General features: G+C 40.7%; 1 protein-coding gene across 3 annotated transcripts; it reads left to right on the top strand.

The window, feature by feature from the left end:
- Positions 1-14,862: 14,862 nt before the first annotated feature.
- Positions 14,863-103,603, top strand: SLC23A2 (solute carrier family 23 member 2). 3 transcript variants are annotated; one of them, XM_067545839.1, is made up of 17 exons: positions 14,863-15,003; positions 18,541-18,606; positions 52,373-52,652; positions 62,848-62,946; positions 68,923-69,039; positions 70,571-70,728; positions 78,502-78,590; positions 81,653-81,723; positions 82,901-83,082; positions 87,804-87,924; positions 88,706-88,862; positions 91,054-91,201; positions 91,787-91,892; positions 95,504-95,633; positions 95,776-95,913; positions 97,407-97,502; positions 98,068-103,603. In XM_067545839.1, exons 3-17 carry the CDS (start codon positions 52,548-52,550, stop codon positions 98,298-98,300), a joined length of 1,950 nt encoding a protein of 649 aa, XP_067401940.1. In that variant the 5' UTR covers positions 14,863-15,003; positions 18,541-18,606; positions 52,373-52,547; the 3' UTR covers positions 98,301-103,603. The 3 variants fall into 3 exon arrangements, with proteins under 3 accessions (XP_067401940.1, XP_067401941.1, XP_067401942.1); XM_067545840.1 differs by lacking the exon at positions 14,863-15,003 and adding an exon at positions 15,715-15,864; XM_067545841.1 differs by lacking the exons at positions 14,863-15,003; positions 18,541-18,606 and adding an exon at positions 40,961-40,974.
- Positions 103,604-103,853: the final 250 nt, after the last annotated feature.

Below are 103,853 nucleotides of genomic sequence, written 5' to 3' on the forward strand. Positions count from 1 at the left end.
AAATTTTACATGCTGGGGGTCTCCCTCAGGGTGATTGCAGGGAAATTGCAGTCCTAGTCCAAGTTGCCAAGCACAAGGCTAGGGAAAATACACTGTTTTCTCCATGTTAAACAATTCTAGCAATTTTTTCTTTGAACAGTTCTAGCGCCTCCAGGCTTTGGTGATAGGGACGTGACACTTGGGAAGGGGGAGACTTTTGGGGGTAGGGGTGTGCCTTTGGGCATCCCTGTGACAATCCAGCCAAACTGGGTCAAGTTAAAAACCTTTGCAAAATCGCAGTTTGCACGTGCCAGGTAGCGACATCTAATTTTAGCAGCTAAATCCCCAAAGAGTCTGTCTGCACTGAGCCTGCTCTAGTCCAGAGCTGAGCAGGATTTAACGTGCAATTGCAGCGCTGAGCTGCTGTGGTCCGTGGCCAGTGCGGGTCTGGGCCCTGACTTGAGATCAGAGAGTTTATCTCTGCAGTGCCCTCGGACGCCCCTGCTGGGCCAGGCAGCATGGAGGCGGAAGCCACCTGATTCGAATGCAGAGGAGAGACAGGAGTTTGATAGTGGGGGGAATAGATTGGGACAAGGAACATTGGAGGGCAGGGACATGAAGACTGGAGGTTGGCAGGAATGGAGAGGTTGGCAGGGACGGATTGGCTGGGCGAGGAGCCCTGGCACGGTGAGCTGGGGGGCAAACAGGTGGGGATTGGGAATGACAACCAGTGGGATGGGGGAAGGAGGTGAGGAGAGAGGGAAGACAGATTTGATGGGAAAAAATAGTCCTGTGGAATAAAATAGTGGGTGATCTTGTAATTAATGATGGTTTCACAAAGGAGGGCAGCCAACCTTATTTCAGATGTTTCCTAACTTTTGAGCGCTTGACTTTGCAACCCCTATACTTTTCTTTTAACATGGAGGCTTATTTAATATAAAAAGTTAGTTTCTGACCTTCCTGGTTGCAGAGAAAAACCTGAACGTGTGACCCGAGTGCTCTCCAAAGGCTCAGAAACGAGGAGGCAAAGAAAAAATCACCCCAAACTTATAATTTTTTTAAAGTCAATCTCACCCTTTTTGAATGCCCGTGGACGGCAAGTCAATGTTGCTACCCTGCCATAGTAACACCGGTGCCAGTTTCCCTCATCCAGGGGAGCTCTAAGATGTAGCCAATGCACAGCAGGGGAATAATCCAACAGCAGGAACGGGGACCTGGTAACAGTTGGGGCAGGTGCTGGTGAAAGGGTGTTGACCACAGGCATTATCTACTGGGTCTGAATGCAGTCAGACTTCAGTCACTGGTAGACCCAAGTTCTGGGTATCGTATTTTGGTGCTAACAATGTATCCTCCTCACTAGGAAACTGCTCCCCAGGCTCCGCAAGGGCCTTTCCCCCCTGGCGGAGACACAGATAACACCAGCTGAGAGAGAGGTGCCACCAGATATGCCAAGTGTAATTAAAGTCCATCTTCTAACACTTCCCACAGCCCATTCCTAGGGAGGAGCGAGGTCCTTTCAGACAGCAGAGCTGAGCCAAGCTCTTTCACTGAAGCATAAAAATAATGTGCTTTGCCAGGGGGCTTCCAGGAAGGGCTTCTTATTCTCTGGGCTTGCAGAGGCTGCTTAGAGTAATACAGAGGCTGCTGACTCAAGCTTGTTGTGTGTCGTTGGGTGCGGTTGGGCAGAACAAAGAGGGAGACTGTAAAAGGGCCGGGTCTCGGAGGGAACTCATGATCCAACGCCCTGTTTCAACATTCTGGCTGATCAGCAGAGTCTGGTCACCAAGGGTTATGTGAAAGTTTGGAAGTAACGCTTCATAGAAGAGAGAGGGTGAAAAGCAGAATTTATCACAGAGGTTCTTGGCATCAGTCCAGGGCAAAGATCTGGGAGAAGTAGATGGCTTAATAGGGAGAGGCTGTAGGAAAGGTCAAGAATCAGGTCCTGGGTTTTAGGAAAGAATCATAGAGGGTCGAAAGAGTTGAGTTGGCACTGAACTGTTCTGTTGAATAAGCAAAGTCTTGAAGCTCTGCTGAATAAGGAAAGCTTTTGACACAGTCCCACATGACATTCTCATAAGCAAACCAGGGAAAGGCAGGCTAGATGAATTTATTATAAGTTGGGTGCATAACTGGTTGAAAGGCCATACTCAAAGAGTAGTAGTGAACAGTTCACTGTCAAACTGGGAGGGTGTATCACGTGGGGTCCTGCAGGGCTCAGTCCTGGTTCTGTACTATGCAATATTTTCATTAATGACTTGGATAATGGAGTGGAGGATATGCTTTTAAAATTTGCAGATGACACTGAACCGGGAGGGGTTGCAAGCATTTTGGAGGACAGGATGAGAATTCAAAACATCCTCGACAAACTGGAGAACTGATCTGAATTCAGCAAAATGCAATTCAGTAAAGACAAGTGCAAAGTACTTCACTTGGAAAATCAAATGCACAACTACAGAATGGGAAATAACTGGCTAGGTGGTAGCGCTGCAGAAAAGGATCTGAGGGGGAAATCACAAATCGAATATGAGTCAACAATGTGATGCAGTTGTGAAAAAGGTTAATATCATTCTGGGGTGTATTGCAGGTAAGAGATAGGAAGTAATTGTCACACTCATCTCAACAGTTGTGGGGTCTCAGCTGGAATACTGTCTCCAGTTCTGGGTGCCGCACATTAGGAAAGACATGGACAAATTGGAGAAAGTCCAGAGAAGAGCAATGTGAATGTGAATGGAAAGTCTTCATGCCAGACGCAGAAGTTCCTGCCAGCGGTTACAGGGATGCAAACCCTCCGTGGTATTTGAACCCACTCTAGTTTTGCAGGAAAGTTATTGGAGCCTCACAGTAATTACTCAGAAGGGATTTTGGCCCAGATATAGGGACTTAAGCCTGGTCCGATGGAAATCAGTGACAAAACTGCTGGCTGACTCCGTAAGAGCAAGATTTCCCTTTAGATAGATACATAACTTGGTGCCTTTCTCGCTCCTTTTATCCGAGGCTCTCCCAGTGCTTAAAGAACACGTTAAATAAGCCTCCCAAGATGGGGAAGCAGAAAGAAATGAAACGAGCTGGCCAGCAGCAAAACCAGGGCTAGAATTCAGCTGTCCTGACTTGTCCTGCCCAGGCTCTAAGCCATAGATAACACTCATGCTGTTACCCTCTGTAACAGGATGGCTGGCCCATAGGTAGGAGCACCCAGCCCTGGCTACAAGATGAGCCCCACCTGGGAGGAATCAGGTGTTCCCAATATAAAAGGCAGCAGGAAGGGGCTGGCTGAAAGAGTGGGTGTGAGATGGTTGGGGGGTTAGAAAGCTTGGCAGTAAACTAGGGCTGCTTAAACAACAGACATGTAGTAAGCTGTAGGTGGGTTGAAGAAGCAGTGGTGGGGAGTGAGACAGGCTTCTTCAGAGACCTTGACCTGTGCTCTGGCTCTGGGGAAAAGGGCTGGGACCACCCTCAGTTGAGGGCAGAGAGACACAGAGCAGTGTCTGGGGGGGCCAGTGTGTACCTGAAGACTGAATAAATTGGATGCCAGGTGAGCGATGCTTTCATTTTCCTTTGGGCTGTGTGGTGGTTATTGAAGGTGCCCCGTGAAGGAGAAAAGGGGGGGGGGGGACACTGCAGTGGTATCCCTGGCCAGGAGGGTGTACTCATAAAGCAGGTGTTGCTCTAGGCACTCAAAGGCCATGTTGAAAAAGAGATGCTGAGCAATTTTGAAAATCCAGCCCTTAATATATGGCTAGATGGGCTGAGGTGCCAGGGGTTTTGTGTTCTGACTGATGGCAGGCGTCTTGGCTATCCTACAGATTTGTTACTGATTTTAATTAATTTTTGTACTAAAGTTAGGTGGTGTAAAATGTCTATAGAATTGAAAGAGAAATAATATTCTGACTCACCTGGTGCACTTTAGATGTTCTATAAATTGTTATCTAGAAGGGCTTTAACAGTCCTAGTACAAGCTACAGCATCTTTCTGGCCTCTAGCATGAAAGAATGCTTCGATTACTCCCCGCTGTGGAGTTCTGCTTTTGTTCCTGTCAACTGCAATTAGCTAAATTCAGCTATATTTGCTACTGATCGGCTTACACTGTCCTTCTATTTTTATAGCCAGCATGTAGTTTGCTTAGCATAAATAAGGACAGAAAAACATGCAAGACAAGAGAGGATCATTTGATCCTGTCCCTTCCAATTACATTTCAATCCAAACTTCACTGCTCTGGCACCGCTGTCATCTTCCTAAATGGCCACTCTGAGGGCAGCAAACTAATTACATCTAGTGAGCTTTAAAAAAGATAATATAGTAATAAAAAGGAACATGTGCAGGATCTTGGTTTCTTTTAAATGTTCCCAGCTGATTTATTTGCTAGTTTCAATTTAGGGCAGCACCATCGGTCACTGGGGAAAGATCTAAAGATGCCGGTATGCAAATATTAGTGATGTTCAACCTCATTAAAACCTGAGCCATTTTCCTGAATGGAAACATTGATCCTTGGCTGGGATACCCCAGGTTCGAGAGAACCAGTACAGGGAACCCGAAGTTACCTGGCTGAATGTAGGAGTCGCTGGATGAAATTGTGGCCTGTGATAGAACCTGACCTGGCACCTATCATCATGATGGGCCCTTCTGGGTTTAGGCCCTGATTCTGCAAAGCTTTTAAGCACATGCTTAACATCCATCCTTGTTCTGCAAAGCACTTAACTTTCGGCACATGCTTACTTTCCAAAGCAACTCAAGGGCATGTTTAAGTGCTTCACTGAGCCAGGCCCTTTACAACCTGTTCTGTGATAGCTGTGGGAAAGGGAGCTGTATGTTCCTAAATATCTTGGGATTTTTTTTAAATTAATAAACAAACAGCCTCTTCAGCTCCCTGGACTGGGCTAGGTTCCACCCTGCCCAACCTTGCGAGACAATAGAACTTGTTCTGAGACTACAGATTCGGGTCAAGAAGAGAATCTGATTCTTCAAAAGTCTCCCTCAGCATTATGAAAGCTGACTGTTTATTTTAAAGCTACTGCTGCTGGTTTCCCGTCTCTGTGCTCAGACTGGCTCTAGGTTAATAGTTTGATTTTTCTGGTGGTTGAGCTCTGTCAAACACAAGGCACTCCTTGGCTAGAATTAATCCTATTGAGAGACCCGCACTGGGAAGAGAGAAGGCATTGTGGTTAAGGGCCTAGCCTGCGACTTGGGAGAGTGAGGCATGATTCTCCACTCCACCACAGACTTCCTTTGTGACCTTGGGCAAGTCATTTAGTCTGTCTACTTCCCTTCCCCTGTCGGTCTCACAGCATTCCCCCACCTCACGGGCGTTGCAAAGACGAATAATGTGTTTATTGGGAAGTGCTCAGATACTATAGTGACGGGGCATTAAGTACCATGCGTAGGTTGGGGACTGGGAGGTTTGGAGAGGCTGGAAGAGGGGCAGGCAAGATATCTTTCTCCCACACAACACTCTGTGGCAGAACTGCTGTACTAAACAGGGCGGCGGCTGCTGCTTGAGTTGTCTGGGTTCTAAGGCTGGTCCTACTCCCATTTGCTGTGTGATCTTGAGTGGGTTTCTTTCTGTTTTGTCTCTGGGTCTGTCTACATGGCAGCTGGGAGTGAGGGAGACAGACTCAAGCTGGGGGTGTGTGTGTGTGTGTGTGTGTGTGTGTGTGTGGTTCAAATCAAAGAAGCCCCATGGACACTGTGGCACAAACAGCAGGTTGGCTAGCCCCCAAATGGCTCACCCAGCGGATGAAGTGGGCTTGGACTTGGATGGTTATCCCCACACGCCGCAATGACTGCACTGCTGTCTAGCTCTACTCAAATTAGCCCGTCACTGTCTGTCTACCTGGGCTGGAAGGCACGCGCCAGCTGTGGTGTAGACATATCCTTTGGGGTCAGGCTGGCCCTCTCATTATCTGCCTGAAAGGCCCTCCCTAGCAAAATGGGGCCTGACATTAACGGGCTTCGAGGTGCTACTGCAATGCAAATAAAAAAAGATGCACTGCTCTGAGGGAATGTTTAAATCCAAACCAATGTTTCTCACTGAAGTTGAAATACGCAGGAGTATCTCCTCACATTAGCGTCTAACCTTCTTCTCTTCCCAAACCAGCCCTGGAAACCTACATGTGCAGAGGGCTACTTGAGAGTGTCACTTGAATCCGTGGCGCTGTCTCCTGCTGATGATTTGAACTGAAAGCAGTCTGGCTAAAATATTTCTGAGCGTGAAAGGAGGGACGTCGGCAATTATGTAGCAGTCTTGGGGCCAGATTTTGTTGTCATTACACCAGTGTAAATCTGGAGTGACTCCCATCAAGTTCTGAGCTTCACTGATTTTTTTAAAGCAGCTTCCTGCAAGACCTTTTTATCCTTGGTCCTCATTCTCTATCTCAGATAGGGAGGCTCAAAGCCTTTCTCATCCAGGAATGGTGCTACTAGGGCCCACCTACTCTCACTGCAGAGTAGCCGGTGGTGAGCTCTGCCTCTTTATCTGGAGCAAGGTTTGGAAAGAAGCTTATGCATTTCCACACATTACATGGGCACCATGGGAAGAACCCCCAGAACTGCAGAAGGGGTCCCCATTTTGGGTCTATTCCCTGTTCAACTAGGTAAATCCCAAATGCTAAATGTAGCACTGAGATGCAGGATATCTCCACCTCAAGAAAATCAGCTCCTCATTCAAAGAATGAGTTGTCTTATTTAGTTACTGTAAATGTCCTCTACTACTGTTACTTGCCCCGTTTCCTGACAACACTGGGCTCTGTGTTGCTCTGTCAGTGCATTCTGAGCAGCCTTACCACAAATAGAGCACACAGCTACTGAGGGAATTAGGGGGCTGATGGAGTTTTCAAAAATGATGTTGACTCTACCAAAGTGTGGTCCCCCCTTTACAGAACAGGTGGTATGTGCAAAGATGAGGCAACATCTCCTCAAGCCCCATAATCTACCATGGCAAGTGTCACCTTTGTGGCAAGAACAGGGGGACTAGTGGTCAGAAATCCCAATTTTTGTTTGGCTTTCCCCAAACTGGAGTATATCACATAAACAAATGTTAAAATACTTGAGGTCTACCGAGCTATTTTTGTTTGTAGTCTTACATGGTTATAAATAGTCAAGGGTGGGAAACATTGAGTTACACCTCACTGAAACTGGAAGTGTAGTGGTCCTCCTTTATATAAGATTGTGGTGTGTGTTTGGTTTGTTTTTTGTTTTTTTTTTGGGGGGGGGGGTGGAGGAGAGAAAGGCGCTATTGTTTCAGTGACTTACTACCATAGAGAAACTTTAAGGCTTCTCCAAACTAACAAACAAACACAGGCACATGTGAGGCTGCTCATGAATTCAAACTACCTAAGGGGGAGTTTTGTTGGGTCGTGTTTAGTGGAATATGTGTGTTTGAGGAACAGTGGCAGGAGAGAGTGTAGACCATGAAATTTCAGCTAGGTTGGGCCTCCTTATAAAATTAAGCTACCAAATATTAATAAGTTGCATATTGCGGAGTGTGTGAAATGGTGGCTGGAGTCCCTTTTGAAAAGGGGTGGTTGTTTCTCATTGCAACACACCCATGCTGTCTTTCCATTCTCAAAGTACGTCTGGTATTTCATTAAGATAACTGTTTATTAATTGCCTCTCTTGTCTGAACCATCTTCCCCGATGAACTACTCCTCTGGGAGTAACTCATCTATGCAGTAAACAGAAATGTGTTAAATGCAGGGCGTGCTAGACCTCCATGGATCCAGATCTCTCAAAATACCTTTTGATCAAAGCCCATGGCTGGATGCCACCCCAGGTATTGCTCAATTTAATCACAACAACCCCAATACCCCTTTGTTTGAAGGGTGGAACACTGAAACTAAACAAATAATCTAGGTGGATAGTGCCTTTCCTGTGTTTACTCATGTAAATTATCAAAATGCTTTGGAAAAACATTGATTTTTAAGAATATAAAAAGAGCAATGGAAATGAGCAAAGCAAGCTTCAAGAGTGAAGAGTCACTCTGGACAAGAAACTGAGACCTGCCATTTTTGCCCAGCTGTCTTCTGAGACCATGGATCCAGGCTCTCGGGGGAAGCTGCTAAGAAACCATTGCTGCCTCTTGCCTGCGTTGGTGAGGATAATTGCTTTTGCAGCTAAAATATAGTGGACTTTTGGTTTGGGGGCTCATTTTATATGTTTATAAATATAGGAATTAAAGCCTTTCTGTCATTATCAAACGAGAGTCATATTAATTCCTGAGCACACTAACAGCAGATCCCAGTCTGTCAGTTAACAGAGTCCAGAGTATCTCAGAAAGAAGGCAGCAAAGAAGCAACAACATGAACCCAGTCTAAACAAGCACTGGGGAAATGGCTGAGAAAAGCCTAGGGAGCTTTTTGGGCTGAGTACTAGCTACGATGTCAGAGGCGTGGAGCTGTGAGCAAAAACTACTTCCTCTTTGATTCTTTCTGTGTTCAGGGGAACAGCACACTGTACATTCCTTGTAAAGAAACAGGATTTCATCAGATACCTGACTCCATCATCAATTTCTCCTCATAATGGAAATAATCTTTAGGTCCCCCTTTCCCCCCCACATTCCCTGAATGTTGGCTAACCACTTGGGCCAAAGGGGTAAAATATTTACCGTCTCATCTGGTAGCGAGGGAATTTGAAACATGATTCTACCTGTTTTCCACTAGGCAGTGGAATATAGCATTCTTTAACTACATATCAATTCACCTATGGCTTCTTCTGTCTCTTTAGTTTGGCAATTCCTATGTTCCTGGATCACAACTCAGGGCCATTTAGTCTGCTATTGGGTCTCCACCAGCAGTCAGTACAAGAAGCTTCAGAGGAAGGGGCAAGAAGCACACTGATGGTAAGTTGAGTAACCCTCCCAGAGGGAAAGTTTGTTCCTAACTTCAGGTGGCTGGTGCTAAATTTCTCTCATGGTTTTTAAAAAAAAAACAAAACAAAAAAAAAACCCAAAAACCAAACACTGCTATAAATGTTCTCATTATCCATTCAAATATGTAATCCTCTGAATCCTGCTGAATTCTTGGCCTCAGTAATATCTTGTGGATGTGAGTTCCACAGATCACAGCTAGTGTAAGTTGGGTTTTTAGCCTTGTTTTGATGATGTCACTCGAGATGGTGAGTTCAGACAGAGCTACCAAGTCAGGATCCAGAACAAACTTCTCCGAAGGCTTTTGGAACTGAGGTTTTGGTTTGGCCCTCTGTAGAATCCAGATGCAGACTTCTCCACATTTTGTGTCCCCAGAGCTGGTATTTTGTTTTCAGCCTCTATCTAATTTTAAAGGAACAGAGAATTGTAGACACTTTGCCCAATTCATTGTTTACTTGGAGGATGTTCCCAAACGTCAACTTCCCCTTGGCTGTACGTATGACACACACATGCTGAACAGCTTGTATTCCTCTTGAGTGTTGGCTTGGAAGCCAATCTGGGCTCTGACTATAAACCCATTCTCGTCTCACTTACCCGGGACTGTGTGACTTCCAAGCAGGTTTCATGGCTGTCATGTAAATGACACATCATTGGTCAGTGGATTTTTAAAAATGGAGAGCAAACAACAAAATTGTAATGCCAGATCAAATCAGTGACCCATCCAGTCCAGTATCCTGTTTCACAGACAGGCTCAAGAAAACCCAACTTAAAGAATCACCTGCTTATTGGGGATCCTTCCTGACCTCTTTCATGCCCTGAAGTACTTGGGGGTTTTCTAATAGTGTCATTAAGGTTAGGGTTATTTTATTCTATTTCCTCATGTGGAGAAACAGGTTTGTCCCAGAATGAGTTGATGCTTGAGTTGAGACTGGAAATGCTGCATAAACAATAGAGATGCCTGCCAAAAAGATCTCAGCCTTTAAATTTATGCCACGAAGATACTCACTGCATCATGAGAAAACCCTGACCTTACATAACCATGTCCTTACCATTTTATTATTATAGTGGCATGGAGAAACAAACAAAGTCATAGACTGGCATGCCTGGGAATGTACTATGCAATGTTACCTTTAGACTATCATGGCAATATTGCACTCCCTGGTTCTAGAGAAGGATGAAACCAGACTGACTAAGGCCTTCTGTGTACTATCACCCATTTGGGCTGGGTGTAGATGCAGGGGTCTGACTACAAAGAGCTCACTGTAGAATCAAGGCCATTGCATTAATTTTGATAGACCCAAAGAGTCAAAGGTGTTAATATGACGCTGTAAGTGTCTATCATTAAACGGTTTTAAACACAGTTCAGGGTTTGGTAAACAGGAACCTCTGGGTGCCCTGACAAACACTAACTTTTTAACGTTTTATTAAAGATGGAGACAAAGTAGGAAAAGCAGTTGTAAAATATTAAATAAGGCTTTTCATTTTAATCATAACCCATTTTCCCTTTAGTTTCAGAATTTTGATAAGGAAAAGTGTGTGTGTGTGTGTGTGTGTGTGTGTGTGGCTAGAGCTGCTGCTCTTAATTCTATCAACTCAAGTCTAAAAATACTTTAAGTACTAAAAGTTAGTCTGATTCTGTTTAGAAGACAAAAAAGAGCAAAGATAGAAAGTGCAGCTTTTTTTCTCTGGTGTTTTTTCTCTTGAAAAAGAGGCCTCGCATATGGTCTTATCAGCCACTCTGAGACCTGGCAAATGTGGGCATTCAGGACATAGCTTTGAGCTGTCCCTTTTCTGGTCAAAGGCTCACAGCAGTGTTGCAAAATGGACCATTTTGGTCTGGTCAGCAAAGGAAGATTCTTATTTTGGTCCACTAAGTTCGGGTCCTATGCTTCTCTTATTTGTCAGCTATGATTTTAACACAGTCCTTGGCTTACATTAGTAGGCCTCCTTGTTGGGACTAATTCAGCTTTTTTGATTGCTTTTGCACCTTTTCCCATCAACATTCATTATTCTAGGTTAGTGAGACACTTTATAAACATATCCACTTTTCCAGTTAGGCTTACAAATGGCATAAATGTGTAGGCCCAATTATTACAACAGGTCCCTACATGTTTAATGTCCAGTGATTTTATTCTGACAAACATTGAATAAAAACACGAATTCTCTTATGCATTTTCTGATTATTACTAGCCGTCTGTATGGTATTTAGACTCCATATAAGAAGCATACTGAGCAGTTGAAATAAAGAGAGGGCAGAATCAGCACTCTAGGGTTCTTTTCCTAGCTGTGGAGGTCCGGCATCCTGCAAGTTGCTGGTGGGAAAATGATCAAGCTGGATGTCTCATACAGCCTGGTATTCTGTGTTGGTCAGGGGGGAACTCCACACCCAAGAGCCTTTCTCATGCGCCTGCAATATTTCTACATCCTTCTTGTCAAAGCCACAATGTTACAACACCTTTGTGTCCTACCCCTGGTTATAACTGTTAAAAGGAATCCTGGTACAATTTTGTCCTTTGATGCACCCAGGCAAAAACCACACCATTATAACATGATTAGGACCTGTGTTGGGACATGGTATTAATCAATCGCTGTGTGAATAAGGCCTAAGTCTCAGCCCCATCTCTTCATTCAGGTGTTGTGGGGAAGAACTGCAAGCCAAGGTTACATCCATGGGTGAGGTCTAAGGCCCAGATCCTCAAAGGTACTTGAGTTGCTAACTTCCACTGAAATAAAAGCTAAGAGCCACTGGGCCTATTTCAAACAAATAACCGGCTGTTGAATGTCTTAGACATGCACAAAAAGAGAGAGAGGTGGGATGTGCATGCCTAAATACAATTGCAAAGGGTGTTATGTCCCTCAGTAGCAAACGTTTGCAAACTAATTGCTATAATTGTACTGCTAGCACGTAGAGCTACTGCTATTAGTGGGACATGTACAGAGAGATCTGACTCTTCCTAGTTATCTGTGGTCTAGTGATTGTAGTCAATTTTTTGCCAAAAATCACTTGTAAGTTGCTCACTTTTCTCTGCTACAGTTTTATAACACAGACTTCTATTTCCCAATAATCATAACATTAGTTGGCATTTATATTACACAGCAGTGAGAGGGGGAAATCTTGGCCATACAAGCTCCAATTCTTGCACTAGTGCTAGAGCGTCTTTAATTATTCAGACAGGAAATGTTTTCAAGGTCTAGCTGAAAAAAACCAAACAAAACCCACAATACAATAAACCAACTGCAAGTCAGCTTATCTACTGGGGAAGAACAAAGACAAGTATGGTGGGACTTAAACATGTAGTTCCAGGGGGCCTAGCTGTGTCCTCTAATGCTGGGAGGACTAAACATCCACAGTAGTCTCTTCCTTTCTTGTTTTTTGGGGTTATCCTCCCCGTTCCTGGCTTTCTTTTATTTGCTAAATTTGCATGACCCATAAAGTCGTTAGGTTTCCCACAGCGTACCCTCCAGCCCCAATTCTACCACCTTGTCCACATGTGAAGAGGGCAAAACTAGACACTGACTCATAAATCCAAATTCTTTAGCCTTCCCACCCTGAATTCAAATAAAAAAGGAAGAGAGTGCTTTATCTTTGCCACTAATTTCCAAACACAAGATGGTAACAGGGGAAATTTGCATGTATTTACTGATGCAGATTTTCAGGCTTTCCCTTAAAAGCAACTGCAAAACTACCTCACTCTCTCAATCAATGGATCATGCATTGCTAAAATACATCTTCTGCCATGACTCCCTACTATTCTACTTTAACAAGTGAAGGCCTTGTGCATTTTAAAAGCTCTCCTTCTAAAGAAATACATAGGCTTGAGTTAAAGCTGGACATTTTATGACATGAAGGAATCACAGGCTATAGCAGGCTGTGTATGCATGCATCCACACGCACACATGTAGAAAGATGCATCATGACTTATTTTTGCTGTACGGTGTCTCCATTTGGTGCCATTGATGGGCTTAACAAAAAGAGTGACGTAGTGAATGTGGAACTAAACAATGCACCAACCCTGCAGAGGCCTTTTTAGGAGCAAAGATCTTAAAATTGGCTCACCACTTTAATGGGATCCAATGAAACACTCTTCACGTGGGACAGGGGGATTGAGGGAGTTAGCACTGGTAAACCGCTCACTGTCTGACCTCTGTACCACAGCAAGTGTTGAGGCAGAGGGCTGCAAGATTAACAAAGAATTGCAGGTCTGGGTTCAGTGATGTAAAGTTATTTCCGTGGGCCGAGGGAGCATAGAGGTTTTTCTTAGTGACTTAGGTCCCTGTAAGAGCAACAAGGAACTGGAATCAAATAAGCAAAGGTGAAGCTTTAGAATCAGTCAGGACAGGGTCAAATCCAAGATGAGCTAGAGGCAGTAGATCACCTACCATAAACTTATCAGGCTGCACTTTGTAGCAATTTCACTGTGGGAGGAAAAGCTAGAGCAAAGGAATCCAGACCTGACTTTCCAGTACAGCAAGGACAGTGGAATAGGCCACGGTTTCCTAACGTAGCAAGGGGAGAAGTACAGTAGGGTTGACGAAATGCAGCTCCCCCTATTGACAACCTCACCTGTTTGTTTGAATATCACAACTCAGGCCTCCCTTTCCCCCAAAATCATGAAATTAACTTGTGGATTTGATAAACACCACATACCACATGACTTGCAATAAATTAGAACTATTGACAACAGTGAGTTTGTCCTGATACCATGTGTGGTCCTGATCCAGCAAACACTTAGCAGGTGAGTAGTCCCAGCAAGGTAAGGCTTTACAAACATATATTCTCTAAATATCCCTTTGAGGTAGGTAATATTTTACAGGTGGGGAAACTGAGCCACAGAGAAATTAAGTGTCAGTGGAAGGGCTGGGACCAGATTCCAGGATTCTGTGTTCTTTTTCTGCTATAACTCCTGGTCTGTTGTATTGTAACTAAATCTATGTATAGAGTGCCAGTTACAAGAATATCTAGGTATGTTTTGCTTTTAAAATTGGTTCAAATAATAGAAATAAAAAAATCTATTGTGTATTACAGTAATACCTGCAGGCCCCAACAGACATCGGGGACCCACTGTGCTAGGCACTGGATCTAGGTATAGCAAGAGCCAATTCCTGCTCTGAAGATCTTATGCTCTAAATGAAATGGACAAGTCAGACAAAGGGTGGGAGGAGAAATAGCTCATAAAAGGTGGCATTTAAATTTTGTAAGTATAGTGCACAGGTTTTTTTTAAAATAAGTAATAGTTATGTACTTGTCAGGGCAGAAGGGTGGGGGGCAGGTATTCTTGAGCAGTGCGGGAAGCTATTACACACTGCCCAGAAGCTGGCATGCCCTGGTTGAAATAAGTGCAGTGTTGATGAAAGCAGGTCCAGCGGAGGGCAGGAAAGATGGGTCTAGACTCTGCTCAGGGCAGGGCGCTAAGCGGAGCTGCCAGGTGTGTGGGTGGGGAGATGGGCAGGAAAGCAGCGCAGTTCAGTGTCCAGTTGACAAACACCTGCAAACAAACAGAGCAACACAGGGTCATATTTCCCAGCCGGGCTGAAAACATCCCCACAGCCTCGGGCGAGGTGTGCGCTGTGAGGGGTGGGGGGCTCGCCCTACGGCGCGGGGTGTCAGCTTCCCCCGTGTCCCCAGCGGGGGGTGCACACGGGCCTGCCTGCACACCCCCCCCCCGCGTCCTTCAGGCGGGGTGTGTGTGTATGTGTGGACAGCCCAGCCACCAGCCCTGGGTGTGTTGCACGTAGGGAAATGTCCCACAAACGCCCCTGGCCGGGCGTGCAGCCGGGGCGGGGGGCCGGGGCAAAAGGGGGAGAAGGAGTGGGGCAGGGGAATGAGGGGGCGGGAGGGAGCTGTGAGGGGGGGGGCAGCCAGGCGGAAGGGGAACAGGGGCAGGGAACCCACAGGACGCTCCGCGCCCCCCCTCCCCGGGCGGTCCCGGCCCGGCCGAGTGGGCGGGGGCCGCGTCGGGCGCCATCTTGCGGAGGGCGGAGTCGCTGCCGCGGCGGGGGCGCCTCGGCCCCGCCCCTCCCCGCACGCGTGCCCGGCCCGGCCCGGCCCCGCTGTCTCTTGCTCTCTCCCCCCGCAGTCGCCGCCGCCGCCGCGAGCCCGGAGCCGGAGCCGTGGGTTCCTCCCCGCCGCCAGCGCCATTTCCAGCCGCCCGGGGCTGCCATGGCAGGTGAGCGGGAGCGAGCCGGGCCGGGGCTGCTGCGAGTCCCCCTCCTCCCCCCCGCGCCGTGCCTTATCCGCCGGTAACGGCCCCTCCTGCCTGGCATCGCCCGCCGGGGACCCGTCCCCGATCCGCCCCCCACCGAACCCCCTTCCCTGGCCAGCCCCGTCCCCGCTGCGGGCGGCCCGGTCACACACCCGCCCCCCCCAGATCCCTTCCCTGCCGCGGATGATTCAGCTCGTCTCTCCTGCTGCCTGTGAGGCATTGCCCCCCCCCCACCGCTAACGGCCCCCTCCATCTTGTCTGACACTGACCCACCTCCCGCCTGCCTGCTCCCCCGCTCGGGATTAATGCTGGGCCTGGAGATAATCCCCCCCCCCCCAGCCAGCGATTCCTAGCCCCCCCCCCCCCTGCTTTCAGGGCTAACCCCTGCCCCTTTCGGTGCGTGTCTGGGGCTGACCCGCTCCCCAGGTCGTGTATAACCCCCCGACCCCCCCCCCCCCACACAGGTACGCTGCTCAGTCCCTATCCTCGCTGCTCAGAGGTGATCACTCCTCCATGTTCTGTCTGCGAGCGGGGTGCAGATTCCCGTCCCTCGGGGGTCTGTGTCATAGGAGGGGACCGCAAGCTAATTGCACGGGGGGTAGCATGGCCTGCCCTGTCACACTTGCTGTGCCGAGTGTGGGTATCGCGCTAGGAAATGTGAAGAGGAGCCCTTTATCTTCCCAGGGCGGAGGACGTGTGCCTACAAATGATTTTTTGTGGTGTGTTTTCTTTCTTCCACTGAGATCCTCATCTTTATTTGAAACCAAGTGGGTGGCTTGTAAACCGAGTGAAGAATTCAGGTTAATCTTCCAGGACTCTGACGGGGTGGGCTGATTGCTTTTTTTTTTTCTCCCTCTGATCCCTCTCTCGTGATATGCTTGTGGGCTTATTTGGAACAGCTAAAAGGATACATTTGTTCTGTGGCTTTTACCTGTGTGAGCCCCATTTTCCTCCCATTCCCTCCCACGCATGTCTTGAGTACGCATTTTCTTTATCTTTAAATATTTTTATTGGAAATGAGCAACACAGATAAAATCAAAATGCCACCATCAAAGCTTTGTCCTAGCATGCAGTTAGACTTCACTTCCTAGAAGGTAAGCAGAACAATTAATGCCTAGCATCAAGTATGTAAGTAACATAGCTTTCTACACATATGATTATGTTTTCTATAAAAAATAAAATATAGAGAAGGGAGAATTCACTTCTATTTCCATCCTTTCATTTTCAGACAATCATTCTGGTAGCTCTTAACACAGCCGTGGATCTACTTTTGAGGGCGGTTCTTTAGGCGCAGGATAGGGTGTTTGTTTCTATAGCCCCAGCATGACTTCATCATGGGAAGTTAATAGCTTGAAGGGGAATCAAAAACCTTGCAAGCAGGTTCTGGCAGAAGAGGGTGGAGAGATGTCCCTAAATCCGTATAAAACAAAGTAATGAAATGATCAGATGTAATTCTTTCCTTTTCACTTTTGCCACACGTGGTCTTAACACAAGTTAGCAGGTTGTGAGGAACTCTAGGGTCTGCCCTATAATGTTTGCCTCAACTTGCTAATGTGTGGGAGGAAAAACTACAAACTGTCCTGTTGCATTAGGATTTTACCATGTGATACGAGAACACCTTTATCCCTAGTGAAGATGCACCCTGGAAGTTGCAAGAGTGTTGTCTAAAGCCTTGTCTGCATTACAAAGATAAGTCGACCTATGCTAGGTCAACTTATAGCCACTGCCTTAAGTACTGCGGTGGCTGAGTGAAGCCCACGCTACCCTCCTTGGGTTGGTGGTGCGCATCCTCACCAGGAGTGCTTCCACGGACCTAAGAGGGGCAATGTGAGAAGCTCCTGGCGGGTTGCCCTTCCTCCCCCCCAAGTGGGGTCCAGTGGCTAGCTCTCCAGGGAGCAGAGGGTACCTGGGTTCCAGCTGCCCAGCTTTCATGTCAATTTCATGGCTCTGGTGTAGCCATGAAATTGACAAGAATGACAGTCAATAGCTGATGTAAGGAAAGCAGTGTCTACACTGACATAAGCCCCATTGCTCTTGTTGAGGTGGTTTTATTATGTCGCCATGTCAGGGGAGTTATATCTCTAAGAGGAGCATTTCAGTGTGTATACATCCACTGTTTTGTCAACAAAAGCTGACTTTTGTCAACAAGACTCTGTAGTGTAGACCAAGCATAAGCCCTAGGGGAAAGGAGCAGGGTTGGTGACTACACTTCTTTCCAGCAGTGACTTGGGCAGCTGCTTTTTTTGCAGCAGTTAAAGAACCATGCACTCATCTTGCATTTACTGTTGATCCAAACAGGGTGATAGCAACCCTCACAGAGTTTTCGAGGAAGTAGTACGAAATTGGGAAGGAGCAGTAAGGAAAGAGTGCTTCCTGAGATGGGATGGAAGAATACAGTATTTTTAAAATATGTCTTGAGTGTGTTTCTGATTGTCTTAATAGCAGTAACATTGAAATACTCCTTACTCCTGCTTTGAAGTTCACACACAGTTGAATTCAAAGGGAGGACTAAAGGTCAGAGCTTGGCTATCAGTGTTGTTGGATTGAAGACATTTTTCTGCAATTGTAGCTTAAGAAGGGCAGCAGCAGTTGACGTTTTACCGCCAATGGGAATGCTAAAAATGTGGGAACTCCCCTGGATCAAAAAATTGGGTGGTAAAGAACAATAACTAGAGACGCTGTGATTGTAGAGTTTCCATTGGTTAATGTATTGTTTTCCATTTCAAAGAGTTATAATGAGAACAACTCAGCTTGTCACTTTCTCTTTTTTCTTGGCTTTGTCTTAATGGGAAATTCTCTCCCCCCCCACCCCCCTGCTTCTAATCAAAACTAAATGTAAACCAATAATTGACACAGTAGTAGAAACCTCCATGTGGATGCTTTTATTCTGGTATAAGAGTAGCTTCCTTTGGTTTAGTTTGTCAGTTGGGAAGGGATTTAAATTAAACTGGTAAAACTTTTCCTTTTTTTTTTTTTTTTTTTTTTTTTAAAGCATGGATTCCTTGCAAAATGGTGAATAACCTGCCATGATGTTCTATTATGGAATATTTTATTCTGCAGTAGCTATTCTGATCCACTTCCCTCATGTAGACAAGGTTCCAATTCCTCTTTTCTATAGCCAAGACCTTAGAGATATTATGACTGGGGAGCCATTTTTTAAGGATGATTTTTATTACAAACACATTTTTCTCATGCTTTTCATTTTCATGGTTGAGGTTATGGAGAAGAACATGCAAGACATTCTTAGGTATTCTAGGACCTGTCATGTAAATTAAATTGAGGTTATTGCACAAACCAGAATGTGATCTGGCAGAGAGATGTGTTGGAACTCATCAGGGAAATTTGGGTTGGTGGCAGGAAGAATTTCCCTGTTTGAAGTTAACAGTCCATACATACTTGAAACAGTTTGTAGCATCCACTGCTCACCTAACTATATTTACATAGAGCAAACACTTATGAAACACTATGCCAATAATTAAAACATGTTTTATTTTTACTTAGAATTTGCCGGAAGAGGAGATTGACAGTTGGTTATGTAAGGGGACGTGCATCATGCTGTAGTGGAAGGTAGGAATAAATTAAATAATTGAAAACAAAATCTGTTCGCTTTGTTTTGTTGCTATTCCCAAAGTAGAGATGCATTAAAAGCTTATAAGCTTTCACTTATTGTAGTAGTGCCCATAATACTGCTATCATTATTGTGGAGCATGTTTCCATTAGAAACCATATTTTCTACTGGTTAGAAATGTACAGATAACTTCAGTCTGGAAGTTGGAAAAAAGACAGATGGTCAGCTATTTTCAGATTATCGGAGGCAAAAAATGAAATTTAGACTTCTAGGTCTTCCTGTAAGTACCTACTGTTTCAAATACTGTAATTTGTTAGGCATCCATCTTCAGATCTCCAGCTGCTGCACAAAAGAAAATTCATCGCTTATTTTGAAAGAAGTGAATCCAAATTGTCAACTCACAGCTATGGTTGGTTGTTGGTTTGTTTGTGTTTGTTGGTTTGTTTTTTAAAAACCCACCTTGGAAAAGGGTCAGGATTTTGAAACCTCACTTCTGCATATGTGGCTGCATTCCCCTCTCCTCCCCCAGCTCTTAGGTTTTTATTATAATTGCACTGTAACATAGTGGGCTTATCACATGTAGCACCCAGTTGTGGCAGGATGCAATGATGTGAATGCTTCTTGTCTCTGGCACATCTTGCAGGCAGTCTGTCTCTCAATGGGTCTTCCCAAGTCACAAAGTTCAGTACCCTGGAAGTTCACAAAACTCCCCCATTCAAGAGAGCCTTTTGCTCCCTCCTTGGGTTATTCCTGAGCCTGTCCTTTGCGGGGGTCAGTCTTCAGACCCTCCTTTAGGCTCAATATTCTTTCGATTGGGCTTGCATGTCACTTCCTTAGGGGCTGGTAGGGGAACCCAGGTTCACACTCTACTCTGGGTTCCTGACCAGTGACCTTGTATCAAGTAGCCAGGTCTGCTCCTTCAGACAGGCTGATGTTTCCCTGTGCCACTTCCTGTCTCCAAACCCCCTTGTGCTGCTTCTCTGTAGCTTCCCTTTGGATCTCAGGCTTCTCCCTAGATCCTCCCAGCTTCTCCTTTTTCTGCTAAACTAACTACCCTTCCCTCCATCTTGGGCTCCACTCAAGAGCTTTTACTGCTCTACCTCAGGGCCTTCCTCTCCATGTTTCTGATGCTAAGCTGTGTTAATTGACTCAGGAGGGAGTGAAGTTCAGCCCTTTGCCCTTTAGTAAAGGGGAGATTCCAGAGGTTCTTAGCCTCTGCCCTTCAGGCAGTAAGGTATATGGATATTCATTCTCAAAATCATTTTAATATTAAGTTTGTGAGACAGTTTAAACGCAAAGCAATTCTGTTAGTACTAAGGACATGCACTGTATGCCCTTCAGTACATAGGTGATATCAGGTACAACCATAATGATCTGGATGTGATCTTGTGTGTGATAGAGGACACTATATCCTTTCCCTTCTGTACAAGTCGTGTTTTGATCCAGTGCCTGTGACATCAAAGTGCTGGAGAAAATGAGATCTCTGAATGATTCCAGGGTTTTTAAAAGGGCTTGGAGGAAGAGTACTCCAGTTAGAACTGCATTTGAATAGCTGTAAGCAGCAGTATGGTATTGAATTGTATTCTTGCATTAGGTTTTTAAGCTTTGTGTAGGTTAAAAATAATGACTGAAATAGGATTTCTTGAGTGCAATTACTAACCATATTTTAGATGTAAAGGAATGTTGGCTTGTTATTTGCCTTGTGATTAAGGGGGCTGAGGTCTGATTTCAGTAACCTCCTGCTAACAAACAATATATTTGTTTTTAGATTAAAACTTCTCAAAGTATACAGAGTCAAATTGGTATAAATACTAAAGGAAAGGTTGGTTAATTTTTTCCCCCTGGGTGACGTTTTAAATCTAACACTGCACATAGGGCTGGTTTGGAATGTTCTGGACATCCCTGAAGTATATTAGCTGCTTTTATTTGTAAGTCAGCTACCTTATTACTTGTAGGATTTTATGTGGACTGAATAAAACATTTGAGAATGTACTGTAGAGAGCAATTCTGCATTGACAGGTGAGTGGGCAAGTTGACTTAATAGGTCTCTTCCATATCTAATTTCTGATTCTCTATATTTGCACTCCTAAGTAATAGATTTTTATGCCTAGATGCATTTAGAAAGTGAGCCCAGTTAGTACTTTAAAATGCACTAACACATTTCCATTGTGGCTACTCCGGTTTGCTTGTCATCCCCTGATATCTCAGGGTTGTTGGCAAACTTTTTTTTTTCCCCTTCAAAAATGTCTTTAATGTGGTTTCCACTCTTGCTGTGATCAGCTGTAAAATTTAAAAGTAGGTTGGAGTGGGGAGAGAGAACTTGGGTCTTGTCTATATGCAGGAAGCCCTAGTGTAAACAGCCTGCTGTTGTTATTCGAAGTACCAGGCCCACTAGAGCAGAGTTAGATGATGTGGCGGTTAAATGCTGGTGACCTGTCTTCACCAGGGCTCTCAACAGTGCTAACGCCAATGGAGCTGAACTGGTATTATCCATAGTGGGAAATCTTTGAAAGGAGCTTTAGATCCAGTAACAAAAGTTACACTTACAGAGTACTATAGATGTACACCGAACCCACTTTGGAGACACGTTTGAGACCCTTGCTCTTATTTTGCTACAGTAGTGTCATTGTTTTTGATGTCACTACTTCAGCGGCATTATCAATTAAAATAGTGTACTGTCCGTTTAAGCATACATTTCCAAGTTTTTCTATTTTGTGGTGCTGATTGAATTTACACTTGAAAAAATCTTGAACTATTCATGAGCATATGAATGCTTTCCAAAAAAAGCCCCAAACCTGCAACCTTGATAGCTTGTCATGGCATTGTCACATGTCATTCTGAGAAGTTATTACTAGCTTGTAATTGAGAATAAAACGCTGCATTACAAAAGTAGCAACACTGTCTTGTTTCTCTGGCAAATGCTAAATAAAATTTAAGTGCCATGAAGTCAAATAGCAGTTGAGAGTTGACTGCATTGTGATATGATTTGAACATGCTGCAGCTTTCACCTTTCTTGTGGGAAGGGATGCCTACTTTGTATTATCTGAGTCTTCAAATCTCTATTGTGATAACAGTTACAAAGGATAAATGAGGCAGAAATTGAGAAACCGGTCTTGTGCATGTAGATTCTAGTATCTGATTCTGTCATACTTAACAAAGGCCGCTTGCTTGCCTGTGCAGACCACTTGATGACTAGTTTCTTGTAAAGTCTCTTGAATCAAGGTAATCATAGTTATTTGAGGAAAATAAGGTTATTGCAACAATGTAGCCAGAATGAGTTATTTTTGGGAGGGAAGTTGCATGTCCCTCATTCAAGGACCAGCTGATCAGTCAATTCTTTAAATGACCAGCACTTCAGATGAGAGGCTAAAAAGGCCGGCTTCTTTGTGAGAAGTGCATAAAGGGGAACCAAAAGAGGAATTCAGAAAGAAGCAGGCTGGGCAAATACTCCATTACTTCTGTTGTTTGGTGACATTTACGAGGAAACTGAGGCAGGAGGTCAGTTTTCATTCTCACTAAGGTTAGATGTGCTGGACAGTTAAAATACACGCAGAAGTAAATACAGGTCAACAGTTTGACCAGAGAGGCATTGTGGTCTAGTAGGGTAAATGCAAATCTGGGAGCTCATGAATCTTAATACCGTCTCTGAAGCCATGTGCATGTGAGGTAAAGGCATCGTATTTTAAAGGTTTTAACTGACATGATGTATTGTAGAGCACCACTTTGCCCTGAGTTTGGACTGGATCACTCTATTTAAAAATATGTTGGCATTAACCATGAGCCGCTAACAGCATGGGCTAGCGGCTTGGTCTAGCTCACTGAAGTTATTGAAAGACTCCCATTGACTTCAATGGCAGTTGGATCAAGCGCTAAGATGTGTGACTGAGTTAAGTCACAACCTCTGTGCTCTTTTCCGCATCTTTCAGTGGGGACAATGCTTATCTACTGCCCACTGTTAGTGTGATGATATTTGTTTATAAAGCACTATGTTGTTATGTTGGTAGTATTTATTATATATTTCAGGCTACCAGACAGTTTTACCAACCTGATATTTACCCTGGGTGTATTTGTTGTTATTCTTTACTTACTAAAATTTACTCTTGGAATGTTATAAATGAAAAAACTTAAAACAGATGCAGATGGAGGGACGTATTTTGTTTTTTCCAAGTGTTTTGGGATGTGTTTTATTATTGTAGAACTAGTCACAAATTTGACTATTTGATCTAGCTACCCCAATTTACTTTTTTTTTTAAAATTAAGAGCTGGAAATTTCTATAGTAACTAAGAACTTGGTATAGATATAGTACCTAGTACAATGGGGTCCTGGTTCATGATTAGGGCTCCTAGATGCTCAATAATCATATTCTCACAGCTATGTTGACTGGCTTTGTTTTTCAAACGCTTGGATAAAAGGCAATATAGAAACAACATACTAGTGTCTCTCTGCAAAACATGGGTCATGGTATTCCCAGCATACTGCACACAGACGGGCATATTTCCATTGTCTTGTTTGTAAAATCCATCCCAGTTTTGATTGCATAGATCAGTAGGGGACAAAGAGCGGAGGGGAGGGGGACAGGGAAGAGTCAGCATGATCTCTTGAGTTGGTAACTGATACTACTCGTGATGGAGGAAGTTTCTCTGTGAGGCCTCTTCTACTCTAGGAAATAGAACAGTCACTGGCAACAGATTTCAGCAGGATCTATACTGCAATTAAACAGCCCCGAAGCCTGAACCCCATGAACCTGAGCCCCCTCGTGTAGATGCAACATATGCAGACAGAAGGAGGAGTTCTGATGTTACAGTAATAGCACTTTTCTGAACAACAGTAGATATTTCTAAATTCCAAGGCTGGAACCGACCATTGTGATCATTTAGTCTGACCTAGTATAACACAGGTGAGAGAACTTCCCCAGAATAATTCCTAGAGCAGATCTTTTAGAAAAACATCCAGTCTTGATGTAAAAATTGTCAGTGATGGAGAATCCACCACGACCCTTGGTAAATAGTTACAGTGGTTAATTTCCCACTCTTTTCAAAATGTACACCTTATTTCCAGTCAGAATCTATCTAGCTTCAGCTTCCAGCCATTATATCATGTTATGCCTATTTCTCCTAGATTGAAGAACCCACTCTTACGTATTTGTTCCCCATGTAGACTGTGAGCAAGTCCTCCCTTAACTTTCTCCTAAGGACTCTTCTGTGAGCATAGTTGCAATTCCATTGAGATTTTACTGGGATACCTATGTCAGCCAGGAGTGTAATTTCCCCCCCATCTAGCTGATCTAGCAATGCCAGTGTACGTTTTAAGTGTTGACCAGGCCTGTGACTTGGCTAAACCAAGCGATGCTAGCAATTAAACAATTTAAAACCATGTCCGAGGAACTTATTGCTTGTCAGAAGTGGGTCTGTTTCCTAATGTTAGATGGGCTTAAGACCATGGAATTGTCTGAACCCTTGGGCCTTGGCTATTTCTAGCAAGATCTTTTGGACATCTGTTAGCTCAACTTTTGCACACCAGCTCATGAATGCTTTCATAGTCCATTCAGTACTTTCTGAATATGCTCAGTCTTTGTCCTTAGAACAATGCATCTGATGTATTAAGTATAATTGCCATTTTTGTTCTGAAAGCTGTTGTGACAACCAATGACTTGTTGAATGGCAGGTAATAGATTGGTTGTGGAGACATCACAGTGTGTGGGTATCTTTAAAAAGAGGATATCTACGCTGGGCTCTTCTTGCCTTAATTATTCAAATAGGAAATTGTGTCTGAGGGAAGAATGTATAAGAAAGGGGTATTACTCCAGATAGTAAAGAGCAGTGAAAGAGTTTATTGCATTTAACAAAGGGTTCAAGGCATATTGACCTTCAGCAATGCCAATTAAGTGAGGTTAACGGATTTTTATCAATACTCTGCATTGTTATGCATATAACTCTAGTTATAAAAATATGCCAAACCAAATTATAAACAGAAACATCATCAAAGCCTTTTAACTTTAATACATGGAAAAAGAATAAATTGCTAGCCTATCAAAAGGTTAAAGGCAGAAAATTGATTCCTATAACCAGTTTAAATACATAGCCTAAAACCAGGTTGTCTTAAAAGTCTTGTAAGAATAAACTTTGTTTCAAGGTTTTACTGAAGATGGTATAAATATCCTTGTAGCAGTTTGAATCACAGTCGAAATATTCTAATTTTCTTTTTTGACATTCATGGATGACCAGCATAATAGAAATGAAACATTTCCATTTCTATCTTTTCATTTAGGTAGGGTGGAGAAGAATTGGTATAAAGTTCTTTAAATATAAATTCTCAGGCCATGTTGGACTTACATGTGTTACTAATCTTGTGTTAATTAAAGACTTCCATGCCAAGGAAAAATTTCACACCCATTGTGGTAAATGACACCTTGCTGTACCCAGGTTCATCATTTTACTCGCCACATAGACTAAATATCAGTTGTGTTTAAGTAAGGTCTTGTTACTGCCCATCTCCTCTCCCTGTTTGTTCCTGCAGTGAAGTAGCAATACTAAATGTGACGTCACATGAATTTCCAAGGCAGCAAATTGGCTTCACAAACAAAATTGTGAAGAGGTGGAGCTGGATGATTGAATAATAGCTTTTATCTAAACGTGAAATAATAGCAAGAGCAGGACTGGTTGAACACGTGCCAGTCTGTATAAACAATCTTTTCAAACTTGTTCTGTTGCGAAAGTAATAAACTACTAATTAGTTGCCATAAGGTGGTGAAATAAAGTGCAAGATTACATAAGACTTTTAGTATATAGGCAAGAGAGTGAGTAATGCTAAAATAATTTAAAATGCATTAATGACAGGAGTTATCATTTTTCTCTGGGATCAGACACATCTGGAACTAGACCCATAAAGGGATTTAGATGCTTAACTGTCACTTCAGCTTCCTTAATCCGCCAGTCAGCTGCCACCTATCTCTGTAGGTGCCTACATCTGCAGCTGGGCATGCAGACAGCTGACTCTGTCTCGGTGCCTGGCACCTAGCTCTCAGCTAAAATCCAGTGGGATTCTCAAACTAGCTGTTGCCTTGCCTATCTCACCTGTGTGGCTTAGTCTCGTAGGTGGTGTCAGAAACTGGTTACCGGAATGGGCCCTGCACAAAACAATGCAAGAGGAAGAGATGGTGGTGTGTCCCGCCCTTCCCCAATAATCTTTAGCCCAGTGGTTAGCACAGTCACCTAGGATGGAAGAGACCCATGTTCCAGCCCTGTGCTCCAATGCATATTGAATTATTTCTACACAGTGGGACAGCTTCAGCAAGAGAGCTTGAGAGGTCTGTCCCAGAGCACACCTTTAGCCCAGTGGGTAGGGTTCTCTCTTCAGAGTGGGGAGACCCAAGTTCAAATCTCTGCTTCACGTTAGGCAGGGAATGGAATGTAGGTCTCTGACATCCTGGGTGAGTATCTTGAATGCACGGCTAAAGGCTATAAAGATACCAACAACTCTGTGTGTTTGTGAGTGAGAGAGAGAGAGAGGTTTAGACATCTAACTTAAGAGGGTTCATGGCTCTGACTTGTGAATGCAGGAATCTGAGTCTTTTTGAGACTTGGCCTTAGGACCCACCTTTCTCCTTAGTGTTTCCTACTGGCTAGGTTAGGCAACTTCCTGTTCAGCACAGTGGCTTTTGTGGCTCCCGTTCTGAGGTGCCTAACTTTCTCCAGGCATTGTATAGGGACCCTGGGCACTTAACTCGGGGTTGTGAATCCCACCAAGCAGCAGGGCACCTAAAAGCTGGGTGTTAAAATGCTGAATCTAAGTCTCCTGTGCAGATCTAGCCCCTAAAGAAAAGTTAAGATGCTCCACATACAATTAGGGACTATAAATCACTGGGTTTGTCCTAATTATTAGTCACCAATAGCAAAATTAACACATCTCAGGAAATTCATATTTCTTGTTCTACTCTTAATGTTTTTGTGGAGACTTTCCCTGAGGCCCTAACACAAGCTGCATTTCTGTGGTGAATGGGTGGAGAGAGATTTATCAATGCAAACATTTGCATTTAAAAAGTCTTTAACTATCTTCTGATGTAACCCTCCCTCCTTCTTCTGCAGTTGAGACTGTTTGAAATTAGCATGTTAATTTTAGCTTTTTAATGCTGTTTGCTTCCAGATGCTAATCTTGTTTCCGGGAACTCCATGTAAGAACTGGAGCTGGAGTAAAATACCCAAAGAGAATAACAGTTTGGTGGGTTCTTTACAAGCCCTAGGCAACTGCTGGACTGGCAAACTTTGTTTCCACTTGAACATCTTTTTAAAAAGAGGACTGTGTGTTCATTTGAAAAACATGCCTGAGCAATTCGTGATGGTTATCACCACTGCTTGGAAAAGGGGGGTTTAGATTTTCAAAACATGAATGAATCCCTAATATGCTAGAAGTAGCCTCGGCTCTGTCGCTGGCCCAATAGATCAGTTAGTTTTGCTAGGTTGTTAGCAGTTTGAGGCAGGTGCCCTCAGTAATGCATGCTTATCCTTGTTTCAGACAGCATAGTGAGTATTGAATGGATAGCATTAGTGAAATGGAAATGATGCCACTAATTTCAATGGATTTTCCATATTCTGTTAAAATCTAAGCCCTTTTGAAGTAGAAACTCTTATTATCTTCAGTACTGCTGATGGCTGTTAAATCTAAATTGTTTTCTTTGCATTTTTTCAGATCCTGGTCCTTTCCTGTAATTGCTTTTGGTAGGCATTACAGTACCTGTATACCCCTTCTGTGGTTCAGCAAGGGCACCCACTCTAGGTTCCCAGCTCCCCAGCTGTCACCTCTCTTGGGCGGAGACTCTCCTGACTTGGGTTTTTCCAGGCTGCACAGTTCCCTGTTTACCCTGTGAGTTCCCAGCAAGCCAGGCTGCCTTGGCACTTCGCTTTCTCTTCAGAGGCTATTGTAGTTGCCCTCAGTTACAAGCTGCTACTCAGCTCTTCCTAAGCAAGCACATTTATAATGAAAGGAAAGTAAATACTTCTCAAGTAGTGCAAGCATAAAAACCATAAGCAAATGCTGATGCATTAAGTCTATACTAAGCTGACATGTTTCCAGAAGAAAAATACGAGCCATTATAGAGACTAACATGTCAAATATTAGCGCTTTGTGTAAAGCCTGAGCTGTTATTAAAATGTTACACCGTTGCCACCCCCTGTCAGGGCTGGGATGTAGCTGACTATGTCTAGTGGTTAGTGTAGAGTGGGGAGCCAGGTCCAGGAACACCAGCTGGGGTTCAGAACCAGAAAGTTAGGAGCCGAGAGTCAGATACCAGGAATCAAGCAGAGTCAGGAGGTCAGGACTATGAGATGAGAACAGGTAGCGCTGGGTGAGCAGTCTGAAGCCCAGCTGTACAGGTGACTTTTTGTTCCTCATTCAGACCCATTCCCCCCTGCTTAAGCCAAACAAGAGCTCTGGTGTTTCACCAGTTGGGACCCATGGATGGAGCCTCCTATCTGAGCTGGGCTTCATAAAGTCCTGGTTTTAGCTGATGCTAGTAAGCTGTCTGGTGGAGGGTCGGAGCATGATGACCTGCCAGGAATCCTGTAGACCTGGGTTCTAGACCTGCAGGTCATGACGTCACCTCATTTAGGTTTCCTACCTGAACATCCTTTGTGCTCTGTTCAGTAATCTTTATTGGCATGCCATACAACATCTTTATTACCAGATCTAAATATCTTTCCTACTATGGAGTCCTACCAAACGTAAATATAACTGTATGCAATTTCCCCTTAGTAATATTCTACATCTGGCAACACTCTCTTTCAAAGACAATGATTTGCCATAGGCATCTCAATGATCTTAAACCTTTTCACTTGGGTAATACTGTGAACCTGAGCAGCAATCATCAGGGCTGCACTTCAGTGATTTCGTTATTATTGTAAGAAGAGATCCCAGTAGGCGGTTTGGGCAACTGCTCTTCAGCTTGGAGCATCCTCTCACATGGGGATCTGCAGTGTTCAGTCTTGTTCCTTCTCTAGTTTGTGCCAGAGCAAGTTTCCTTTATCCCTTTTCATGTCAAAGAAAGAACTAGGCTGGAAAACAGATTGTTTTTAGTTGTTTAAAGAGAGACCAACTCAGTTCCGGTTCATTTAAAAAAAACAAACAACTTGAGTTGAAGAATATGTCCAAAAGTTGCTGCCTCCTTGAGATGGCCATAGACAAACTCCTTTATCCTGGCACCTGTATGGGATCTGAGCTGCCCAGGTTCTCACTAGCTTGTTCATGCCCCAACACATCCTCCCACCACCTGCCATCAATCCTGTTCATCACTGTACCAGTCTGGCACTTTCATATAGGCAATAGTGCGTTCTGCTACCTTCAGGATGTTGTAACTCTCAGAATCATTAAAATGATATTGTGTGTTGGGTTATAGTGAAGGAAACAAATTTGTGTGTGTGTGTATAAAGGTCACAGCACTAGTTTTCCCCCACTAGTGATGAAACATAGGTATTAGATTTATAAAGGTTGTTTTTTATGCTTTTTTCTTTTTTGTAGGTCATTTGAGTCAGTCTTCCCTTACCGCCTTTGACTCTTCCTGATGCCAGAACAAAGGTTTCTAGACATGCTTAATATCTGACAAGGGAGTCTATCTTGATGGAATAATTTTTTTGTTGGTTTCTCCCTCCTCCCTCCCCACTTTTGGTCTCCTTGTCTCCAAGGTTTGTGGTGATTTCTCCACCATGGGAAATTTTAAACTCAAGATTGGATTTTTTTCCTCCCATAAAACAGAGGCTGTAGCTCAAACCGGAATTAATTTTGGGAAGTTCTATGGCCTGTATGAGGTCAGACTAGATGATCACAATGGTCCCTTCTGGCTTTATAATCTAAGAAAATGTCTGTCTCTCTTGGCTGCTGCTACTCTTTATTTCCCACTGACAACCATCACTCTCAGTACTAATGGTGGACATGGTAGCATTAACTTTTAGCGCTACAAGTTGCCCACGGGGAGATGTTGGGCCATGTAGTACAGGGGGCTGAACTCTGCATCATCCACTGTATTGGGTGTGCAGTTCCCTAGAAACTCTACAGTGGGGTAAGAGCTGGATTGAGGACTATGGGTAGTTGAAAGAACTGAGTACATAACACTTGAAACCTAACAACAATTCCTTTACATAAAAACGAATATATATTTGCTGACTATTCCTAGAAAAGCTTCCTTGAAATAATCCTAAAGGAATGTACAGTCATCAAATCGGAAGGGGCTAACTCTTCCAACTGAATTACTGGAAAGAAGGCGAGAAAGTGTGCTACGTTTGAGATGGACTCATGGCCGTGATGCTTTGAAGATTGATGGGAATATTTAATTTCAGATGAAAGGTAGGTAGGTATGTTAGGGACACTGCAGCCTGTAGGTAAGAGTTGAATAACATTTGTACATACTGTTTGCTTGCTTACTGAGTTCTGAAAGAGATAACAGGATTTGAAGTGAAGATTGAACAGAGGCAGGGCTACACACCTGCCTCATCCCACTAGTTCTAATGCTGCTTCGTTCAGCTCTGTGGCTAAATTGTTCTACTTGATCAGTTAGAATTTAATGCTGGAGTTCTTCTTAAGCACCTGTGCAAACAGTGTGTTGAGTTGAAGAATGTATCAACTTGTTTGTATAAAAATAGAGAGTAACTTCAACTAAAAATGAAATTATTTCCAGGTCTGTGCACAGCCTACAACCATCTCAGTGTGGCGGTCTAGTATAAATGTAGTTTATACTGGCAAAAGAGTGCTTTTGTTAATATAGTTTATACCAAGTCCCCGAATAAAATAAGTGATATCAGCAAAAGCAGTTGTTTGCCAGTATAACTGCCTCTAAACTATGGCTTTTGCTGTTATAAAAAGTGTCATTAAAAATCGCACCCTTAACAACATTACTATACTGGCAAATGTTTTAAATGTAGAGCTGGCGTAGGTTTCTTAAGTGTCTGTGGCGTTAGATGCTGCAGAGCGCACCCCTAGAATGAGTGTGCATTTTTGCCCATGGTCTCTGGCAAGCAAATCACCCTATGAGCTGCGTCACTGCCATTTGTGTGCTATATCTGGATTCGAAGCCTGACTGGGAAGGGTCCAAGATATTGGCAGACATCAGGTGTAGTTTGAGAATACTTAAGTTAACTTGCTCAATAGGAGATTAAGCATTTAGTAGGAAGTGTGTGTTCTGTTGCAAGGAGAGTTGTTTCCTGGAGTACTGGTTGTACCGTACTATTGCATCAGAATGGCTGACGGGATGCATCACTTGATGATAACCTGTTCTAGTCATTCCCTCTGAAGCCACTGGCATTGGCCATTGTCGGAAGGCAGGATACTGGTTAGATGGGCCGTTGATCTGACCCGATACGGCCATTCTTATGTTTTATTTAGTGTGTGGGGCACACTGCCTCCTGTAAAGGAAGTGCTGACAATCTTTGTAGCAGGAAATCCAGGTGCTCCCTGACACATGAATGTAATAGTTAAAGCTATAGTTAATATGTCAGCGTTAAAATGAACAACATAAAGTTAAGCCTCAGTGAATCTTATATTTACTGTGGTGCCAATCCAAGTTCAGTTGTAAAATAATCGATGGAGGTTGACCCTCCAGTAAGAATGATTTGTGAATGTAAATGGAGGTCCAGTAAAAAAGTTTGTGATCAATTTCAGAGTTTGCTGACCTAATAAAAAGAATAGCAGCTCACCAGCAGCCATCTTAATTCATTTTGTAAGGGAAAGTTGCATCCGTGCCCATGAAGCTCATGGCCCTATATACGGTAGGGAAACTCTTTTAAAATATTTGAATGTGATCTCTGACACTAGGTCCTGAAAACCATAATGTATTCATTAAGGTGCTTGCTTCTTGAGTAATTACATTTTTAAATATATGCTAACTCCCTCTTGACTATTTTTGTAACTTGGAATTTTATTCTTTGCATTTAATATGTAAAAACACACAGATGCAGGAAAAGTTCTAAGAAATATTCCATAGTAGTAATATGCCCTGTAATCAGATTTAGAATAAAAAGTCAAGCATTATCCATTCACATTCAAACCAGAAAATGAAATCTCAGTTACATCGCTGTGATAAGATCGCAGTGGACGTCCTTTCTGTTATAGTAGAAAGGCCTAGATTTGGACTAGTCAGGTTTTGTAAGGAGCAAATATGTAACAGTGCCAAATATTGAGGATGAGGCATTAAGGTCAAATGGCAGGATTTCAGATCAGTTTCACTAGTAACTGTAGCCTTCTCTGTGTAATTTACAGAGCATTAAGTGTGTTTTTATTAAAGGGTTGCATCTTAAGTGCTTTTTTAAGCAAGAAGATCATACTGGCATTCAATTGTAGTAATTTCTCTGAAATTTAGAGTAAATTTTACTGTTGGAGGCTGTGCTTTACTGTACTTGCAGTTAAAATCTGAAATCTTTAAACATTTATAAATATGTCTGCAAGATAAGACTTGTTTGTTTTTCAGCTCTTTAAATAGCAAGGAGATTTAGGTCTATTTATTCTGTTACTATGTAATGCGACTTTCCTGTGCAATGGCTTTGCTTGTTCTCTGGTTATTTTACCAGTGCTTCAAAGGAAGGGTGTTCACATATGGATATGCTGTATAAATTGAAACTATTTGATGGTTGAAAGAAACTTCAAACAATACATCATGACTCTTCTTTTGGGGAGAACACTGCTAAATTAGATGGTAACCCTGCAAGAATTGATACGTGCTAGAGAGACTCATCTTACCATGATGAATCAAACTTTTCCCTGTATGATTTCCTTGCCAAGGGATATGCTGCTTTGTTGAAAAATCCTGCTCTAATAAGGGCAGCTGCAACCATTTGAACATTAGCTAACAAATGTGACACTTCCGTTCTTTTAAAAAAGATTTTTAGAACTTCCAGTGGAGATTACACCACTTAGTGATTTTCTGTAATAGCATAGGAATCACTTTTTCTTGTTCCATCTTATTAGTGTTACAAAATAACAACAGATGTATGAAAGATCAGGAGGAATGATTTGATTGGGGAGAGTTGGCATGCATTGGGCCATGTCATCCGGCTTTCTTTGCATTTATGATCATGCAATGATTTGTCATATCACACCTAAATAAAAGGCACATGGAAGATTGTTGCATAATAAACTGTTCAGGAAGGACAGGCAGGGGCGAAAGGGTGGAGGAGTTGCACTGTATGTAACAGAGCTCTATGATTGCTCTGAGCTCCAGTATGAAACTGGAGATAAGCCAGTTGAGAGTCTCTGGGTTAAGCTTAGAAGCAAGAACAATAAGGGTGATATCGTAGTGGGTGTCTGTTACAGACCAGACCAGGAGGACAAGGTAGATGAGGCTTTTTTCAGTCAACTAGGGAAAGTTTCCAGTTCACAGGACTTGATTCTCATGGGAAACTTCAATCACCCTGACATCTGCTGGAAGAGCAATACAGCAGAGCACAAACAGTCCAGGAAGTTTTTGGATAGTGTTGCAGACAACTTTCTGGTGCAAGTGTTGGAGCAACCAACTAGGGGCCGTGCTTCTCTTGACCTGCTGCTCACAAACAGGGAAGATTTGGTAGGGGAAGTAGAAGTGGGTGGCAGCCTAGGCAGCAGTGACCATGAGATGGTCGAGTTCAGGATCCTGACAAAAGGAGGAAAGGAGAATAGCAGGATACGGACCAAGGACTTCAGAAAAGCAGACTTTGACTCCCTCAGGGAACTGATGGGCAGGATCTCCTTGGAGGCTAATATGAGGGGAAAGGAATCCAAGAGAGCTGGCTGTATTTTAAAGAAACCTTATTGAGGGCGCAGGAACAAACCATCCCGATGTGCAGAAAGAATAGCAAATATGGTAGGCGTCCAGCTTGGCTTAACAAAGAAGTCTTTGGTGCACTTAAACACAAAAAAGGAAGCTTACAAGAAGTGGAAGCTTGGTCAGATGACTAGGGAGGATTATAAAAATACTGCTCGAACATGCAGGAATGAAATCAGGAAGGCCGAAGCACAATTCAGTTGCAGCTAGCAAGGGAACAAGAAGGGTTTCTACAGGTATGTTACCAACAAGAGGAAGATTAGGGAAAGTGTGGGCCCCTTACAGAATGGGGGAGGCAACCTAGTGACAGAGCATATGGAGAAAGCTGAGGTACTCAATGCCTTTTTTGCCTCTGTCTTCACAGACAAGGTCAGCTCCCAGACAACTGAATTGGGCAGCACAGAATGGGAAGGAGGTGAACATCTCGCAGTGCTGAAGGAACAGGTCCAGGACTATTTAGAAAGACGGGACATATACAAGTCCGTGGGGCCAGCTGCAATGCATCCGAGGATGCTGAGGGAGTTGGCTGATGTGATTTCAGAGCCATTGGCTATTATCTTTGAAAGCTCTTGGCAACTGGGAGAGGTCCCTGATGATTGGAAAAAGGCAAATAGAGTGCCCATCTTCAAGAAAGGGAAGAAAGAGGATCCAGGGAACTACAGACCAGTCAGCCTCACCTCAATCCCTGGAAAAATCATGGAGCAGGTCCTCAAGGAATCCATATTAAGGCACTTGGAAGAGAGGAAGGTGATCAGGAACAGTCAACATGGATGTCTTTCCTCTTGAAAGGAGGAGTTTGCAGGAACTAGTGTTGAGCATTAGGGCAGCATTTCTCATTGAACATGTGAAACACAACGTATGTAAACAAGATTAAGTGAAATCCAAGTTAGCAAACCTCTGCTTTTGAGCATATAACATGGAGGCATGTCAGTTAAGTACATGTTACCATAGGGCAAGGTAAAATTTGGGAAATGGTACCCAGGATTTGGAGCTATTCTACTTTACTTGTAAATGAGGCAAGTGGTGGTGTTTTTTGTTTTTGTTTTTTTGTTTGTTTGTTTTTTATTTTAAGGAAGAGTTTGGTCAGAACTGTGAATACAGTGATCTGGTAAGAGGGTCTTGGTATATCTATATTAACTTAGGGTGGACGCTCAGGACATTTCCAGATATTTTGATCAGTATACGTCTAATAGCAGATATTGGTGTCAGAATAGAATATTTTTCAATATTTATCATTTGACTGAATGCCTCTGTTTTGTAAGTGGAAAGAGAAACTAATGTTGTGTGTGTATTTTTGAGCATGTAACAGAACATGGAGGTGTGTCACACAGAAACAAACACACACAAATAAAATATTTGGAGGGGGAAAATAACAATGTAGTTGTAACTGAAGTAAACCAACTCTTAGAAAACAAAAACAACAAGAGTTCTGTGGCATTTTAAAGACTAACAAATTTAATTTTTGTAGGCATAAGCTTTCGTGAGACTCAGCTCACTTCGTCAGATGCAGAGGTAAAAAACAACATCTCACTTCCTTGCAAATGTATTTCTACAGTAGGAATCTGTGGAGAGGGAGTGACTACCTCTCAGCTCACACCTGCAGCGGCAGGTCTCAGGCTACGTTTATACTGATGGCGGCAAAATCGCCGCCAGATAGATCTTTCAGGATCGATTGAGCGGTCAGTGAGACCACCCCCCCAAGTAGCGTAGTGCTGAGTTGATGGGAGCGCTGTTCCCGTCGGCTCAGCGCAGTGTGAACAGCACACAGAAGGGAAGCTGAGCAGTCGATGTCAGTTACACAAACTACTCTGCGTAGTTTGCATAACTCCCGTTGGCTGCCGCTGAATCGCGCGGTCAGTGCGAACCAGCCCTTAGAGCCCATGTAACTGGCTTGGGCTACGCTGTGGGGCTAAAAATAGCTGGGTAGACATTGGGCTCAGAAACCTGGCACGAGGTTGGGTCTCAGAGCCTGGGCTCCAGCCCGAGCTGGAATGTCTACACTGCTACTTTTAGCCGCACAACACGAGCTCTCATGAACCTGAATCAGTTGCCCTGGGCTCGGAGAATCACTGCTGTGGTGGTTTTGTTTCGCTGTGTAGCTGTGTCCCAAGGGGTCAGGCTTGAAACACTGAGGTTTCACTGTGAGAGAAACTTGTACTTTTCCTGACATAGACATAGAAAAACAGCTGCAGGGTTTTTGTTTTTGGAAGGGGACAGGGAGGACAGACGGCTATTAATCCAGCCCCTTTTTATGAACCCCACAAATAAAATTTAAGAGTGGGATTTTCAAAAGTACTTGAAGGTTAAAAAAGCTTTGTTTTGTCTTTTACATTTCCTACTTGCCAATAACCTTTAGCACATTGATACCATGATTAGTGCATTAAAATGTGTGTATATATAATTCTTTAATTTTGCTTACTAGATTGGCAGCTTGAACTTCAGGTTATAAGTGGGTCAGGTCTTGGGTCAGGTGTTAATTTCTTTTTCACCTCTTTCCTACAATGCGGGAGAATTACATAGCTGGCCAGATGTATAGCAGGGTGTTCTGATGTCTTACAATATTGGTTACTATTGTAGTTTCTCAGACTACATGGATTAACATCTACTTTTGTACAATAGTAGCTATACTGCTATTTGCTGTAAGTAATTTAATGCAGCTACAAGTAATCAGATATGTCCAAAATCTGAGAATAGGGAAGCAGGGTGGGTTTTTTTGTTGTTTGTTTGTTTTTTTTGGTGGCTGGGGAGTGAGGAGGAAGACAAACCGATAGAGGACATGGTTTATTTGAACTGAACTTTTTAGTACAAATGATCATTGCTTTTTTTAAAAAACAGTCTCCAAAATGATGAGATTTTAAAAAAATTGGTGAGCAGATCTATAAGGGTGTATTTTGTGTTAAATATGGTGTAAGACTTGTGTATTGCACACTTAGGTTATGCATGACATCCATGATGAATTCTGCTTGTGACTTTGGTATTCAGAGGCTCAAATGCTAATTGTCTCGGTACTTTTTATACAATTAAAATGACTTTTGGACATTACATTCAGTAACTATATATGATGTTTTACATATAATGCAGTGCTGTTTTTCCTGCTGTCAGTTGTTTGTGCTGTCATTTGTTCTTATTGAGCATGTCAGGTGTCTGCACTGATATTCTCCCTCTTTCAAAAGCAGTGTGCTTTAGCATTTTACAGCTAATCTGTTGACTGAAATTCTGGCTTCTTTTTATATTAAAGCTGCAAATGTTTAGGTGAAGCTCAGGTTTGAAAATTGTTTAGATTTAACTTCCTCCTTTCTGAAATGAGCACACAATGTGATCTCTGTCATACTCCTTATTTTGTGGACTGACTTCATTGATTAGGTCTGGGGCTCAAAACTCACTGTGAAGGAGACAATCATACAAATGCAAGAGAAAAAAGGTGGGGAAAATATCTTTTTCCACTCCTCACCCACAACAATGATGGCCAAGTATTGGCACACAGTATGACTTGCATTGTATGCTTACCTTTCTTAAAACTGTTGGTGGGGATGCACTGGCTTTCTCCTATTCCTTCTTAGTAAGTGACAAGTAAAAGCTTCTCTACTGAACAATTTTAGTATCAACAGGACACTGTATTTCAGTGGTGAAAGGTGAAATAGGAACCATTAGCCTTGTCCTGTGTGCCGGGCATCCACAGCTTTTGCTGTGGTCAGTTGGAGCAGCAGGTCCTCACCATCTGCAGAAAATAAGACCTTTAAGTTTTGTTGGCTTGCTATGTTAGAAACAGCTTTAAACTTGCCAAAGATTTACATTGCTCACAAACAGAAGGGAGCTAGGTGGCACTGTTGCTTTGTTTTTCTCCTCTTAAAAATCTGGGTTCAAAAACATCTTTATATCACAAACATAAATGAGTTTATTGCTCACACGTGAATAGCACATACAAGGCAGTCTCTCACCAGCACCGGCGTGGTGGTAACACTGCAAATCTGCCTTTAGATGTGTCTGCAGTGTTGTAGCTGTGTTGGTCCCAGGGAATTAGAGAGACAAGGTGGGTGAGGTAATAACTTGTACTGGTCAATTTCTGTTGGTAAAAGAGATCAGCTTTGAAGCTCTTCTTCAGGTGTGGAAAAGGTACTCAGAGTGTCAGCTAAATGGAACAGATTATTTAGCATAAGGAGTTAACATGTTACAAGAGACCAAGGTGAAGTTGGCAGTTATAACCTCTGCAGTTGTAGGACAAAGGAGGGTTAGTGAGTTTCAGGTTGTTGTAATGAGCCATAAATCCAGAGTCTTTATTCAGTCTATGATTTTGTCTAGCCAAGTTAGGAATTTAAGGTCTCAGGCTCATCTTTTGAAGTTGTTGTGCAGGTTTCCTTTGGGGATGAGGACTGAGAGATCAGATGTGTAGTGATCATTTTGTGAAAAGTGTTTGCCCATGAGTGATGGAGCTTTTTTGTTTCTGGGAGTTCATTCGAGAGCATAGTCGTTGTCTAGTTTCACCCACATACTTGTTATTGGGGCAATTAGTGCGCTGGGTGAGATGCATCATATGTTGTGATAGACATGTATAGGACTTATGGATCTTGAAAGATGTTGTGGGGCGTGTTGATCATTGTAGCAGTGGAGATATGCCTGTGGGATTTGCATCTGTTTCTATGGCAGGGTCTGGTGCCACTTTGAGCTGTTGAGTCCTGGTCTGAGGGAGCTTACTTCCGATAATGAGGTTGTGTTGTTCGAAGGTCAGAAGAGGGGGTTCAGAAAGGTTTCTTACTTGATGGGGATCACATCCTGAATGGATTGTAATTGTTCAATACCCCACAGGGAGTCCAGCATAGGGTGGTAGGTGACAACTAGGGGTGAATGTGTGTGTGGTGTCCCTCCCCCCACCCCCACTGAAACAGGTTCTCTTGGGGTATTTGGGTGGCCTGTTTCTCTGGTGGGATGGTCTGTTTGGTCAAGACGGTTTTGAGTGTGTTAAGGTGTGTATCTTGGACTTTTTCTTCTGGGCATACTCTGACGTTGGAGTGCCTGACTGTAGATAACAGCTTTCTTGGGAGGCTTGGGATGTAAATGCATCTGTGAAGACAAGGGTTTTTTTTGTACACCGTTATCTGTAGTGTTCCACTGTTGAAGCTGATGGTGGGATCTGTGAAGTCGATGTTGGTGTGGGGGGGTAGTCTAGAGAGTTTGTTGAAAGTGGTAGTTGTCGAAGTTGTAGTGGAAATCTGTGAGTGAGCTGAGGTCATCTGTCAGAGGATGAAAATACTGTCTGTGTGTTTCGGGTATATCATTGGTTTCCTGGCAGAGATCTGTGCTTGCGTGCATCTGCATATGACCTGTTGTAATCATTACTTACCGGTACCTCAGTTTCCCAAGATAAAGGGAAAGTCTCAGTGTATAGAACCACAGGAGTACATAATGAATATGTTTGGAGAATTGTGCCAAACAACTCATTCTCTGTCATGAAGAGCTTCAAGTCTTATGAGCACAAAATGATGCAGTACAGGACAATATGAAGATGTCACAGCAGATGATGATTTTAGTTGAAATTTGTCATGGAACAGGTGAATTGTAAAGAGTATTTGAAAGGCAAGGGGGCTTTGTGTGCATTTGGGAGACTGCTCTAGACATGAGAAGTAACATGGGAGAAAAGGTACGTACTTCACAGTGAGCAAAGGAGACATGGAGCAGACAAGGAATAAGGTTTGGGGTATGTCTCAGACTGTACCAGGAAATGAGGAGTGGTGTGTACATAGGAGCATGAACTTCATGTGGAAGAAGAGAGGAAAACCAGTAGAGCGGCTGAAGGAGGAGAGAGGAAGGGAAATAGTAGAGTGAAAGACGTTATCTGTAGATCTCTTGATCTAAGAAGGTAACGTGGAATTGTATAGGTGACACTTTCTAGCGGTTTATATGCTGACTGTCCAGATTTCAGTGTCGTGTCGTCACTGGACACTGCTCCTTTTTTTTTCCCCTCCCCCCCTTTGTATATTAGTGTCCTCTTGAGGTAGGTGGGGTTCAATTTAAAGAAGATTTTGCTGTAATATGGGTGCCTTGGAATTCTTGGGGGATGCTTGCCTAGTATTCAGTTACTTTTTGTATTGAACAAACTCTTCCCTGAATATAATTTTTTTTTTTTTTTGGATAATCCTTTGAGTTTGTTTGCAGAGAACTCTGAGGGTGGGGGTGATGTTGAGGAGGTAGTGTATTAAAGAAGAGTGCTTTGAATTCCAAGAATAATTAAATCTTTAAATTTTCATTAAAAGGCATCATGCAAACTCATCACAGAATAAACCACCTGCATATTTTATACAGACATTGAGGAAAATTCTCATTTCCTTTGAAATGCACATGTATCTCTGCATTGATGCAAATGCATAACCCACTTGCATTGAAACCTTGTAATATTTGTTCATGATATTTGTGATTTAAACTGGTTTATAAAACTAAGCTTCAGAACTTACATAATGAGGCTGCCTAGTTTGCAATGTCGGTTTAGATAGAGATTAGAAAGTAGTATTTCAGGGTTCTATACTTGACATACTTGGTGACTTTTGGCAAGCCACTTTCTCTGCTTCAGTTTCTCCATCTGTAAAAATGTATAATGCATACCTGTCTTTGCAAAGGCCTAACATCTTTGGATTAAATTTTCTGTACAAATGCAAAATGTTAATATGCATAGGAAATTTAGTAAATTACAAGAGAAACAATTTTAATAGGTCCTAATTTTAAAATAGTCTAAGTTTATTTTCTGTCACAATTCTGTTTTCAAATTTCCCCCATCATAGGCTGAGCGAAGTTTGATGTTTGGATTCCTATCTGTAAAATAAATGAACCACAATATATACTATGCCTTACGGGTTTTGGACAGATTTTCACCAACTAAATTGTATGCTATCAGACAGGGTTTGAGTTCATTAGGTTTTTTTATTGATTTAGGGTAATGGCTATAAAAATATTTTCATACCAGTCACGCAACACATGTTCATGTCTCTCCCTTCCTTTGTGTACTGTATAAGTATGTTCTCCAGTGTTTTGTCCTACAAACCATGTAACTAATAGTATAACAACATCAGTATTAACAATAGTAAATACTGGGGGTTAGAGGGAGCATATCAGCATGGTTATAGCTTTTACAAAATCAGGCACTGCTGTAGTTTTACTCTATTTGAGGATTTTTGCTGTGTTCCACTGAATTTTCTGTCTGTAATATTCCAAAATGCATACAACAGTTATTAATGTCTAAACCACTCAGCCCATTGGTTTAGTTTGATTTGTATACATCCTGCTATTTATTACTCATAAAGCTACTTACTATGCATTTACTTAAATTTTCTAGTTATGTCAGCGGCATGTAATAACAGCTTGCGACCATGTGGTGTCTTCCTGTTTTTTTAGCTGTTGTGTAATGTAAATAGTGATTCTGATTGGATAAAATAGTTATACAATATAACGAGCCTATCTAGATTATAAAAAGCCTTCAGTATGTCTGCATTTTAATAGAATGCTAGTCACAGCCCTCAGCTGCTCCGTGTAGAAAACAGAAGAAACTCCTGTATAAGTCAGTTGATTGAGAGGCTCTGTAGAGATTAGTACAGATTTCTTGAGGTAAGATAATTTCTTTGAATTAAAGTGGTAACACGATGAACTCAGCTTCTTAAATTCAGATATTAAATGTCCAGTTTATAATCAGTAGGTACAAAGAACATAAGATGCAAATGATTGTAAACCATATGACAAAACTCTTCGGATTTTTACAAACATTCAAAACGTCATTTGGGTTTGAGGATTTTAATCAGTTTTGTTTGCTTACTATAGAAAATAGACTTGACTGCTGTAAAGAGGATGAGGCAGAAATTCTTAAGGCATTCTTAATTTGTAAAGTCATTTTCTGTAGCAATATGTTTGCTTACAGACTTGCATTTAAAAAAAACAAACCACATTGAAATAAGAGAGGAACCTGTTTTGTGTGGAAATGATTCAGTTAAGAATGGAGGTTTTACAGTGTTTGAAAATGCTGAAGTGTTTATAGGAGGAAAGTTAAATTTTGGGAGGAAAAATTTTTCTTTTGAGTTTTCTTTAAAGAATGGTGGATGTTTAAGAACAATAAATGGAAGCTTCACATTTTTCAAATACTTCACAAAGCCAGTTTTTTCACAGACTGACAGCAGAACTAGAAAGGAAGCTGTTAATTATGTGGCTAGATGTTACCAGTCATGAGTTTTTTGTGTAAACTACCTCACTAAAAGTAGATACTCTTTGGTTGAGGACTTGATTTAAGGAAGAGATGATATTGAGAATGGGCTTCTGGATAAAGATAGTTTACCTTATATTTCTGCATGGCAGTTTAATATATGGTAAAACAAATGTTTACTCCCCACAGTATCAGAAGTCTTCAGAAGTGGGTGAATAGGATTTAATAAACTGTGCATAATGTCCATGAGGATGTCAAGATTTTTAAATTCACAAATAATTATGCAACACATGAGGCCCCAGAAGACCTCTTGGTGTCAATTACGTGGATTTCCCTGGAGGGAAAAATAGTGTATCCAGATTAAAACTTCCTTGACATTTCACAGTTCATTGCTAACTCTCTGAACCAGAATAAAATATTATAAGTGAATGTAATCATTCCTGAGCAAGGTATAAACGAACATGTGATACACATTTTAAAAAGTTATTTAGGTTTTGATGTGAAAACATTGATTGACAGTGGATAACATTTAAATAAAAGCATAGTCATTTCAGTGATGACATATTCAACATAGAGAGAAATAATACAATATTTTAAATCTGAGGTGATTTCTGCCAGAAATGGGCATGGGTTGCATTAATTTTAATGTGCAACTGGCTGCGTGGTACAGAGTAAGAACTCCAAACGGTGCTCTGTTGCATAATGAAAACTGCAAATATAATGTTTTTCTCAACTTGCTCTGGACAATTATTCTCATTCAGATAGAACCTAGACATTCACTTTAAAACTTTTAATGCTGTTAAGCCAACAAGCACAAAATCTGAAACCCTGAATTCCTAACTTTTTATCACACTCTTTTGGGATGATATAGCAAGAAGAATGATCACTGATAGGAAAAAATACAGGATTAGAGAAAAACCCAGGAAAATATAGGGACAAGTTGAAAATATAGGGACAACCAGAAAATATTGGTTGATAATTTTGTTCTCAGTATCAGTACTATAAACAACAACGTTATATACTGGTTTAAGGGCATGTCTACACAGCAACACTCAAGAAAGTTAAACCAAATTAACTGAAGGTGTGAATTTAAAGTACATAAAAGCAGTGTGTGGACTCTCAGGCTGAGTTTATTGGGAACTGAATCCACTTCACTTCCCAACATGAGTCCACACAGTATTTCAATATGCTTTCAATTTACACCTTCAGTTAATTCACCTTAATTTTCCTGAGCATCTCTTTGTAGACATGTCCAAACATAGTAGACCAGTTATGAAGACATACTATTTGCTGAAAGCCCATGCTGTCACGGGTGTAATCTATAAAGTCAGGTTGATTTAAAACAAAAAAAAAAAAAAAGGGGGGGGGGGGCGAAAATGGCTGAGAACTTAAAAATAGGTCAATAACAGACTATGAATCCCAGTGAAGTTTGAACCTGGTGATATTCTGAACCAGCAGAGCTCTCAATCATATTGGTAGCTGTTTCTGTTGCTTCACAATGACTCAGATGTTCTAGGGTTCAGAGTGACGTTTGAGGTTATTCTGTTCACTGCTTCTGTTGATATATATGTGGGTTGTATTGTGCTGGGAGAGTTGTGTGGTTTTGTGCCAGTGGTGAATGAAGGGTGTGTGTGGTGGACAGGGGCTATTCATACTTGGAGTTATTGTATAAGCTGGTTGTGGTGTTTCTATGCATGGTTGTGTTGGGGGGGTATTTGATTTGTGTGGGTGGCAGTTGGGCTGTTTAATCCACCTTTATGCAAGGCTCCCTTATACAACTTTGAAATTGTTGCATGTAAATTAGTGGTGAAATAAGGGTGGTGGCCAATGGTCCATCTGGCCCAGTATTTTCTCTTCCGTCAGTGGTGGGGCCGGATGCTTCAGAGGGATTAAACAGAACAGGACAATTTATCAAGTTGTCCAGTTCCAGCTTCTGGCAGTCAGAGATTTTGGGACACCCAAAACATGGGGTTGTGTTCCCAATCCTCGGACCTATCCTCCATGAATTTGTATCTAGTTCTTTTTTGATCCCAGTTATGCTTTTAGCCTTCACAGTATCTCTTGGCAGTGAGTGCCACAGGTTGGCGCCGCATTGTATGAAGAAGTACTTCAGTATGTTTGTTATAAACCTGCTGCCTATTAATTTCATTGAGTGATATCTGGTTTGTGTGTTATGTGAAAGGGTAAATAACACTTCTTTATTCACTATCTCCATGCCAATCATGATTTTATGACCTCCTCAGTCATCTTCCTCCCTCTTCCCCCTCCAAGCTGAACTGTTTGAGTCTTATTAATCTTTCCTTATATGGAAGCTGTTCCATATCCTTAATCGCTTTTGTTGATCATCTTTGTACTTTTTCCAATTCTAATGTATCCCTTTTGAGATGGGGTTACCAGAACTGCACACAGTATTTAAGGTGTGAGTGTACCATAGATAGATAGATATAGTAGCATTATGATATTTTCTGTCTTATTATCTATCCCTTTCCTAATGTTTCCTAACATTCTGTTAGCTTCTTTGTCTGCTGCTGCACATTGAGTGAATGTTTTCAGGGAACTATCCATGATGACTCCAAGATCTTTCTCTTGAGTGGTAACAGCTAATTTAGACCCCATCATTTTGTATGTTGCATTGCCTCTGATGTCACAGTGGTCTAGGACTTTTTGCATGGCATAGATACATTGCTTACTGTGGCTGTACATTGCATATTTATTTCATAAAGTCAAAATGGCTGAGAACTTAAAAATTGGACCCAGGAATGATTCAGCCTGGTGGTACTCTGAACAAAAAGAGCTCTCAGCCATGCTTCTAGCTGCTTCCATCGCTTCATACCAACTCCACAGACATTCTCAGCTTCAGAGGGATGCTTCTGGAATCTTATTTTATAGATTATTCTATATGACAGTCGAAATACCCCCAACCTCTTGAAAATATTACATTCTGTTTTGAAGACTTCTGTTATAAAGCAACAGCATCTCAAAACCCAAGTAAGAAACTAACTCGGTACCCAGTTGATCTCCTAAAATATCCTTTGAATCTATTTTTAAAAGTCCAAATTTTTAGGTAGTTTTTTGGGGTACTTGCCATACTTTTTGTCTGCTTCTCTGTACAGTCTCAAAATTTTTATTGGGCAAATAAGATACCTTTTTCATAAAGGATTTTTAGAGATGATCCTTAAAAGTATTGCGTCAGGGATTTGAAACGAACTTGCCTTGTAAGCATCTGAATGCCGTTGTTTGTTTAGCGCTAAGCCTTTTTCAGAGGCATTGTAAAACTTTGTTATGGTTGTGTTTTAGTCACTGTCATGGAAAACTGTTGTTAAGAGCTTTTGCACAATAAAGGCAAAGAAATTGTAAGCCTTTATTTAACCGAAGGAAGCTCCAGTTCATAATGCCCTGTGGAAAAGCTGTTCTCCCAGACTGAACTGGAAAGGTAGTTTTAAAAATAGAAAAATAAAATGAGTACAGTGGTTAAGGACCTGATCTTGTAAGCTGTGCTTTGAGCATGGATCCTCACACCATGCTGAGCAAGGCTGTTGTGCCTTCATGTGGGCTCAGGGTTCTGCCCACCGGGAATAGTTTCCGGACTAGGGACCTAAACCATTAACGTGTGTATTTATAAGGCTCCTATCTAAGCACATATTTTAAGGCTAATTACTTTGGATCACTGGATTTGCCCATCGGAGTTAAGGGGAATTGGCATCTTGCAGGATTGGTCCCCTGATCAGTATTTTGCTTGTTATATGTATGAAGTACATATTGGGCTTTATTAACCTTGCAGTTACGTTCGCTAGATAGATGTTGGGGAGCCACCGAATTTAACAATTATTATGACACTTGTCAGCATAACTGCAGGTACTCCTTCAACTAGAAGTTAAGTTTCTTTGGACACGGTAGAAGTAATATTTGTTTTCTCAATCTTTCATAACTTGGTCATGAACTTTTATGTTGGGGTTAAATTTTTACCCTCCAGCAGAGGAGTACTTCATTTTGAAAACCAGAATGTTGCAGGCTAGGCTAGACTGTTAGATAACACAACTTTATTATTTATGGTAGTTCCTGGAGGCCTCAATCAGCTGTGACAGCCCCATTGCGCTAGTCACTCTAACAACAAAATGAAAGAATTGTTGCCCTAAAGAGCTTCTAATCTAAATATACAAAGCTGGCTTCTTGTTTTTAATACGTGAATCTAAACTGCAGTTTGTTGAATTTGGAAAAGCTAAGGTTCATGCTGCGTAGTTAGAAGTATGTCCATTTTATGGACTTGTTGCAATTGTGCACAGAGCCTCATTGATTTCTGTAGGATTTGAAATATTAATTATTATGACAGTCTATGCCAGAATGTCAGTAAAACAGTAGTTGTGTTGTGTTTGTGTGTGTTAAGACAAGGTGACTCACATTTAATCAGTGGATTTAATCCACCAGAATCTTGATATCATGGAAGTTTCTTTTTAAAAATATATACTTCAGCTAGAAAAAAGGTTAAACACTGAAATTTGTCATTACTGACTTGACAATTGACCAAAGCCAGTAACAATCAGTATAAAGCTGCCATTCCGTAATTAACTGGGAATTGCCTTGCTTTTGTGTTTAATTGCTTATCTGGCAAGTGATAGCTATACTCTGTAAGTGAACTTGGCTAATTAGAGCCTCAACAAAATTCTGTAATTGTCTGTTTCATTAGTTTAGAATGTTGAAAATCAGTCTCATTTCTTTAATAAGGTCAATTCATTGTGTGTTTGAAGGCAGAATTTCTTTTACAACTTCCCCAGTCCCTTTGCATCTCCCCACTACCTTCTGAGTCTCCCTTGATACTGGCTGGCAGCTTGAGTCTTCCTCTCTTTCCTGCCCCTCTTGGCGGCCAAATTGTATGGGACCTATTCTTCTGAATGCAGTCTCTTCCTTCGCTCACTCTTTAATATGCCTTCACCAAGGATCTAATGTAGAACAATGGAGACTACTTGGCCTAGATGCAGTTCTTTTTTGGGTCATAACAAAGTATATCCAGTGATTTGGTTACTGGCCCAAAGTTTTCATGGCTGTCTGCCTGATACAACAGGACTTGAAAGCTGTCTTTAATTACAGTCTCTGAAACCGTGCTGCAGTATTGCTAAAAGTGTATACTGGCATGCTAAAGAAGGATGACCTCTCATATTATTCTTTTACACTTTCCAGTCAGTTTCCAAATGATATTTTGTATCTGATATGTACATATCCCTAAATGGTAAGAGTCGGTTTTCCAGTCCCTAACTCTGTCTCAAGCCCATACAGATATGAAATATTTATAAACTTGGAAGTCTGGGGTTAGAGATGCCTAAATCTATATCTAGGTGCCTAAATATAATGTGTCTTGATTTTTCTGAGGTGCTGACCATTCACAACTGCCATTGAAGCCAATGGAAGTTTCAGAGGCTTGGTACCTCTGAAAATCAGACCACTGTTACATAGATGTTCTGGGCTTATTTTACATTGCAGTGAAGCTAAGTGTTGCTTTTCTTGATCTTAGTTCAAATATCTGCTGACAGAGCAGGCACAGTTTGTCAGCTTGTGGAAGAGGCAAGTTAGTGGTGTACATCAGCGTTAGGACTAAATGAAAGAACGAAAAAGAATTAGTAAATTTCTTTCCCCTATGATTGATTATTCATGCCTTTCTGAATATATCCTCTTATAGGATTCTCCGCTCCTTAGTGTGAGTCTAACGGAACTCTTAGTTCTTGAGGTTTCTTTGGCCCTTAAGGGCAGCCGATATTGAGCTTAGACTCCCACTACGCCTCCTTTCTCAGCGCACGTGGCACATCCTGTAAGTAGGGCCCTACCAAATTCACAGTCCATTCTAGTCAATTCCACAGCCATAGGATTTGAAAATTGGTCGATGACACGATTTTAGATGCTTTCATCTGAAGTTGCATGGTGGTGTAACCGTGGGGGTCCCGACCCAAAATGGGGCTGTGCAGGAGGTGGCAGGATGGCCACCCTCACTTCTGGGCTGCCTTCAGAGCTGGATTCTGTGGAGATTCCTGCAGCCGGAGGAGGCTTCTGATCTCCCCCATGCTGCTGGGAGCACTCCAGTCAGGAGCCCCTAGCTGGGCTGGGGTGCTCTCAGCGGCACGGGGGAATCGGAAGCCTCCTCTGGCTGCAGGAACCTCTAGAGCTGCTACCCAGCCCCAGAGCTTCCTGCGGCAGGGGGAGGTACTGGAGGTGGGTCTGATCTCCCCTGTGTCGCTGAGAGCCCCCCACGCTGGCCAGGAGTAGCAGCTAGGGGCCTTCGGCTGAGGCGTGCCCAGCAGCACGGGGGAGATCAGATTTCACGGGGAAGGTCCAGTTTCACAATCTGTGACGTGTTTTTCACAGGCATGAAAATTGGTAGAGCCCTACCCCTCCGATCTTTGGAGCTGTGCAATTGCAGCCCACATCTCCCTTCCCTTTCCTTTTCCCAACCCCCGGAACAAAACCACATTGCTCAGTGCTCCAGCACAGGGCAGTGCTCCAGGCTAGTCTACAGTAGAAGCAGTACAGCCATGCAACTGCACTGCGACAGCTGCACCACTATAGTATGTCTGGTGAAGACTTTCTAAGCCGACAGGAGAGAGTTCCCGTCCATTTTAATTATTCCACCTCCATGAGAGCTTTTCCCACCGACATAGCGCTGTCTACAGTGGCGCTTAGATCAGTGATACTTACATCGCTGAGGGGGGTGTGGGTAGTTTGCTCTGGTTGCCCAGCAGAATTGTAAAACTTCTCAAATCCTCCAATGATCTGTATTTGACCATCTCTTTATTTTTTTGTAAATTTTACTGTCAGAATTGAATGATGATATAAATACCATAAAGCTTCTTCATCTGTAGAAGTTCTGAAAAAAATTTATCAGCTTAATGTCTTCAGATTTTTACCATGGAGATAGGGATTTGTAAAATAAGAATTTTAGGCTTGAAGTGCTCTTACGGTGTTCTAAAAAAAGCAGTTTAAACAAGCCTGTGGATCTTAGGTTCATAGCTAGGCATCTGCGAGATAGATTAATTTCTAAGTATGATTACAGAAAAGAAATCAACAGATGAAAAATGCTCAAGCATTAACAATATATCCTGATCACAGTGCAGTGTTGGTTTCAGAATGAATTGCTATTTTTATGATTTCTCTTGCTGCCACGGCCTTGGTAGTTTTGAACTTGTGAAATCTAACAGCTTATTTGCTGAGAGCTGACATCTTACATTTTCGATAGATCTAAAAAAAGACATTGTCATTGCCACGAGCAACTCACAATCTAGAGGACATAGATTATTGGTTTTTAAGATCTGTGCTTTAATTAACACTATACCAAAAAGATGGTGGTCCTTTTCTCCTCTCCACTTCACGTCTTTCCTAAAAGGAACAATAATACTGTGATATCTGCCGAAGAAATGAATGTAAATATGTTTTTGTTTGGTTTTTGTTCTGTGGTTCATGAGGGAGAGTTCTTTCTGTCAGCTGGGAGGAAGGAAAGGATAACTATCCTGGTGTATTTGTTCAGGTTAATGGTTCAACCTGTAAGTAAATAAAAAGTCATAGTGCTCCTAAAAAATGTGGAAAATGCAGTTTTTCCTCCTCTAATGTGATATAAATCACAATAGAAGAGGGAGCTATGTAGATTCCAAGTTTTCACTTTTTAATGAGGTTTGCTATTCATTTTTCCACCTATCTACACAAACTTTTATACGTTTTGTGGATGCATATCTATGTACTTTTAAGATCTTTTGTTCATTTCAAGTAAACTCTGAGCCGGTATAAGGGATAAACTGCAGACACGTCTTGGGTATAAAAGCCAATTTAAGTAGCCTAAAAGATTGAAGCTTTTCAGAAGACCTCACAACTCTGAATCTGGGCAAATACCCTTCTAGCAACATTTTCTATTGGTATGTTGTTGAGCTTTTCACTCTAGTGTTCCCATTTTTCAACTTTATGAAGTTGATAAAGTTTTCAGTTGAGCTATTCACAAGAACACAACTTTAAGACTGTAATGATAAACTGGGAGAGTGCCAGTATGACCTTTTATGAACATTGTGCGACTCTCCTTGTTCTGTTTGGTATTGTCTGCCTGAGTGCGTATAGTTCAATTAAAGGAGGCTGTAAAGGAAGGTTAAGGAATCCTGGAAAGGTAAAACAAACCTGGCTTCAGAGGAGTGAAGACAATGGCTGGACCATCAGTTGGTGGGAGAATTTACCTTCCTGGCTCTATCCGAGGTAGGGTGCTTTAGGTTTCCCAACACTGATGATCTAAGGCAGTGGTCACCTAATTGTGGGGCACGCCCATTTAAGGGTGGCACAGCAGGGCCGGGGTGGCGAGGGAGTGCCCACCCAGGTCTGCACCGGTCCCTGCTCCCCAGCAGCAGCCCCGGGCCCCAGGTCCCTGCTCCCCGGGGACGGGGCATGGACACATTCCATTAGTGGTACGGGGTGGAGGCGTGAGAGGAAGTTGGTGCATTACTGACCTAAGGGTATGTGTACACCAAATAAAAGATGGTTGGCACTGCCTGGGCTGGCTCGGGTCAACTGACTCAAGCTTGGAGTGCTGGGCTGTAAAATTGCAGTGTAGACGGTAGGGCTTGAGCTGGAGCCTGGGCCTGAGACTCAGCAAAGACAGAGGTTCTCAGAGCTTAGGCTCCAGCCCCAGCTCTAATGTCTACACTGCGATTTTTAGCCCTGCAGTGTTGGCTGACCGAGATTTGGTGCTGCAGGCTTTTTATCACCGAGTAGGCAGACCCTATAAGATCAAAAGACCCTAACTGGTTAAAGGGGAAACTGGCAGGAGGAGAGAGGAGAAGAGGATCAGAGAGGCTGGCCAGGATGTGTTAGTGGGGGGAAAAAGGAGCTCGCTCTCACTGACACACAGAATAGGTCTCCATACTATAGTCCAAGGTGTGAATGCATCTTGGGGAGGTATACCCAGCCTGGCATTGCTAATTTTAACCCTTTAGTACACATGTGGCAACACGGGCTTCAGTGCAGACTGTCTAAGCCTGCCCAGAAACCTGGGTACCTATGAGGCATTGCTTACGCCTGGCGCTGCTGCATCGTTGCTACTGTATCGAGCAATGCTGCAGTGGGTAAAGCTAGCACAGGTACGTGTACGTGAGCTGTAGTCACGCCTTGGACTGCAGTAGAGATGCCCACAGAATTTACAGAGGGATCAGGCTGCAAGCAGGGATAGCCTGGTTCTCCCAGTGCAGAAATGGGGAATCAGCCAGACCTTCCTGAAGGATGAAAGGTTGGGCTTAGGTACAGGAATATGTGTACAGGCCCCTTGGTTATTTTTTAAATTTACCTTTTGAAGTGCTGTGCCCTTTTTGGGCAAAGTAAATCATGCTTTATTTTGAAGAAGCTGTTGGTCTCATTGTAAATGTATACTGTCAGCTTTCCAAAGAGAAACCCTTGCTGGGTCCCGTCCTAATTGAACCTGTGGAATTATTCACCTGCCGTTGGAACCCAGGGCGTGGTACATGAAGACCCGGTGGGTGAATGGTTGGGTAGTGGAATCTCGCTACAAAAGGAAGTGGAGGCACATCTCTGGAAGTTCATATTTTCCAAGCAGAAATGTGTGAATTTGGTGGAGATTGAAACACGTGTACAAAAGGAAGTTCCAAACAGCGCACTTGGGCTGGCTCTCCTTTTTGAATTTAGAGTTCAAACTACAAGAACCAATTGCCAGTATCATCCTCTTAACATATACTTCAAAATTACTGGCTCTTATTAGTTAAGCCTTTGATTTAAGAATAATTCTTTCAAGGCTGTTTCACTTTTCTGAGAGTAGTGCTTCATTTGCATTTCAGTGCTTAAATAGCACTTTTTTTGTGTCTGTGTTTTTGGGCTGTTTACTCTAGTTGATAAACGATTTTTAAAAACATTTAAACAGAATCAACTAGCAAATGTACAGTTAAGAACAGCTGGGAACAGATTCTTAAATATTAAGATATTGTGTAACTTTCTAAGCATAGCACCAATTCTGCAGAACCGGCCACATCAGGTGTCGTCATTACTGCAATCTCATTAGACATTAAACTCCTGGCATTTTGCTAGACAACATTTAGGAAAGAGAATAATCACTCACTACTTTTGTTGGGGTTTGTTATGTGGCTGTGCTGAGATGTTTCTCATGACTTCTTTCTGAATGTTCATTCACTGCCTTTCCACTTCAGGAATTTAGTTGAAAATGTCACTGACGTTTGAGCACATGCCAATGTACCATGGTTTTTTTACCTCTTCTAATTTTGTGGTCACAAAAATTTCCCTTATGTTTTGGGGGGAGAAGGAGGAGGAGAGTATTTTTTCTAATTCCTCTTTCTGACCTTGTGATGTATCATATTCTTTCTTTGTGGTTTAGTCTTTTTCTCATCTTGTATTGCCTGTAATTGATTTTTATTTACAGGTCTGATGATGGAATATCATCAAATACATTAAATGTTTTCGAAACAGGGTTCATCTGGCCTGGGAACTTAGTGATAATGTTCTGCATTGCCTTTAGGGGAAAGGCGTTCCCGTTGACGCAGCGCTATGCTTTTTGGAGAGGTGGTTTTATTAGATGGACTTCCGGATTGATTGAGTGTAACTTCACTGTTGCTCAGTTGAACCGGAAAAATCGATCTGACAGCGGCTTTAGGGGAAACCCTGATGGTTATAATATTCCATGTCGTATGTTAGATTTAGTAGTACTGCACTCAGCTGTTGTTGAATGTATAAAACCAGTGATTTCTTTTTTTTTTTCTGTTCTGTAAAGTATTACAAACATGCTTTATGTCATTGTGAAAAAATATTTCATTAGTTTCACTTCTTTATTTCTAGGTGCCATCGAAGCTAACAGTACCTACAGGACGTAATACTTGACTAGTAGAAGCCGTATTAAATTCCGGAGGTGCTGCTGTCTATATCAGAAACTGCCCTATTCCGTTACACTTTCTCTACATCTCATAAAATTCAATTTAGCTACTGTGCAAAGGTCCTTGGCATTCTGGAAACAATGGGGATTGGCAAGAATACTGCTTCTAAATCAGTGGAGACTGGAAACTCAACAGAGGGCAAATATGAAGATGAATCTAAACATCCTGCCTTCTTCACTCTACCTGTAAGTAAAATATTCAATAATGTTCTTTTTTAAATAATATGTAAAACATTTGTGTATTGTTCAGTTTTGGTTTAAGCATAGTGTCCAGATAAACACTTAAGCTTTTTAGATACAGAAATTGTGAGTGATATTGCATTATTGCATGCCTTTTACTAGATCAGTGAGCTAAACTCTTGAATACTCAGTGTCTATTGTGATATAGCTCTCTAACACACATCTTAAGATGTGTCTCTGGTAAGTATACACCTACTCATCTTTTTTGGGGAAAATCTTGTTTTAAAACTCTGAATAAATTATATCTATTGAGAGGAAAATCAGGCTGTAATTTGTCTGGAAATAGATTTTTTTGAAAGTAGGGAAAATAGTTTCATATTGTGAGTAGTTGTGATGAATGTGTTTTTTGGTCAGAAAAACACTAACAATTTGTGTAGTGATGGTGTTGCTAAGATGAACGAACTTGTATTTTAACTGGGAGAGTTGGCAAGATGAAAGCGGATGACACTGAATTATTCCACACAATGCCATGGTTCGTTTCATGCTGTAGGATTGTGCCATACATACAAAACCACTTGGAAGTAATTTATTTGAGTAGTTTTTGTGGAAGCATAACTATGCTAGCTGCCACCAGGTTTAAATGTTTTTAATAGGTGGGTTCCAGCACTCAACTTCCATAAATGTGCTGTACCTGCTTAATATCTACATGTTGTAGACTTAACGCACTTGTCAATACCACAGTTTTGCTTACATTGTGGACGGGATCACAGTGGTTTTTGTTAGTTTTAGCTCTCTTGACTGTCTAGAATGTCTTCCTCAGTCCCCAGCTCCACCGGATATCAGTGTTTTAACGTCATGAGCTTCAAATCAAGAAAACTTTGACACTTGACTAATGCTGCTGCTGTAGCATTTGGTTGTCTTACCCCATCAAGAGAACTGTGGTTTCCAGTAGAAACATTATTGAGTTTAAATACCCTCCACAGTCAGATCTATAATTTTGTTCTTCTGCATTTCACTTTGTTAAATATTTCTGGTTGCTTTTCCACAGATTTGTTCCTTTTCTAGTTATTTCTATTAAGATGTGACAGAAATATAGGGGTAAACTTAGAATTATTTATCCAATCTCCAAACACTTGATCAGATTTTTGGTTTTGGGAGGAATCTTATTGATCTTATTGTCCATGAGCTAATGTTTAGCCACTATTTGCTCTGATATATCTGTCCACATGGTCATCACAGTCACATCTCCAAAAAGTCTGATTAGATTAAATCTACAGTGTCCTAGTATCTCTCCACAGCCAACACAACAGAGAACCAGGATGCTGAGCTTGGTGACACTGAGAGTAAAAGGTTGATGCCTGGGTAAGGATGGGCTCGCTAGTTAGCCTTATTTTTCAATCCTGCAAAGTTGGCCTGCTTTTTCAAATGTTTGACCTCTGAAATATTAGTTTTAGGGGCTATTTATTTTAAAAAGGCATCAATTCTTGGGAGCAGCATTAATAGAGCCCTGAAAAGAGTTGGTTACATCATGGTCCTAATAACCCCATACAAAGATGGGGATATGAAAGCTGCATCTTCATGAAAATAATATTTGCATGGTAGATATGAATCCCTGTATGGAGAGAGGCAGCCTATATGAGGATAGTGCTAAACAGTCCCCCTCTGTGGCTGGGGAAACCTAACAGTAATAACTTCATAAAATATAAATTTTGGGTGAATGAGTGGGGTGTATGTGAAAGAATAACTGTTTCTCTCCCCTCCCTCTCCTCCCCACTCTCCTCCCCCAACACACACACACACGGAGTGTGCTGTAGGTTTGCTCAGAGTTTATCCTTTCTGTACTCTGGCCAAATTCTGTCTACTCCCACTGAAGTCATAACTCTCTTACTTAATTGGTAACGGGACTGGGTCCTCCATTAGCAGTCTTCATAAATCAACTGATACAAGTTTACCTGGCCAAAGAGCTCCATGTGATTCACTTCAGTTGTTGCATACTTTTATCTCAGGAGACACTGCTATGTACTTTCTCACTTAGTGTTTCATTGTCTTCTCACTTTGTTTAATTATTCTGTAGTGTGAGCTTCTTCAAAGAACATTTGTGGCAAGGTAAAATGTCAGAAATCAGATTTGTTAAATATGTGCTTTGCATTTAATGGATCATAATAGAAAAACTAATCCAATTTAACTGCAAATGGACAATTGACTGCTTTTCCTCACAGAGGCTTTGGAAGCGATAATGGAACTTTTCCAATCTTCTTGAAGTAGAGACTTGGGGGATTTGATATTGTGTGTAGTTTCCTCACTATTCCGCATGCACCTGTTGAAAGTAAATATCAGTGTTCTACTTTCCAACCTGGATATCAAAATCTCAGTTAGCAACATTTTCACCTCCACTCAACTTCCATCTAAATGGATCTTTACTTTGATTTGCCTCTTGTGAAGGGGGAAAAACAAACCTAATGCGGTGGAGTGGCACCTCCTAAAGGAATAAGCTTCTCAGAAGGATAAAACATCACCAGACAGTGCTGGCTGCTGACTTCTGTCTGGGTCCTGGGTTTTAAAGATATTTAAAATCCAGCTATAATTTCAATAAATGCTGTAAGTAAAAACATGAAATCAAACTTAGAATTCTAATAGCATTTTCTGGGTTCCTACTACTTCAGGCTAAGTTTTCTTTTTATTTGAATTGTCATCGGGGTGGATTTTTCTAACTGAGAATTCAAAGACCAATACATTGATGTGTAAGAGGCAGCAACTAGTGATGCTCATGAACAAATTAAAGATTAGCTTTGAGCCTGGGTATCTTTCATATTGTGACAGTGTAATGACAGTGAGATATATGCACTTCTCAAGCAGTTTAAAACAAAAAACCAACAACCTTGCAAAAGTTTCAGTTGAAGTGTACACACGTTTGTGGGAGGAAAGAAGTCATGCTATTAGCATAAAAACATGTACACATGAAGGAGAAAGATATTCGCAGATTCGGAGGCTAGAAGGGACCATTGTGATCTGGCCTCTTATATGACACAGGCCATAGACTTTCAGCAAAATAATTCCTAGAGCAGATCTTTTAGAAAAACATGCAATCTTGATTTAAAAATTGTCAGTGATGGAGAATCCACCATGACCTTGGTAAATCGTTCCAGTGGTTAATTACTCTTATTTCCAGTCTGAATTTGTCTAGCTTCAACTTCCAGCCATTGGATCATAGCCCTTTCTCTGCTAGATTGAGGAGCCAATTATTAAATATTTGTTTCCCATGTAAGCTATAATCAAGTCACCTCTTAACCTTCTCTTTGTAAAGGTAAATTGATTGAGCTCCTTGAGCCAATTACTATAAGGCATGTTTTCTAATCCTTTTTTCATTCTCATGACTCTTCTCTGAACATGCTCCAGTTTATCAACATGCCGCTTGAACTGCAGGTACCAGAGCTGGACGCTGTATTCCAGCAGTGGTTGCACAGTGCCAAATGATCATGGCAAGATTCAGTACAAATAGATTGGTGTAGGAAATACATGATTGAACTAAGGCCGTAGTGATGAGAACGTTTTATCTTATAAAGGCTTGTCTGTCTACCTTTCTGCTTTGAGAATCCTTTAATGTGTCATTTACATTTCTCATGGGGAGGAGATGAGCAGTGTCCCGGAACAGCTATAGCCTGAATGTAAGGACATTTCGAAAGTAGAGTCTTTGCTCTGTTACATTTTGTTGGGCTCAGTTCTTTTTCCCTTTGGTAAAAGGTCACCCTAGTAACCCAGTACTAGAAAAAAAAATTACTTAGCTTTTTGTTCTCCTGGTGCTTATGCACTCCTAAATGGCAATCATACACATATCAGCACATCCAGCATTGTGAAACTCATTTAAAATAGGCCAAAAGTAATATAAGTGCCCAGTTTAAATATAAACCGTAATACTCTAAGCTCTGCTGTACATATTAGCGTTGTGGAAAACAGAAGATGGTCTATGCTGTGTGTGCTTAAGAGAAACCTTCATGAGTGGTCCTGAGTTATTTTCCACTTGCTTTGTACAGCTTTTGTGAAATTCTCTCACAAGACTTGGTAGAATAATCCTTTTGCAATATACAGACAATTATGCCAAGAAAAGATATTTATTTTAGAAATAAAAAAGCATGCTTGTTATAGTTGTAGGAGCATCACATGCTTTTGCTGTCAGAATGCTTATTTTGATTTTTCAACTGTCATTAACGTTTGTCGTTGCATGCTCATGCTTTTGCATCTTCACAGTTCTTGTTTGGCTCAAAAGCTTCTCTCTCACGAACAGAAGTTGGTCCAATAAAAGATGTTCCCTCACCCACCTTGTCTCTAATATCCTGGGACCCACACCGCTACAACTACACAGCATACCACAATGATTTTGAGTGACGGTTTGCAGGAGGAAGAGATTATCTGGGTTTCTAGGATCCTTCATTCTAAAAGTGCCAGTGTTTTAGCTGGTAAGTCTTAGATTGAAGGATGGGGACCTGTACATCGCACATTGTTAGCACATCTTGCTTGGAATAAAGCACTGTTTATAATTATTTATTAGAGCCGTGTCCAGAGCCATATACATACCTAAGATAGATAACCCCTGATCAGGGTTGTTGTGCAAAGTGGTGGGCAATTGAAAAGAAGGATAGGTGGATCGGAATGGGTGGAAGGGGAATTACACTATCCTGCTTTCAACAGCTTTGTCTAAGAAAAGTAAAATAAAAAAAAGGGGGGAGAAAACAGGGTGCAATCAAATATGTAAATAAAAAATACAGTTTGCTTCAACCCAAGCCTTCCTTAATTGAGTGATTTTCTTATGGGTGTTGTTACTGAGATAGTTGTTACTTTAGGGAGGACTACTTAAAATTAGAGAAGTTGTGTAAGTTTTGATTGGAGTAGCATTTCGAGCTCTCCTTTATGGGTCCCGATGAGCATTTTCCCCTTCCCATTATGAACCCTGCATTGTGGACAACATCCTTCCAGCTGAAGAGTGGTGAATGAAGTTTCCTTTAATTAGGTGGTGGTACTCCTTAACTAGTGGGATTGTTTAGTATCTATCAGTCCTCTTCAAATATGCTGAATGCAATGCCAGCACAGTTCTCACCTTTGATGTCCCCTGGAGCTGGAAACTGGAATTGGAAGTTGAATCCTCATCTGTGTACTACTGCAGAACATTACCACTACTCCACCAGCAGACTGACTGGTGGGGAGAAATTAAACTGCTGTTTCAGCGTGAATTGTGTTTTGGTCCTCACTACATTGTGTAGAAGCTACCAAATTTTGGGCACTGGATTAGAATATGATAGTCCTCTTCCACCCTCACTCCCCCCCCCAAAACAAAACCAGTTAAAATTTCAATTGGTTTTGCAGTGTAGACGGGACTGAACTGTGCTCTTGTATTGTGCTAGAATCCTGCAGAAGTACAAGTCTGTAGCATGGCTCCAGGCTACAGTTAAGATCAGGCTACACTAGAAGACCAATCTATGTTCTGTGTTGGTGCAACTTGTTTAGCAACTTGGTTTCAATACGGTGATCCCCCTGATGAGACCTTTATCTGGAGGAAGTAGGCTGTATTACTCATTTTGTCGAACTTATGCTGTACCTTGAAAGTTTAAAATAAAATGGTTTCAGTCCAAGGCATGATGAAAAACTAGGGCAGACATGGGACCCAGCCACTTTTTATAAAGTTAAATAATTGAGTGACAGAAAGGGAAATGTGACTGTCTGTGTTGGACGTGGTTTCTTTTGGGAGCTACTGTTTTATTTTGTTGCTGATGAACAGCCTCAGTTGCCATGTTAACAGTAAAAGAACGTGGGCTCATGTTGGAATTTTTGTTTTGTTTTGTTGTAGTTTTTTTGCAGCACAATAATGTCTAATGCTCAAATATGAGATTGCAGATCATAAATAATTTGAATTGTGCAAACGTCTCCTTGCTGCTATAACAGCTGCTTATTAATTTCAGATGAATGGAAATTTAATATGGTAGGATTTTGGGTTTTTTGTTTTTGTTAAGATTTTAGTTTCTGTGTGTCCATGTCTGTCTGAGGGATCGGGGTAGAGGTTTATTGGGTAGACGTGGATGTCAGTGTTGAATGCCTGCTATATGGTGGAAAGGCCTTTTTGAAGAGGACAGTTTTGCAGCATTTCTAAAAGGTCAGATTCTGAAGTTGCCTGATCTTCTCTGGACGTTAGCTGGATCCCCTCAGCTGAGAATGTTTTATCTCCAGATGTCATGCGCTTCATTTTGGGCTTTGTGAGCTTCGTTGTCCCAGAGAAGCATAGCTGTCATGGTGGCTCACAGATTAAAATTTTGTCTCTAATGTAACTGAGGCTTAATCACCTAACACTGATTAGGACCAAAGCCTTACACTGGAATTGGAACCTCGTTGGGAGCTACTGAAGGAACTTGGGCATATGCATGACATACATGTTGACTGTCATACAGTCTAATTCATTGAGAAATCAGAGAATGTTCTGAAAAATGGTGAGATCAATAATGCATTGGGAAACCTGCACTTCTTAAAAGCATGCATATGGAAATTCATTCGGTTTGCCATTTAAGATCTTCAGTGACTTAAGATGTTTTGACTATTACCCAAAAGGCATGCTTTGTGTGTGTGTGTGTATGGATAGAAATATAGTGAGAAGACTATAAGTAATAGGAAATTCCTCTTCCTACTTTCAGTTTATATTTCTTGATGGCTGTGAGCCTAATCCTGCAGTCTTTATCCAGTCAAGACTCCTAAATAAAAATCATGAAATATACAATGTTTCTAAATTATGGAAGGCCCTGAAATATATCAGGCTGTTGAAGTACTGCAAGCAAGAATGCAGACATGGCCAGCTTCATTATTTACCTTTTATAAAATGTTATGACACATGCTGTCATTGACTTCCATGGAGTTGTCTGTCTTTTTCTCTGCCTTGAGGACAGACCTCAGTTTGTGTTCTATGTATCCAAAGGTGTTCACCAAAACACAAATGTCTGTGCTGCATTCTTTTAGTGGGAATGTTTTATTTTAAAGTGTGTGAGCTTTTCGAATGTAAACTTCATATCTTAAAAATTAGTTCATTTCCAGGCATGGGAAGGGAGTGTTCTTTTTATTTCGTGGACCATAAAGTGGAATTAAAATGGATTCTTACCCAGAACTGGTACAGAAATAAGTTCCCAAATCATTGTAGGTAACAGGTCAGTTGTCTGCCGCTTAGCCTCTTACCTCTGCATAAAAGCTCCTTTTTCGTCATCGCGGATTGAATTATGCCTGTTATTTCTAGGTAGTGGAAAGGTTAGATTTTTTCAGTACTCAGTAATATTTGCTCACCTGTGGAAAATGTTAACATGAACGTTAAGATCTCTGACTTCTAACCTAGTTAATTTTCAACTAAACCATCAGGTTCTAATAGTTCAAAGTAGCTATAAAATGGTATTGGATCACTTATGCTTCACCACTGTATAAGCTGATATTATTAATTTGCTGGTGCAGTTTTAGGTGAACAAGCAACCTGGATACACCAGGATACTGACACTTTTTGTTGATTTTTGACTTTGATCTGTCTGAGAAGGTTTACAACCAGTAGAAAATGGAGGTAAAATTTATACCCTGCAAAATAATGTCTTAGTTCTCAAAACTGAGAAAAAGAGAATAATGTATTAAATCACTGTCCACATTTGAACTTGTGCTGTATTTTTAAGGATGGATTTTTGCTTTCAGGATGAGTCTTGTATCCAAGGCCTGATTAATAACAAGACCCTCTCAACTTCTGAACTTTGTGCTACTCGATATTAAATGAGATCTAGAAGAATAGAGTAGAAGTTTGATCACCTTTTACTATCTGGAGGGAAAGAAAAAATATAAAATGAATCCTCTGATAAAGGAAGATTTCTCAGAAATGAGGAGAAAGCTGGGAGAGAGGCATGGTCTATCGGAGGGAGCCCTTCTCTGCAAAATATGTACATTGATAAGTAAATTGCGGGGCTGTAATGCCTTGAGATGTTGTTATGGTGCTGACACAGATGGCAGGAGCTGAGAGCAATTTATACCTGTTCTAGTAGCATTGATGTCATTTTCCTCCCACTTCCTTGTGTTACTCAGTTTCTCTCTTCACCTCCTCCTGTAATCTTCATGCACTCCCTGAATGGCTTTTGCAGCCTTAATAGGTTTATTTTGTAATCTGCAGATGTGACTTCACACTCGTGCACTGGGTCAATCTTGGGGGGTGGGAGGTTGCGGAACTGAAAACCTGCAGTGTTGTGTATAGTGTGTTCCAGGATATAAAGGAAGATAGTGGTAAGGATTAGAACCTCAATTAATGATAATACACAATTGAGTAAAAGCACATTCTTGCTATGTTAAATGCCTATTAAAAAGACCAGTGATCCATATTATTTAGATAATTGGTGTTTGTCTCATGATGCGAAATTTGAAGTTCGAGAACAGATTGAAATACTTGGCATCACACTTCTGATTTATTACAGATGCTTAGAGGCGCACTCTGCTAGAAAAGTTGAATTAAAAAATGCCTAGCATTTGCTTTTACATTCTCAAATATGCAATCTAAATGAGATGTGTGGAGTTGAGAAAATCTCATGACATTGATTTCATGGTGTTGTATTAAAATACTTCAGTAATGAAAGTACATCTAATTCCCAAAGAATTACTGTGCTCACGCTGAGAGAATTTGAGAACTTGACAGAATCTTCTCTTTCCCCTTACTTGGGAAACAAAGTAAAGATTAAAGCCAGAAATTCTCCATTTTCATCTAAAGTGCCATTAAAAACACAAACACAAGACACAGTGGTTGATTCATTATAACAAACCATATTTTACAAAGCATGCTCTTGTTAGTTAATAGGCGTTGGATACTGTGTTGCTTTTAATTGAGGATGCACATGTATTTTAAAGAAAACCTTCTCAAGATGTCTGGCAGTGTGACCTTTACTTTATGAACGGCCATAGAATATTGCCACTGGAACACTTTAATATATTTTTAAGAAGCTCCTGTGAGAAATCTTCTTGTTATGTGTGTTTTGTGAAATGCTAGTCTGTTGTACAATATTTTTTTCTGTAGCAGTTTTTGGCTTATTCCCTTTCATGTTTATTCAATTAGGTAGGAAAAAAAGTTTTTTTGATACTATATAGTAGGACTTGGTTGCCAGTGGAGTGGCCTTTCATCCTACTTGGTGCAGGGAGAGACCCACTTTTCCCAGAGATTCTGTATATTATCTAAATTACGGTTTTTTCTAGGGTGAAATCTAGCCTCGTTGACTTCAGTGGCTTGAAGTGAATAGGGCCAAGACTCCATTTCTGTAGCGTTTCTAATGTAAAATTGCTTGTTTGGAATTTAGAGTGGCAAGGAGGATGAGATGATGATATCTCTAACAACTCTCTAATACCCTGGGACCAACTTAGCTACAACAACATTGCTTGGAATTGTCAACTTGAGAACTTATTTTCAATGCAGCTAATGTCTTTCATAGCCATGGTGTGAATTAACTCCTAATCACTTGTCACTTGCTATTTTCTGCTCCTGACACTAGCTGTGAAAATTAAGTATCTTAGATTTTTGTGCTGCTCTGGAAGAGAAATTGTGAGCTCTGGCCTAACACTCTCATGTGATTAGACTTTGATATTCTTTTAAAACTTGATACCAGAAGAACTGCCATTTTAATATCCTTTCACATAGTATTCACAGTCTAGGAAAATTGAAACAGAACTCTGACAAAAGTGTACACACGTTTATTAAGAGAATTTACTATAATAAAAAACAGTAATGGTCTCTAAATGGATGCTGTGAGAAAAATATTAAAGTGAAAGGCATGGATCTAGAGACATGTCTTTGTATATTACTCAGTAATACCAGCTGATGTAGATTGAAACAGTGTGATGGTACTGTTGACTAGCTGGCATTCAGACTGGCTTCATGCACAGTTTCTTTAATTTTCCATGTGCTGTAGCTTATACCCAAGTACAATTTTGTATATGTAAACAGTAACCTTTTATGTTTTGTCAGAATTGCATTTATTTTTGCAAGAGTGCAGTATATTTGTCTTAATGCTGCTGTGCAGGTCACTCAATACCTTTATTCCGTAGGTGATGAATTCCTAAATTGTTGCTTCTTCAGAATGTTCTTAGTGATAGTTGATATCAAATAGGGTCACACTTACTATGTAATTAAGTAAGTTACAGTATTTATGTGGATTTTTTTTTTTAGGTTGTCATAAATGGTGGAGCAACATCGAGTGGTGATCAGGACACAGAGGACACAGAGCTGATGGCAATCTATACCACAGAAAATGGCATAGCAGAAAAGGTATAACTTTTTATTAAATACTTTATGAAACTAGTATGAATATAGAATAACTTGCTCTTGCTTCATCCTGTGTCTTGGGCATTCTTTCTAATTAATTTCAATTCGCTGTCTACCTTCTGTTCTCCCACAAAATACACACTGACTTACAGGTCCAGTCCTGGGTTCACTGGGATTTTGCCTTCTTCATGACTCCAGGGTCAGGTCCTTCATGATTACAGAGTCAGGTCCTTCGTTATAGAGCTCAAGAAGTGACACAGCAATTAGGGTAGGGGGTTAAAGTGCACAGTTTCTTTAATTCTTAATATGCTCCTTTTTTACCTTTCTGAATTCCATCTGGCCTTTTACACATCCTCATACTGCTACAGTGTGTCTAGCTCTCTTCTGCTGAAGACATTTAGAAGTATTAAAATATATCAACTTAAAGAAAAGAACAAAGGATCGCAGACTTGACTCTTTTTTGTAAATCCCATTCAATGAGTTCGTGTGTGTCATGGGATTGCAAAGTCACCTCATCCTACCATCAGTCTACAAAGCAGCAGCAGAACTATTCCATGGTTGCTACTGAAGCCTCAGGACTGGAACTGCTACTGTTAGACCCTTTGAAAATGGATTCTCTTCAGTAACATAGAAATCTATCGATCTCCTTTTAGATCTCTCTAAAGCCTTCTTTCTGCAAACAAAACCCTGCTGATTCCAAAGCATTTAGATCCCCCAGTAGCACTCTATAACATCGACATGGGTAGTTTTAATCTTAAAATGTGTCCATAATAACAAGATAAATGATGTTTCTAAATATTGATTTAGTCACTCCGACACTCCGAAATTTGTAGCAAGAACTTTCTCACTTCCCTTTTAGAATGCAGAATTAATGAGAGTTGTAGAAAAAATGCCTGCCAGCAGGCGTTCAAGCATTAAGACTGTAGTGATTTGTGACCCTTGTCTTGTTTCTCATATACTCAAGTTTCTAATCCTTTTTCTGAATACAAGGGTATTTTTTTATTTGCTGAAAGCATTGTGAACAAAGATCAAGTCATTTATACACCCATAAATGTTCTCTTTGGATATTGCTAGTGGCATATTAACTATTCAGAAAAACCCTATCAAGGCAGCTAAGCCTAAAATTAAACCAGTCAGCTTGGTTTTGATTTCCTAGCATTTATTGACATTACAAGATAACACAAATAGGGTAGAGCGATGATGCAAACAGGCAGAATAGACCAGAATGTAAAAGAATCTTAGCTCTTCTGATTCCTCGGGAGTAAGATTCTTGAATATTGGTCTACCTGGGCAAAAAAAGTGTCTTTCAGCTGAGTTAATTCAGTTGAGTTAGGCCTTGTCTAAACAAGAAGGTGCCCCAGTTTAATTTAAATGTTAATCCAATTTAAATTAAACCAGCGTAAATCCGTGTGGACACACTTACTTTTGATTAAGAGTAGTTTATTTTGGTTAGCTTTAACACATTCCTAATCAATTTAAATGGAAATAAACTAGGTTTATGCCCAAATAAGAGTGGCTACACAACCTCTTGTTTCAGTTTATCTAACGGCTGATCTACACTGTGAACTTACATTGGCATAGCTACGTCTCTCAGGTGTGAAAAATCCATACCCCTGAGAGATGTAGCTATACCATCTTACTCTGGTGTAAACAGGGCTAGGTTGATGGAAAAATTCTTCTCTCAACCTAGCAATTGCCTCCCAGGGAGGGGATCACCTATGACACAGTGAAGCACTACAGTGGTGCAGCTAGGTTGCTGTAGCGTTTTCAGTGTAGACATATCCCAAATTCGCTTAATATCCCACCTTTTTAATTTAAATTGGTGCAGCTTTCTCATGGCGGAGAGGAAGCCTTAGCTTAACTCAACTGATAGTTTAACACCTTTAAGATTGTCAGCACAACACAGACTGCTCAAACAGTCTTAAAGGTGATTGTGCCTTTGTGCGTGTTGGCGGCGGGAGCAGTTTCAGTCAAGGCAAGCTGATTAGCTGGAAAGGCTTGTCTCTCTTTGTCCATGTAGACAGACCCTGAGATACCAGCTGGATGACAAGAATGGACTAGGCAGAGGAAGGAGGGGTGGTGCCTTCGGAGTAGTTTAGTGTCACTTACATGCATCCGCTTTGTGGGTTTCATCTGTTGCCTTAGGCTGCTTTTAGAATTTTTTGAAGGGTGAAGACAGATTTTTTTTTTTTTTTTTAAATGTAGGATGATCTCACACTATGGAAAATACATTGCATATGCTAGTCTGTGTCATGCCTGAAACCTTTCTAAGAACTGGCAGACATGAAATGAGAAATGCTGATCAGTTCTATCTTCCAAGTGTCTATTTCTTCCTCTGTCAAAATTAGCTCTTTACCTTTTACAATGCAATTTTGTTTTATTGCTGATGGTGACATTGAACTTAAGTGCTTGGGTAGGTTCTGCTAAATGCTCTATTTGCCTGACACTCTTGTATTGCTAAAATCATGTAGAATTTGAGGCCTGGTTCAAATTGGGGCGGCTCTTAACCAAATTTTAAAAATACGACAACATAGCCACTACTAGATGCAGCACCCTTTTGGTACAAAAAGTAAATTGTGGGATTTTTCCCCCCCTCATACTTGACTTTCATTTCAGCACTTCTCTGGATCAACCCATGAATTGTGAAGTCAACGTTGAAGAGACAGTTCTATGGCACTCTGTATGCTGTTTTCATCAAAGTCTTTGTGCACAGTTTACTTATGCGCAGTCTTCGTTGCACATTTTCTACTCTGGCAGATTTATCAGCCGATTTTCCTTTTGAGATGTGTGTATTTCTAATATGGATGAAATAGATCTTTCTTTTTTCAAGTGGTGGAAAACTATTCATAATTCATAAACATTTTCAAAGGTGAACTAGTAATTTTGGGTGCCACATTTGAGATGCCCTGAAGAGTCCTGGTTTTCAGATGTGCAGTGCTTGTTTTTGTGTACCAAAAAAATTAAGGCACTTAAATCCACTAGTCAGCTTTTTTAAAAGTAGTTCAATGTTCTTGTGAAAACAGAACAGAAAAAGTAAAATATTGCGAGAATATAAGACTGCAACTAGGTAGCGAAATTAGCCTTAACTATGTGCTTTCCAGGACACTTGGTTTTTGTTTTAAGGATGTGTTTGTTTGAATTTTTTCTATTTCTAAATACTTTTTTCAGGCTTTTAATTTCTTTTTTGGCGTAGCTGGATGGATTGTTAAATTGTATTTGGGTGGGGAAATGGCTAGCTAGGACAGTGGGCCAATAAATAATGCTTTTTACCTCGAGGCGGTGACCACACTGGGTTTTTTTGTTTTGTTTTGTTTTGTTTTGTTTTTGTTTTTGTTTTTGAAAATTTCTCACCATCACTATAGAACTGGTGCAGTTTCACCAGTCCTGTGAAGAACAGTGAGGGGTGTTTTTTAGTGTAGCATGATGCGGCAGTGGGAGGTTATTGGACGCTCCTCAGCATAGCTGCAGATCAAAAGAGGCCAAAGCCAGGTTTCCAAAGGGCAGGGGCCAATGAAGGCGCATCAATTGTTTGCACAAATTATGGTCTGGACTTTGCATGAAATCTGGTATCTAATGTTGAGGCATTCTGAACATGTGTGAAGGCAAAAATGTCATGTGCCAATTATATAACAGAACTCTTCAACAAACTATCATAAGTAACTTGTCAAGGTCAGGCCACTCAATTAGTCTTTGGAAGGACTTGACCTTGGAAAGTTGCCCATGACTCTCAGTATGTTGAGGTGTTCTGTTGCATAAGGGGCAAGTGATAGTTTTACCTTCAGGACTGTAGGGCAACTGTCCACCATGTTTAATTTGTGCTTCTAGATGGATGACTTCACCAAAACAACTCTGGCATGGTCACAAGGAAGCAGGGAATGGTTTGTCTCTGCTGGTATAGGTTTAGCTTTTATTTAACCAGGGTAATGGTATTTCCCTCTCGACTCTTTTTAGCCAGTGCAATGACGTCTTAGCCAAAAAATTAATTAAAATACAAAATCCCCTTTTATGAGCACAATCCTCAGCAAGTGCATATGCTGATCTCTGTGCAAAAAAAGGATGAGGAGAAACGTATACAGGCACAAAAACACTCCTAAGAAGTTGAACAGAACTATATTGCAACAAGACTGAAAAGATCACAGAAATTTCTGTTGAGGTATCCTTAACTTCCCCGAAAAGGGTTCTTCGTTTTGGACAAGTTGTCTTAAACCCTCTTTAGACTGGATTTTTCTGATTGTCTCGCTGTGCAACCTAATGAAGAGAAGTCTCCATGTCACAAAAGGTGACATTGGTCTCTCCCCATTTTCACTACCCTCTGCTTCTCCCTGTCTCTATTTTTCTTCCTGGGACAGCTTTCGTTTCCCCACTGTTGCTCTTCACTTAGCTTGGTCTTTCTTCACTGACACAAAACAAGATATCAAACATGCTGTAGCAATCTTGCTGTATATAATCCTGAGTGACAACACAAGGCACTTGTAATGTGTACCATGTGAGTGACTAGGTGAGGTCAATGCTATATACCTCGTGCCCATGGTTAACCTTGCCTAATTTACCTCTCATAAAACTAAATTGCTTTTTCTCTACTCTGTTTTTAGTTACCTTGTGGAAAAAGCATACCCTGAGTGCTGTTGCTGGTCTGCTTTAGGAGCCATACCTCTCACTTACGCCATTCCTTTTAACCACTCCATTTAACACTTTGAGGATATGAATATTGCTGTACTCCACCCAGAAAAACCTTATTGTCCTCATTCTTCCCCAGGCTTACCTTTGTGGCTTACCTGAGTATGGATGTGTAACCCAGGCAGTTGTATTTGTTTTGCTAACAAAATCAATGCTGTGTGAAAAGGAAATGACACGAGTCTGTTGATTTCCATGACGCTTGGGATGATAAACTAAATTGGGATCATTTACGAATACTACTCAGATTTATCTCAATGAAAGCGAAAGTGGGGGGCGGGAGGGAGAGTCTGGTAAAGTTATCAGCTTTGCTATAAGATTTATTCATGTGAGTTTGTTCAGTCCAAGTATGGATTAGGCCATGCAGGGTTTAAAATGAGAAAATCAAATCCTCCCTCCTCCTCAAATGTTCTTGGCACTAACAGGCATGTAGGTATTTTGATCTCAAAGTTTTAATTCCCTAGTTTAGAAATGAAGCCATTAAAATTGTATTTAAAATATTTTGCTGTAGTAAATAAGATAATGATTCTGAAATTATTTGCAGAATATCTGGGGAGGCTGGAAGGTACTACCATACATGTAGCTATGTGTCCAGTTACCTGCATGCTCTCCCCTAATTAGGATGCACTAATGTGTATAGGCCAAATTCAGATGTCATTTTTACACTTTTTTGTAAATCCAGAGTAACTCAGTTTGTCTGTAGTAAAGATGCTCTGGATTTAGCCTAATGTAGCTATGTCAAGATTTTTTCCTACATGTTCGTGTGTGGCAACAACCAAATAGGCCAGGTTGCTGAAAATCGTTGAGCTTGGCTAAAACAAGCAAGAGGCCATCTTAGAATGCAGTCGTCCTAGTGCAGAACATTCTTGCCCTCATTTTAGATCTTTTATGCAAGGGGCAGCCATTTTACTTTTGAAATCTCTATTGTTGAATGATCTGCTACTTACTCATTTTCTTTTTGTGTAACCCAATCGGTCATGGTAATCCCCATTTATTTTGGCATAATCTGCTGCCAAAGTGGTTATATCACAAATGGAGGATTATGCTTTGTTTGTATAAATAGGCAGGGAATGGGTTATGAAAGAGAATCTTTTTATACACACTCAGTAGTTAGAGTTGAGGATAGTGGTTGATCATCTCAAAGGCAAAAAGATTTTTTAAGACTTAATATGAAGTGTTGGTGCAATAGGAGTAATAGGATCTCATCTTCTTCAAGGGTACCTTAGAAGTTGTCTAACGTTCCAAATTCAGTTATTCTTTCGTAATATTAAACTGCTGTTGGCTTGTCCTCTTATAATTTGACAGAGCTCTCTGGCAGAGACACTGGACAGCAGTGGAAGTTTAGATGCGCAGAGAGCTGACATGATTTACACGATCGAGGATGTTCCTCCCTGGTACCTCTGCATATTCTTGGGGTTACAGGTACATTTCAAAAGAAGTCAATTTTTTTAATAATACTTAAGAAATTGTTCAGCATTTTTAATAGAGCACATAGTGGTACATGATACAGATATTCAACAGCAGCTAGTAACTTGCCTTCTGCTTTGAGTCCATTTGATTACTTATTGAAGTGGGTTGGGGAGCTGGAAGCCCACTCTGATTTCATGTCCTTAAATGCAACATGGCAACAAAATATGTGTGCGCTGGGGAAGAAGCAGAACAAATGAAAAGAATTGCTGGAGAATCTTAAAACAGCTGGAAGCTTATAAAAGTCCTGCCTGTTTGTTGTTATGCTCCCCTACATTCAGATCTGTATTAATTTTCTTCTTCAACATTCCCAGATTTTTGCAGAAAAGCCTGTCATGGCAAGATAGTCTTCCTGAAACCTCACTCTCTGTCCGCTAAGCACCCTGTATGCGTTTCAGGCGTTTGTTTGTAATGTGCATTAGGGAGTTAGGCTATGCCTACTCTAGGAGTGCTTTGTTGGTATCGGAATACCAGCATACTATACCAGCAAAGTGCTCCTTGTGTGGATGCAGCTATATTGGCAAGGCCCACACTTCCCCTGCGAACAAAACAAGCTATATAGGTAAAAGCCCAGTTTTGCTCATATAGCTGTATGTAAACTACAGACTTCTGCCAGCACAGCTATGTCGGTCTTCACATGCCTGACCAACTTAGCAACGCTGGCAGAAGTCTGTAATGTAGACATGGCCATAGTAGAACTTGATGGATAGCCAAGACAGTTGGATTCTAGTATCGGCTCTGTTGTGATTCGCTGTGAATGTGGACAAATCCTTTCATCTCTTCCCTTCTCCAAAAAGGGTCATAAAAACTACCCCCAAAGGAGTGCTGAGACTTCATTAATATTCGTAAAAATATTTTGAGATCCTCAGACAAATGACTCCTTAGAAATCCAAAGTGACATATTTTTATTCTTGCATTTATTCACCAGCCAGCACTGCAGGAGTTTTCTTTTTCTTAAGTAGCAAAACATGCAACTTCTTGATGATGTTTTTAATCTACTTGGATTGGAGCAGAATAAATCGATGATTGGCTTGTCCCTAACACTCCACAACCTATCCCCTCTATAGTTTTCATACTGGATTACTATTTCAATGCATGTCTAATCTGATAGTCTTTCATGTGTTTCAAAATGGAGGGAGCTATTTTTCTGCTTCTGTAAATTGGAAGCTGCTTCAGCTTGGTTACCTAGATACCCACTCATCAAGAATAAAGAACAGGAACCATTTAGCCATGTAAATACCCTAATTTATCATCTACAAGTAGAAGTCATTAGTAGCTGGCTAAAAGTAGCTAAACATGGAAAGTAAAAAAACCCCACTAGGAATTAAAAATTTGGAACCAGAATACAGAAAATAATGGGAGAGTTAGTGGATAATTTAAAAGCAGTAAACAAACTGAGAGCAAAGGAAAAATAGTTCATCTCTGAGATTTTTGTAAGTGTGATTATCAGTGTTAACAAGCTGTTCATTTTTCTTTATGTTCACAGCACTACCTGACATGTTTTAGTGGAACTATAGCAGTACCTTTTTTGCTAGCTGATGCCATGTGTGTTGGGTTTGACCAGTGGGCTACGAGTCAACTGATTGGGACCATTTTCTTCTGTGTGGGAATCACTACATTGTTACAAACAACTTTTGGATGCAGGTGAGATCAAAACTCATACTTAGTTCTTTATTGTTGAGATGCTGCTGGTGGGGTACACATCTCTTTGAATTTACAGGTCTGTGTTCCAAGAAGTGCATATGGTATTTCAGAAGGATGAAGGTGAAATACAGGATGACAGTTCAGACTCAAGATCATTCAGGAATAGGGTTATCTGATCCTCACTTTGGAAGGTTTCACAAAAGAATGGATAGGAAATAAGAGAGTAAGGCTATGTCTACACTTAAAACACTACAGTGGCGTAGCTGCAGACACTTACTACAGTGACCGGAGGCGTTCTCCTGTTGCTGTAGAAAATCCACCTTCCCGAGAGGCCCTCGCTAGGTCGATAGTGCAACGTAAATGGAATAATTCTTCTGTTGTAGACTTGCCTCGGGGTTAGGTCAGTTTAGCTACAACACTCAAGGATGTGGATTTTTTACACCTCTGAACAATGTAGCTGGGTCAATCTTATTTTCTGGGGTAGATCAGCTCTTCCTAGGATAACTGGGAAGTTATTTTGAATGAAAGAAGGCACAAGCAGAATAAGAAGAGTGGGGATGTAGTGAGGAGAGATGAGATGAATGAACATAGGAAAAAAAATTATTTAACCTACTTCCTTTAAAGGGTGACTGCTTAGAATACTGTCATTGTACTACTTGCTAAAAGGTAACCAGTTTCTTTACAAAGGCTGAAGTTGTGGTGTATGGGCACAGTAACATCTACAGCTGCTGCTTCTGTTATACTGTGCTGTGACAGTTTCAGCAAGATGATTGTCAAAGTATGTTGAAATGGTAGGATCTCTCGAGTCATACACGTGAAGAAGCTAATGAATGTCTCTGATGCTTCAGGATGCAGGCTAATTTCAGTGAAAGAAAGTGAACTGTATAGTTACTCATGATTACAACTGAGGATAAAATGCTGATACAGAAGAGTCTATCTGTTCTGTGGAAAACCTTGCCCTTTTGAATCTCTCATCACGGAGGTAGCTAATAAAATAGACATTAAGAAAAGGGAAGGGCAACTTCTTATCCCTAACCTTGCTGTTTCTACCAGTAACCCACCCATTGCATATATATCTTTGTAAATTCCCTTTGTGGGAATGGGTGGGGAGTAAAGGTCTTATTTCTTAACTCTGCAGAGCTGCCAATGTCACTTCACCACAAGCTGTCAAGGAACATAAGTATTAAACTAGTTTGCCTGTGGTTCCTGTGAGAATCTTTTACTCCACTGTTTTTGGAAGTCTTATTTTAATAAGATGCCATATCTGAGACTGGTGTCAATATTGCCAGATTTTTAAAATAATAGACTTTATTGCCAAAGCATAGAGTGAATCCTGTGTTCTAATAGCAGGGAAGTTTAAAATAAAAATAAAGGTAGTTATCACTGTAGTTGGAATGCTGTAGAGAGATTTTATGTAAACATTTATTTAAACCCTTGTTCATCCGTTATTTGTGAGAGTCAAGGAATGGATAAAGCTCACAAGGTTGCTTCTACATCTTGAATAGAATTAAGAAAGAAATATAAGACCAGAAGAGAGAGATTCATTGTATTAGCATGTCCAAGCATAACTACTTCTACTGTTCGTGTCACTTCATTCATCATAAAAATGATATAAGAAGAAGTCTGACACTTCCAGTGAAAAATGGACAACATAGTTCTAATTAAAAACATTTACCTATGAAACAGACTCTTTGAGTGGAGGAGATGACTCGACGGGGGAAAGAGGCAAACCCATTAAACAAATCATTTAGGATTATTAATGCAGATGAGTCAAATTAAAAAACCAAAAAAAACCAAAAACCTGTTCAGGCAACTCAGGCTTCCTGAGTCAAAATCCTTATGTTACTGTTTCATTGTCAACAGTCCGGAGAAAGTACTAAGCTGATCTGCCATCTCACCTTTCTGCTACTTCTTCAGAAAAGATTCTTTATCCTTTTCTTACCCTCAGCTTTTCTAAGAATTGTAAAGCTTCTTTGATATTTCTTTCATCAAATGCTCACTTCAGAGATAGGGAGGTGGAATTGTCAGAAAGGATAAAAAAGCATTTGCTTTTTCCCAAGACCATGTTTTCCTTGTAACAAAATTCTTTGTCCCTCCCATGTACGAGAGTTTTCTTTCCTACTCTATTTATTCCTTGTTCCTTCCTGTTAACTCCAAATGAGTATAAAGAAAGTTAGTCTAATCCTCAAATACACTTACCTCTAGATTTTAGCTAGACATTCATAAAGGGGGGAGGATAGCAGAGAAGCATGGACCAGGACCCTCATTGTCTTCAGTCTAAACACATTTAAATTGACCAGGTGTATGTGATTATGGTTGCTGCTTACTCAAATATTTGTTACCTTTTAACAAATAGCATTCTATTTCATGTTGCTTTTTAACTCCTTAACTTGCATTTTATATAGGCCTTCGCGTATAGGGTCAAGGGGCAGTCATGACAATTGGAAGATATGGTCAATTTCTTAAGTCTTTTTTAGATTAAAAAGTAATCTTCATTTTTTAGGCCCCTGAAGATTTGCTCCATCACCTCTTAAGCCTATTCTGCTGCCGTATGTTCCCACCCTCACTACTCACATTGGGGGGTAGGTAGGGTTCTCCTTGCAACGTAGGTGAAATGTTCATCTGCATGGAATGTTCTCTCCTCCTTCCACCCCACCTCAATCCCACTTTGTCATGTCTTTACACCTCAACTTCACTTTTTTTGCTTGTTGATGACTTTCTCCTACTTCGTGTGAAGGACACTTACAGAAGCAAAATAAGTTTTTATGTTTCGGACAAAGAAATAGGTGCACGTTTGTGAGGAGAATTGGTGGCTGAACATTGTATAACTGTTGGTGTGTGGCACTGGTTTATAGTTGCGTGGGACCTGCAGATACCAACTACGCTTGAAATGAGATTCTTACAAGGGTTATTGGCAAGCCTGTGAACTGACAAAAGTTAAAACAAATAAAGCCATTATGATTTCAAAAAGGTCAAATATTTCTAGTTAAAAGCCCTTGCAGATGGATGTAGCCAGTTATCTGGAGCCATTGTGCTTATTCTAGTACCCACACTAATTTTAGGAATTCGAGTTATTTACCAAAGCATAGCTCTCTGCCAGCCTTTTAGGATTAATGCAAAGGAATCGTTATGATCTGAGATATAAATACATATTTTAGGTTTGCTGAAGTATTTGTCTCTGTAGTATCTAAGCATTGTTACATCTGTGCAATGCATTTACGTTAGCTAGAACATTTCAAAAACAACTTTTTAGTTACTCAGAAGCTGTCTTCGATAGTGCTAGTGTTGAAAGCTACAGTGAGTAACAAGAAGCTCATCCCAAATGTATGTTTATATGGGCTTGGGTCATGAATCCACTTTGTACCTTTGTGTGAACTGAGGTATGTAATACATTACTGTTTCATAATAGCATAACTGTAGGGCATGGTTTCAGTTTGTCAAGGTTGTCGTGCAATTCCACAAAGAAATATAATGTTACTTCAAACAGAAGGTGAGATTGTACTCGTTTTTCTTCTGATTTTTGTTGAATGGTGTTCTCATGTATCGCCACTTTATTGTATTGTATGTTGCTGACAAATTACCATGTATTTTTCACAGAAGAATGAATTTGTCTTCTCTTGAGAAGAATGAAATGTAATATACACTGGAGTCCCTTGATCATGTCCTTATAAAAGACTAGCCATTTTAAGTCTTGACAAAAAGTCCATTGTGACTGAGTTTAAAAAAGTAGTTCAGAAAGAACATTCAACTTGGAATGAATTTTTTAGCTGAGCTTGTGGAGAGCTCAGGGGCATTTCTCTATCTGCATGCGTGTAGCACAATAACTTTTGAATGCTGCACCTGTGAATTCCAAAATTTCCGCATGCGTTCTAAGAATCAGTGGCCAGAACGTCACAGAGGGGCAGGGACAACATGGAGCAAATGGCACAGGGGCTGCACACACAGCTGCTGGTGTGCGAGCGAGAATGGGAGATCCTGGTATGGGAGGAATAGGGGGCACATGGACCCCTTGGCAGAGAGGAGATTGGTGGAGGTTGCAGGAGAGTCCCTGTGATAAAAGGGGAGAGGAGGGTGGCACACAGGAAGTCTGGGGTGGGGGGAGGGAGGGAAGGATGCCAGGAGCCTCTTGTGTGTGCAATGAGCTCGAGCTACGGAGTGTGCGACCTCCTAGTTCAACAAGTTTTAAACAACTGAAAAATGTATCTTTGTATGAGAAGTCACTGTATTAACAGAAACAGTATTAATTGATCCTGCAGGCATAAACACAACTTTATGTCTTAGAAGAAAGGAGAATGGCTGGAGGGAGGAGAAAAATGCAGGGACACTAATCAACCAACTTTACTGTCAGTGTCTTCTGTACTCTACGCTAAAAAAGAAAATCAGTTTGCATTTGGAATAACTTCTCACGGTTAAGCACCATCTCCATGAGTATGAGGTGAAAAGGGAAGCTAACAGAGAACTCGTAATGTTTTTTTCCCAAACTCATCCAGGCTTAAATATTGAGACAATGCCACTGTGGAAATAGCATTGCTAAAGTCGAGCTGTTTGCTTTGTTTTGGATCTTATCCAGTTTTGCTTTTATTGTAAGCTGAATTTGGCTTTCTTCTGGAACTGGAGTGACTTGGGAGCATTCACTGCTTAATTATGTAACAGAATTCTTGTGCCCTTTTATGGTGGGTAGTAAAACCATTTACTATGGCTTCTGCAGAGTTACCCAGCTTAATAAACTTTGTGGGCTGATGTGCTGCTTTCTCGGCCTCACTGGGCATAAGAGACTCCGGTTTAGGAGTGGTCGTGGCTCCTATCAGACTGGTAGGATTTAGTCCTTGTGTATGTGTTGGGACAAGAAAGGGTGCTTGCAGTTGATTGCCGTTGCATCAGGGAGCCAATGAAAAGATGCTGCGTTTGGTTAGGGGTAGATAATGTGTGCTATATTCATGTTGGCTCTGATTCAGGAAAGTGCTTAAGCACCTGCATAACTTTGAGCATGTGAGTAGTTGACTGAGCATTCTATAGCCTCTGCCTGTTAAGTAGTTTAGTTAAATATTGCTTATATGTAAATGTCTGGTAGCAGAACAGGCTTTCTGTTAGACTTAAACTCTAAATTAGTACCTTGCTTTTACCAAGTTTATTGTGAATTGATATTCTTTTGAGTAACCTTACCTTTTGCAAAAAAGCTTCAGAGTTTATACTGTGTGTTATGTGTTTGCAGCAATGGTGTTTATCTCAGTGTTACATTGCAATTTACTTTCTGTGAATTGACTGCAGCATAAACATTAGAAATGGGATTAAGGACCACATACTGCACTATAACCCAAATTGAAATCACAAAGAGAAAAACGAGCTTTTGTTTAAATACGGCTGTAGCTAGCATAATTCTTACCCAGTATGTGGGGTTTAAGAATTGGAAAGGTATTTTACAAAATACGTTCCAAAGTATTAGCCAAGGCCAATGACAGTGGGGATACGGCAGCCTTACACTGGCTGTTTTGCAAGATAACTGGTTATGGTTGTTTGTTACAGTAGTAAGCGAGTAAATAGGTAAGGTAGGTTGTGTTCATTTCTGATTCGAAAAAACCAAGCACATATCTTGTCTAACACAGAAACTCTCTCAATAAATATAGCAGGTCAGCTTTGACTTACAAGGCCTGAATGGTCAGTCATGCAAAACGGTATCAGATAATGTACAAAGAATTTATCAAAGCAGAATATCCAAAAGCTTAATTTGAGCACATATGTATATACTTTTCTAAATCATGGCTTCAATATTTTACTTGAAAATCCAAACATTGTTAACTTAAACAAACAACAAAAAAATCTCCACAGCCAGGAACATATCTCTGAATATTTAACATAAAAACCTGTTATCTAATATAGTTAAAAAGCTCAGTTCCTGAATTATTTTGCATTGAGGTCTTCCAAGACGTTACAATTTTATGATTTTTTTAATTGAGTAATAATCTAAATTTATCCAGCAAGAAGTTTTTTTGTCACATGGAGGCAAGTTCACACAGTGGAAGTCCAGGCTTCTGTAATTATTTAATATTCATGGAATGTGCTGATAACAAATCATTTGAAAGGAACAAATGTTAAGCTTTGCCCATAAATTGTGCATGTTATATATCAAGTTAAATTTACACAAGGTTTGAAAAGCTGCTTCTGCATGGAGTAAATTACCCCCCTGGAAGCAAGTTGAAACACTAAAACTGACTTCATTATTGAAGAATGTTTCTGTGAGGTACATTCATTAAAGGATTTGTAAAAGGGGAAGGGGAATAGTGTGTAGGTAAGGGTTGAGGAGTGGCAGCTTGTTTCAACGATAACATATTTTGCCTTGGGCACCAGTGTATTTAGTTTGTCCAGTGAAGCTCAAACTGATGAGGTGAATCATTCGCGCACAGCGAACACCATTTCTCTTTGCCAAGGGTATAGTTTAGATTTTTGCCATGAGTCACTGATCTAGGAAGTCCTACTCAAGTAGAGTCCTCATAATCCAAGCAAGGTCATGGTCATTCACATATGGTCTGTGCACTGCCAGTACTTACCATTTTTAAAAAGCAGGGGTTTCGAAATTCTCAGTGCGTGGGCTGCTTCTTGTAAGAGAATCTCATAGACCGCCTCCCCTCCCAATCATAAACCAATTCTTGATCCCTCTTCCTACCTCTGAGCATATGATGTTAGGAACACGCCTATGTTATTTCCCCTGTTTTCCAGCTCCTCACCACCTCCTCTGTTCACCTTACTCCCAGAAGTACCTCTTTGAGGAGGCTCCTCCTTCTGGTAGTGCTGGCATTTCACATTTCTACTTCCACTTTCTTGTCCTACTTGTTACTCTGAGCTAAGCCTGTTAGTCTTGCTCCTTTTTCCTTTGCTGCTGCTTCTGCAGGCATCAGGGCTCTCGTGTTGGCTGTAAAAGCAGCAGTAAAGCAGGAGTGGGAGCCAGTGCCCCGTGAGCAGGAAGTGCTCAGTATGCCATAGTTTGATCTGTTTTGTGACAATCTCTCAAACACAGTGTGTAGAGAACAGTTCAAAATGTTATTCTTAAATAGTTAAGCAATGTCCAGTAATATTTTAACGTGTTGTGCAAACTATAGCTTACTGAATAAATACCAAGATATAATTCTATACAGATGCATGTCATTCCTTTAGGGAATTTATATAAACAATATTAAATATGAGTTAAAATCCTTTCAGTTTCTGGATTTATTGCTCAGACTCACCTGGAACTTATCAGTTTTTACCAACCTTATAACCTATGTACACATTCACCTAATGATCAAACTATATCTGATTTTAATCCCAGACATGCAATTAAGATGTGTCACTAAGTCAAAGTACATGAGGAATAACTTGCCTTTCACAAGGGAACTTAACACTTGATATACTGTACTTCCACACCTTCAGCATCCATGCAGCCTCTGGCACTTTTATTATTTTAGCATATACCTGTTATGCACTGCTTCTTTCCCCCTTGAATAAAGATCTTGTAGGACTAACACCTGGTATCTGCATACCAATGTCCAGAAACATTTAATATGTGCTACTGAATTTAATGTCTTTCTATGCCTCTAGATGGGGGTTGGATTTTGTATATCTTTTTATTTCTTTAAATAAAGAATTGTTTACTTCAAATTTTCTAGCAAACAGTGAAAAAAGATTAGTAATTTGAGAAGGGGTAACCTCATGACAACCACACATAGAAAGGTACATGGAAACAATGTTACGATGATGCAAAATATGAATGTCTCTATTTTCTCTTTCCGTTTCCTTTAGGTTACCTTTGTTTCAAGCCAGTGCTTTTGCATTCTTAGCACCTGCCAGAGCTATCCTCTCCTTGGAGAAGTGGAAGTGTAATAACACAGGTAAATGCAAGTCATGTATACTTGTGGAATTTTAATCTTTGTGATAAATCACCCAGGTAACTCAAAATGGGACATCTAATTTGCAACTAACATACCTTTTGATATGTCATTGACCTCTCTTGGGGATCAATGGAGAAATGAAGAAAAATGTATCTTACTTCATTATATTTAAACTTACTGCTTTGCTGCTTTTGAAAAAATGATTTTGTAAAAATGCGGTTGTGGAGTTCTGTTTTTCTTTAGGTGATTTCCATGTGAAATGTGCTCATCTTCTAAATGAAGTGTAAGAAAAAGATAAGGGAAGCTAATGATATCAGGGAAAAAATCGTGGCTGAAAGGACAACGAGATGGATTTTTTGTTTTCAGTGTGTTGGTGTCTAGCAGTGATACAGGCCCATTATTAGATGGATATAGTAAAATTGTTGTTAACGACCCAGAAAAGGCAGCAGTGTTAAAATAAATATTTCTGTTGTGTATTTGGAAAGAAGCAGGATGATGTACTCTTGTCACATGAGCGTTTTGAAATACTTTCCAGTCTATTAGTAATTAAGAAGGATATGAAACAACATCTGCTAGGGATAAACCTTTTTAAATCATCAGGATAACTTGCATCCCTGAGTTATAAAAGATCTGGCTGAGGCGAAAATGGAAAATTCAGAAAACTGGAAAAGTGCTAATGTTATGACAGTATTAAAAAAGATTAGAATAACAATACTATAGATATCAATAAAACAAGTTTTAAGTGGAATAACAACTGTCTGGCTAGATCTTAAAACATAGTTGTCAATAGAGAATCACCATTGAATAGGATTATTTCTAGTGCAGTTCCATGGGGATCAGCACTAGATCCTATGCTATTTCATCAACAGTCTGGAAGTGAATATAAAATCACTGCTGATAAAATTTGCAGATGACACAAAGACTAGCGGAATAGTAAATAATGATGACAGTGCAGTTATCTGGATTGATTGGTGATCTGGGCCCATACAACAAAATGCATTTGACTATATTGAAACACAAAGTTATACGTCTTACGAATAAGGAATGTAGGCCATGCCTACAGAATGGGGGACTGTATCCTGGCAAGCAGTAACTCTGAAAAGGAATTAGAGGTTATAGTGGACCAGCAACAAGTACATTGAAAATTTGAGGTTGAAGAAAAGAGCCATAAAACACGATTTGAAGGCTGGAGAAAATACCTTACAGGGAGAGACTAAAGGAACTCAATCTGTTTATCCAAAAAAAGGAGCAGTGATTTGATTACAGTGCATAAGTACCTTCAGAGGAAGAAAATACAACATACTAAAGGGTTTTTCATCTAGTGGAGACAGGCAGAACAAGAATGAAGGGTTGGAAACTGAAGCTGGACAAATTAAAATTTAGAAATTAGGCACACATTTTTTAACAGTGCGGGTGGTTAACCATTGAAACAAACTTCCAAGGGAAGTGGTGGATTATCCATCTCTTGATGTCTGCAAATGAAGACTGGAAAGCATGCTTCAGTTAAACAGAAGTCATTGTGCTTAGCAAAGGGGTAAATGGCTGAAATTCTATGGCCTGTGATATACAAGTGGTCAGACTAGGAGAGCTAATGGTCCCTTTTAGCCTTAAGCTCTATGAAATAAATGGTTGTTTAACCATTATTCCTTCATAATGAGTCTGGACTTTGAAAGCCAAGTTTTGGTGTTTTCACCTCGCATATCACCAATTAAACAAACATAAAAAATGGTCAGCCAGATTAGGCCTTCAATGTGAACTGCCAACCTCAGTGTCTTGAAGTTTTCCACAGATGTATAATCACTTTTTAGAGGAAACCTGACCATCTGGTTTCCCTTTGTTAAAAAACTGAAGTAGAAACAATGTCATTGCTCTCAGTTCAGTTTTCTACAGTAGATTTTAAGAGCTTACCTGTGCAAAATGAGGCAGCTGGGCTTGGGAAAAGGAGGTTAAAGGGTGGAAAGTGACAGTTTCCAGCTACCTCTCATGGGCCCAGAACCCTTTCATCATCCTTTAATTACTTTCACTTCTTGCTTTTTGATATGAAACCTAAAGAGAGCTGTTGGGTGTCTACCAGCTCAGATATTGGCAAATCTGTAGTTCAGAAAATCAAGCTCTAGATGTTATGAAATTACACCCAAATTTCCAATGTCCATGGCAATGAGCCATGTTAAGGTGTGCATTAGTAGGCTAGATGGTGGTTGAAGATGATCTGCTTCCAACTTGACGGTGCATCTCAGCGCACTGAAGCGTGTGTTAACAGCCTAGAGGTACACACCCTGTCGTAGTTTATTCCTGTATTAGAGATCAAATGAGATTCTGGGTTCAGTTTATTGTTGATTATTTATTGCTCTGTCTTGCTCTTGACGATTTCTAACCTAAAAGTGTCAGATGGCAGGTGTTATCACAGTCTAGTGAACTAGCTAAATCAGTAAATAACAAGTTTGGCTGTTTTAGGCATGTATAAAATCAAGTAATTCTGGTGATGAAAGCATTCCCATTCAGCTCTTTACTGGGGTGGAAAGAATCCATAACTGACCTCTACGTTTGGCAAATTAGGATTTTCCACTCCAGTGTAATGGGTAGAATTGGTGGTTAGCCCTTAGGAAATGCTGCCTTAGCATTGTGAGGGTATGTCTACACTGCAAAGAAAAACCTGTGGCTGGCCTGTGCTGGCTAACTTGAGCTCCCGGGGCTTGGGTTGTGGGGCTGTTTCATAGCAGTGTAGAGGCTGGGGCCTGGGCCTGGGCTCTGGGACCTGGCAAGGTGGGAGGGTCCTGGAACCTGGACTCCAGCCTGAGCCCAGAAGTCTACAATGAAGTGAAACAGTCTTGCAGCCCGAGCCCCAGGACCCCAAGTCATTTAGCCGGCTCAGCTGCTGGTGTCTAGTTGCTCTGCAAACATACCCTGAGAGCTCATTGCGGGGACTGGAATATTTTTTGTTTCTCAAACATAGATCAGTCTAAAAAACTTCTGCTGAGGTGAACCTTTCCCTTCCTAAGTAATAAAACACTCTGAATGGGACACAGAAATGAAAACATGTCTTGTTTTTTTATTCCTCCAAGATGTAACAGTAACTAATGGAACAACAGAGCTGCTGCACACTGAGCATGTCTGGTATCCCAGGATACGAGAGGTAACATAAGTAGCCTTTCTCTGTTGTTCATCCCATTTCAGTTAAGGTTTCTCATCCAAACCTCTACATATTCTTGTGTTTTAAGTTTGTAATTTCTTCCTTCACTACCATTCAGTGTGAATATATCCCATTTCTGCTTCGTGCAAATCTTATCCTTTGCAACTTATGTATTCATCACTGAACATCGAATGCAACGAGCCATTGACCATGTTCTAAATGACATACAGTACAGTGCACAAGGGAGACTAATATTCTGCTTCTTATAACGTATGCAATTTGTGTTCCACAGTAGCAGTTAAACAACACGTTAGCTGCTGTCAAGCTGCTTGCCTACCCTCGCTCAATAATTCAATAGGCTGTTCCCTTAGGATAATCATCTGCAGTTAGCAAATCACTTGATATCGAGGTTTCTAAAGCTGGATACAGTTCTGGTGGAGATGTTAATTCTCCCCAGAGACTTGCTGAGTCTGTCCAATTCCTTCCTCCCCCCCCCAGCATTTAAGTATGAACTTTCTCATGTCCTACAGAGCCCAGGACGGGGGTTGTGCCCAAACATCACACTACAGAATGAAAGGAAGCATAGACCAATTGAGGCATGTGTCATGGAACTTATCTCCCATCCCGTTGCTTTGGGCTGCACATTTTTCCTCAATTTAAAACAACCCCTCTCTCTTCCCCATGTTCAAACCATAGCTACATCCTGCCAAGAGCCCTGCAGCCAAGAAGGCTGACAGTCTCCTGAGACCACAACGCTGCTCTATACCAGCTTCTAAGGAGCACTTGTGAACAATGCAGCATACACTCTGCCCCTAGGAGCTAAGAGCATCACCTCCGTGGCGCCACCAGCCCTTGCCGGTTCGATCTGAGAGCTTAAAGGTTAGCCTGGAACCCAGGTCTCCTGTATGACAGTGTGATGTGCTATCCACACAACTACCAAACTGGCCCACTGGTCTGTTGTGTAATAGTTTTGTGGAGAAAAACATAAGTGTTCTACGTAAGCAATACGTCACTTAAACTCATAATTAGCTGTTGTATGACGAAAACCAGTTTGCTGAGTCCTGCTTTGTCACGGAATTCTTTAACTGCAGTTTATAACCCAGAGCTGAAAAAAAAATGTAGTGTATCCACTTCAAAACTTAATTGAACTGTATTTTTTCCCATTTTTGTGTGTGTTCAGATCCAAGGGGCTATTATCATGTCCTCCTTGATCGAAGTGGTGATTGGCTTCCTGGGCCTTCCTGGAGCTCTCCTGAGATATATCGGACCTCTGACGATTACACCAACCGTGGCTCTGATTGGCCTGTCGGGTTTCCAGGCTGCAGGGGAGAGAGCAGGCAAACATTGGGGTATAGCCATGTTGTAAGTACCCTTGGAGATGGTTGACTGGGCGGCATTATGAAGTAGGAGTGCCTACTGCTGTCACTCCACAGTGGGTCTCCTGCTGATGTCAGTGAATGGTTTGCACAAAGACTAAGACAAAACTAATGTTTTGGTAGTGTTTGTTGATTACTTAGGTTTCCTGTGTTCACAGTGAACAACAGATACTTGGGAAAAAAGCACACCTTTAGCATGTCTGTGACTTTTGCCCTTTATTTTTTCTTTCGCTGTTTCTCTTCTCCTTCCATTTGTTGCTATTAATGAACAGCAATGAAATAGTTTAGTATCAGCCAATCAATAAATCCTGGCTGACTCCTGCAATGCAGAAATTTACACAAAGCTCTGGAAAGTGTCTCCTTGGTCGGCTGAACTCAATATATTAAAAAAAAAAAATAAAGCTGACCTGCAGAAAAAGCCCCACCTCAAAATACCTTGACTGTTAAGACATGCTACAAAGAGTTGCATTGCTAACGTGGGAGGCAGAGAAGTACCTGTGAACTATCTGTTCTTCTCTAAACAGTTACTCCTGCTTAACAGGATTTTTAATTTCCCAAGCAATTTTCTGACCTCATGTGTTACACAAATCAAAGTCCAATGCTGAAATAACAATCTTAGGATGCATCATACTGTGTTTAATGCCTTGAAAGTGGGAGTTCCTAGATTGCGCTTTAGTTGTGCATCTAGGATGCTGGTCTGTTTTGTGAATAAGGCCTGTCACAATTCAGGACAGCTGTACCTGAAATCTCCCTGTGGCGTTCAGCAAGGGGGGACCCACTCTGGAGTCTTCAGCTGTCACCTCTCGTGTGTCGCTCCGTCTGACTGGCGTTTTTCCAGTCCGCATAGTTGCCTATTTACACTGTGAGTTCCCCAGCAAGCCAGACTGCCTAAGCAGACCTGCATCTGCACTTTGCTTTCTCCCCAGAGGCTATAAAAAGCTGTAATTGCCCACAGTTATAAGTTACCCTCAGTTCTTTGTAAGCAAAAACCTTTGTTCTTAAGGTGAAAGCATTATAGAGAAAATGTATTAAAAACAAAAATCTACATGCATACAAATAAGTTTACCAGAAATCACAACCCCAGCCTCCCCAGCCCTCAAATCCAGCTAGGTTCTGGTAAATTGATCAGTCCTTCAGGCCGCACGCATTTGTTTTTCAGTGGTTGCAAGTTCATAATTGCTTTAGCTCAGAACAAGCAAACTCATGAATAAATCAGTCTATCCTTTATGCAGCTTGGGTCTTTCGATCTTCTGATTCTGCGACTAGGTAATCAACGGACAGCAGTTCTCTCCTCAGGGCATAGCTTCAAAAGGTTGGGTCTGGAGGTGGGAATTTGCATTCACCGCCCCCAGGTATTTCCTAGGAAACTCACTTAACTTTTGTCTCAGAAGTTCCTTCTTGTCTGGCACATTGTTTAAAATAGTCCCCTGGAGCTCATTACACTTCCCAGGGTTGATATTGGCTACGTCTTCCCCCCTCACAGAGAAGTTACATCCAGTCCCACAATAATACATAAACTTTTGTGTTCAATACAGTGGACTCCAGAGATACTTAAACTTAATTCAATAATGTGTTTCAAGACTGTTGCATGAAAATTGCCCAGTCACAGGGCTTTAGGGCAAAATAATTCTAATTTAGTTATAATACTTCTGTGTTTACTTGATGTCTTTCATCCAAGGATCTCAGAATACTACACAGAGGCTGCCAGTAAGGCTCAGTGTTCCTCTCTGAAGCAGGCCTGATATTATACCCATTTTATAGATCGGCAGGCTGAAATGCAGAGGTTAACTTTTGTGTACGGTCCTATTGAGGCAGCGGCAGAGCTGGAATTGAAATTTAGAGTTGTGACTCCCGCTTGCCTGCTTAAACCACGACCAGACCTCTCGCTGAATTAGGAAGTTTGTGACATCTGTCTCCTTTGGGTAATCCAATTTGGTAGTATTAAGTAGAATTATTAAGTAAAATGGTAAGAACTATCTGCAACCATTTGAACTCTGGGTTAGGGTAAGATAGTTACACTTACAAAGGTAGTCCATCTTTCAATACTGTCTTTTTTGAAGAGTGCAAGATGTACATCAAATGCAAGGAAAGATGCCTTTTTTCATTCCCACTTTTGCAAAGGATTGAGATGCTGAATGACAGAACACTCTGTACTTGGAGTCTGAGAGAACAAAGCCTGGTTTGTTTCTTCTAGAGTAAAGGTGATTTGGAACAAGAAGAGACTAAAAGAAAAAATCTTTGTATTGGGGATGTAACCTACTCTCCTAGAATTTCAAAAAGCTTTTAGATTTAGGATAGCTTAATTCAGGTTTTTATGTAGTTTTCTTTTTGATTTGATTCACTAGGGTGAGACTGGCTTTCAAGATAAGGACTAGTATCTTGTTCAATGTCAGCACAGGATACAGTCAAAGTATAGAAGCATATGAGGTAGCTGCTCTGTAGGACCTGGAATATGCTTCTCTAGGCCTTCAGGTCATTTGTTAGTAACTTTTAGGCAAATAATTTCATTGACTGCTTTCAGCTAGTTTGAGCTTGAGTAAAATATTAAATATCATGCCTTGTTGATCCTCTTTGCAATATGAGCAGCAGTGACTTTAATTTGGCACTACTGTAAGTCTTTAATTTTTTTATATCCTTCTAAGCTAGAAGTTTGCAATTGTGACCTGGAGGCAAGCTCAAAACTCTTTGGCCCAAGAAAAATGGTTGCTTATTATTGGGCTTCTAGGCATTATTATAGACAAGTAATAAATAGTAAATAGCTTGAATGGAATTTTGAATATTGGTCTGCCTGTACTTAAAGCAGGGGGGAGAGAGATCTTGGCTTTTTGTTTTGTGTCCCCCATCCCCACCCCCTGCCACATGGCTTTGAGTCTGTTAGCCATTGACTGTTAGCCAGTCATACTCAACAGAACAGCGTGGGTGGTTAAGTAGTTCATCTTGCCATGCAACTCTGCATTACGCACGCTGCATCTTCTCCTGCTGTGTGCTAGCTCTGCTAAGTGGATATGCATTTCTTGCACTTGCGAACACTTTCTCCTTCTTTTTTCTGTTGCAGTCCCAGAAGTGATCCCATGACTGATGAATAACTTGTTTTCAGAGAAAAATGTTTCTTGTAAAAGCTTAAGTGGGATGGGGATTAGAATATGGTTTCACCAGAACTTACTTTTCATAAATGGATTGCGCAGCTTTTATGTGTTAACCTTTAGGTTATCTTCTCTGAGTGATTTATAGCTCTGTGCCAGAGAACTAGCACAGGTTCTGTATATCACTTAAACCCTATATTGTGAACTTAAGTGGAATCTAAGTAGTGTGTCAACCTTGAGCTGTTCTGCATAGGGGTGAAATAGGGGTGTTGTGTAACTCATTAAACTTTGACCATTACACTCGCATGTTGGAAGGTGAATACTCCACAAAGTTTGAACCCTTTAAGAACTGACACTAGAACTGACTTTTGGTAACTTCATTGACTAATTTTTGCAAAGTGCTTTGGAGATTGTAGGTTTTATGTAAGTACTAAGTGTTAAGCTCTCTCCATATTCTTGCTCCAGTCTGTCTCCAACTATAGCGCCTCCCCTTCTTCCTGTTTAGCAGTGAGACCTCATAGAGTCCTAGACCTCTGTGCTTTCACACAGCTCTGGCTACGGATCGCGGCAGGGCCCCAAAGATAGGAGTTATAAAGAAAAATATACCCATATCTCTTGATTTCAGTGGCTTTCCCATCTCTGTGGCCTAGATCTCTTAATCTCTTGCTCTGTTCTGAACTGTTTACCTCTAACTGCATTATGATATTCTAAAGCAGGGGTTCTCAAAGAAATTTTTTGGCGGCCTCTGAGACTTTTCCCTAAAATACTTTATCTTTAGGCGAAACAAAGAAATATGCACATAGACACGTCTGAGCACTGACCCATCTCTCTGTCCCTGCCTCCCATGGCTCTTCTGCAAGAGCCCGCCCAGGGGAAGATGGGTCAGGAGCTCACGGGCTGCCTGTGGAGTCCCAGGCTCCTCATGCCCCAGCCATGTGGAAGTGGGCTAGCTACCCAGAGGAGTGTCCCAGTGAGCGAACAGTGTAGCTGCCTCCCCTGACGAATCACCTCCGGCACCGCACATACTGGCCCCATGTGTCTCCAGAGGCACTGTCCAGAGCCCCCGAGGAGGCTGTGTGGTTCAGGGCACTGATCCCTGCTGGCAGCACCAATGCAAACACCAAGATGGCACATCTCACTGCCTTTGGTAACAGTTATTCAGGACCAACAGCTGGGTGCTGCAGGGAGGGGCCACTGCTTTCTGGGAGACTAGCTGAGGGTGTGGGGGGGGGAGAGGGCTGTGACTCAAGACATTCAGGGGGCAGCTGAACCTTTAAATGGTGCCTCCTCACTATCAACATATACAGTTTGCGGGGCAATGTCCACCCATGCTTTGGAGGCTGCTGTGGCCGCAAAACAATCTACTAGTGGCAGCATTTGAGAAACACTGCGCTAAAGCATGGCTACAGATTTTATAGTCCTGGATTTCTCATTACAATGGCTTCACACTTAAAGTATTCATTTTCTCTCTGTATAAATGTTTTGTCTTGGTTAAGCACCAAAATATGCAATTATACCTTGGGTGTAGAATGTCCGCAAGAGATTACAGTATTATATTCATAATGGGAAGGATTTTTAACATACTGATGCTAACAATTTTATGGCCCTTTTTCCTCTCCCTCAGGACTATCTTCCTAGTGTTGTTGTTTTCTCAATATGCAAGGAACGTCAAATTCCCCTTACCAATTTACAAATCCAAAAAAGGATGGACAGCCTATAGGTTGCAGCTTTTCAAAATGTTTCCCGTGAGTAATTCCATTTGTCTTTTACTTAGGAATAAAATTGCTTTTGATTTTTCCATACCATAGGTTATTGGTGAAATAAAATCTGAGTGGAATATTTTTTTTTCTCTGCACTTGTTGAAGACTCTCTTGATTTTTCTATAACCATCTCAACAGTTCACAAAAAATAATAAAGGGAATAACAGCACAGATGTGCTTTTAAGGAACTCAGCTAAATTTCTCATTTGGCACAGGAAATGGTGACAAACCTCTACTATTCATAGACCCCAGTCTTGCTGCTGGCTCCATGTGGGCTCATCCCTGAGGCTCTGCAGAGCCAGTTACATGATCAAGGGTGGGAAAAGGATGAGTGAAGGAGTGTGTGTGTTTGGAGGTGGGGTGGAGTTCACAGCTTAAATTTAGCTTTCCAAAGTAGGGGGTGGTAAAGTTCACTATCAAGCTTTCTGTAATACGCACTTGAATTTATGTAAAAAGCTTCCTTTTATGTTTTTGTTAAAATAAAAACTAATTCAGTAAATCCTTAAGTACTTATTTGGAGGCACTCCCTGTTTTAAGGAGAAAAAGTCAACTTTAAAGCTTTTGTAGATGCAGTTTGTTTAAAGGGAAATCTATTCAGCAAATCCATTATAGGATTTTATTGTTTGTTCTGCGTTTAAGTACCTCTGATATGTAGGTAATAGAAGCTGCATGCATGAACAATTCACTATTGATGGATATTTCCTTGCTGATGATTGGAAACTTGTTTATTTACTTTAAATAGCTCTTTTCTTTTTCTCACCCCCAGATTATTCTGGCTATCCTGGTGTCATGGTTGCTTTGCTTCATCTTTACTGTGACAGACGTCTTTCCACCTGACAGCACGAAGTATGGGTTTTATGCTCGCACAGATGCTAGACAAGGAGTGCTGCTGGTAGCACCCTGGTTTAAGGTTCCTTATCCTTGTGAGTATGCTCTCAAACGTGTACGTGCTGGGAGCTAGATGTATGCCCACAGGCATCCTTTCTATGTTCCCTGCTAATGTTACTGACCATGTCATACTATTGGGCTCTGATGTCTTTAGACGGGAAGGCAGGGCTGGGATTTTCAACTGACCTATAAAAACCAAGTGTTTTTAAACCTGGTTATGGATTTCCCCTTTACATGAGGAAACCGCACAAGTCATAGGGTCTCATTCAGAAAGGTGCTGAGTACCCTCAACTCATGTTTCCTGCAGTGGAAGTTGAGGACCCTGAGTACCTCCCAGGATATAACTAGATAACTGTTGTTTAATAACTAACATCTGTTTTATGTGTTCTCCCGCCAAAGAACAATCTTTTACCAATGGATATGGTAAAGCAACTATTGGGATTCACAGGAAATGACAGGTTTAACTCTCTTTAACACACATTTGCTGATACTGCAGTTTGTTGCACAGTAAGCTGTTGTTACCATATGCTCCACTGCATAGTACTATAGTTCATCTGGCAGATGCGTATGGCTCCTGTAAAGCTGAGGAGGTCAATATCTATAGTGAGAACAAATGGATACATATCTCTTGATTTTAAGCCACCTCAGAGCACCACTGATATGCACAGGTTTTTGGTTTTCCAAACTGAGCACATTCCTTCTCCTCTACTTTCAATAATTTTGATGAAAATTTTAAAATTTGGGAGTCCAAAATTGGGCACCACAGTAGAAGCGGCCTAGCTTTCCGAAGTGCCAAATTCCCATTGTTTTCTGTGAGCGTCTAAACAAGTCTGAAAATTAGGCCACTTCTATTTAGTGGCCTAAATAACGGACTTAAGTGTCAAACTTCAGGCATACAAGTTTGAAACTGTTGGCTGGTATCTGAACTCCCTTACCATATATGCCAGGTGAATTTCCTGAGTCCTGCACAATGTCCAAATGGAAATATTGCAACCTTGTAATTTCAGCTGATCAAGTGCTGCAGTGTGTCTTGCTACTTTTGAAATGTGAAAGTGGGTTGGAGAAACAGGATACTTGGGGCATAAGTGAATTTTTAATAAAACTCTTAGATTTTTATTCTTTTGCTGACTGATACAAAGCTTAAAATTGGTAACTGCAGAATTATCCTCACATTTCTCATAAACATAAATTGGAGTTTCACAATCAAGTTTCATTGTGCCATTTTCAAATGAAAGGAGCAATACCAGAATAGATATAAATACTATTTCATAGTAATGAGGCAACTGTGTTTTCGTTTTTAATCTGCTTTAGTTCATATTGGACGTATTAAAGAAACAGTTTTGGAAGTATGTTCTGTAAAACATGATGTGAAGCAAATTAGGATTTTTTTGGGGGAGGAGGGCAGGAAGAGGGTAGTCGTATTCTTTTTCAAATCTGAGCTGTGTTAGACTCCCCTTGGTCCCTCGGTAAAGTATGCATACCTTAAACTGCTTTAATTGGAAGAGTGCCTCTCAGCCTTTAAACAGATGAAACCATCAAGGCATTAGTTATGAAAACAATGCCAAGGCTTTCCTTTGGTATTAAAATCAGGCTCACTTTAGTTCTTTGAAGGTTTGGGAGCGGGGGGATGTTGGCATTTTGATAACCACAGCTGGTAGTTTTTGCCTTCTTAATTTGTTAGCCCTTGAAGGCAGAGACCAAATGTGCAAACAGATCATAATTATGTGATTAGGCCACACTGATCGGACTTTCAAGCTGCAGCTCAAATCATTGAGATTTCTCATGAATGTTCGCAGTTTGCTTTTAAACATGGCCAAACCAGTTAAAGCGCTAGAGCAGGGGTGGCCAACCAGTCAGAGACGAAGAGCCGCAAAGAGCCACATTTACCTTTTCAGTTTCCCCTCCTCTCTTACCCTCCCCCTAAAAGCTTGTCAGTTTCAAAGAGCCGCAAAGAACAAACAGCAAAGAGCGGCATGCAAAGAGCCGCGAGCTGCATGTGGCTCGCGAGCCGCGGGTTGGCCGCCCCTGCGCTAGAGATTCTAAAAACTGTAGTGGTTTTACATTAAAGTAAGTGTTTGCACCTCTCATACCTAGTTGAAAATAGCGTTTTAATGAATGATCTTCCTGGTCATGCAACCTTCAATAGAACCAGTGGTTTTACATCTTCAGAACAAAACTATTGTTTTCAGCGGAACGAGAGAGATTTCAGGTTTCTTCTTTTCGCAGTTCAGTGGGGGTTGCCAACGATTTCGGCAGCTGGAGTAATAGGAATGCTTAGTGCAGTTGTTGCGAGCATTATAGAATCAATCGGAGATTACTATGCCTGTGCGAGGTTGTCTTGTGCTCCTCCTCCACCTATTCACGCAATAAATAGGTAAGTCATTTGGAAAAAAAAAAGTGTATTTTCAGCTGTCAGGAGTGCTTTGTCCTCTGGCTAAGACAGGCACATGTTTTGGTATCAGATTTTATAATGTGATCAAGTCTAGAATCCAATGACCTGATATCTAAAACATAATTATTTTGAATTGAGCTGTTATAATGAACAAATATACTCCAAGCCCAGTCCTGAATCTGCTGAGCTCAATGGAAGTTAGACTTCAAAAGGAGCGGCACGCACGTATATCTTAATAGTGTCTTCTTTATCATATTGCCAGAATTATTAAACTATTTGTGCTTCAAATTCATTATAAGGAATCAATGTCTGTATCGTGTAAAAAGCAGCTGAAGTTAAATTAAGATTAGAGAGTAATTCTAAATTTTGATTCCTCTTCTTCATTGCATTTTCCTAAATTGTTTTAAGACTGTGGATACCTGGGGAAATGAGCCTTCTCACCTAGGTGTTGAAATGTTCAGCGGATCAGAACTTTGGGACAGGGACCATGATAAGCAACCATTTAATACATTTTGAAATGAGAATATTTTAATCTCAAATTTAACACTTTCCCTTCATGAATTACAGAGGGATTTTCATTGAGGGTCTTTCCTGTGTTTTGGATGGAGTATTTGGTACTGGGAATGGATCCACTTCTTCTAGTCCTAACATCGGAGTGTTGGGTATCACTAAGGTACATGTTCTATTCTGATCAACCAGTAATCAATTCCCTGGGTATTGCTTAGTCTTGTGGTACGCTGGCTCACGCCATTTTTATATTTCATGACATCACCCTCTAGAGTGAAATGATGCTCTCTTGTTTCTTGTTGTGCAAACCAACTGCACACAATATTTTGAACTTCCGGTCTAAACCAGGCATTTTCCCGTCAAGGTGTCGATTATGAATAAAAGACCTTAAAACCTTTTCTTCATTTTGTCAAAAGCAGTTAGAAAACCTATTTTAGGAATGTAGGCACATGCTTTAGTACTTTGCTGAATTGAGACCTTAGATCACACACTGATTTGTTCAATCTCCATTAAATTAATATTGTTAAAAATATCATATTACTAAGAGTAGCTATTTATGTTATGAACGTGCATATTTTTGTTAAATATTTGGCATAAGTGATTGGGCTGTTTGAACGCAGAAATCAGATCCAGCTTCTTTCACCAAATGAAAATAGAAGATGTAGGCAGCGTAAACTGGTTCTATAACAGATTACAGAAAGTACATACTTCATTTACAATAATTGTATTAAATCTTTTTAGTTAAATTCAGCATCTAATTTTTAAATTTGTTGGGCAGTAGAGAGGGATGGCTTCATTTTTTGACATATACTTACCATTTTGGAGTGTCTTTAGCCATTTTTTGTCTCCACTAAAAACAAGTGTATTTGCTTTGGGTGAGACTAGAAATGCTAACAGCACCACCTGCTGGCTGTATCTCTCGCCTCTTTCTTTTATTGAAGGACATTTCATAGAAAAAATTAGTATAAAATATTATGTATAAAAAAAGATTAATTATAAGCGGTTTATTTTGACCAAATCATCTCAATTTCTACTGTCCAATTCTCATGGGAATTACCTTAAGGCAGGGTGCAAAGGGGAACAGCCAATAATGGCTTTGCGTTAAGAAGACCCGATAATAAATGTCACTTTTACTTAAAATAGCAGGAACCATGTGTGTAACCAGCAGTTGTCAGAGATAACTAAACTCAGCTGTGATGAGATCCTTTTAGAAGTCATTGAATTCTTTGTAGTGCTGTCTAAAAATGAATACTGAAGGCCCATAGTGGCAACAGACTGCTGTACCTCAGGAGCTTTTACTTTTGTGTCTATACCCTTATTACTAGAAACCATTGTAATAATTCTGCAGGCTCAATTATATTCCACTATATTTTAACTTGAAACCTTCAGCATGTAAACTTTATTGTTTGGGATTAAAAACCTAACTGAGGACAGGTCTACACTACAAACACTGTATCGGCCCAGCTGCACCACTGTAGCGCTTCGATGAAGATGCTCTAAAGCTGACAAGATAGAGCTCTCCCGTCAGCTTAGTTACTCCACTTCTGCGAGAGGTGGTAGCCATGTCGGCGGAAGAAGCTCTCCTGCCGACGTAACACTTTTCTACATAGGGGATTAAGGTCGGTATAACTACGTCACTCAGGGATGTGGATTTTTCACCCTCTGAGTGATGTGGTTACACCAAAGTGTGTAGTGTAGACCTGGCCTAAGCCATGTAAAGTGATTTGGCGCTCCATGAACTAAGATTACATACGGCTCTTTGAGCCTATACCACTGTAAAATCTGTGGGGGTGAAATATTCCCCTCTGCAGAATGCAGCACAAAGCTAGTGCACAGTTTAAGTCCAATTTTAAGAGCTTAAGTGGACCCCTTCTCAGGTGACTTTCTTCCTACGAGAAGAGAATCAAGTGATGTTTCTGACTACACAGCAAAAGCTTCAGGCAGCTTTCACTGCTAACATTATGATGAAAGGGATATTAAAAGTCAATAAGACACTAATTGGCTGTATATGGTTTTCATTGGTTTTAAAGTCCCCTTTTTAAATTCAGTTTGTGTATAAGTGTCTGGGAATGCGTATTCAGATCTAATTCAGTTCTGAATTAGGTGTTTTCAGTAACACACTACACATAATGGAATTCAAATCCCACTTGAGACTTCATTTGTTTAACTCCTAAAGGTTGAATATTTGCATGTCAATTTCCTTATTACTTATGGGGGGCAGGGCGGTTGTTCACCTCTTCCACAATTTTCACACTGTATCATAGAGTAAAATATACAGGAATGAGAGAAAGGGGTAGTAAATCAAAGTGAAATGAATACTATACTAATAGGAAAATATTTTAAATTGCGATATCTTGCAGAGTTGTTGCCATTGCTAATTCACTAAATAACTAATGTTGACCAATCTGGCCTCCTTGCAGTAGGTCTCTTCTCAATGTTATTTGCTATGTGGGAATGATGAAGAAATGAAGAATATTATGAAAATCTTCTCCTCTACCCACAAAGACCTAATGTGTTTCTTTTTTTAATACAAATGATACATAACTGCAGCATGGGCTGCCGTTGCTTGTGTCCGTATCTGTTAGCACACAAGCATTTTGAGGAACTAATGGTTGCTTATGCTGAGTCTCTCTTTGGGTGATGCACTCGATTCCACCAATTGGCTCAGTTAAGGGCATAGTCTGAAGCATTGGAAACAGCCATACATAATAGTGATTTTTGTTACTTAGCTTCTGTATGAAGCTTACCATTGTTGAATTCAAAACCTCTAAAAGTTTGTGCTGGGAACAGACTTTAAAACCTAGTAAAACTGGGTCCTGTGCATACAAATATGGATATATGTACACCAGTTCTCTCTCTCATACATATGATACTTGTGTATAAATATATAATATCACATAAAATGTAAAAGTAATACTACACAATAGCTTGCACAGTGAAAATATAAAAACATTAGTGCAATGGAAATACTGAAGTTCCTGCAACAGTAATTCAACCAAATTCTGTGGATGACATAAATTCTGCTTAAAAGTCTCAGGCAGGGAGATTATACCTCACTGAAATGATGGGAGGTGAGGCAAAATTTCACATTGTTGCTGTTATCTGGCTATAGGTTTTTCTGCAAGGCTGTGTTAATGTGGTGCTAAGGCAAATGTTTACATTTTGGTTCTGTCTGTTATAACCATCTTGGAGCAGCCAATTGTCATCTGTTTTAGATGGTTTATTTTAATTTTTGTAGCTGGGACCAAGCTACATCAAGGAAACTGTGCTGGGCAAGATTAATGGTTCTTTAGTTTCAAAACAGCTTACAAGCTAAATAAGCAAAACCAAACCATGTTATGTCACAGCTGGAGTACAGCCATGTTCCAGCTGGGTGCTCAGAGACATTTGTAAGCGGTGCAGCCTGTATTTTAACAAGAGGGGGGAAAAGAAATCTAAATGGAAAACCGAAGCAGCAGATCCTCAGATTGAGATCCCTGCAGTTTCCGTTCCTCTGAGGATCTCCAATTTCTGTAGGGTGGAGGTTTGGAGGGAACTGGGCTGTGTGTTCCACTGGAGAATTTATAGTCTCCCTTGTGTATGTTGTCTCAGTCAGAGCAGCAGCTATCATGCAGAGAATACTGTGCATTGTGATGGAGTTTGCTGGGCTCTGTTTGGAGAGAAGTTTAGTAAAATACAGGTTTTTCTAACATAAACAATAAGACACAATAAAAGTTGGTCTAAATGTGCATTTTTCTGCAGTATTTTGCTTCATTTCTCTCCCTTGATGCTTTGCAGGTTGGAAGTCGGCGGGTTATTCAGTATGGTGCAGCCTTCATGCTCTTACTTGGAATGGTTGGGAAGTTCAGTGCGCTGTTTGCATCCCTGCCTGACCCGGTGCTGGGAGCTCTCTTCTGCACCCTGTTTGGTAAGGGTCCATTTCTCTGCGTCTCTTCGTGTGGTTTGACTCTTGCAGCCTTTGAGCTCAGTGGTATTCCAGTTGGGCTAAGGTTTTAACCAAAAGGAGAGAAAGTCTAAAAGTTCACACTCTTGATTTGTTTTTTGTTTAGGGATGATTACGGCTGTGGGTCTGTCCAACCTCCAGTTCATAGACTTAAACTCTTCCCGTAACCTCTTCGTTCTTGGGTTTTCCATCTTCTTCGGACTTGTCCTTCCGAGTTATCTCAGACAAAATCCACTTGTTACAGGTATGGGCCTCTGATTCATTCATGTGAAATTCATCTTTGCTTTGTACTGCACATACAAATGTATCCCAAAATGCTTTACAGAGTGAAACAAGAGCTAGGGATAAATACGAAATAGGAGGAAAAAAAGACATCAGGGCCTTGCCTACATTAGGAGCACTTTGCCAGTGTATATTGAAGTGTAATGCATCAACAGTGCAGCATTAGTGTGGAAGCAGCTTAGACCAGAACAATTGCACTTTCGCTGGCATAGCTTATTCCAGTCCACCCTTATTCCAGGTTTTCCAGAATAACTGGGGCTTTTACTGCCACAGCTGTGTTGGTCAGGAATCTCACCCCTGACCAATACAGTTGTGCCAACAAAAGTATGTAGTATAGGCCTAGCCATAGAGCCATAAATAAAGCAGATATGTTCTAGTATGGAGAGCTGATGAGATGGTGAGACCCGGGAAGGTTGTTCCAGGTGGTGTGGAGAGGAAGGGTTTCTCTCCTTCTGTGGGTGAGATTGGAGGGGGACTAAGGGCCTGGAGAGGACCCATTGTTAGATAGGTGGAAGAAGAGTAGAGAAAAGTGTCCATTTAGAAAGCTAGACCTAATCTATAAAAGGTTTTAAATGCACTAGGCAAAACGTTAAACTAGATCTTGAAAGGTGGGAATTTGTGTTAATCTTTGACAACACTGGGTGCTTTTGTCACTTGCAGATGTATTTTAATGAGAGAGCTCCTCAAAATTCAGATCTTCAGATTTTTTTTAATGAATGATTTCTTAACTAAACCGTGGAGAAGCTGTTTTGACTTCTGTCACCACTGGGATTGACGCTGATGTGTAATCTTATGAAGAAAGCCCCTGAACCAGAACCACTTGTTCTAGTGAAACATACGAATCTAAACTAAATTTTAATCATGCTATTTCAAAAGCAGATTGAGGCTAATTTAGTTGCTCATTTTGACTGAGATTTGTTTTAAAGAAGCAGGGAAAACTAAACTACAAACAATAATACAGTAGTCCTTAATTAATAAACTTGTGAACTATTTGCCATTTCAACGAATGATAGGTAAAAGTTGAGCTGTTTTGTCAACATCATTTTAAAATTTGAAAAAAATCTCATTTTAGCTTGACATTCCCCTAGGAGTTTTTTCATTGCATGAACAAAAGTGTCTCCCATATATTTGTGAAAGAAAACCATGTTCTAAGCAATCTGAAATGAATTCCTTTTGGGTTAGTTTTCTGACTGATTGAAAGCCAGAACTGCAGACTCTCTAAAATGAATAGTTAAAGCACATACTTCCCTCAGTTATACATGCTACACTAGATTAGTGGCAAATGATCCTGTAAACTGTTTGCATTTGGATTGTAGGAACCTAATCTTCCACTCTTTTCTTCCTCAAGCAAAGCTCTCACTGGGATTTTTGCCTGGCTAAGGTACATGAGATCAGGCCCCAGAATAAGGTGTGTCCATGTAAGAATTGTAAATTCTGACCTAATTCTTTTTCTAGGAATAGCAGGCATCGATCAAGTGTTAAATGTTCTTCTCACTACAGCCATGTTTGTTGGAGGTTGTGTGGCCTTTATTTTGGATAACACCATTCCAGGTCAGTTTTGTGAAGTTGTTGTTGTTTTATTAGAAATTAAATGGCTTCACCTTCCTTTGAGTGAGTGAGTGAATATTCTCATTGTTAACGAGGGAGGCAGCATGGCTTGGAGCTTAGAACACAGAACTGGGATGCTGGAGGCCTAAGCTTAATTACTGGCTTTAATTCACTGACTTGCTGTGACACCTTAGGCAAATCACTTAACATCTCTATGCCTCAGTTTCCCTCTTTGCCTGGAAAGGCAATGTAAGGTCAAACGTGTATTGATGATTACAGAATGAAAGCAGGGAAAAGAACAGATTGGTGAAGCCACTTCCTTAGTAGAAGATCATATAAGGCCTGATCCTGTTTCCATTCAAGTCAGTGGAAAAGCTCCTGTCAACTTACTGGTGTAGGAGCAAGCCTGTACTAGCTGCACTACCTTTGCGGTGAAGTTCTGTTTTTCCCTCCCAGTGAATACTATATGACTTCCTAGACTAGCTGTTTGTGGAACATGATGCCTTGGAAATAGAATGAGCGCTTTTTTCTTTCTTTCTTTTTTTTTTTTTTTTAAATTTAACTTCAGGAAGCCCTGAGGAGAGAGGAATCCAGAAATGGAAGAAAGGCGTGGGCAAAGGCAGCAAGTCCCTGGACGGCATGGAAACATACGATTTGCCCTTTGGCATGAACTTCATTAAAAAGTACAGGTGCTTCACCTTCTTGCCCATCAGTCCCACCTTCATGGGCTACACGTGGAAAGGCTTCAGGAAAAGCAGTAACTGCAGGAGTTCAGACGAAGACTCTGAGGCTACTGTATAGCCTTGGTTGCAATTATATTATCTCGTTGTAGTAACAGATGTATTTGCAGTTTCTTGCTGATTAAGAAGCATTAAAATATATGTTTTGTATATCTGCATTTAAATTCTGGAACCAGAGCTGAGACAGATTTAAAATAAAAGCTTTCCTGTTGTGGGTGGTGATGGCTATATATAGTGTTTCTGGTTGCCTAATTGGTTACCAATCTGGGTAAAATTTAAGTGCCTGAGTCCCATTTTCAGAAGAGGTTTTGGTCCCAAAGTGTCTAACTCGCTTTTGAAAATAGAACTTAGGCTCCTAAATTACTTAGGTGCTTTTGAAAATTTTATCCTCTGTGATTATTTTATTTAAATCATTGGTGCTGGTGTTTTTGACCCATCTCTTCCTGGCAGAGTTAGTTACGCCAGAAAATTTGAATCCTGGTGTGAAATGAGTGAGTAACATTTTATTCACTTGTAAACACAGATACCAATATCAAGTTGGTTGTATTTTTTCCAATTATAGCTTGTACATTCCATGTTTTTTCCACACAGCCACATGTGGATCAGACATCATATTGTTCTGGCTAGTGGTTAAATCACTAGAATATCTTCCCAATCACTGACCGTGCATTCAGAGATTTCCAGACAACCATTTCCTTACTGAATTATGCCAGATAAAAGCACTGACTGACTTAGATTATCTGCTTCTGTGCAAGAATCACTTGGATATCTTTTAGATATGTTTGCTTTTGTCTGCCTGACAGCTAGCCACCTAACTGGTGCCTGAATCCAAGTTCTTTTTTAAGTGAAGTGCCAACCTTATTTTTGTGTGGATAGGGAACTATTTAACTTCTAGACTGTTACATTTTTGTAGCCCAACAGCTTTTACCATTACGGTTCAGTGCATGTATCCACTTTAATCACAGACTCTTCCTGAATGAAAATGTGAATTTGTCTAAGCAAACCCCATATATGTAGAAATCGATACGATAAAATATCAGCATTTGTTTATTCTGACTTGTACCTAACTTTCTTCAGCCTGCTCAGACTATCTTAGTCTGATTAGCGCTGCCTGAGTAAGAGTGGCCTACGTATATATTGCCTTTTTTTCCTCCTCTGGGGACTAACACAGCAGCACTTTGTTTTTACAAGTTGATTTTTTAAAAAGTAGAGACACTACATTTGACATCATCATCCACTGGATGGTTTTAACGGGTATTGGGCCCAATGATGGTGCCATTCAGATTTTTTTTTTCTGGAATAGTCTCAGCTCTGAGGTTAATGTGGATGTTAATGTTCATCATGCATTCAGAATTATAAGGTTTTATTCATGTTTAATGTTCTTACTATTGCAAGTTAGTTTTAGACATCAGTGTTTCAGTGTGGCCCCAAAAGCATTTTTAAGCTGTGGAGATCATCAGGGAAGTGTAGTGTAATGTAATCTTAAGGCCAGTATGCTCTACGATGCTTGCGTTTTGTATCTCTGGATAAAAAATAAAGGTAGATACTGTAATTCACTAATATATTTATCAAAGTTGACTACTGGATGAGAGCAGTAAATTTGTTGTTGAAGAGTAGAAGGGCTGGGGTGGGGGAGGAGAAGAAAAGAGCCTGATGGATCAGTATTGAATAGTGCAGAGTCAAAATGATTCCATTGATATAGTTTTCAGCATGTCATGGCGGTTTATGCAACATTTTTATACAACTTTTTCCATAACAAACCATGTATTTGTTCTTGCTCCAAGGAACTTTCAGTAGTTTGCACTTGTGGCGGCAGTTGGACTTTCTTGAAAGCCAGTCAGAAGAATTATTGGGTAATAGACGAGGTTATGTCACCTGTAGTGCAAAGCTGCTCTTATATTTTCTATTTTGCTCTACAGGCAATGAGAGGTGTTACGGAAATTACCTGTCCCCTTAGGAATGGATTTTGTTGAGAGCGCTGATCAGTAACACTAAGCTTCTAAATTTCCCACCTTTATTTTATGTGCTACCAAAGATGTGAAATTTTTTAAAAAAAATTTTTTAAATGGCCTTTTGTTTTGAGGTGGTTATAATCATGTAAAATGCCAAAGCTGGTTAATTTATAAATGTGGGGTTAAGGAGGCAAAAGTTTGAATTAAAGATGATGCCACTTCTTAAAAACAGACTTCTAGCTACTTAAAATCAAAGAGTACATTTTGTGCTGTGGAGTCAGCAGTGAATGCCATGCTTGAGGCTTGTCTGATCTTTTTCCAAAAAAGTGTATTAACGGAAGGCAGTGGAAAGAAACTAAAATCTTACAACAAATTCAGGAACAATTTGGATTGCTGGCAGAACGACTTGCGTGTTAACCCTTAATGCCAGGCAGTTTGTGCATTCTTGTATTAGCATGAATGCATCATGCAGTAGCAGACAACACAATGGGAAATCCTGACTTGAAAATTAAATATAATTTTTCCTACAAGATCTTACTTTGGGTGAAGTAAAGCTATGTATATTTATATGTTCTGAAGTGGCCTCTTTACTTTATCATGTTGGAAAGAACAACCACTTTAAATAGTCTTTAGATGCTGCATGGTACTTTGATCAAATAATAGTTCAAATGTCATTCTGACGACTTGTTTTTCTGAGTCACAATACCATCTTTGACCGAAGAAAGTGCATCAGATTATGTAAAACCGGAGACGACTCCATCTAAAATCTTATCGTTAGATTTTAATTCTTTTCAGGTCCTACTACACTGATTCTATTGACTGGTTGAGAGGCTCAATGTTTCGCTGACATGATTTTCTAGTCACCTGGATTTGCAACACAAAAATTTGTATTTAATGTGGTTGAACAGTCATTTTTGCAACAAAAATCCTGTGACAGTTAACTTCTGAGAGAGGTGACTTCTTGAATCCTCTTCTTTTAAGAAAGCTAATGGTTAAAGTTGAGCCTTAATTTTGCAAGGACAGCCAGAAGAGAGCTGATGAAACACTGCTTATAGCAAAATGTTTTAACCAAGTCACTGGCTGGACGTTTAACATATGATTTTAACTGCAGCACCCAGAATGTTAGATGTCTTTGTGTGTAGCTCATCACTGTCAGATATAAGTGGCAAAAAGCTCATATACACAGTTTTGCCGTGGGAAGAGAAATCCCCCTTCCTTGTGGGTGTCTGATGTTTCTGAGAGGAGTCTACAACTGCCAATCAAATACTAAGTGCAGATCTTTAACAACCTCCTTTATGTAGGAGAGGCCATGCCCGCCCAAAACAAAACAAAAAAACCAACAACAAAACACTTTAAATTTGAATTTTAGTTAGAATGGTGTTTGAAATGCTATTAACTTTAGGTAATGCAAAGTTGACAACATGAGATACTGTGGTATCAGCTGCAGGCAGATATGTTAGTGTGTTGCTCTGTAAAAACAGTTGGGTACTTTAAAAGTTTCTTGTTTTATGTATATGTTTAGAGAGGTAAGTTGGTGTGGGAGGTGGGAATAAAAATATGGTTGTATCTGCAATGCTATGTTTTTGCTATGTATGTAATTGCCTTTCTAATGGATAAATCAGACAATACTGTATAAAAAAGACAACACTTACTAGAAGGACTAGAAAAAGATTAGATATTTCAACCAGATTTATATGTAGAATGGCAAATATTCATGGCAAAACAACATTTTGTCATATCAAAGGTGTATGAATATGTTCAAAGCAAAATAACTTTGCGGCTTTTGTAGCCAATCTTTTATTGTATTGATCTTTTTGGTTACATTAAGAACTCTTGCCAATATGTTCAAACACATTTTCTAAATGAACACTGACAAATTATGCATCTGCAAAATTACATTTCATTGTAAATTTACCTATGACTGACTAATGTCGTCATAATAGGGTGTGTTGACTGACTGGCTTGATCAGTAACCTGGTGGGGAAAGCATCACTTTTTTTCCTTCCAAATTCACACCCGGGATTTGCTTTACACCTTTTAATACTGACTTTCAATGTGGCAACTTGAGCCTGTACATGAATATTGCAGTATTTTATTTCCATATATTAAAAATAACATTTCCACTCAGGATAATTGTCACAGGTTTCCTGGGAGGGAGTGGTATGATTGTCATGACAATGTCATGTGGTGATAGAATTTCTTCATTGACGAATCTATAGTAGTTGTGTATACTTTATTTACCCATGTTTGTTTTACTGAAAACTAAAGGGTTTCTTATCGTTCACCTCCCTACTGAAATATTCTTACTCACAAAGTAGAATCAATGCTTGCGAATTGGAATCCTCAATACTATTTATACCACAAGAGGAGTTGGTCAGGTGAGAACAATCAGTTGTGGCAATGCTTTCATACCAAAACTGTCTAAGATATTCAATAGGTTAATATCACTTGTGGTATAAACAGCATTACAGGCGCATGTGGTTTACAAATAGTCAACTTCTGATGGTTTAAATTAGCCATGGGAGGTTGTCACACAATCCAAAGCAGCTTGTGCTCATATAATTTAGCTCTGAATAGAAAACGCATGATGGACCAGCACGACCTAACCTTTTTTTGTTAAGTGGCTTTCTTAAACCAAAAAATCACTTCTTCCTCTCCAGAAAATCTTCCAGTAGTTTGTTTCCCATTCGGTGAATGTCTCATAGTACTTCTTGCTAAGGCTCATATTAACCTTCCTAGACATGGGATAACAAAGGTTGCATGGCCGCATCTCTATACAGTAAGTCACTACAATACTAGAGGAGGCGCAAGGTTGCCAGTATTTAGCTTCTGCCCATGAGTCTTTGATACAACTTAGTGCTGGGCTGCTGTAAGTGTTGGGGATTCATACTGAGCAACACCCAAAACATTCCTTTCTGGTTCTGATTTGATTGTGACTGTGCATTGTCATCGGCACATATTCATGTCAAAGATGTATTTAGACTTGCCTTGTGTGTTAACTGGCATTTCTGATCACATCTGTGCATCTTGCTGCCAGTCCAAATTACTGTACTTGGTCTGTTTATAACAACCTTTGGCATAACAAACTATTGACTGTTCTTAGACAGTGGGGATAAATATTATTTCCATGAGTTTTTGTGACTGACTTTGGCTGTAAAACATTTTTTTTGTTACATACCAAGGATTTTCTGTTTGTTTTTTTTAATGTTTTGAGATGTGTAATTCTTTTATGGAGGTTTTTTTAAAAAAAAACATATTTTGTTTTTCTAACATTGCTTCATTAAACGTTTAAATATTTAAATAAATAAGTAATATTTGGACCAGATGTTGTGAATAATAGTAGATAAAGCTATTTTATTCTGTATTTTTAAAGCCGTTCAGTATAAATAAACGCTGACATAGATGCAACTTAGCAGTTTGGTTGTCGTATTCATTTTTCAAGGAACATGGAGCTTGTACAAAGAGAAGCAATGACTTAGCTATAATTTGTATTTACATCAGTGTCTTGAATCTTCCAGTTGAGATTGGAGCCCTGTTATGCTAGGTGCTATACAAATACATATAGATGACCTGTAGGCTGAAGAGTTTACAATCTAAATAGACAAGACAAGCAAAGGGCAGGAAGGAAAATAAGCCCAGAGAGAAGGCACAGAGCAAGTCAT

This window comes from Emydura macquarii, unplaced genomic scaffold, assembly GCF_026122565.2.
Source record: "Emydura macquarii macquarii isolate MOO-44397 ecotype Brisbane River unplaced genomic scaffold, CSIRO-AGI_Emac_v2 contig_1110, whole genome shotgun sequence".
NCBI classification, from domain to species: Eukaryota; Metazoa; Chordata; order Testudines; family Chelidae; genus Emydura; species Emydura macquarii.

Coding starts and splice junctions, on each gene's coding strand:
- SLC23A2 (XM_067545839.1), top strand. CDS start 52,548: ATGGGGATTGGCAAGAATACTGCTTCTAAATCAGTGGAGACTGGAAAC. Junction 83,083..87,803: donor CATTGGGGTATAGCCATGTT/GTAAGTACCCTT, acceptor CCTCTCCCTCAG/GACTATCTTCCTAGTGTTGT. Junction 97,503..98,067: donor TTTGGATAACACCATTCCAG/GTCAGTTTTGTG, acceptor ATTTAACTTCAG/GAAGCCCTGAGGAGAGAGGA.